The sequence below is a fragment of the Plectropomus leopardus genome, chromosome 10 (genome assembly GCF_008729295.1).
Source record: "Plectropomus leopardus isolate mb chromosome 10, YSFRI_Pleo_2.0, whole genome shotgun sequence".
Taxonomy (NCBI): Eukaryota; Metazoa; Chordata; class Actinopteri; order Perciformes; family Serranidae; genus Plectropomus; species Plectropomus leopardus.
Window position 1 is genome coordinate 11,155,810 of NC_056472.1, and position 144,179 is coordinate 11,299,988.

The 144,179-nt window shown below is 38.8% G+C and overlaps 5 protein-coding genes across 6 annotated transcripts; 4 read left to right on the top strand and 1 right to left on the bottom strand.

Annotated features, from left to right (window-relative positions):
• The first annotated feature begins 23,483 nt into the window (after positions 1–23,483).
• On the top strand, positions 23,484–25,598 carry LOC121948919 (C-X-C chemokine receptor type 4-like). The gene is made up of 2 exons (XM_042494459.1): positions 23,484–23,583; positions 23,923–25,598. Exons 1-2 carry the CDS (start codon positions 23,578–23,580, stop codon positions 25,045–25,047), a joined length of 1,131 nt encoding a protein of 376 aa, XP_042350393.1. The 5' UTR covers positions 23,484–23,577; the 3' UTR covers positions 25,048–25,598.
• A 3,535-nt stretch (positions 25,599–29,133) lies between these two features.
• dars1 (aspartyl-tRNA synthetase 1) lies at positions 29,134–64,828 on the top strand. The gene is made up of 18 exons (XM_042494624.1): positions 29,134–29,249; positions 32,769–32,871; positions 35,039–35,068; positions 35,412–35,469; positions 37,239–37,331; positions 39,365–39,467; positions 46,339–46,441; positions 46,953–47,033; positions 50,214–50,273; positions 53,580–53,691; positions 55,583–55,717; positions 58,049–58,196; positions 60,326–60,472; positions 60,806–60,848; positions 61,612–61,692; positions 62,989–63,100; positions 63,284–63,355; positions 64,252–64,828. The coding sequence occupies exons 1-18, from the start codon at positions 29,227–29,229 to the stop codon at positions 64,341–64,343; spliced, it is 1,596 nt and encodes a 531-aa protein (XP_042350558.1). The 5' UTR covers positions 29,134–29,226; the 3' UTR covers positions 64,344–64,828.
• Positions 64,829–64,913: 85 nt separating this feature from the next.
• LOC121949037 (protein lifeguard 3-like) lies at positions 64,914–70,774 on the bottom strand. Its single transcript, XM_042494625.1, has 12 exons — positions 70,708–70,774; positions 69,351–69,635; positions 69,190–69,257; positions 69,011–69,075; positions 68,851–68,904; positions 68,655–68,705; positions 68,491–68,530; positions 68,298–68,335; positions 68,120–68,207; positions 67,679–67,774; positions 67,491–67,544; positions 64,914–65,469 (listed from the first exon to the last, which is right to left on the bottom strand). Exons 2-12 carry the CDS (start codon positions 69,625–69,627, stop codon positions 65,320–65,322), a joined length of 981 nt encoding a protein of 326 aa, XP_042350559.1. The 5' UTR covers positions 69,628–69,635; positions 70,708–70,774; the 3' UTR covers positions 64,914–65,319.
• A 955-nt stretch (positions 70,775–71,729) lies between these two features.
• Positions 71,730–82,756, top strand: pnkd (PNKD metallo-beta-lactamase domain containing). Its single transcript, XM_042494696.1, has 9 exons — positions 71,730–71,887; positions 72,379–72,494; positions 73,234–73,346; positions 74,521–74,579; positions 75,235–75,327; positions 75,934–76,097; positions 78,483–78,569; positions 78,797–78,912; positions 81,290–82,756. The coding sequence occupies exons 1-9, from the start codon at positions 71,730–71,732 to the stop codon at positions 81,461–81,463; spliced, it is 1,080 nt and encodes a 359-aa protein (XP_042350630.1). The 3' UTR covers positions 81,464–82,756.
• Positions 82,757–84,680: 1,924 nt separating this feature from the next.
• Positions 84,681–98,031, top strand: gmppaa (GDP-mannose pyrophosphorylase Aa). Of its 2 annotated transcripts, XM_042495068.1 has the most exons (13): positions 84,681–84,799; positions 85,505–85,602; positions 86,604–86,707; positions 87,143–87,335; positions 87,543–87,602; positions 87,681–87,811; positions 87,954–87,968; positions 91,488–91,622; positions 91,949–92,046; positions 92,462–92,508; positions 92,668–92,760; positions 94,089–94,257; positions 95,558–98,031. In XM_042495068.1, exons 1-13 carry the CDS (start codon positions 84,760–84,762, stop codon positions 95,656–95,658), a joined length of 1,284 nt encoding a protein of 427 aa, XP_042351002.1. In that variant the 5' UTR covers positions 84,681–84,759; the 3' UTR covers positions 95,659–98,031. The 2 variants fall into 2 exon arrangements, with proteins under 2 accessions (XP_042351002.1, XP_042351003.1); XM_042495069.1 differs by lacking the exon at positions 87,954–87,968.
• The last annotated feature ends 46,148 nt before the right edge of the window (positions 98,032–144,179 follow it).

A 144,179-nucleotide genomic window follows, 5' to 3' on the forward strand; every position in this document is an offset into this window, starting at 1 on the left:
TTTATCTTGGCTTCAGTAAAAAAGGACTCAAGACTGGTCAAAACCACAACTGTGGGGATATCACTAAACTGCCTGGGGAGCAAAAGGAGTGCTATTGAATTAGGATCATTAAATTGTTTTCAGCTCCAGTCATTGCATGCATTTGTTTGCTCATAGGAAACTGAAATTTCCTACACATACAATCCACCTCTTCAGTGCCTTTTGATTATTTAATCAAGAAATTTCTCATGGTTTACTTATATATTCACACATATACAACATGGAAATAAAAGAGGTGAATAAAGAGGAAACTTCTTTTTTTTTTCTGGGGGTGATTTTATGGGAATTTTGAACTTTTACATCAGTTTTAGGACTGGATGGTTTGACGTTTCTGAAGTTATAATGTTGAAACAACATAGATGCTATTAAGAAGATGTGTTGTGTTTTATTGCTCACAGCATTTAAGCAAGGAGGAAAAGAAACAGATCAAGTAAGTCATGCAATATGATCGGGAACTAATTTTTCGGACTATTTCAACACCATATGAATGCAGCACAAGGTTGCACAGGAAACTGGGATATCTCGTCTCTCAAAGAACGATGGATCGTTGGTCAGTGACATGGCTATAACATCAGTTTGAGCTTACATAGCCTACCTATACAAGTGAGATGTTGAATCAATGCATAAAAATGAATGTTTTAAATATATTAATGTAAATTTATACATTATGAATGGTAATGCATTGAAGAGAAGTTTTGTAGGGCAGGCAGCTTTAGCTGTCGAATGTGGATGTACTGTGATAGAATGTCATGGAGACCGACTCCATATTTTGCTAAAAGTATCAAAACTCAGAAGGTTACAAGCATTTTTAATTCATTTTTAATGTTCTTACATAAAATGCCAGAATACCAATCCATGGCATTCATTCAGAATTTCTTAGATATTCAAGAAAAATGGCAGTAAGTATTATTGTTCCACTATCTTTGAATTGTCATTCTGTTGCTCCATAATTTGTGTGTCAAACCTGTGTATTATAATCGAATTTGTCCACCAAGGACATAACATCTCCTCTCTTACTCACACTGACAGCCACTTTCTGAATTGTGTTGCAGGCAGTTTACAAGCTCTTCATCAACTAGGTTTTACGAAACTGGAGTCAGACATATCAGCTTCTTTTTCTTTTGTTTGTTTTTCAATTTGATATTGGGCCCAGGAGAGAGTGGCAATTAGTCTATCAATGGCAGCCGTCCAAACCAATCACTTAACATTCATCTTATAGCCTCATTTATGTCCAACAAACACTTATCCCCCTTAAATGTGAGTGGAAATTATTGGACTCAATGGACAACAAAGGACTCAGTGACAACAACAACAACACTGAAGAAATATTTTCTGAGTGCACAATAGTTCGTCTGCCACTTCTTAATAAACAATCACTGATCCACAATGTGGATAATCTGATATAATGAACGACTTACAATTTAACAGCTGTCCACATAGAACTGTGTGGAGAAAGTGAAATAAGTGAGTGTGAGGCTGTAATCTGTGGGACAATCCATCTGTGTAATGGCGCACGTGTTTCCACTAGATGGCCCTTGCACCCAGCTGTGCTGCCTCTTCAGGAGTCATGTTTCATTAGCACTTGAGCTGATTGCTACTTAATTCTTGCCTGAGAAAAGGTGAACAACTCACAATAACATGAAAATCTTTCAACTTAAAAGTAAATCTATATCCAAAACTGTGGTTTTTGAAGACCAAATCTTTACTGATGTAAAAATTAACAACTTACATTTATTTATTCTATGGTTCTATTTCTCATTATTATGCCACAGTTTGTTGGGTAGAGGATGTTTATGATCCCGCTTCATGCATGAAAGCACTGCAAGCTACGTAGTATGTCAGAAATAGCCCTCCTCGAAAAACAACAACAGTGTTTTGCACAGTACAATATGTTCTCCCCATTTGAGGAAGTGGTTTGCTCACCAGACTGTGTCACACGCAATCCTCATTTGACGCCTGATATTCAAAACATTTCACTAGGCAACTTGTAATCATATGCTCGTGAGCTAAATAACTAAGTGTCTGCCCATATGAACAATGGCTTTTTACAGTAGCTGACAAATTCAATGCACTAAAGCCAAGACAGTCTCTTTGTAGGATGGGAGATGTCAGTCACTATCTCATGTTGGACATAAATTGCTCTCTCCACAATGATGGATTTCCCTCCCAAGGCCTCTCATAAACATCTCAGAGCTGAACGGCTTTTTTTTTTCAGCCTTTGGGCTCTCACTCACAATATTACAAGGTTTCTTTTGTTTCTTCTGGCAGCGCAGTACCCTGGGATCCATCCACACTGGCCCACATGGGGATACTGGGTGTCAGAGGACTGCTCAGCCTTGACGTGGCTTCAAGGCAGGAGCTGAGCTGTACTGGTAGAGCTGGAACCATTTCTCTTGGTGATTTATGGTCCAGAGACGATGATAAAATAACGTGGAGGCCCGGATATTCTTCTAAAGGAAACAGTAGACAGCCTTGCGAATTAGGGAGTTAGAGGTGGGGGTACTTTGTCCAAGTCATAAGTCATCGACCGGAGGGCAGGGCGTGAATGGGTGTGTGTGCAGGTGGTGTGTGTGGGCTGTCCGGCCTTCATCCTCACTGGGTCAGTTTACCTCTCTGTTTCCCCATGCTGACCCTTAAATATGGGATATACCTCCTCTCCTTTCACCCCAGCTTTTATGGCCCCATGTAAATCTCTATCTGGTAACACAAGCTTGTCAGTCCTCCTCTCGCCCCTTTCTTTTCAACACATTTATCCTCATGGAGAATTCAAAGAGGCACTGCGGCAGGGAGGTGGTATGCGGGGCCTTCTCGACTTGAAATAGATTGAAAAAGGCCGGGGGATGATCAAAAAGGAGAAAGTCTGGGGCGAAACCTTAGACATGGGAACGGCTGGACACTCGAGTGGGCAAGAAAGCCCCTACTCAGATGAAAGGCAGTCGTCCATCAATAAGTCATTAAAGCAGACATGTGGACCCAGAAACAAGAACGCTGACAATCACGCTCGTCTCCACTCCGAGTGTGAGCTCGCATGAAGGGGGTTTGCAAGGTGAGTCTAATGCTTGCCCTGAAATTAATAAAAGATTATACCAATACTGAGAATGAGTTAAATGAGGAAGTGATGAGCACCATCTGGTGGATTTTGTTTTCATGGCCTTAAATGCCTCTTATTCGCTCTGCGTGTGGTGAGGAAAAAAACGGCAAACTCCAGGGGTTTTCTCTTTGTAATCAGGCTCGATTGCAGCAGTGGAAAGGCAGCGCAAGAAGGTCACTAACTGCTCAGATAGGACTCCCTTTAACAACATGATGCTCAGCAATAAAATACCACTCAGAGCCGTCTGTCAGCTTTACGTCTTCAGGGCTGTTTGTCATAAGTGTTTTTTGTTTGTTCCTCCATCCATGTATGTCTCCTTTTCTACGCATAGAGCACAAACGGCTTTCTCCAGCATGTGCATGTATCTGTATTTGTGCAACCCTGCCAATTTTATGGACATTTTTTTCGTTTTTTGAATAACTTTCTAATAATCCTCCCCTCTTTTTTAAAGCTCATTGATAGGTTATTTTCTTTTAATCTTTTACTTATTTCTTGCAATTTGTGGCACATTTCTTGCCAAGTTGGTCATTGCCCCCCTACCCCGTGTTTTCGTAGCCAAATTGCTCAGGTTTCAAAGATTCAAAGGGCTTGTGAAAGGCGTCTGAATGCAGCAAAAGAAAAGTGATGTCGATCCAGGTTTAAAGGGTTAAAGGCCAATAATTATATCATTGGAGGTCCAAACAAGCATCTCTGACCCTGATCTGTCTTAGTTAACCCATAAGAGATATAATAGTGTGACAGGGGTCACACTGGCACTTAGTCATGCTGCAAATGTCACATGGCGAAACCAGGAAGCTTCTGAGGAGAAGCATATAACAAAATTCACTAGGCAGTAAATTCAGCTGCTTTAGCGGTTATAGTGACAGCACAATGTTGGGTTTTATGCCATAAACTGTGAGTGCTGGGAGGGTGAAACCGCACCAAAGGCCCTGGAGTTGCTACCATCCAAACATATTTCATGATGACTCTCACCTGATATGATTGCATTTTCTCCAACTATTATAGTAACAATGTGCGATATCAACCTCAGGATGCCTAAATAATTTAGAAAGTGTTGTAGCAGCTGAGTGTTGTTCATATCACCTTTTCAAATTGCTTTGTATTTTCTCAGCAAGACTGCTGTGAGGTGTTATATGCATGACTTCAAAATTACAGAGGAATAACTGCACTCAACATTGCTGTGCACCGAATCCCAATCATCTGATAGACTTCAGCTCTAAGCCAAGTAACGATTTGGAAAGGCTTTGTTGCACTGATTGTGTGAAAGACTCATGACCAAACAAAGTCATTGTACAAATGTCTTTCCCCCTTTCAGCTATTAGTTGTGTGTCACTTTAACTACTTACTATCAGGTCCTTCATGGCTCTGTGCTTGTTAGGGCTTTAATGACTTGAAATTCCCTGAACAAACATAGAGTCAGGGAGGAGGTCACACAGCTCTCCTTTCACTCTTTCACTGCGGGGTCAGGTTTGTTTGTTTGTTTGAAGGGTTCTTACCAATTTGACACAGAAACACTGGCAGAATTCTGGATTAGGGGCCTCAATTAACCCCAAGGTCCTAATTTGTAATGCAGTTGCTTCCAAATCTGTGAGTCTTACCTTTACAGGGAAAGTGGAACAATAAGTGATGAGACCCAAGAAATAATTTGTTTCCTAATACTGTATTTAGGCATTATGATGAATTTCAATGACATCGCCATTGCAATATGGCAACGGCTGTATCTCGGATATTTTAACCTCACTTAAGCAAAGGCGGAGCATGTCGTCCATCTTTATATAGAGTCTATGGTAGCAACATATAGTAATGTGTTTTCTTCTTGTGTTTTATTTCTTATCAGCCTTAGTAAAATTAACTCTAGCCTAAATCGTGAGTGTAGGGTTATTGTACATTTTAAAGGCATTCATAGAAAGATTTATGTAAATTACAGATGGGATACCTTTAATTATTTGTTTGATTCTACCCCAGCTCTCATTGTGATGGTCTGACGCAGTGGTACTTAAAGCCCTTGTTTGCATATATTTAGGCATTTTGTCTGTGTGCAAGGGGTCACTCCTCCATGTTAGTGAGGTTCTTGTTTGTGTATAATGACATGTGCCTGATGAATATTGATGCTTAAAGACAGTAAAAGCAGAGCTCTGTATCAAGGTCCTGTACTGTTGTGCTCATTTTGGTTATCCAAACCTCCCAGAACTACTGGCTCACACCCTAAACGACAAATTTTTACATTCACGTCCTTACATGGGGTTATGACAAGGACGGCTCCAGTGCATCATTGAGCGATGATTACAGGCCCATCCAAAAAAGAAAAACAGACATGGAAATGGTTTAAAACAGCTAATTGCTTGCACACGGTTCAGTCTTTTTAAGACTTTTTTCAACAAATCTTTTTCTAACATGTTGTGGTCAGAAAGTAATCACTGATTTTGCTGTACCTGGACTTTAAGACAAGAAAAACATTTTGCCCAAGTCACTGACTTCTTATCTGCGCTTCAGGGTAAGCAAAATGGGTGGTTGCGCCATTTTGTAGGGAGAGAATCTTAGTTCTTGAAATAGCGTCATTTAGTCTGCAGGAAACGCTTCAATATTGAGAGTTTTAACACCAAAAGCAAGCCTAGTGCAAGAATAATAGGATTCAAACTAAATAATAGTGAAATGATGGCTTGGAAGAAGGAATCCCTGATGTATTCTGTGCTCTGTTGTGACAACCAAATTGTGAAAACATATTGAGCTTTTCTTGTGGGTCTTCCAAAGTGTCTGCCAAAAGGTGCAAGCAGTTCCAAACTTTCAAGCTCTTTTTAAAAAATGCTGTCTGGACTGGTCACTTTTCGTGTGTTTGTTGAAGATGTGATGTCATCTTGATCCTTGCGCTGTCTCCTTTTAAGAATCTGGCAAAAAATCTATTCTTCTGTTCCTGGTCTAAACAAGAGTTACTGCATAAATAAAGCTGAACCAAACAACAAACTACAGAGAACAATGTCTGTAAAGGGACATTTTGTTTTTTTCAGATGGCTAATGGAAGAACTATATTCTGCAGTTTTGTCATTTTAATGATGATGGCAAAGTTTCCTAAAGCTAAATGCTAACTGTGGACAGAAAACATTCAACACAGATACAGTTCTTTCATCCACATCGGTGTGGACGTGGGCTGAGTGTGTTAAGTGATGCATCATGAATGACTGGCAGTCGGACAGCGCTGGTCTTTTCCTGCCTAGTGAGCAACTAATGGTGCAGAGAGCATATCCCGGCGGGGGAGACAAACCCTGTGGCCCTGCTATGATGCCAGATGTGCTGTCAACTCAGTATTGTCTGCAGCAACAAAGCACACACACCGGGCTCGGCGCTTGTAGGGTATTCACATTCGGAATGAGATACTCTGCCATTAACGTTCATGCTGCTTACGCCTGCCCGCCTACTCTGAGCACTACAAAACTGTCATTCATTCTCATTTTCAGCATTTAAGACTTATATTTCTCAAAACAACATAATAAATCTGTCAGGGGAGTGACATAATTTCACATTTTCCTTGTGCAGTTTCCCTCATTTCATAAATTTACAAGAACTGTTTACAGTCTTGACAGAATGTGGCGCATCAGGGCATTGCTATCAAGAAAATGACACTTAATTTGAAAAATTTCTCTGAGAGGATCTGATTTGTGTTGAAAACAATTGAAATGATCTGATCTTTGCCACCTGTTTTGATAAGAAAACAAGATCTTAGGACTCAATAAATGAGCAAATCACTTGCTGATAGTGGCCACACACACACATAATGAGAATAATTTATGAGACATACACACAGAAAAGGGAGACACACCATATACACACAGACTTGAAACACCCAAGGACACACACACACACACAAAAACACAAAGAACATAAATACTGACACACACACACACACACACACACACAAGCACACACACACACACACAAGCACACACACACACACAAGCACACACACCCTCCCCCATTAGTGAGGGAGGGGCGGCCATCTGCCCTCAGCAGCAGCACACAATGACCAGATCAGAGGAATCCACTAATGAGCAAAACTTTTCTGCTGTTAAAAATTCATTTGGTGCTTCTTGCTATCAAACAACCTGCAGCCTCTGCAGCCACATTACACATTATATTACACATTCATCTCAGGAGGCTGCTCTGTTTGTCTCCTAAGGACCGGATCAGCCGCCGTGTTGCTGATGATTTATAAATCACCTGTGGCTCTTTTTAAAGCAACATATCATAAAGGTCAACTTGGTGCCAGCTAATACTCGAAACTGTTGCATAACATTTCATGACTAAACACTCTGTAACCGTGTCGACAAGTGAGAGCTGGTGTTTTGACACAGTCTGACGCCAGAGCAGCAGCAAAAGAAGAGAAAAACAAGCCTCTCTGCAGCAGTCGATAGTTCATCTTCCCAAACCCTCTCACGCAATCTGAGATGAGGGAAGTGCGACTGGGGCAGACGATGGCTGCTGTATTGTCCCGTGATCTGTGGCTGAGTGAGGGGGTGGAGGTGTGGGAGGTTATTGATCTCACTGTGGACATCTGTGGCATCTATCAGGAAGGTTGTCAGTCATCAGAGAGAGGATGTGAGGGCAGAGTGGAGTGGTTTTATGTGTGTGCGTGTGATGAAGCAGGCAGACGACAGCAGCAAGACAAACAGGTTCACCCTGAGTTCACAGTGTCTCTCTACCAGGCCGACATAAGCAACTTGTTTTTGTTTCTCTCTGTCCTATTTCAGTTTATTTCCCCTTCTCTTTCCCTGCAGCCCGCCTTTTATACCCCCCAGTCTCCACTACTGAACACTGAATGTTTTATATGAGAGCATTAAAGTGTTTACTTGTACACAAGGAGTTAACAAGATATGTTGGAGTTGTATTTAAAAAAAGGCAGCAGTAAGAGAGATAAGCGATAAGCACCTTTCATTTAATTATCAAGGCAGTGGAAAATGTGCTTGCTTGGGCCAAACTTCATAGATGGTGCCAACAAAGTACTGGGTTGATGCTTCACATTCTTTCAGAGATGCAGCCAAGCCGCTGGCTACATATGCGTTTATTTGTAAAAGATTTTGTCCAGACGTTTGCCTGAAGTAAGAGAGATTATCTGATTATCGGAAGAGGAAAATGTTGCAACATCAGTAAACAGCGGGACTGACACTAAAAATATAGACTTAATAATACTCCTCTTTGCTGTATGGAAGTTTGGTTAGGTTTAGAGATGCTTTGAGAGCTTGGAATGAAAGCATCTTATGTAAAACCGCATCACATTATTAAAGGACAGAATAGAGACAGCTCGGAGATGGATGGAAAGCACTTCTCAGGGGTTTTGCATTAAAAAAAAACTTGATTTATGACATTTTGCTGCCTCTGTGTTACAAAGCTGGTGTGCTATCATTATCTATGTGGGAGAAATAGAAAAGCCCTGCAGATGATTTAGAAACTTGATGATAGAAGAAACTATCGCTCTCAACCTATTATGATGGCAGCCAGCCGCTGGGCATTCAAACACAGTAAATTTAATGAATCATGGGGGATGAGAAAAAGAGAGCCCATAAGGAAAAGGAGCTGTGCATGTTGCCAGGAAGGGAAAAAGGTAAAATGCAGTAGGTGTTGCATGAGTCACCATTACTGGAGCTCTGTCAGAGACTAGAGACAATGTTAGGTGAGTAAGACTAATAATAAGTCTGAACAACAGAAAGGTGAGTGAGATCAGGTTACAGGTGCAGGAGAAAGTCTGTTGCTTTATGTTTACCCTGATGATTGGCGCCTGTGAATACATGCATGGAGTGAGGTCCTGTTTAAGCTGAAGTTCTTGCGTGATAAGGTGTGATTAAATTTCCATGTTAACCTGAACAAAAGCAGTAAAAAACCCAGCCCAGACATAACAAAGAGACCAGCACCCTGTCTTTATTAATAATAATAAATCACCAAATAAGCATGACTGTACTCTTGAAAGAATAGGGGGATTTAACAGTTTGCACAATATACATATTCCCTTGTGCTGAGAGTTAGATGATAAGAGGATCAATATCATTCTCACTTCTGTGTGTAAATTTTGGAGCTGGAGCCAGGGGACAATCAGAAAGTAATTATTTATTTAGCTCCTTTGAAAACAAAGTTACAAAGTGTTTCACAGAAAAATGCAGAGAAGTAAAACACATACATATACAGTTATAAAGAGAAAGGACACATATACAGATACAGACGATTACAGCCCCCATGCAGGATGGCATATCCAATACGTTCTCATCCCAAGTCGTCACATATTACTGCTTTGCAGTGGACTTACGTGTATACATATATGAGGTATCCTTTGGCGCTGTTGACGCTCTGGGATGCCACTGCCATGATGCGAACAAAAGCACATGGTAGAATTAGGCTGCATGTGGTTGTGCTTAGGCAACAAAAGCACATGGCAACCAATGCTGGGACATCAACAAACACACATGCTGGCATGGATGGTTAGGATTAGGCAACATAGTTAGGATCAGGGGAAGAAGGCAGATGGTAAACTGTAAAATAAAAATGTCACATTCAGCAAACACCTGACTCCTGCATTTAATTCGGGGGTTTGTTGGATTTATCCGATGCCCCTCCCACCCTCCCTATATGCACCTTCGTGCTCCTTATTATTACATTGTTGCCAGCAGCATTTCAACCTGATGACACCTGTTCACATATGCCTCGGTGCCGTCCGACTGCATTTCATAACACAGCGAATGGTTCTGTCCAGCCGTGTTCTCAGTTGACGATGCGAAGGGTGGCTTCAGGATCTTACACTGAAATCACTGCAAAGCAATGGTATTCAACAACTTTGGAATAAGAACAGGCTGCCAAGACAGTGGAGAAAGGTTTTGAGATGTTTCTTGAAGCAGTTCATGGATTCAGCTGATCTAAGAGAGGGGAAGTGCAAATGGAACAGGGCCCTAACCTGAAAAGTGCAATCGCCCTCAGTAAGAGACCTTGGTCAGATTATCACCTGGAGGTGGTACAGGGATGTGAGGGCATTTTTATTATAGGTATGATCGATTTGTACCATGCCTGAGTACGACTGATATCTGTGTATTAAAAATAGACCTGACTCTATGCTGTACTGTTGATAAAAGCCAGATTGGAATTTATTGGAACTATTTTGCCATAACCTGTAAAATGTTTTTTTTAAGAATTTTGAAGATGAATGATTGTTTAGCTAAGCACAAAGACAGGAGGCAGGGGAAAACAGCTACACAGCACAGCTAAAGCTAACTAATCAACATTTCATGTCGTGTTTGTTTAATTAAATACAGAAACCAGAGTAAACCAAATTTTGCAGTTTTATATGCCGTAACTATTTGTTAGCAGAACACAATATCTTCCTGGACTCTGCACTAGTTGCTTTGCAAATTAATTGTTTCACCTTGCTTAACGCATAGCGTGTTTCCCAAGATGTCAACAAGTTTAAACCTGCAATAACTGATTTTTTTCCCTTTTTTTGGCACTTGGGGGCCATGGAAACACATTGTTTTCATTAAAAATACAAACTATAGCTGGTTTACGTTTTTAGATGCACATTAAACACAAAGGAGAAAAAAGTCTTTCTTGATTTAATGTTGCCTAAATGAGTGAGTTGTTAAGGTAAAAGCTAATCAAATACAGAGATACCACAGAAATTAGCTTCAGGGCTTCCTTAGCTAAAGACACATAAAACATTCTTTTATGATAGGGAGAGGAACTTGTCATGCCAAAATTCCTTGTTCTAGCAATGGCCACCCCATAAAGCAAGTGTTTTTGACTGACTGATCAATCCTGTGAACCTGAACAAAGTTTTTGGGTTTGACAGTAATACAGTGTGTGTTTTGTCTTAATTGTTTGTGGAACTTTGGATGAAATTCCCACCTTAATTAAAAGTAAACACAGAAACTGATACGTGCAAAAAAACCAAAAAAAATTCACTGATGCCACGTCATCTTATCTTGTGACATTCTCCATTTACGTGGAAAAGTGATGAAAGGAAACAGGAACTTATGTTTTTGTTTATGTGGTCAAATGTTACAGTTGGGTGTGAGTCAAGTGCCATGTCTACAGTTTTTCCAGCAACAGAAGCCACAAACCAAAAGAGTGTTAAAAAAACAACATCATCATCTCTAATGTTCGGCTAATAAGTTACTTCTCTAAGTGCCCCAGACAGTAAATCTCAAGACATTTATTTCCCCAAAGAGGCTCAGGATATTCAAAGCAGCCTCCTCTCCAGAGCATCCTGTCTCAGCATCTGCTTGTGTATATATATCAAAGTCTCCTAATTTTGTCAGATAACATATAAAACCAGATGGAAAGCTCCCAAGGGGGGCAGGGGCCCACTTTAATTCAATTACTCTCTGCGCGCACACACACATACACACACATCAGTCCAAGACATAAGCAGCTAGTGGATACCGCAGAGAGTAGTTCTTACAGATCCAAAGCTGCCCCGAAGGCAAGAGGCCCATGATGGATCAGACATTGATTTGATTTGAAGTGAGTGTGAAAGCCGCCGTCCGTGCCCTCTGCCAGAGAGGTGAACCATGATTGAGCAATGGCTGTCTGGAGGGTTCACTCAGGAAACTGTAAGTGGACAGGCTGGACCTGCTGCTAACAATCACCTTTTGTACGAATCGTCTGGAAATGAATTGTTGATTCACAGAGTGGAGACAAAAAACCAACCCCAGCTGCCAGCTATTCCACCTCTTCCCTCTCTGAGCTGTTGCTTCTTGGACACATAAATAGACACACGGCTATATACATGTGGAATATGGTTTTGCTATTTTAGCATGGCAGTCATTATAGCTGTATTAAGCAAGAGTCTTTTTCATGAGAGAAGAGCTCCTCCACTTACCTGTGATTCTACTGTTTACCCATAACAAAGTCCTTGTGTCGGCTGGGTTACTCATCTGAAATCTCCTCCACCTACACAAAGTGATGAATCACAACTTTGGAGTAAAATACAAAGTATCTGATAAACAGCACTGAGCTGTTATAAACAAAACTGTACTTGCCACAGTTGTAGCTGTTGCTTCTCTTGACCCTTTCACATAAAGCCTCACAGAATAAATTGAGCTGGTAGCATCCTGTGTGCAGTAGTGAATGAAGTATTCAGATCTAATAAAAGTACCAATATCACAATATAAAATACTTAATAAAATAACCCACCCTAACCCTATTTTTCTTGATTTATGGCAATGATACTCAACTTACTAATCCCTGATACAGTGCCAGGTGGCCTGCCAACCATTTACTAATTAACAATTCAAAAAAATATATTCACACTTTATATATTTATTTAGTATTTTGAATGTAAATTGGTTAATAGGGTACATTTAAAAAAGCAGAAAAATAGAGATAGTTTGTTATAAGAAAGTACCATGGGTACTCCCAGACAGAAGTCTGGAATAATAATTTATAAATTAATTATTCTTGTTTGTTTATTAACTGGCCTCCTGTCATCCTGTCATTTTCCTGTATCCCTGATTTAGAGGCATCTAGTGGTGAGGTTGCAGGTTGTAACCAGCTGAAATTTCTCACTTCTGTCACAGTGGTGATAAGTTTTCACCAGAGTGATGGTCACGTCTGAAGTCTGAATCTGAAAACTGGTGTTTTAAGCTGTCAGATAAATGTAGTGGAGTAACCAGTGCAATGGCATGAAGTGGAAGTATACAGTAAATACTAAGTAAATCACTAAGTAGTAGTATAATGAAAATACTCTGGTTTCTCAAAATGCTACCAAACAACAACCATTGGGTAAAGTAATTACTTGCATTCAACCACTGCCTGAGTTTCCTGACGTCATGTAACTAGACCAAAATAGACATTTACTGACTGCTTCTAATTTGACTTGACTTTCTCATGAGTCCAGTTTCAGAGTGAGGCATCCTACTTTGCATTTTTCCTCCATAAATGAATCAGTTTATTGTAAATCCCAGTTGCCACAACAATGATTTATTGTGCAACTGCAGTTCACAAAAGCTTTTACATGTACTATTTGGATTACCTTAGGAAACCCCCTGTTATACACAGGAAATGATATGCTCTGCACCTGAAATTCATCTGAAATAAACAGAGAAGAACAGAAACAAAAACTAAATATTATATGAGGAGAAAATTCACCATGAGAAACATTCCGGTACTGTCCGCAAACATTTGACTGACAGGTGATCTAAGGGGCAGAGCGGAAATGCAGAAGCGTTGACTTCGCAACAGAGATGGAGACAAAATAAGGTAAAGATTTCAAGGGCAAGCATGTGGAGGAAGTCAGGCATGGAGGTTACTAGTTAGTGTGCAATAAACACTTCAAAATACACAAGGTTTATCTCAGTACAAGAGAAAAGCAAACAGAGAGTCACAGCAGAGCACAGAGCTAACAGAAACACAAACACCGCTCTCGCTGTCATACAGATGTTATTGATGATAACCCAGAAGCTTTGTTGACACTCCTGATAATGACACATTCTGCCAGCTGCCTCAGGGCCGTCCTCTCTGGCCACCACAGCTCAAAGCAAATATCCAAGTGTCTCGCTGCTTGACAGATAATAATCAGTCTAAACGATATGAGTTCATAGAAGCTCGCTCCCACCTGAGGCCTGAAAAACCTCTGTCTGCTTCCCAGAAAGGCAACACTCTATCACATCCTGCTCTTCAAGCTCACAGTGTTGATAAGTCATGTGAGTTTGCTGCTTATAATTCATTAATGGATGTTTCCTGCCTGATTGTTTGTCAGAAAAAGTGTGTTTTGACCCATTCGGCCTGCTGAAGCTGAAGGGAGGCCATTGTAATTTCTAGAGGCATAATGAGAACAAACAGCACAGCAGAAATGAGACTCCAAACAAACAGTGAAACAAACAGCACCTGTCATATCCTGATCAATAGACTTCCTGTGGGAATACAGTGGCATGCTGACAGAGTGACCAGGACCCATCCTATTTCCTGTCATAAACAAGTGGAAAGCATGGGCCTGCTAAATAATCAAAAAGTCAGAGAACTGAATCTGGTGTAAGCACTGCAAATCCAGATGTATTATTTACCCCACATCTTTGTTTACACAAAAACACAATAATCCTCACAGATTTGGGGCAGCGGGGGGTGGGAAAGGCAACACTCTGTATCAGCGGAGGGATCTGCAGTCTTTAGAGAAGAAAAGAATTCAATTGTGCAGAGAAAATAAACCCAAAGGCAGCCGAGTACAAAGGGCCCGGGGGTCCCAAGCGAGCGCCTTTAGGATCCGACTGAAGACTTGGCTCGAGGAGGAAACTATCATTGGGCTGAGGGAGCACAGAGGATTGAGTTTTTTTAGCTATAAATCCTTGTATTTTTTTAATTTACAGAGAGAATCCTCACTCCACATTCTCAGTATCAACTGAAGAGCTCACCGGCAAAAGAAAAGATACTCAGCAAAACAGTGAGTGTATCTGCGTTTACAGAAAGTTGGCACATCAGCTGAATTGCTCCATGATCGGCTCCAGTCTGATGAGTAGACTATGATTAACTTCTGTGACTCACCAACTGAGAATGAGCGCAGAAAAACAAAATTTCTTGAGTGAATGTTATTACTACCTGCTGCCCTTTCCTGACAACCTAAGGAAATAAAACAACTATTTGTTTTCTGTTAGCTTCAGGCAGTCAGTAGACAGTGTCATCTTTCAGACAAGGAGGCACCACAGGGGCGGTAAAGTGTCTCTCTGGCCGGCGCTGATAGATGTCCCTCCACCGGTGCTTTGTTCTGGCACAGTGCTGGACACTCGCCTGCCTCGCTCTAGACCAGAGCCTTATGTCACTCGTCACAGGAATCCCTGTCCATCGGTGAGGATGCTCACGTGCAACAAATCCAGCTTGTTGGTTTTCCATCACAGCGTTTAAATAATGAATGAAGCCCATCTTCTTGTGTTGAGTGGGGCTATAAATCAGCACTAAAAGCAAAGTGCCAAAGGGGAGAGGGTTTTTACGCACAGAGCCTCCCTGGAAAGACTAAAATGTTTAGGTTTACTTGAATAATCTGACACCAAGACGTAAAAGTGTCCCAGTGTTTACACTAGTACCTCTCAGAGCAAGATGCTGAGTAAGAGAATAATAAGAGCTGCTTTACCCTTTATACCCTTTACCTTATAATACAGTCTCTAAAAAATATTTGGAATGTTTTGGTGTCAGTTGCCGAGAGTTGAAGATATTGAACAAAGACAATGAACAACATAATGGAGCCAAATGGCACTCAGTTTGTGGTGCTCAAAGCACCTAAAAAATACTTTTGAAAAACTCAGCAGCAATGTCTCTCTCCAGAAATCATGAACCGATTACTCAAGATAATCTGCAGATTTTGTACTAAGCAGTTTCACAGAGAAACTATTTTCTCTGTACCAAATAAACCCGCCACCATATCACAGAGCCAAAGGAAGCGGCCATCTTCTTGTTAAAGAGAAAGGCTTGCGCTCATGTTTGCATATTATTTCCTCCTCGGCTGATCTCCAGCATTAGTAAGCTCAGTGATACGGTTGGCAGGTGTAGTTCTATAGGAAGAAAATAGCTCCTATATGAGAGTGTTCACAACAAGGGCTCTGAATTATCTTGAAAAACCGGGTCACAATTTATGGAAAGAGATTTTGCTGTTGATTTTTCGCCACTTTGAACACCACAAGCCGAGTGCCATTTAGTGCCATTATATTTAAAGAAAGGCAGACATTTCTACAGCTGATATCTCTCACTCAGCAACTCACACCAAAATAATCTAGATTGATAAATAGCGCTACAGGTAAGAGGAAAAATATGTCATCTTTATTTTTGGCATGAACTGTCCCTTTAAAATCATACTATCCAGGATTAAACTTAAGTGCATTATACACATTTTTAAATAGATACTTTCTGAAATACAACCAATCACGCATGATTTCCAATCGAATTTATGATGATTAATTAAAGTGTTAGAAGCTGAAAATCATCATTTGTGAGACAAACTGCTGTTAATGTGTTATTTCAAAAGGTTTTCAATCAAGACTCTTGATGGTAGCAGTAATGAGTCCGTCTGGCTTGGCAGCAGGTTTATTCCCCCTCTCCCTCCTCTGGTCACTCGACTCTGGAAAGCTTATCTGCTGTCATCTGGCCCATTGTCCCATTATCTGAGGTGATCAGGGCTGAGCTGAGCCTCTGTTCGCGTTTTCAGTCTCCTCCACCTTCCATACAGGCCAGATGGAGGACCTCCACCTGCGGAGAGCCCTGAAAGAACACTCGCTGTGATCTTCTGTCGTACACAAATACAACAGAGGGATCTCTTGGTGTCTGGAGGAAAAAGTAACTTGCGGCACTCATTTAGAACGTGATTGAAATTCTTACTACAGCAGGTCTCTGATCTGCTGAGGTGTTGACAGTTTTATAACTTTGTTTATTTGGGTATAAAAAACTTAAAAGAGCAGGTTCTTAATTTAACATCCAAACTGTCATGCAAATTAATATATTCAAAGCATCTAAGCCAGGCAGTTTGTATTGTGTATCATGTATACCTATGAAAGATAAACCTCCATGGGACACTGGAGACCATTTGCCAGTTTGTTAATACAGTTGCAAGGCAAAACCACAATGGAGACGTTAGTAGAAAGGAAAGGGAACCCCGGTTGCATTTATCATGGACTCATAGAAAACACCCTTCCTATGCAACAAGCTGCATTTCTCAATCGGCCTTGTGGCTTGCTTTGGATCTGTGCCACATGTGGAGATATATTTCTGCTCGAGGGCAGTGTCACCCATTTCAGTTTTTATTGGTTCATGCCCCGTTGTCTAATTCTGCAGGGACTCCTTGTCAGGACAGGCAGCAGCAGGATTCAGGGTAATCAGCGTGGAAATGTTCTGGTGTAAAAAAAATTTCTTTCCAGTTGGTGCCCACCAAGGTTGTCAGACTAGTGGCTAGATGTATTCCAGTTGGGAAAATGAAAACATATCACTTGTGTATTGCTACTTTAACCCCAAAATAAATTGACAGTATGTCAGAAAAATGTATCTATTTTCGACTGACTATGGACCCTTAGAAATATTAATATCCACTGAGGTTAGATATTCCAAATTCTTTTTCTAAGTGAAGACTCAAAAAAGTTTTCACTCAAAAGAAAACCTCTTTACACAGAGATCGCACAATAGGGTCGCAATGAAGTCCCTTTTTTATGGGGCATTTGCATTTTTAAGCAGAAAGAACAACGGCGGCATTATGTCGCTCCAGTGTGTGATTTCAGACAGCATGCCGGCATCTGAGAACCAAAACAGATGTGATGGACATGATGTTTAACACAACAGTGTCGGCATTAAGTTTGACATTAAACATACGTGTCGGCAACACTAAACAATGGTATAACATGGCAGCTACAATCATTTACTTTTTCTGTTATATGACGGATGAACTCATCCCCTGCTTGAAGAGTAAGGAGCTCCTAAACGCAATTGTTTTCACAATGTGTGGAAATTTACAGATGCGGTTCTTTGAGTTAGCTGCTAACCTCTATCACAAGCTGCTTTTTAAATCTCCCACAATAGGTCGCACACATAACACACTGTCAAAACATCACACCTGTCCTGCTCATAGTCCCACCCTGCTGGCTATTATTTTTATAAAGACACTGTTTCAGCACTGTTACTCCCTCTTGTAGCAGCTTAAAGAAGAAACAACTCTATCCTCCCATTCGGTAATCATACCATATTATACCATATCGTGCAGCAAGACGGCATACGTTGCATTATTCCCACCTTGAACAAGTAGTGTAAGAGGGGCTTCGGTTTAATCAAAATGACTGTATAGACTTTGTTTGGTGTACTGTGGCAGGTTATGACCCTTTACCAACAAATTTAAAGTAAAAATTCTCTCCTAGAAAGTAAGTCATGTATCCATCCAACTTTCTGTAAAGTCTGTCATTGAAAAAAATCACTAAAAGGCTCAGTGATTATTGCTTCAGACTATGTCACAGGCCATTTCTGCACACCACTTTGCATGTCATATTGAAACCACTAGGGCATTGTGACCTCGATCGAGGTCGAGGAAAGAGTTTTTAAAAGGGCAGTAACACAGCAAAGTAGGAAGTTTAACTGGGTGCCTTCCAAAGATAAGCTGCAAGCTTTGTCTTTAAAGTGGGTCTATTGTTCAAATTTGAGCTCTTTCTTCAAACACAAACATTTAAACTAAGCAACCGAACCGGATGCTTTTATAAACACTTCTTTCTGTGGGGAAATATAATCATTAATATTTGTCTGTGCCAACTTTGTTTGGAAAAAAAATATGGCACTGACAGCCTCTACACGTCACTAAAACCACTCAGACAAAAAACACTCAGACTATGGAGAATTCTTCACAATATTTGCATTCACAATTAAAGTCCTGTGATAAGTTGTGTATTAGGGCCTCATATTTCTGGTGTCATGTTTTTACTCGCTGAGGCTTGATGCATCTCGTCTTGACAGAAGACAAAACCCAAACAAAGGATCGGAGAGAATGAAGGATGAATCTCTCACCTTGGCTCCCCCTCCCCACCACCCTTCTTCCCCGAACAGACTTCACAAACCAACCATGGAGAGATGGGAAAACAAAAACACCTCGATAGAGCCTCGACTGATAGATAAAGAAGCTGTGCATTCCAGTGAGAATAATGCACGAGTCTATGCACAAAAATGCAGGGACATTCAGATCATGTTAAATCATTTAATAACAGCAAATTCCACACTTCAGCCCCCCTGTTGACTTTACAAAGGTCATAGCTTTCTATTAAGATGCAAAAAAAAAAAAAAAATACAATACACGCCAAAGAGTGTACCATAAATTCGGTGTGGATACTAGTGTGCAGCTTGCAATATGAGATGAAACGAACACTACTTTAATAAGTAGAGGATGTTTTTGGTGCAGTAAATCAAACAGCTGGTGAAAAGGAGCACTACAAATATCGCAGCAACAAAAAAAAACTTATTGCACTGCCATAAATATGTCTGTCTACAATGCATTGGCAAGTAAACACTTCTTCTGTGCATGTATTGAGCTGAAATACACACACCACTTTTCAGTGCTCAGACAAGAGATTAAAGGTATTTGAGTTACCCAAAAACCTTTTGTGCATTTATGGGCCAACACCCAAAGTCAGCTTCAACAACAAAGGGCTGGATGTATTTTGTATGTGATGACTGAAAAAAAAAAAGTGAAGGTGATATTTGAACAGACGTATCATTATGAAAAATTATCCCGTGCTGACTTGCTGAGGGGGCCAGGATGAGTTGGAACTGGAGGGCTTGGTGTTGACTGAACAGCGCTGCTCATTCTTCTCTTTATCTCTCTGGCATTCTTCTGCCTCATTTCAATAGCCATTCTTCAGCGAAGAGCCCCCTTCACTGCCGTTCACACTTTTTGTGATTTGTATTCTAAGTAGCTCACAGATCTTTTGTATTCCGGGCCGATAGCAATCTGAATCCTCACGCTGACAGTGGAGGCTGCAGATATCCTGCTGAAGCCAGGGGAAAAAAAAGGTCTTATTTATTATGAGGAGTGAAATCTCCTTTGTTGAAATCCTGCAAAACGATAAGCCCTATGTACATGCGGACTCCACAGATGATGAAAGGTAAATTGCATAAGCAGATTGATTGCAGTGCACTGATTGCACCTAAAAAGCTACAAGACAGGGCACCAGTGTTGCACTGCAAATGATTTTCTTTTTGACCTTTCAAATGTACAAAATTAATATTAAATAAATCATCAGAATCACCAAATTCACTGCCAAGAAAAAGAGAAAACTTGTTTTTTGTTGTTTTGTGTAACCCATCAAGATGTTAAAGGCACACTTTTTGATGAATTTTGGCTTTATTTGAAATTCCTCTTTAAATTTCAGCGTTTTCCTACAATCTCTAAACATTGATGCGTCTTGAATTACCTATGAACACGTCACAATACAATATTTTGACACATATTGGCTCTATTTTGAAATTACATTTCAAATTTCAGCATTTTCTCAAAGTCTCTTAACAGTCACAGAACTTTAATTCATGCAGTCTTCTGACCCTCTTGACTTGACTGTATATTCTTTTTTTTTAATCCAATGCTGCATTCTTGGTAGTGATTGTGTTATTTGTGAAGTTCTTAACATGTAAGACATCTCACTAACAAATGTATGCTTCGTGTAAGAATGTTAAAATGATCCAACACCATGCAACTGCACCATTTCAAAGACTGTACTAATCCAAACACAAAATGATAAATTTCAAACAGCCTTGGGGATTTTAAGCAAACGTGTAGTTTTTAAAAACATGTCAATGCTTTTGAAGAAATACTTCTGAAAATATAAAAAACCCAAAGAAAAAAATCAACTTCAGAAAGTGAGTCATTGGAATTCCCCTGTAGCAAAGGGGATTTGGGGAATGTAAAAAAAAAAAAAGAAATACTGTATGTAATTCAGCACACAGATGAAAACCAGGAGTTCTGCTTCCAGACAGATAACAGAGAAACTGTCTGTGTGTCTGAATGATGTTGATAAGAGTATCATACCAATACAGTGGCCTTTCTCCGAGCTGCAGATTCCCCCTGTTCCTCTCCTCAGGAGTCCAACTGCAGGAGGATCTGAAGACACACACACACACACATACACACACACACACACACACACACACACACACACACACACACAGAATTATAGTTTACAGCCATCTGTCTGTGAATGCTGCATTATGACAGATTAGTAGATTATGAATTCATTAATGTTTGTTATTGTATTAAAATAATAATCACTGAGCTCCTTTTTTGTTTTGTTTTTTTTTGTTTGTTTTACTCAGCATTGACATTGCTGTGGAGTTTCAACAGACTGCATTAGTGTTTCCTTGGTTTCCAGCAGGTATGTTAGCTTTGTTCAGCTTAGTTTCAAAGATATTATGATCATTTGAAACTATTCTGCATTGTCGATTATAAGGGGCAAACATCATGTTAGTCAGTCGTTTTCGGTGCCACTCAGTACAACCACAACACAAACAGCAGTGGTTTTCCACATTTTAATAACGTGAAGGGTTTTTTTTTTATGATTCAGCAATGACGGCAATCGTTTACTTAACTTCCTCAATTTATGAGTACCCTATTATATTTAGTGTTATCATGGCTCACTGCTGACGTTTTGAACTCAACTGTAAACTGTGGTCAGTTTTGAGAGCTTTCAGGTTATGAAGTTTTGTAATGTACTGTAGCCTAACTTTAGCAAAGTAGTTTCAAGTTACTAAAGCTAAAGCATACCTTCAAGGGTAAAGTTCAACCTAGAATCAGAAATACATATTTTTCCTCTTACCTGAAGTGCTATTCATCATTCTTGATGAGAGGCTCAACTGCAACATCTCTTTCCAATAATCATGACCTATCATCTCCCGAAAGCTTACTTATCACTGCCGAGCTAGCTAATGTTACAACTCAGCCAATGAGGACGCCATCAATGTTGAGTCTTTCAAATGTATTTTTTGGGCACTTTGAGTACGAAAAACCAAGCGCCGTCTAGTTTAATTGTAGCCTATTCCAGAAAAGGCAGACTTCCCTATGGCTAATATTGCCAACACTCACCAACTCACACCAAAACAATCTAGACGAATAAATAGCATTACAGGAAGAGGAAAATGTGTATTTTTGATTCTGGGGTGAACTGTTCCTTGAACTAAGCTCTAAATAAAAAAAAAAAACAGTAGGAAAATCCAATGGAGAAATGTTCTCAGTGCTGATATGGACAAAATTGGTATCTGTCTGATAAATTAAAAAAAAAGCATTATCTGATAATGCAACATAGATGCATAAATATGCTATTGAGAGAGGAAATAAAAAGGCTGTTTTGTTCTATGAAATGTGCCTAAGTGCTGATGTTTTCCAAATGTTCCTAAGTCATGCAGCTCTTTATCACAAGCAGGAGGCATCAGTGAAATCAATGGTGCAGATTGACTCATTGACTCTATCACTGCTCTCATATATCATAGACATGAAATAGCATTTGCACGCCACATGCAGGGGATTCAGTTTCAGACAACTGTTGGCTCTGCCTGAGAGGAGAGGCGTGGAGTTTCGTGTGGCCCGGCCTTGTCATCACTAGCTCAACTGAAATCAGAGAGGGCTGGTAAAGCTGTGAGAAAATGAATGTCCTACACACGGAGGCTCTATACCTGTTTGATAGAAATCCCACATTATAGGGTGTGCGGTTTCTTTTCAGATCCACTGGGGGTCATTTAGCACTTGCCAGCGCAGACATAACAGCACTTGAAAAGAGACAGGGTGTGTATAAAGGTGAGGATGGATTCAGACCTTCGCTGATGAAAACTGTCATCAGACACGGTTATAAAGTGATTTGTTGGGAGAAGTATGAGGCCGGGACGAGTCCCTAAATGACCAATCTAAATGTCAGACCTTGCTTCATGCAGAATGAGGAGGGAGGTACAAAATGTGAGGCTGCTCAAATGATGATATGTCACCTGACAGACAGGTGTAATCCTAAAATTGCTCTAATTTTCCAACAACTCTCCCGTACCAACAACTGTAATATAGTATAAATTACTGGTGACCCTATTGAACTTTACATTAGGCCTGTGTTTATCTGCTGTGGCAACATTTCTATATTATTGAGGGTCTTCAATGCACTTCATAATACATGAATAATCATATTATCACACTCAGGCCTGTAGGATGTGACAGTGTATCACTGATCCTGATATGATGTGTTTGACTCCTATGCTGATTATAATACTCTAGTTAGGGACTGCACCTTATTTAACAGACTAGGAGGGTGACTCAGACGTGTTTTTGGTTGTTTTTTGTTTTTAAACAACAACTCCTTGGTGCTACAAATAGTGTTACCTTAAGCCTCCATTAGTGACTGGGGAAAATGCATGACCCTCTTTGAAGAAAACATGATTTTAAAACCCACTTGCAGGTTTTGGGCTTCTGAGGGTATCTAAAATAAAAACAAAATATAACCATTTGAAGTTAAATGTCCCTTCATTATGCAAAAAATATTTGAGCCCCCCCCCCCAGTTCTTTTTTGCAAAGAGTCTTGCATGAAAAAAAGTTGATACAGAAAAAATAAAAAAAAAAAAATCAACAGAAATCAAGAATAAATCGGAATAATTTAATCTTTATGTCATTAAATAATTGTTGCAGTGGTCAATTATGCCTAATTTAATTACTCACTCTAAAACAACTTTCTTTTTTTACCATGTCCTCCAGAGTCTGAGGTTTTTTTTAAGTTGATGTAATAACAGACAAAAGTTTCACTAACTGACGCCCTCACCACAGGCAGAGTGCTTGGCTTTATAGTCAACCCGTTTTTGGAGAGGAGCGCGTGCGGCTCCTCCTCTTGAGGGGGAGGGGTCGGGAGCGGTATATATTCAGTTGTTTGCTTACACAGAAGCATCTAATCACTCTGCTGCACACGCAGTACGTACTCACACCGGGCCCAACGTGATACCAGCGAGTGGTAAACATGATGGTGAGTGTCTTTATGGTGCATCTCTTAATTTATGTAGCAGCTAAGTCTGTTTTTCATTGAGGCTGTTTAATGGTAACTAATATTTGATCTGTTTTATTTTTTTCAGTGTGATATAATTCACTATTCTTGTTTTATTTTCTAATCTTCAATGAATGTGTTCAAAGTTAAAATGGCATGGAGGAAAGAACAATTCAAATTTTTAGACAACTCCAACTTCAGAAACAAGTTTGCAGAATTTACTTTTTTTTAACAAGAGAAAATCTGTTATGTAATGTGAACAACTTACTTGGATCTCAACTGTTTTCTAACTTTTCAATTCTTTTTTTTTTTTCCTTTTAGTTCAACTTGTCATTTGACTTCTTGGACAATAGCACTGACAACATGTCAGACGAGTCTGGAGACTTTGACATGGACTTCCAGGAGCCATGTGGCACAACTCCCAACAGCAACTTCAACAAGATTTTCCTCCCAACAGTCTACGGAATTATATGTTTTCTGGGAGTCATTGGCAACGGATTAGTTGTTTTTGTCATGGGCTTTCAGAAAAAGGTGAAAACGATGACTGACAAGTACCGGCTTCATCTCTCCGTGGCTGACCTCCTGTTTGTCATCACATTGCCCTTCTGGGCCGTGGATGCAGCCAGCAGCTGGAACTTTGGAGGTTTCCTCTGTGTGACTGTGCACATGATCTACACATTGAACCTGTACAGCAGTGTGCTGATCCTGGCCTTCATCAGTCTAGACCGATATTTGGCAGTTGTGCACGCCACCAACAGCCAAGCCAAAAGGAAGCTGCTTGCGACTAGAGTGATCTACTTGGGTGTGTGGCTGCCTGCAGCTGTGCTGACTGTACCTGATCTGGTGTTTGCCAGGACACAAGACACGGGTTCTTCAAAATATCTCTTTTTTGACGAAAGCATGGAGACTGCAGACTCCAGGATCATCTGTCAGCGCATCTACCCGGAGGAATCCAGTCTCACGTGGACAGTCGTTTTTCACTTCCAGCACATCCTGGTGGGCTTCATCCTGCCTGGTCTGGTCATCCTCATCTGCTACTGCATCATCATCACCAAGCTGTCGCAAGGCTCCAGGGGCCAAACTCTGAAGAAGAAAGCCCTGAAGACAACAGTCATCCTCATCGTTTGTTTTTTCTCCTGCTGGCTGCCCTACTGTGTTGGCATCTTTTTGAACACCTTGATAATGCTCAACGTAGTCTCTCCCTCTTGTGAAATGGATCAAGCGCTGGTGAAGTGGATTTCCATCACAGAGGCGCTGGCCTATTTTCACTGCTGCCTGAACCCCATCCTCTATGCTTTCCTGGGAGTTAAGTTCAAGAAATCAGCCCGGAGTGCGCTGACATCTGGCAGCAGATCAAGTCAGAAAGTGACTCTCATGACAAAAAAGCGAGGGCCAATTTCATCTGTGTCAACTGAGTCCGAGTCCTCAAGTGTTTTGTCAAGCTAACAAACATTCGAACTTAGAGTCTGTGACTTGATACTCTCAGGAGAGAAAGAAAACTAAGCTCCAATTTCAAAGAACTTACTACATTTTGTACAGATGTAAAAAAAAAAAAGAAAGAAAGAGTTTTTATACTTTTTGATTTGTTTGCCTTTTTTACTGCAATTGTGTGTCTTGTGTTTTTATCGCAATTTGTGCAAGTTTTATGTTCCTCAAAGCAGATTGTGTCCTCAGGCAGTGCCTCATTTCCACTCACTCAGCTTTACAATCAAGATCCATTTCCCCTGTTTTCATCTTTAAAATCTGTGCTGCTGTATCAAAGCTCAGTCATACAATGCCCTATTCTGTTTTCAGGGATAGTAGCTGCTCTCGGAAACCTGTACATAGTTTGTAGCATATGTGTGTTCGCACTTAAGTTGTGTAATTATCTGAAAGCTGTTATTTATTGCTGTAGTTCACACTGGAAGTTTTGTGAGAGAGAAACTGCATGCTGCTTTTTTTTTTACCATTTTGAGTTAGTTTTTTTATGAAAAAATAAAAAAATCCAATGCTTCTAATAATGACTTTGTGGTGTGCATTTTCACCTCTTCTTTCCTTCAGGGGGTGGGGGATGAGGTGTGTTGGGAGGGAGGGAGGGGGGTCTCTGAGCACAAATGTCTCCACCTGATCTGGCTAAAAAGCAGAAGGAGGACTGAGCAGGCAGGCCCTGTAATTGCAAGAACATCTGTGCACTTTTACATCTTAAGCAGCTATGCCACAAAAGCTCAAATCTTTGGTCATAATTAGCACCCATATGGCCCCTTAACAAAGAAAATAGCATGTTAAGTTCTCCTTTGACTCATTTTCTTTCTTTGCAGTTCGCAAGATATACTGCCTCCATTATGTTTGGCTTGTAAACAAGTGTTATCTTCATTCACCGCGCAGAGTGGGTCAGTGGGTCAACTCCCAGCTCTCAAAACAAAAAAAAATAATTGTATTCAGAACACAGGTTATATATTGTGACAATGCAAATAGACAGCCATAGCCTTTGTGCATGCTATATATCATTGGCAATAAATCTGCAGAAATCACATAGTGACAAGATGAAACATAAAAATGACACATTTCACTCTGACATCAATCTCTCTGAGGGCTCTTCTATCCTCAGAACACACTAAAGATTTAATCTGCGTTGACTAGTGACAGGGTGATGTTCTAGTTGGAGACCAAAGGAAGCCGGCAACAATAGATGTCAAGGAGAATGAAGTCATCGAATGGCCCCCGTGCAATGCAGTGCTGGCATTCATTCAAGACTCCAATGGAGCAACATTTCCATTTCTTTACATGTAAGAAAAGGTGTGAAGTGTCCCCATCAGGCCACTAGGTTAATGGATATTTTGTGGCTCTGGTCTCTCACAGTGAAACAGGATGAAACAAAAGGTGCTTTTTTTTCAGTTGGAAATGTTCCCAGATGATTCAGAATTAGCATAAGAGCTGCGCTGCCTCAGTCTGTGCAGGGACAGAGCTGAGATTAACACTTCAAGTGTTCAAATGAATCCTCTTCATCTCTTTCACTGTCACCAGGAGAGGTTGTGAGAGGCTTTAGGATCGGATCAACCACCACAATTACTCGATGTGCACACTTCAGGGGTACAGAGTACAGTGTAAGAAAAATGTTAGACTGAACATATCTTTAAATACAGTCATGATATCTTAACTCTTGCTAATTTCAATCCAACAAAAAGGTGCAAAGGTAAAAGCAGAGTATTTGAACACCGTTTAGTTGTTTGCTCAAATGCAGTGGCCATATAGAAGCTGAAGACCATAGGAAGGATCTTCAGTAAAGTTCCCAAGTTTTCAGCACATTTTCACTTTTTTTGTGAATTGTACAGATTTTTGACCCCCATTAATGTAATGCATACCACTTTCTAAAAACAAAGCCATTTTCACCATAACAAAACATAATGCTTTTACCAAAGTTGTCCAAAGTGTCCATTTAAGTGCAGAAACAGTTCTCAGGGCCCATTTGGGAATAAACCCTTGGGTGCAATAAGGTTTACTTCCATCCATAATTAAAGCTTTTGCTCCCTCTGTGTGATGAGAAAAAACAACATACAGTCTAAATCCATACGCTGTCTCCTCTGCAGTATCAGCTCAAAGAAATGTTTATTTTAGATTGATTAGTCTTTTCTAACATGATAATATTCTCATGACCCTGTAGCCATCATCTCTTGAAAAACATCATCTTCCTGTGTGATGCTGAAAAAATCCAACCTTTCTGATATCTAATATATTAGTTAAAACAAACTCATGTGTGTACGTTGAGGTAGTGAAGAGATGTTTGGTTTATGGGTTAAAGGGCAAAGCTGTTGAAATGGACAGGAAATGTGTTCCTCTGGTGATTCATTACCAGTGTGCATCTAGTTTGTAACGGCAGCTCGAGACCATTGTCCAGTATTTGCAGCTCGTCATTCAGGTTTTGCTGTTGAGATGTATTGAATGTATGAATCACAGAATAAGTGCAGAGATTATTTTAAAGGGCTGTTGCAAAGTGAGGATGAAAGGAACACAAATACCACAGGTTCCTTTTGGGCAGTGACCTGCTCCTCTAATGGTTACATTGTTTTGGTTGGAAAGTGAGCAGCAGGAAGGCTGTTTCCTGCGTCGGGAGCTCCTGTGACCAACAGCCTGAGAAACGCTTTGATGACCCCCCACTGTATTCAACCCACCATCACTCGCTGTGCCTGACCATTCCTGCAAAGGTCACTGGATACCTGGATGCACTCAGTGCATTCAACCAAAGGCGTGAAACTAATTTCATGGAGGGTGTCACTTTTAGTGTTCATGTGGATATGTAAAAACTACAAAATGACCACACATGGTAGTGTTGGTGTGCATGCTGTGCAATGTTTACTTACTTTAGATATTTAAACATGTAATTTTTCTTTATCCTGTATACACCTTGTAGTATTATTGTGCATAAAGCATGTAATTAAAGGGGTTTTCAGCATTAAGGAAACTTCTTTAAGTGGAACACCATGGAAATTCAGAATTCCAATATGTTATTTCCATGGCCTGGGAAAGTTCAAGCAATATTTGCAAAAATTAGCTAATCTCTCTCAAAGCCAGAAACCAGAGAAGTATGGTTCAAATTTCTGATTTCGCCAAGTATAAAGTCTGGAACTGCTTAAAAGACGATGAAGGGCAGTTGGTTTTCTTTTCATTCCAAAATTACTCTACTGAAGTGTTCTTAGTCCTGAAACAGAAAATGCACACATTTACTCAGAATACTCCCCTGTGTGATCTAAGTGTCACCTCTAACTTCCAATTCACTGTCTGGGCAACTGCCCACATTAGAGGCTACCAAATGACATCACAAATCTGAGTTTTGGCATTCTACTTTTTGCATTTGGGAGAGAGTTATTCATGTTTTCTAATATTTCTGGGCCATCATAGACCATGGGGATAACATGTAGGCTGTGAATTGTGAAAATGGATGTAGTTCCCCTTTATCTAAATAGCCTGCTTCTGACCACAGACTATAGTTTACACAATGTGGTTGCGTAGTCCACTAATAGCCCTTCCTATTTTGGCACATAGGCCTATCTTTATATCTGAAAGAGAAATACCCAAAGATTGTTGTGGCTTGATTTACAGTATACTGCCACAGGTCGCATATGGTCTACACCATTCATTTTCATGTATTATAGTTTAGCTAGATTAGATTAAGTAGATTACAAAATAAATTTTAAAGTGCAAGAGTCTGCACTGACAGTGTTTGGATTGTGGATTGGGGGATATCAGTGCAGTGACAGCATGTGGCCTCTGCTGTTGTAATGGCGGTGGGCACAAAGGAGCACCTGAAGGGCTCAGTTTGACTCCTGGGTGGGGTGATGCACTGGCTGGATTGCTGTATTTATGACTGTAATAACTGTGATCACGTTGACCCTTAAATTAAGCCATTTTCCATGAGCTGATTTTATTATTTTGTCTACCTCGCTTGCAGGCAGGCAAAATGAGTCAGTCGGAACTACCTGTCAGACATTCGTTTCCAGCCGGAACCCAAAGCATCCGACATTTGGTGCTCCGTCAAAACAAGTCCTTCCTTCCTGTGCACGTCCATGCTGTGAACAGCTGACGTGAAGCTCCTCTCTGTCAGACAGCCGTGAAACATTTTGTGCTCATTCTCCAAGATTATAGCTCGCCATGACTAAAGAGGAAGTCCAGGGGTAAGAATGGAGAGAAAGCTGTGCTTGTCATGACTAACGGCTCAGAGCAGCGCGAGCACACAGCGCTTCTTTAACAGGGGTATGCTAGCACTGACGTTAGCAACTAGCTAGCATTACCTACATATGCAGCAGATTGCATCATCTAACATTCTCAGTAAATACACATAAAGTTCTACCGATGCGACCAAAAATGTTTAAATAGTAGCATTATAAAGCTGAACACAAGATTAGGCTATTAGATAACGTATGTGCAGTCGGGATTTGTTGGTCTTTAACGCCGAATTATATTAAATAATCGCTCAGTTTGTGATGACCGTAATATGCTTTTGCTAGATATACCTGACAGTATGTTTCAAGTCTCCAAGGTTTTAGCTGAGTTCGTCATGGGTTTATTTTGTAAAGAAGTGTCAGCCTTTAAACGAAGCTCATAGTGGCTGGAATGTGAATGAAATAATGCAAAACACTTACAAACTTTTTTTTTTTTTTGCTTGGGTGCAGAGTTGAATTCTGACTCCTTATGTTTTGAGTCATATTTCCCGACATAATTACCGTTGAACGTCATAAAACGCAATATTTAATCTTCAATTTTATTAAAACGAATTTGCAGATCCCAACCTGTCAGGTCTTGTTAGCGCACATTCCTGTGCTGTAAGGTTACTGCTGTCAGTTGTGCCGGAGGTCATGAGTCAGGTCGTTTTAAGCTTTAAAGTTGAGGTTAGGCAAGGAATATTTGTGGTGTCTACCAAATTACTTTAAGTAATTGTAGAAAAATACACAGTGTGACAAGAAAACAAATCATGTATGCTGCAATATATCAGCCCTTCACTTAGTACTAGGGGTGCACGAAAAAGTAGATAGTTTTGCATGTTTCTGCATGGCTATAATGTATTTTTACACAGGTGTTAAGTGTCAGGTTTTTTTTATCATGGAAATTATTAATATTACACATGCCAAAATTAACTTTTGGTTGTCTACAATAACATTAACATCAACCGCTTTTTCAGTCCACCAGATACTATTTGGTGCATAAACATGCCTGTCGTGAGATGGACAGACTGAAAATTTTGACTTGTGAGAGAAAACAGGTGTTGACAAAGTTTTCCTAAGGGAAGGTAGCCGTGTTTGCAGTTGAAAAAAGGTAATAAATTGCATTGTTTCTCAATTTATGTGATCGCAATACTCAGCATATTGCAGCACGTTTAAAATCACAATAATATTGTACAGTGACTTATGTATCATGATAATATTGTATCAGTGGGCCTCTGGTGATACCCACCACCACTAAATACTCCACTACTTAAAATATTCAGATTTAGATAATAGTTACTTTAGTTATTTGTGCATTACATCAGTTTAATGGTACAGAACAGCATTATAACAAAAGTTGTTCCCGATATTTTGTTCACTGCATTTACTAATAGCAAGGAGTATAGATACTTGAAACACCCTACAGTATAATGCAAACCAATACAAAAACATCACAAATAGTTCAGCAATTACATGTGAATTTAATAAAACCCAAAAACACTGAAAACTTCTTTAAGATTGTAGGACTGCTGCTTGGACTGCATTTAAATGTCAGAAACTTTTAATTGTAACTTGGTGGACTTTGGATGACTAAGCCTCATTCAAGGACAGATAACAGTTTAATTTTTATTTGTAACTGTCCTGTCGATTTATTGTCTTTTATGAATACAGCTGCTGTCATTATGATGCCTGTTATTCAGTAAAGTCAGTTTACTGATTGTTGTCAGTTGCCAAATGGGATTCGCTGTTAAACTCCACAACATATATATACATTGATCTGCGAGTCATTAAATGTGCAGTATAAAGAATGGAGAGCCACAGAGTTTGTTTGTGTACTGATTTAACAGCAGATTGTAGTCATTTGTGTGCAGCTGCTCCAAAGAGTCAGACTCCTGTCACTTGCCTGAGGGTTAAAAAGATTGTTAATCCAGTTCAACAAATCCAACCAGTTGGTGGAGTGCATCTTTATCGATCTACTGCCTTAATCTACCTGTAGTCAAGGTCGATAAATAACACTGCAATAACACAAGGTTGCATCAGGCTACCCATTTGTTTGTCTAATTGTTTGTGCAATAGATTTCAAAACAATAAAGGAGCAGAGCTGTCTCAAAAGGAAACGTATGACCACATTTTGTTTCAGCCAGGTCTTACAAACAGTTTGTGTGCAGATTGTTGTAACAGTGTTAGATTAACATTTGGCAGCAAGGGAAGTGTAAAACCTGGTCTGAATTCCCTGCTTGGGAGACAAGGACATCATCTGCTGTGATTTTTGTTCCTTGTTTAGGCTTTATTGCTATGTATAGTTGGCCTTTGGTCCTTGTTATTTCCTGTGACTTATTAGGAACAGCTCCTATGTTGCTCACAGGCTTCCCTCAGGTCCAGACACCTGGACACTGGGAAAACCAAACAGCACTCACACATTCACCCGCAATTTATGCACACTTTTATAACTGTGCAAGTCTGATTTGGAGAAGTGCAAAGTCCAGACCGTTTATTATATTAAGTCTCTGAACACCTGGTTTATTGCAGCTATTTTTTCCTTTTACAGCCTCTTGTTCTTTGATTTAAAATATTGGCATATCACTTCCTCAGCAGGCCACAGACGCTGCCCTAATGTTGCAACGATGTAGACCAGTAAAAATCACCTTTTTTTTGTTTGAAAGGCGGTATTTTTAATTAATCATTTGAAACCTGAGCAAATAGGTTTCTTTCAGAAACATGGGAAGAAGGCAATGAGCAAAGAAAGAAGAAATTACTGAAAAAATGGCAAGAAATGAGTAAAAAGTACAAGAGAATTACCTCATATTGTTAAAAAAAAGAAAAAAAGAAAGCTAAAAACAAAAACAAGGAAATGACCTAGAAAACATGCTAATTAGTAACATTATTTTAAATATGTGATTATGATCATTGTAAATATAGTTTTTCCCGAGACATTTTCCCTAGCTTTCCATGTTGCATTTTGGCCTAACTGTTATATCTAGATATTGGTTTATTTAGTCTACTGTTCTGTTGCTGCTGCTAAACAAACTTTCTAGGCTAATGTCACACGCTTATCAGCACTGACATTGTGTTGTGTTGTGCTGTGTAGTGTGGCATTGGCGTTTAGCAAATAAAGACGCCTTCACGTTAAGATAAGACTGAATGTTATCATAATCGGATAATCTGTATTCCTCACAAATTCTTTAATAGATTAGAAAGTGCTGCTGAGACTACTGTCTTCTTAAAGGTCGTGTGTTTATCTGGCTAATCTTACTTTCTGACATCTCTGCTTTTAGCCACCCTCCAAACTCCCATCCCTCCATTCACACAGGCTACGGCTGCTTTGTTTGAAATAACAATGGGGAAGCAGGTAGCACAAACTTAAAAGCTTGAGGTGGTGATGGCTCGGAATAAATTTTCCCAGGCGGTCAACAACTTCCTTTTGGGATGCAGGAGGAATAGAAGGTGGAAGTTGACTTAAATGTTTATGTTGTGTACCGTTTCCTGTTTCAGGGCGACGGAGGAGGAGCAGCAGGCTCAGTCAAAGAAAGGTCTGAAGAAACAGCAGAAGGAAGCGGAGAAAGCTGCAAAGAAGGCTGAGAAACAGGCCAAGCTGGTCAGTGTTGGCTTTTTTGTTTTGTTTTTTCTGTTTTGTTGTTTCACATCCGTCACCCCCCCCACTCTTCCAGCTGGTAAGGCTGTGACGTGCAGCTCTGCAGGGCATTGTGGGTCCAGGAGGGTCGGTTAGCTGCAGGGGGGCAAGAGTATCCATTGTTTAAGTATTCCTGTCAATTTGGCTTTGTTTATGTCCACCCAAACAAAGTGCTATTTTCTTCTGCACTGAGTGCACAACAGACATGCAACTGCACGTGAAGATGGATATAAAACATTTTACACAGTCTGGGTCACATTTACAACAGCACTTTTGAACTCCAAAAAGTCTTGTGGACAGGTGTGTCACATCATAATCTCTGACTGTGAAAACTCCCACACACTGCCAAACACTGATTTATAAATGCCATTAAAAAGGAATCAAGATTGAACAGGATTTTTTTGGGATCTTTTTATACAGTAAAGTTCTTAAAGATTCCCTCATGACCCTGTCAGCAGAGTTATCACCAACCACGTTTGCAAACTGAGAGCTGTGTTTCTTTATATCCAACAAAGCGTGTGGATCAGTTGCCAGTGCCAAAGTACTTGCAGTGCCACATTTTTTTGTATATCTCACAAAACTACCTGAAGTGACAAAGAGCATATATCTGCATTTCATTGCCATAGATGTCACTGGTTTGGGATATTTATAAGCTTTTTAAAAACCTTTGGGAACACACAAATCTGATTTTACAGCAGCAAAACATAAACAGGCCCATTTAAAAACATTAATATCTATAAAAGCATGAGCTGCATTTACAATATTTTCACTGCTGCTAGATAGCTCTTTCTGACAGTGAACTGAGGCCGTTATATCCATCTATGATCTCAAAGCCACCAAACTCTTTTGACAAAAACAGTGATTTTACCTTGCTGTGCACAGGGGTTGGTGATCTATTGCTGCCTTGATCTGACTTGACTTTGCAGCCCTTAAGATAATCATCACACATTAGCTCATCAAGGCAGCAACTTCCATGTTCTGTGAGGTAAAATTACTGTTTTGTTAAAAAAGGCTGGGGGCTTTGTAGAGAGCATAGATAACGGCTTCAGTCCCCTGTAGGAAAAGGCTGTTGAGAGAGCAAGTTAAAGCAGTGAAAATATTTTAATTATAGTGTGCACTGAGTGATATTGATTTCTTTAATGTCTGCTTTTTTCCAGATTTTTTGTTAAGCAGTCCCTCAAAGAAAAATCTGCAGGATATAAATGACGAAGTCTGTATGTTCAAAAATGTATCAGCTTGAGACTGACTTATCCAAGACTAAATAGACACTATGTGCATCACTGTGTCATGATTCAATGAGCTTTTATAGTTGAAAGCAACAAAGTCTTTGAGCTTAATTTGTCCAGTCAGCATGTTTCATGGAAGAAGCAGGTGTTGCCACTGTGTAATACCTTGGCTATTGCTGCCTACATCAGTGCATCATAGTAAGCATGGCCCTGGGGAAGACCTGAGGGCTGGGTTGAATGTTCATTGAGTGAGTGTTAGCTTTGTTATTTGCCGCCGTGCACTTTCTGTGCTGACACTTGTCACTTTAGTGGCTCTGGTGTGGGTCGCTTGCTTCATGGCTATTGCGGTTCTATATCCAGTTGATCATAAGCTGCAATATCATCCATCATGTGAGTGGATTATCATATCAAGGATGGGCGATTCCAATTCACTCCACTGCTACCAGCCATTTCCATACACCAATATCAATTTGCATAGGAAATGGAATTGTAACTTTGCCAAGAGTCAATCTCATCGTACTCTGGGAGTCATTTGCCTAGGAGTCAGTGCAGAGATAAAGAATCTGTCCACTTATGCTGTTTCTATTACAAAGCAATATCTCCGCCTGCCATTACTCATTGTCTATGATGTGTTCCAGCAATGTGTAGGAGAGCTGTGCATTCCAGGGATCTGAGGCTTGGCTCCAGGACGGAGCTATGATTTATTAATTTTATTCAAATCCCTGATAGCACAAGATGAAAACACAATTTACATGACTGCTGTAGCAAAACGGTTTAAGTTGCTCCATTTGAAGTCAAATGTTTTTGAACATTTTTAATGTTTTGAATTTAATAGATAGTTCTCTTGTTGTTATTCCCTGGCTATTTGCAATGCCCTTTAAATCCCTGTCGCTTTTGTATTTCAGGCTGCCGAACAACACGGTGCCGAGGAAGATGTAAGTATCCCTTACAGACCAGTTGTCTGCCTTTCTCTGTGACTGTGATTCTACCTCTGCTCTTACACCTTTGCAACAGTTGGTATGCAAAAACCTGCACACTGAACTCTGTGTCTCTGTTTCCTGTTCGATAATTTTCTCGGAAGATCATGATACGTCTCATTATCTGTTCTGTCGGTCTGTTATCTTAGATGTGGGAGACAGACTGATGCTTGTGAAATCAAAGTTGCCTTTGAAAACAATAGAGAGTTGACGTGTGTACGCTAAAAGCGGTGTGAGGTTTTATTTAGCTGATGAAATGGCTGATATTGGCTGCTAAGATGTCATGCTTTTATTCTTTCAGGACTTTGCCAAGGACAGATATGGTGTGTCAGCCATGGTCCAGTCCCAACAGAAACTGGGTAAGTATGAAAATTACTTCCTTCACTTAACAGCCAACGCAACATCCTCACATTGCTGAAAACACAGACAAACAATAGGCAAATAATGAAGATAAATTGAATATATTTCTGCTCTTGAAAATTTGCAGTGGCACAAATCACAAAGGGATAAAGCCTTAAATAGCTTCGATGTGACTACAAGGTTAATGACCATATATTCCCATTTCTCTGTCACATGTGGTGATATATTTGGTTTTGTAGAAGTACTTAAATAGTGTGTAATTTGGTAGCATTAACATTTTGGCCTGCCCCCGACTGATCACCCTCTCTAGATATTTTTTAGTATAGTTCATTATGTGCCAGCTGTCCTTATTGCCACTCTCTTTTCCAAAAATGTGTCTGCACAGTATCAACATAGTGAATGAAAAGTATTCATTTCAGGAAAACGGATTCATCTATTGCCACGAACAAATTCACAGAATCCGATTATAAGGTAAACACAGACTTCCTTTAGTTTGAACAGACATCTGTTGTTCTTTTATTAACAGGTACCAGTGTTGAGCGCTTTTTTGTTCATGTTTTTTTCTTATTTGTGTGCTGCATTATTCTCAATTTCCTGTCAATCGTCTAACACTTACTAGCAGTGGAAGTCTTTAATAAACTCCCGCTGTTTTATGTATTTGGCCTTGCTTTACCCAGGATAGATTCACTTGACAATGTCTGTATAAATATTTTTAATTGGGTTAATGTCTAAAAAAAGTTATTGGTGCAATTGTAAAATAGGCCAGGGTAGTGAGATTAAGTCAAGATTACTCCTTCCCTCTTGTGTTAAATACACGATGACATTGCAAGCAGACAATATAAAAGTCATGCGTGCGTCATCCCCATTATGGAGAAACTCATGTTGGACATGGATACTTTGCTGCAAAAGGTTAAACAGCATATTTCACCACATCTGCTCTGGAGGTGAGGAAATAAATGTGATGAAAAAAATACAGCACCTTGAAATGGAGAACTTGCAGCAACTGTCAAATTATATGTTTGGATACAAGACGGCGTCCTGATCCACATCTTCTCAGATTACCTTAGTCTGGCTGTCAGAAGTTACAGATAACACGATTACAGCTGATAAACATCATGAAAAATGCTTCTGGTCCCTTCTCTCAACACGATTGCAGCAGCGATAATTGCTGTAACTAATAGTACGTGTGATAGCTCCTGGATGAAAGAGGCAGCAGGCGGACCTGACGCAGCCGTCCATCTGTCTGGATGCTCTTTCAGCTCCAGTGGCAGCAAACAAACTAGGGCCTCCCTCACCTGCATGCCAAGCCCAGCCATGGGGACTGGGGAGGTGGGGGGTGAGGGCTTTCATGTGGGTTGACGTGGAGTTCTCAGCCAAAAGGGCGGCTCTGTTTTCTCTGTTGTAGCCTCGGTGTCTGCTTCTTCTGCGTACTGATAATAAGGAGAAAGCCTGCCTCTGAGTGACACAGGTGAAACTAGAGTCAATTTGTCATATAGCCCACAGAGAATGGGTGAGTTAGACAGCTTTTCAGCAGCCCTCCTAGTGTGTCTTATTTATTAGGCACGTCTGTAATTTGAGCAATTTATTGTGTGTACGTCTGCACACGCACATGCTTGCGTATTCACATTTCTTTCTGCCTTTGGGAGAGTGCAGGGGGGAGAAGGAGGGTTGTTAGATTCTTTACACGGAGGGGGGAGAGAGGCATAAATGTCCTTTGAAGTAATAAATTCTTTATGTGTGTGTGTGTGTGTGTGTGTGTGTGAGCCAGACAGGGTGTTGGTGCGGGTCCAAGACCTTACTCTTGAGAAAGCTGACCAGCTGATCTGGCTGCGTGCCAGAGTCCACACCAGCCGAGCCAAAGGTGAGATCACCCCCACATCTTTGTTCACCTTTTTTTCAGCTTAAAGCAACATTCTTTTGTGCAAAAGACACAAACAGCCAAGATTAGATGACCCCTGTGCTAATCCCTGGTGTACTATAGTGAGATGGTTGAAGATGTTGCCCTTGGGCCAGCTCACCACGTCACTCCCTTCTCTTAAAGACCAAACAGCAATACCTGTTGCCTTTGACTTTCTTGTAAGAGTTCCCATGACCTAAATGACTGATATCACTCTCCTCAAGCTGATCAGCACAGAAGTACAGAAACTTCAAAAGAAACAAATGGCTTTTTTTTTTGGCAAAAATACATACCAAATGGTATCCCTGCATTAGTCAGGCTACAGAATGTAGACTGTGGGTATAAGCCTGTTATTGCCTGCCTATTCCAGATGGTATGTGTTACCATTTTTAAAATCCCCGTCCCTACATGAAACTAGTCTTGCATACCAGATCTTTTTCTCACCTTATATTAGCGCTGTGCCTGAAACGACAACAACCTCTGAGCTGAAGCATTTTTCTTTGGTGGGAATTGATCCTTTTTAGTGCCTAGGCTCACCTCCCCTCGTGCAAATATTCCACCAAAACAAGTTACCCTCCAACACCGTTTTGCAAGAGCACTGCGCTGTATCCTGAGCTTAGCACCTTGTGATTCTTTTAAAGAAATACAAACATCTATAGAGTCTTTTCTCCCTGAGTGCACAATTATGATTGGTTCAGCCAGCACTGTCTCCAACGATGGCACAGTGTGAGATAGGTCAAGTAAAGTTTATTTATAAAGCCCATTATCACAAATCACAATTTGCCCTACAGCAACTCAAACATTGTGAAAGAGTGACTGAATGAATAAGTAACCAGTGTCACATTTTCACTGGCTTCCATGCGGCTTTAGTGTTTACTTGCCTGTTTTTCGGCCAATCTGTGATGTCAAATGTGACACACCAGAAAAAAAAACCTCACATACATACTGTCTGCTGTAGAGCCATGTAAATGGCAGTGGTCTACTGGCAAAAGGGAAAGGAATCTATCGCCTATTTGTGGTGAGTTTTCCCTTGTTGAAAAAACCCACACTCGTGCACTAATTTTGTTGAAAAAATGGGTTTAACTATTTGATCAGACTTTTCCCCATTTTCTACAATAAATTCCTCTGTGGGATTCTGCAGACAGTTGCAGAGCAGTTTTTTTTTTCATTCCTTCCATGTTAAGCAGAGTTTGACAGACTGAGGGTGTTTTTGATATCATTGTCAGACGAGCATGTCACTGCCAACTGGAAGCTCAGATAACCTCTATTTGTCGGGTTCCAGCTACTGGCAGTCATGCAGTAGCTCTATTTGAACACAATGAACCCACTCAGCCTTGCCAGGTTATTAAATCTCTGTATGAAACATTGAGACTTTTGGCTGCTTCGCTAAACGTGTGATTACAAATAAACTAAAGTCTCAATCATCATCTTTCGGCCATTTCCTTTCAAGATATCTTCCAGAGTCAAGAGTCACTTCCCCTCCACTCATGTCTTCATTCTCTCTGCTCGCTGTAAGGATGTCCGTGTGAGCAGAATAACATCCTGATATGGTCTTGAATGAGGTGCATCTGTTGGTGGGATTTTGGCTTTGCTGCTATCCCCACCACCGGCCCCCTCCTCACAGACAGCAAACATCAAAGTGCCTGGGTGGTCTGAGTGTCTACTGCCCGGAGTTTTTGTTGGCTAACTTGTTTACACTCTTCCAAGGTGTGTGTGTTTGTTAGGAAGGTAGCAATCTCCCTTTCTCCACAGAGAGCTCTTCAAAGAAAACACTCTGTTCACAAATGTTTGACACTTTACCTGTAGACGACAAGGCACATCCTTACAGCTGGGGGATACTTTCTTCTTTTAGAGTCACACATAGACTTTTGACTGAATGAAAACAGCACATTGCATCAGAGAGAGCATCCAAGTTTTTATTGTAATGAGCCTGTTCAGCTTGCGTAAAAGAGATCTTAACAGTCCGGCACTATCCACTGTTGTTGTTTTGTTTTCAGGGAAGCAATGCTTCTTGGTCCTGCGTCAACAGCAGTTCAACGTGCAGGCACTAGTCGCAGTGGGAGATCGTGCCAGCAAGCAGATGGTCAAGTTTGCCGCAAAGTGAGTACCGAGACTGCTCTTCCTGTCAGAAAGGGCACAAACAATGGTGGGAAAACCCTGGGCCCTAATCGTCCACCGATCCATTTTCACACATTCTGAGTGAGGTGGAGGGTGAGGGAATCAATCATTTTTCACTTGACAACAAAAGCTGGCTGTTAACAGGGCGGCATTACAGCAGTGTTTTAATGGAGCGGTTCCTGTCGAGATGGCAGATACAGCAGCTTGGATCAGAGTAGGAAGAAATACTTAAGAACCAAGCATCATTATTCATGTTAGCAGCCAAAGTGTAGCCCATTACTGGTAGTCTAAGACTGAACACTATCAGCGGATATGCACTTTATTAAAAGGGCTAAAGGGGAAGAGCTGATAATAATGCTGCTTTAGGCTGACATTTGATGTTCACAAGGGGGCTCTTTTGTGAAATAGTTTTAAAACTGGACTTCAAAGAAGTTTTTTAACCGCAAAATGAACATTTGTATATCAGTTAGTCATGCCGTGTTACACTGAATTCCTGAGGAATACATTTTCTTGCATGCCTCCATGGAAAATGTCAAACATATTGACTGATTGGGGACCACCTTTTTACAATAGCAGAACTGGGGCACTCGGTGATTCACCTGTTAGAGCAGGTGCCCCATGTACAAAGACTATGTCCCTGCTGCAGCGACTGCAGGTTCAATTTCAACTAACGGCTCTTTGTGGCATGTCATCCCCTCTCTGTCCTCCTTTCATGCTAACAGCTTTCTTATGAAATAAAGGCATGAAACCATAAAAACCATAGCAAAGCTGTATCAAAACATCTTTTTACAAACTCTCACACAACTCATGCAGTATAATCTATGTATCAGTAATTCAATCACATGGTCAGTACTATCCAAGCACATGCATTTCTGCTAAAAATATATCTAAAAGTGTTAGAGACTGGTTTTTAAGATAGACAGATAAGGTGTCCTTCAATTTCATTTTTTAAATATTAAGGTTTGCATGTTTTTTGGAAGTACCAAGCATATGACTATATAAATGAGACTTTAATTATACTGCTGAAGTTGTGTGAGAGTTTGTACACTGATGTTGTCCCCAGTCAACCAAAATCAATATGTTCACCACTTTCCATGGAGGAAAGTCACTTTAACATGGAATGTCTAATTGATATACAAATGGACATTTTGTGGGTGAAGTGTTACTTTAAATGTAACACAAATTATATAATTTATGTATTTTGTTGAAACATGCATACATCGGGCGTTTTGAGTCATCTGTTTGCCATTACTACCATTGTTTGATGACCTCAGTATATTTGTAAATGGGGAAGACTATAATTATCAAGTATTACTTAAACGGTACCTCTTTAGGTATTGCTAAATTAGCCAAAGCACTACACCCACAAATGTAATCTACCAGACCAAAACGGCAGTTAAGACATTGGATAATAAAGAACTTGAGCAATGCAGAGATTGCAGCTGCATTTAAAACAAGCCTACTGTTAAGAAGCAGCGTAGCCTAACAGCTTCACAAAAAGCTGCGATTAAGGCTGAAGACAGAACAAATGTCTGTGGTGTCACCCTCCCAGAGAACCTTTAAACTGTTAACCAAACAGCGCTTCTCTGACAAAGCAGTGTCAAACATCAGTGGGATGTGTCAGGCTCCGTTATTGTTCTAGGCAGTGACCTCGGTGCTAAGACCACTGTGGGTTGACTGAGAAATGAGTGTATCTCCTTAGTTTCTCATTTCCCCTCTTATCATTTACAACAGAGCAGCAAAATCAGAATGTCTGCTTGCTTAAAAAGTCGTGAAATGTCATCAATTTAATTTAAAAAATCGGACACAACGCTTTCACTCACAATTAAAAATCCTCAAAGTGGATATCAATGCAGTCAAGATCAGGACAGCACTCCTATTATAACTTTTTTTTTTATTGCCACATGGATGATAAATATAGTTTTATAAATATGGACCTTTAAAGTCACTGAAAAGTCTTAAATTGCAATTTTTAAGGTTGCAATGGCTACTTTTAATTATTCCATTTTTTAATCTGTTTGTTAAGATGAGTCAAGCTCTTGTGCCTGAGAATCCATATTTCTGTTGTTACAAATCCTTAAACCTTCCACTGAACTTATAACTGTCTTTAACTTTATGCTTGCACATAACTGTTAGAAAAATATAGCTTGACCTAACTCTAATAGCCATATTCCTAAGTAAAGCCTACCTCTACACAGGACCACATGTATATGCTACTTCTTAACTTATCACTTACCTGCAATGCTTTTATAAGAAAAAGATCATTCAATAAAAAAATGTCTTAAATTTGGTTAAAATGATGTTAAAAATATCTTAAAAAGCAATAAATTTAATGTCTGTGTGCAAACTGTCTGTATTAGAAAATTTTATTATTGGATAGCATCTACAACAAAACAGATACATCTGTAATTAATTTTATACTTAGAGAAACATGGACAAACACCCGGCCCAGCCAAGTTCATTTAAAAGGGTGTTTTTTTTTCATTTAAAAACATGAAAGACTTTATGAAATACGTTACTGATGAATTATGTCGTTTATGCGCACACCTGCCTAAGTTATATGTAAACAAGTCAGAGCTTCTAAATGTTTCATGAATACTCAGATGTGCATAAATTACCATTTTACACACATTCATTCTACTCATGTTTTGTAAATGAGACCCTAGGAGCCTCTTTGTGGTTTGTTGCAGTATGTTGAGGTTTACAGGAAAGTAAAACACAAGTACAATTTTCTAACGAGGGCGAGGTCACTGCTGCTCAGACCAGAGGCTTGACCTCTGCTGCTTGAACACGCTGACCCCACTTTGTTAGAAGTGTCAGAATACCCTGACCGCGCTGTCACTCAGCTGACCTGCTCCAAGTCGCCGATTAGATTCAGTTTGGTTACCCTGCAGTGCTTTGTAGCTTCAGCACTGAACACAGGCATAGAAAGCACCAGTGACTTCAAACTGCGTGTCGTATAATGTTGTTTAAAAGTTTGCTGTGTGTCACAGGATATTGTGTTAAGGAAATTGTACACACGTTTCCATGTATTTTTGTAACTATCACATGATTTAATTTATGCATGACTGTTTCTCAATCCGGTTCTGCAATGTTGTGGTTGAGCAGTAAGGCTGTTATGCAACACATTGCCGCCTAACTACGAAGTGAGTGAAAGTGATAACACAGTTTCCAAGACAACATAGTCTTACAACAACAACCTAAATAAAGCAAAGTCACGCTACAGCATAATGACTTACCAATGTGTTTACAGAGCATTTCTGCTGGAATCAAAATGTGTGCTTTTCATTTTTAAATCTTTAAGAACAGGTGGCACTATCACTTCCTGAGGCCTTCTGGTCCTCATGTAGTTTCACACACTTTGGTGGGATGATTGACATGATGAGTAAGACCCCGGATTACAAGTAAATCCTCTCATAATCATGCAAGGGGCAGTGATGACATTGCTGGGGAAGTCTCCTTTCACATATTGTATGTCCAAGTCATCCTACTCTCACTCACACAATTTAATTAAGTGATCTTCAGGGTCTGGAACCTTAACTCCACTCAAGTTCCTCAGAGTGTAAACCAGAAGGGGAGTGTGGCTGATTTGGCTTCTAAAACTAAAATAACAATAATCATGTCTGGGTTGTTGTGCACTGGGAGATTAATTCAGTCTTGACTCACCTGATTCAGTCAGAGCATCATAAAGAATTATTGATTTGGATGACACATGTTATAATCACAGCATGTGGTGTGTGTGAGGCCCTCATTAGTCAGCGAGTTCAGCAGCTCTACCGCTGCATAAGATGTTAGCTCTCAGTGAAGGCAGCATGAGGTCATATTTAAAAAAGAAAATATGCTCTCACTTACCTCTAGTTGTATATAGAGGTGCAGAATTTTCCATCTTTTGTGTGTGGAGATTTTAAGATGTTGGTCATTGAGATTCTTTCCTCCATTTCAACACAACACAGGTGAATGAAATTTCATAGCTGCTGCTCACTTTGTTTAGAAATTAGTTACAACCTCAATTGCAAAAAAGCAAAAAGCGAAATGAAAACCATATATCAACATCCAGAAATGCAGCAGACTTCTCTGGGTCCGAGTTCATCTGACATGAGCTGACATAAAGTGGAAAAGAGTCTACATTTTAGTTAGCGTTTGGAAATCATGGATGTTATTGTGTTGTCCAGTCTAAAGGGGAAAGGACCGTCCAGATTTGTTCAAAGCCAGCATCTGTGATTGTATGGAGGTGTTTGTGCTAATGACATCATGGGTAACATCAAATCTGACGGCACCATTAGTGCTGAAAGGCACCTACAGGTTTTGAGCAACATTTGCTGCAATCTAGACAACATCTTATTCAGGGACGGCCCTGCTTATGCCAGAAAGACAACGAGCCGCATATTGCATGTGGTACAACAGCGTGGCTTCATAGTAAAAGAGGGCAGATACTAGCCTGGCCTACCTGCAGTCCAGACCTGTCTCCCACTGACAATGATGTGGTGCAAGTGTTGTTGAAAGAAAAGATGATGTCATACAGTGGTAAACATGCTCCTCTGCCAACTTTTTGGGAGAATGTTGCATATTCAGAATGAGTGCATATTTTTTTTAAGAAAAAGTTTATCAGTTTGAACATTAAATATTTTTGCACTGTATTTATTTTAATATGGATCAAAAAGATTTGCATATCATTGCATTCTGTTTTCATGCATGTTTTACACAGCATCCCAATTTTTTGGAATTGGGGTTTTATAAAAAAAACAAACAAAAAAACTCACCACTAACACCTCTTTTCAGAAACAGTGTCTTGCACTGGATGTAACCGAACATCAAACGGTAGTAGGGGTCCTGCGTGAGACTGAGAAACTAATGTTTTTTCTTTGTAAAGGTCTGTCTTTGCAGCCTTGTTTCTTCTGAATCTTTGATCTTTGTCTTTCTCTTTGTTCGCCTCCGCGATAAAGCGGTCAAAAGTCTTGCAGCATAATGAGAGTATAAGTGACATGTCGGGCTCTGAGGGTAATGTTTGGCAGCGGTACTTGTTTGTGGGAAAGTGACATGAGCAGCGTAAACACACACTGTGTTTGGTCTTTCACCTTTTGAAATTGAAAAGTCAGTCTAGTAAGCTTTGCTTGCCTATTACATTATCACCTCCGACTAGGAGGTTATGTTGTCGGTTCATTTTGTTTGTCGGCATGATTACGGAAAAACTATGGGTTGAATTTTCATGAAACTAGGTGGAAGGATGTTGCTCGGGCCAATGCAGAAACCATAACATTTTGGAGCTTATCCAAATCACGGAGCAGATACGCAAATGACTTTTCACTTCTGTTAACATTGGGAGATGGGGCATTTGGCCTTGACTGAGGTCTGTGTTCTCCGAGTGCTCTTCTATTGTAGTGATGCATTAACAGCTGAAGTAATTGGACATATGTGTCTTTCATGGCCCAAGTGTTGTTGTGTTGCTGGGACACTGAATCAGTATAAAAGCAGTCTCTCTCTCTTTTACTCTCCAAGTTGTATTTGTCATCTCCATGTGATATTGTCAACTCTCAGTAACTCTCAGTTAATCAGTGTGTTTCCCTCAGTGTGTGCCCAATGCATCGTCGCCAGCCTCTGGGCTATGCAGCGGAGGTTATTAATGTGGGGATTTATTTATCTAAGTGATCCCCTACTGGCGGGGAAGGACTGTGGCGGCAGCTGTCGTGGGGCTGAAGGGACAGCGGTACCCCAGTGTTCAGTCCCTCATTACTGCTTTTTAATGAGGAGGAGTGAAGGATTTCAGTGGGTTTCCCATCTGGCCTTGCACTGCATGACTGTCTGTGCTGTTCCTCATATCTCTCATGATGCTCAGGGTTTCAGTGAGAGGCCTGTGAAAGAAGTTGCTGCATTGTTTTTGAAAGCCATAGTAACAAAATTAGCAGTAGGTTTCCTTCACATGCTTTAGTTTACTTTATAAACGGTATAATTGGGGAATTCTTACTACTGGGGTCAATATGAAACTGTCTTCATAGTAGAGCTGGGTACTTTCCAAAAGCTGTTGAATGATGTAAGCTGCGATGCTTTTGCAACAGGTTTTCTCAAAACTCAGCAATCCCCCTACTGCTTCTATGTATTTACTTCTCCTTTTTAATTGATATAAAATTGTTAAAGGCTTATGCACGTCACTACAACATATCCTGTCATCTGTTGTGGAATTAGCTGGTGCCGGTTTGATAGCGCACACCTATTTGATAGACAGTCAGATCGAGCTACGGCTGTTAAACCTCTCAAAATCAAACTGTGATTCCACCGTTAATTTTTCTAAATGCAAAAAAGAAACAGGCTCCTTTCTGAAAAAATAATACAGTGATAGAAATCATTTTAGGGTCCCAGAATTTATTTTGAAGTGAGTAAAATTGTGGTGTAATGGTGTATTTTTTTGAGCTATACCATAACAGACCGCCAAATCTGTCTAAAATAAGTTGTGTGAAACAATTTCTACCCTGCCGCAACCTGTTTATTTGAGCCTAATGTAAGTTGACACGTGTTTGTGTTGAGCAGAAAGAGCAGGATAGCGTTTTTTTTATTGTGAAACCCACAAGCCTGTGGCATCTCAACGTGCCCCTTTCCCCCAAGTTAGCTTATGTCACAGCAGCAGTATTTTCAGAGTTAACGGTGTCACCCCACCACTCAGCTCAAAAGCACTCAACCCTATCCTGCACTACCCACCCCTTGCACATCGCACCATGAAAAATGAAAACGCTTGTCTGCATGCATCAGTCACAGTTTAATGGAAATATTTTTCTCAGGCAGTTAGCCTCCCACACAGATGAGTTTGTTTTCTAAGTGCTATCCGTTGTTTACACTCCACCCTCCCAACTGTCTCCGCCAGCATCACCAAGGAAAGCATAGTAGACGTGGAGGCGTCGGTGAGGAAAGTGGAGCAGAAGATCGAGAGCTGCTCCCAGCAGGACGTGGAGCTGCACATCGAGAGGGTGGGCACACTATTCACTACGAATCATCGAACACACGCAGAGTTCTTAACACACACCCAAAGTTTTAGGTGCCTTCAGGTTACCAGAACCTCCTATGTGTGTTTATGTTGTTATTTGGTCTTCAAGCTGCTCTTAAGGCAGTGAATACAGAAAATTGTAAGGGATGGAGGACACTTTACTCTAATATAATGCAATCCAATGCAACCCCACAGGCTCTGTGATGCCTACTCTGAAAAAAGAGAAACTGTCATAAATGTGATGCAAGATGTACAGTATTGCAGGGCTCAGTGGATTGTATCAGATTCTAAAGGTTTTTTATGTTTGTCAGCAGCATTGAAACCCGCTCGTTTTCCCACACTCACACATAGATGAGGTTTTAACAGATGTCAGTGTCACTTTTACTTGTTATGTCTGTACGTGGACTCTGGGTACTTTCCAGAACATCTAATGGAAACATTTGGTGGTTTGTCACCCTCTGAATTTTAATGGTTTTTCTTTCTTCCCCTCTCAGATTTTTGTCATCAGCCAGGCAGAAGCCCGTCTTCCCCTGCAGTTGGAGGATGCCGTCAGGCCTGATGGAGAGGGTGAAGAGGTGAGGATGAATTTAGAGATGAAAGAGAGGGCATGGAAAGCATACTTCGTCCAATGCTATTTTCTGCTCTGTGCCTACTAAAGTGAATTATCGGCCGACAACCCATGGCTGATCTCGCTCATTCTTTTCAATAAATCAATACAATGCAGTTCACAACGATTGTATAACATGAATGGTCAAAGGTGATTAATGCCCTTTTAAGGATCCATAATGTGTTTTGGTTTGGCTGAAAAAGAGAAAAATTCAACCAGTGACAATTTGGAAAACTGGAATAGCAATTGAAAGTGTGGTACATTCTCAAGAGGAAACTTCACTGTCAGGTGAAAAGAATCAGCATGTAATGCCAATAAGACAGCTCCGTCTCAGCCAGACAAAAAAAAAAAAAAACATCTGTTACTCTGCTCCAGACTGCTTTAATTTAAAAAATTCTGACATCAACTTTTCAGCGTGAGAAAAAGGAATTGAATGTGTGAGAGTCCACCGTCTAAGATGACATTAATGGATAGGTATAGTGGGACTATCGATGACCAAAACATAATAAACAATTAAGCCTTAATGTATCTGCACACTTTGTGCTAAAAGCAAAATTGTAGCAGATACAAGCATGACCTAACTTCGTCCTTCACAGACAGAAAGCACTAGTCAGAAAAGAGAATTAGAAACAGATTTGTACTTTTGGCAGAGTCAAGTATTGGGTAATTAAACCTGGTTAAATTAAATAAGATCGAGAGCAGAATGGCTCCCACTGATTAACATCACATTCAGTGAGTAACATCACCTTGTCTGACTCCCTCCTCTCCATGCAAACTGTGATTTCATCACGCCGTGTTTATAAGAGCCGGCAGCCGGGGTTTAGGGAGTCTTCTGAATTCCAATTAAGGAGATTTGTGCATCGATGCTGAATCATTTGAGAGCACTGTGATGCATTTAAGAAGTCGCTATATTTCCCACCCACAGTTTAGGTGGTCATGGACGGTAATTAAAAGAGGATCTATTGTGCTCATTTACAGGTTCATGCTTGTATTTTGGGTTCCTACTAGAACATGTTTACATGCTTTAATGGTCAAAAAACACTTAACCTCTTACTGTTTGTGCTGGAACACCTGTATTCACCCTGTGTGTGAAATGCTCCATGTTAGCGCCTGTCTCTTTTAGCCCCACTTCTGAAAACACCCAGACTGTTCTAATAGGTCAACATCTCTGGGTCTTCATATCTCTGATCTCTGCGTCGTTATTGCAGCTGAGTGGCTGTAACGGAAAATAACAGTACATTCTATTGTGAAAAAACAACAGTTACATTTTCTAAACACATTTTTACAACTGGTCATGTTACAGAAGGAATATGATCCAAAATCGATGAGAAATTAACAACATCAGCAACCAAGATAACATGTTACCGTGACATTAGCATGTAGCTACATGTAGCAATGTGTATAATGTAAACACGTGCAGCAGCACGGAGGAGATAACCATATAAAGAAATCTGGCACACAATGACTTTATCTTTCAGCCAAAGTAGAAAAAAAACAAAACTTTGAAATTCCTAACGTTCCAAAGCCTAAGTTTTTTTCTTACAGGGATTACTTTTACATGTGTTTAGCTCATTATTTGAAACCTTGTCCACCTTTATTATGAACATTCGACATTGTTACATTAGAAATAAGTTAAGTTAAGGCATTATAAGTCTCTTGAACTTAAAGGCTGCTATTTTTGTAGTGTGAAACGCTGGCTTAAAAGCATGTCAATACAGACTCAATACAGGTGATTCTATCGAAGAAAGAAAATGTTTTGTAAAGCTCTAGAATTGTGTAAATAGCTGCTGCATGTGTCTTGTCAAAAGAATTTGACAACATTAACACTTGGCAGTTTAGGATAATCAGATGCAGCTTCTGAAGTTGTCGTTGAAAATTCTTCTTCCCTTAAACAGGTGGTTAGATAATTGGGGGTGCCTGGTGGCTCAGTGGATAAAGTGGGCGCCCCATGTATAGAGGCTGTGTCCTCGCCGCAGAGGCTGCAGGGTTCGATTCCGGCCTTAGCCTTTTGCTGCATGTCACCCCCTCTCTTCTCCTTTCACACTTGTGCTGTCCTATCAATTAAAGGCATAAACGCCCCAAAAATATCTTTAAATAGTGAGATATTGAGCTGCACGTCCATGAAAAAACATTTTTCTAAAGAATCCTCTATTTCAAAGTCTCATAGTAATTACCAATAATGGTGCAGCCACAGCTGTTGGATGCAAACCTTCCTATTGAGAGATTGAAGCTGTCAAATAAACATAATTTGTAACAGACAATGTAAAGGAATTGTCACACCCCCATATTTTCTCCAGTATCAGATTTTATATCATTATATTGCTTTATGTATGTATCGAGATCAAATCAATATATGGGTGTCACCATTCCAGACAGCTGAGAGCTGGTCTGTGTTTATCCAGTAAGCTGATCTGTGCAGCTGCAGCAGCATCCCAGGTGCTTTCTGCTGGGGATTCAACATGTCAGTCACACACTCGTACCAGCACCTGCCTTCCCGAGAGACACGAGCCTTAACAGCCCTGTCTATCCAACTGTACGCCCGTCTAACCTTTTGTCCCTCTGTGTGGGGCTGTTTGGAGCAGGATGTGGCTACACAGGCTATTAGCTCAAACCCCAGCGGGTCCTGAGGAAGCCTGACATCCATGACCCTGGAAGCAGTGGTTCCTCCCGCGATGAAACATTTATGCTTTTATTTGTTTTTTATTCTTTTCTTTTTTATTGCCATGTTGCCCCACATCGTGGATATTTTTTGTTGCAGTTGACCCTGTAATAGCTGCTGCAAGGAATAAAGTAAATTTCTACTTGTTGGTGTTTTAGCTGTATGAGGGCAGTCATTATACAGTGTTTCATTAGGAAAAATAGCGTGTTCATTATTGTTATTCAGGGCTGATAATCTGCCAGTGGCTAGTATGTGAGCTAGGTTTTTTAAACAGAAAATGACTTGTATCTCATGTTTCCTCTTGCTGCCCTCCTCGTGTGATTTGAAAAGCCTCTAAAATGCATTTACACATCACTGGCTGCAGATGCTCCTGTGAAAAGAAAAGAACAGAGCAGGAGTCGCTCAACAGCTACATTGTTGAATATTTCATAGTCTGAAGGTTTTTGGTGATGTGATAATGTTTTGTTTTTTTTTTTTGTTTGCCCTCAGGAAGGCAGAGCCACAGTCAACCAGGACACTAAGCTGGACAACAGGGTGATTGATCTCAGGGTAAGTTGCGAGCAGAGCCGAGGAAAAACAAGTGGAAAAACACTTGAGTTTGTGACACAGCAGATACTCTGTCCTGCTGTATCTAATCTCACAAGTGACATGTTCGCATTTGAGGCTTGAGTGGTTCAGTTGTGGTTCACTGTTGGGATAAAAAATATGTTATTTTGAGATATTTAAGGCCAGACCTGTTTAAGTTAGACTTTTCAGAGCTGGTTATTCACCATTTCTATTCACATCGTCAGTTTTATTAATCCTGTTTAAATTAACAAATGCCGTTAAGTTATCTTTTCTCTAATACAGCAAATGAAAAAATGAAAAAAAAAGTAGAGAAATGTTAAGTATTTTTTACGGTAAAGGGAAAGCAAACCTTATACTATACGTATTTCAAAATGCAAAGCAAACCACTTCACATCTAAAGTGGAAAAAAAGATGGGCTGTGATTTTAGTGGGCTGACGCTATCAATCCCTTGCAGTGTGGGAGATGTGCTAAACCTATGCCAGCAGCAGCAGAGACGGAGCCACAAAGCGTCTCATTGTTTTGATCTGTGCCTCCCACGTGTATGATGCAGCAGGCAGGAAGGCACTCGCACCACAGAACAGAGCCGCGTAGCTCACAAGTCACACAACAACACCTGTTTCTGTAACACTGTGCACTTTGAGCTCGTGGACTCGGGTCTGTCATCAGTTGTGCTCATCAGAGCCCAACCAAGCTGTAAAGTCGTTCCCACACTGACAGACAGATGCTCCAAAAGGGAACCATAAACCGCCCCCAGTAATATTTTAGTTCCAATGGAACTCCCCTTGTAACCTGACCATCCTCAAAAATAAGGCGCTTCGCACTAAAACACAGTGTAAAAGTTAACTTTTAGTCATTTTAATTTAGCTGGTATAAGACGGCTGCACTCATTGGTAGACATTTTTCGGCAATCCCCCTGACGCCTAAGTTTGTTGGTGTTGAGTAGAGGCAAGACAAAAAACCCCTAACACTGTTTTTCTCAGCCAGAGCACCTCAAAGTGCATTACATTTTTTGGTAATTTGTAAAGCTTGTTATTTCTTCAATCTAAATGTGTTTAAGAATTAATATAAATATACAATAAAACGCAAAATTTCAATGATCAGTTCGGTTTGAATATAATCATGCCAATCACGACACAGGCACACGTTTATGCCGCTGTTGGCTAACTAACTTTGCCATGGATGGAGTGACACAGATGGTGGATTGGATTTTAAGACAGAAAAGCGATGTGGGGGACAACCCTGCACTGGTAAAAGCTCCAAAGCATGTAGTGAAAAAATATGACCCTAAAAACATTAAATTTGGATTCATCATCTAATTTGCTCATTATAGCTGAGAGTAGCATAACACATATTTACATCCCAGTTTATTTTTTCTCTATTGTTTAAATGTTTCATTTTCACTTGGGAGCGTGGTATATATATATATATATATATATATATATATACACTGTAACTGTTTACAGGTGTTCAGTTCATCACGTGATTATCTGTATGTCTTATTTGTCAAAAAAAAATGTTTCTCTAAAGCTTAAGGTGATGTCTTCAAGTTGCTAGTTTTCATCAAGTAACAGTCCAAAATATGAAGATAATAAAAGTTTAGTTTGCCCAATAGACAAAGAAGAGCAACAAGTATGATTTAGTATGACTTAAACAAGTGATTAATACAGTTTTTGATTCATTTCAAATTTCAGAATATACCAGTTATTATTTTTTTAATTCTGTGTCACTTTCCAACAGCTAAAGACAGATAATAGTAGGTGGTCACAATAAAGAAGATGAGAGGAATGTTATTTATGCAGGAATAAATCAGCAGTGCGGAACTATTTTGGGTTTCCTGAGAAAATAAGGGTCAACAACAAGAGCACATGCCGTATGTAAACAATGCTGTTAGGGGATAAACGGCAACCTCAGCTGAGACATCATATTAGACAAAGAAGAACAAATATTCCTCACATTTGAAGAGCTGGAAAAAGTAAATATTTTGTGTTGTGCTAGATAGTTTAACTGAAACAATTAATCGATTATGAAACTAGTGGATTCATTTCAAATTTCAGAATATACAACATTTCAAGGATAAAGAGTCAAGTCGCTCAACTGTTGTTTGAATGATTATCAACTCACAGATTACTGAAAAGAAGTGTAAAGGTACAGGCAAATATTTGAACTCAAGAGAAGAGAGGCAAAGATTTTGTGCTTTGAAACCTTACTGTGGTGGATTGTCACCACAGTCAGGTTTCAAACCATCAGCACTTTGTGCCACTGCCTCGTGAATGATTTCCCACACTTTCAGGACACCACCAGACAATGTGCCAGTTTGACAGTACGCCAACCGCCACCCCACCCAACTATATAACACCTACAGACATGCTGTAAACAGGAACTGCTTTCTAATTTCTGAACGTAGTCCCGCAGGGCCTGGTTTTAGGTTAATTTTCCCAGGTTTAACAGGGGACACAGGTCAAAGTCTGACACGTGACACAAATCGCTTATATGAGTTTAACTTGGTTCATTTGGTTCAGTGCTTTTTAAAGGGTTTGGTAAAAGTGTTTTTGAAGTAGGAGAGTTTTTCTTCACTTCTTCAGATTGGGACTAAACGAAAAGTTATAGCCAGACAGCCCTGAGGCGTTGTCTGCAGATTAATGAGTGTGCCAGCATTTGGACATTATCACCTTTCCATTCTGCAAACTGTTAGCGGGACAAGGCCTATTCAGGACTGGACAGGCACTAGTAATGGAAAAAGGGAGAAATGATGCCTATTAATTAAAACAGACCTGTGCATCCTGTATTGAAAGGACCAGGGTCTGTCTTCATGAAGGTGTGTAATAACCGGAGTTGAAAGCCAGTCAAGCTCAAATCCTGAGGTCATTTGAGAGTTGATTAAAGGGAATGTTCACTTTTGTTTTTGATGTGCTCTGTTGCCGTTTGGGGGGATTTAGGGCTTTTTTACAGTAATCTCTTGCTTTAGTTTAAGCTATTTTTGTCCCCGCCTTGGTTTCAGCATTTACATTTATAATGATAGGTTTAAAGTACTTGGGGCTTCGCTGGCGGAGCACGCTTGTCTTGCCCTTTTGCCTTCAAATAAATGTTTCGCCCTTCATGTCGAAAGGAGTTGCGTGAACAGAAATTGGCGGCCTTGTTTTACACACATCTGTTATGATTGTGTAATGAATCCAGTGAATCACACTTAGTGTGGTAATGCTCTGTGTGTGTGTGTGTGTGTCTGTGTGTGTGTGTGTGTGTGTGTGTGTGTGTGTGTGTGTTTGTGTTGCGTGTGTCTCCTCCCAAAGACGACCACCAGCCAGGCCATCTTTCGCCTTCAGTCAGGAGTGTGCCAGCTCTTCAGAGACACCCTCACCAAAAAGGGCTTTGTGGAGATCCAGACCCCGAAAATCATATCAGGTACAAACATGCTCTATGTCACGTTGATCTTGCCCCACAGGAAAACTAAAACTAACATCCGTTGAATCAGTTTTGATTAGATGCTTCAGTAGAGGCACGCTCTTTTTCATATTGCCACCCACAAGTGTCCTGTGAGTCATCCTGTGACAGTTGTGAGGTTGACTTCCTGCATGTGCCGTTCTCAAGACTGCAATTCATATCAAGCTTGAAGCTCAGTTGAAGCTTAAAACAAAATTGTCTCAGGGAGTAACGGAGAGTTTCAAACACAGTCGTGCTTATGATGTTCAAGTAAACAACAGACAAGAAGGTACAAAGAAGAGTTTTTATTGTTTTAGACCTATCAGGGTTTTAATCCAGCCCACTGGGAATTCTGATGCATCGACCAACTTTCATATCAGCTCCTCTTCTCTCACATCAGCTTCTTACTCTCACATTTCCACACTGTGCCTTTCTAATTTGACAAGGGAGGCCTTCCTTTAAGCCCGCTCCCAAAAGACCTTATCCCACTTCACTGAAAGCAGGGAAGACTGGAAAGATACAACTTAAGTTTCAAACAGAAATCTTCCCGCTGACATTGAGAAGACACTGTTATGTTGAGCTTTTCCATGCATGGTGTCTCTTATCCTGGTATCATTTTCTGAACTTCAGGTATGAGAGATGACTTGCTATTCTACTTATATACAACTTACCCCGTGGAAAACCTTTCCACTCTTCAGCTGGAGTGAATTTGTTTTGAAAAGCCTTGAGAAAATACTTAGTCAGGTGTATATTATGTATAATTAAAGCTGTGCAGGAGTGAAGAGGAATCTAAAATCAGCAATTTGCAGTAAGTTTGAGTCAAAATGGATAAAGATTTTTAGAATTTCTTACGGCAAAGTACATAGTCCTCTAATCTCCAGTCGGTGGCCTCCCACATGCCTCTCAGATTTGAAATGTGGCGAAACCGTGACAGTGTCACTTCCTCTTTTCTTCAAGAGCCAATGATATCGACTTACCCTGGTACTACTGAATTCAAAACTGGCGCTTTTTTATTTTGGCGGCAGCTGTAAATCAACACAGTGTGCCCTTTTTTTTTTGTAAAAACCGCATCTTCCTGCCTGCCAACACCCATAGTACACAGCATGAACAGTTTGTGGTGTGTGAACCCCCACCCTCCTATTGGTGACACGAAAGTATCAAATGATAACCTCTGACGTGTGTCAAACAGAGAACCGCAGATGTGTTATGTAACATGGCCCCAGTGGGGCCTTTATTTGTTTGTTTTGACACACACATGGAAACTGTGTGTTTCTTTAATTACATGAATTTATTTTTTTAACATATTCATTTTTTTCAACAATGAAAATAATAAAAAAACAACACATATTTATACATAACCATAATACTCACACACACAAACACTAACACCGTTTATAGAACTGAGAAAACAGGACGATTTTGAGCTGAGCTTAACATGTAGATACAGTTTTTATAGATAGCAGCTTATGAGGCAAAGCATTCCAGAGGGCAGGTCCACACACAGACTAAAAACACCTTTACCAGCTCCTGATCTTATTTTGGGTGCAACCAGAAGGCCACTGTCTGTAGACCTGAGAGTTCTGGTGTCAGTGAGCAGGTCAGAAATATACTGTGGAGCTGTTTCTGTTTCTGTCTTATTTTCCAAAAAGAAAGAAAAATCGCTGTAAGCTGGCTCATTAGAGTTCCAACTGCAGCTTCCACTGAACATGTGATATATATATATCATCATTAGGTGGCAGTGTCTGGGTTTGTGAAGTGAGAAACTTGCAGCAATGTGTGTTTGTCAAAAACAATATCAGCCCCTGCAGGTATTGGTCATTTTGTGACATGGGGCTTCATTTCATATCTAAAAGTTGTCTTTGTCCATTTGTAGCTGCCAGCGAAGGTGGAGCAAATGTCTTCACTGTGTCTTACTTCAAAACCAGCGCCTACCTGGCCCAGTCTCCCCAGCTCTACAAGCAGATGTGCATCTGTGCTGACTTTGACAAGGTCTTCTGTGTTGGTCCAGGTAAGAATGCCTCCCGACTGTCCACTCACATTTTCATTCACTTACGGCAAATGAATCGAAACGAGCGTCGAGAGTGTCGTGAAGAGCGTACACCCTATTAACTGAGATGACAGTTTGAAAATGGCTGCAAATGCATTTAGATTGTTAAACTTTAACAGACCTCCCTCTGTTGCTTTCACTGTGGTCAGAGCTGCTGTGGAGTTTTGTGTGTTAGTGACACAATGGGACTTGTAAAAGACTTTATGGTGCTGTACTGAGTTTAAGAGACCACCCTCCCTTCCCCTTGGATTTTTATGTAAGCAAACACTGCCACCATCTGATTGAATACGTATTTAACAAAACAATGTGCATAAATGCAAAACATCCTATGCACAGTTTTTATTTTTAGTTTTAAGTTGGAAACACGATTCTCTGCCGAGATTAATAAAACATTTGAGAGAAGAGAGCTAATTCAGTATTCTACAGACTGTACCGACGTCTTTGTTTGCTTCTTTGTAGCTCCACCAGAGAAATCAAAGGGCTTAAGGTCATCACTGCTTCTAAGGCAACAATGTACTCACCGCTGTTGCCTTAGTTACGGTCACACCAATTCAGCAAGAAAGGAGAATTGGGATCAACTCTCCTAAATCCCAGCGGCCAGAAGTGCTGTGTTTTTAAATGTTTGCCTCTACAGCTGTGGTGCCACCATCTGAAACCCACAGATGTAAACACAAGGCTGCTCTTTAGCACGCATGAGCTGATGCCATGTTGAGTTTGATTTATGTTTTTCAGTAAATTTATGCCGGGGTCAGATTCATTAAACAGTGTAGGTTTTAGACTCTGTGTGCATACAAAAGCAGACATATACATAAACAGATTTAATAAAGCCATACATATGCACGGTTGTGTTTTATAAATTTCAATCATTGTGAATTTGTGTGCATATGCATGTGTCTGATTTGCACTCCATTCAGCCATATGTGAGATGTAGATGCACTTTTGATCAAATGCTCGCATGCATTTGTAGAGACTGCTCCAGCCATCTGAAAACTCGTCAATTAAAAGAGCAAGAATAAAGGAGCTCACTGACAGAGCTGTCATCCCTCTGTACTAATATAATGCACAGCTCAGGCTAATAATATATATTGCTTGTAATATTAATTCATTATAAAAAGACCTGCAATCAGTTGTGATTTAGCTTCAAGCAATCACCATATACAGTCAAAGTGCTTCACAACAAAGGATACAATTAAAAAGGGAATGAAAATATCTACTGGAGCTATTTTTTTATTTTAGTTAAATGAAAAAAGCATATAGGAGCATTAATTGAAAGAAATGGTACATAATATTCATGACTATATTTTTATTGGTGTATTATCACCTGAAAATAGGAACCATTGTGTTTTTCATACCATAGAATGAGGCATTTCTGACTACATGTGAAGCAGGTCTTCTCCCATGCAGTTTAGCATGTTGTTTTTACAGTATCCCAGAGCAAACAATAACGGACACTGGCTTTAGATAGGGTCACTCGCTCCTTTCATTTTCAGGCATTATAGTTTTTATACACGCTTGGCTCATGGGAGAAGTTCTGCAGCCTCACGTCTAGATGCCACTAAATCCTAAACACTGGACCTTAAAGATTAGCATCATAACAGCATCACTAGTAAAAATTAGAACTGGGCAACATGGAGGAAATCCTATGTCACATTATTTTTTATTAGATACCTTGAAATTGATATTGGGCTGATAATGTAGGGCAGCCATTGCGTCTTTCACAAAATATTGACACATTGAGGTTTTTGATAAATAATCATCACTAATGTGGATAAAATGATTAAGTGAGTAAAGGCAAATAATAGAACAGCTACAACAGCCTTGTAAGTTCGGAAAATTACATCACTTTACTGCAGCCTTTAAAACCGAGAAAAGACAACACCTAACTATATTGTGATATCAAATCAAAGATGATATCTACTCTCATATCATGTCAATGTTGATATAATGTCAGTATATATTGTCCCACCCAAGTAAACTGCTACTTATTTTAATTTTCCAACAAGCCTGTCCTGGTGACAACTTACTTTTCACTGAAGCACAAAGTTGCATGTAAACACATTGTCCAGATTTCTAGAGCTCTTATAGGACAGCGCTGAACGAAGTGGCCATAATGTTACCTTAGTAACCCTTTTAAATGCATAACAGTCTTGTGACCTGATCAGGGACACATTTCAGGATTCACTGCACCCTGGATAAGATGACACTGACTAAAAGGCCATTTCACTGGAGGACATGTTGCAGCCTGCTGCTCTTCTTGATTTAGACGTTGATATTAAATCTGCATCATTTCAGTTTTCAGGGCGGAGGACTCCAACACTCACCGCCACTTGACTGAGTTTGTGGGTCTGGATATTGAAATGGCCTTCAGCTACCATTACCACGAAGTGATCGACTCCATCACTGACACCATGGTGCAGATCTTCAAGGGCTTGAGAGACAAGTAAGATTAGGATTCATATACAGTAAAGCTCCGACTAATAGGTTGACATTTTTGTTTTGACTGTTGACAAATTCTCCTGGTATTTGCTGTACTGGCATCTTCTGTAAAGTGAGGTGAGGCGACGATAGCGCCTGAAATCGATGCAAATTACATTCCATAGAGAAGCTCAAGTTTTGTTTTCCTGCTCAACACAAGAGGTGAATTTTGACAGGATCAATTCCTGGGTGGAAATTCAGTGCATGACAAAAAGTCAAAATATTGTGTTTCATAACAAAATACTATATCAGCTGCTGAATCCATATGAGGTGTTGTCAGCCGCTGCTGCCATAGAAGGCCTGTAGATGTGGCTTTATTGCCTCCTAGTGGTGGGAACGAGTGCAGCACGTGGATCGAGCTGCAAAAGCTGAATCAGTGGTAAATGAAAACAGAAAATTTCTTTTGGTGTGCCCACTCTTTTGCATCCCACTATCATGGCAGCATTGCGCAAAAACAGAACTGACTTGGAATTGGCTTCTTCTGAGCTGCCACACAGGCTGCCCAAGTCTTGGGTTTTATATCTTATTTTGCATTTTAGTGTCAGTGTATCCTTGCCCATTTAATCATTTTTTCTGGTCACATGCTGATGATTCTGTAGCAATGCTTGCGTTAGTGGATTTTTGTCCAGTTGGCATGAATAGAAGATGAACATTTAGGGAGATTTGGCTGATGCCGTTGAATAGTTATTGAGAAAAAAGGACAGATGAATAGGGCACAACTCAGTTTTCTCACTTTATATAAAAAACAACAACATTTTCAATATTGAAATCACTCAATCTAAATGGAACCTTTGTTCCAGAGATGGATCATAATAGGTTTTAGGTTTCAGGTTTCGTGCTTGCGGTGGCATCCCCTTAATACAGTAAAGGTCAGTCACTGTTGGTTAGTTTCAACAACAGCAGTTGTTCCTCTTTCCGTTTACTTTTGTTCTCATGACTTTCCAGACAGTTCCTCCTTTACGTAAGAGGTAATTCTGCATGTGCGTTTGACTGATGTTCCAGTTTTTTATGCAGAGATCACCTGGTGTCTGTGGCGCTCTGTTAGTCTTTTTGTTCATTTTATGTGTCAAAATACTTGTTGTTAGATGTCTTTTCAGAAATGTTAATTATCACCCCCTTTTTTATTTTTTTATTTGATTTGGTAAGCACTGCTTCTTTTACATTTAAAGGGATACTTTGCAGATTTTTTAACCAGCTTCATATCAGAACAGTGTGGGTAATATGTGTAGATGAACTGTGGTGAACTTTCCTCCATGTAAGTGCCTTGATGAATGTTTTCAGAAGCACATCTTAGTGCCTTGTTTAGGCTGTAATAGTGAAACTGTAAAACTAAGCAGCGCTGATCAAATATAAAGCAAGATTCTGTTACTGAATTGCCCATTTCTTGCCTCATATGCTTTCAAAAACATCAGAGTTAAAAGGAATTTCACTTCAGCCCCTCCACAGTCGGAGGTTGGCGCTCACAGAATAGGCGAATTACAGCGCACAAATCAATGGTCCACTTCACAAAGGCTGCACCCAAAGAAAATACTGGAGCACACAGTGGAGAATATTTTGCTGCAGTGCTTTTAGCTTACTGTTTGACGAGATCGTTTGTTACCAGCCGGCCACCATTGTGTCATACAGAAGAGTTTGCATTACATCATCCACTAGTGGGAGCATTTATTGGTCTGGTGCGGCGCAGTGCATTCTGGTAAGTGTAGGTTTTCTGCCTCTAGAGGAAAAGTGAAGTCCAGAATGCTTATTCTCTGTTTACTCAGGTCATGTAGCACCAAAGCATTTGCATCTTTCTACTGCATAGACATCCTAGTTTCATTAAAAGTCCAACATGTTGGTTTTTTTTGCTACCTCCACAAGCTCTTCTCTGCTCTGTCAGTGTTAAGAGAGCATTCATGGAGGCCAGGAGGGATGTTTGAAATTCAAACTTTCTACAAAACTACTTATATTATCTTACAAAGTTTCTGGCCAGTGTGGGCTGTGACCCTTGATAGGTTAACTACCAAAGGCACATGTCTTTCTGGCATCTTGCCATGTGTGGGCAGGAAGTCTGAATGTTAATAGGTTTTGATGTGCATATGTGCATGTCTGCATCAGCTTCCAGACAGAGATCCAGACTGTGAACAAGCAGTTCCCCAGTGAGCCTTTCAAATTCCTGGAGCCCACTCTGAGGCTGGAGTACACCGAGGCCTTGGCCATGCTGCGCGAGGCCGGGGTGGAGATGGGTGACGAGGACGACCTCAGGTCAGATTACATCACACACCATGTCACGCATCACACTCACTTTTTTTGTCAGATGATTTGATGAAAGCAGAAATACATTTAAACACGAGTTTAAAGAAAGGAAATGAAACATCAGACCAATAACTCGGCAGTATTTTAAGATAAAAGTAGTTCTTGTGATCAGTGCCGACCTATTTAACTATTTACTGCACAGTTGAGAAATGCATAAAAACTGTTTTTTATTGTGCTGTTGGTGTAAAAGTACTATTATATTCACTTTCAAGCATTACAAGTAAACAGTTTGACACCGTAAGATAACATCATTGCATTAATGTCTTTTGGTTTGTTCTGTAGTACACCCAATGAGAAGCTGCTTGGACGTCTTGTCAAGGAAAAGGTACGTTCAATGTGTTTCTTTGATTTAACATATAATTTAGTGTAAAAAAATAAATTAATATTAACGGTTGGACACTGACTGTAGAAAATGGTTTCAGCACGTTACAAAAAAAAGATTTGGATCTGTGTGGGTGGATTTAAAGTATTAAAAGGCCATTTTTTAATGGGCTGCTGAATTAAAATCCACCCTTATCAGCTGGCTTTATCAGAGTGCTCCAAAAAACCAAAGTGACCTAATTATCAAGTCATAGCACCTGAGCCATGGCAAGCATTTCAAGAGTTTTCCACTCAGAGTTCCTCTGGGGGAATTAGAAAAATATAAAGGATGGTTTATTTAAAGCTTCACAGTCTTTATAATATCTGCGAATGACATAAGGGGCTCTGTCGTGTTAGCAAAGGCAGAGAGAACTTTTACAAGCGATAGAAACGTCATCAAAATGTGTGTTCTGTATAGAGCTGCAACAATTGCTTCCTTGTTTGGCAGAAGATTAACTGGCAACTATTTGATCATCGAAAAATTGTTTTGGTATTTATAAACATGAAAGTCAAACATTTGCTGGTTGTGTGCTTTAAACATGAGAATTCGCTGCTTTTCTTTGTCAGACATGAGAATAAACTGAATAGCTTTGGATTTTTTAAAATTTTGGTCTTCCATTATATAAAGAAAAGAGATCTAATTGTCTTGATTCATCCATGGGTATCTAGTGTGTCCAGCAAATGTTGTTTAAAACAGCTTATAACTGTATCACCTCTCTCTTTCTCAGTATGATACTGACTTCTACGTGCTGGATAAGTACCCGCTGGCTGTTCGACCCTTCTACACGATGCCTGATCCAAACAACCCTGTAAGTCTCTCACATACTCATACACACATGCAGTAAACACAGTTATTGACTGCATAGTAAGAAATGTGCATTGACAAATGTTATGTAAATGTTTGTAAATGAGTTTTGCTGCTGACCTGTGCTTAAACTTGCATTGCGTCCAGAGAGCAGCTTTAGACCAGCCAAAGACTCTTCAGCTGTCTGTCCTATGGTGGACGTACTGGCTGAAAAACAGCACAGTGGATTTTTTTAAAGCACAAATGACGCTCCTTGCAGTGTGGTCAACTTAAAGGGATAGTTTGGATTTTTTTTTTAAAGTAAGGCTGTATTTCTACTTATACACTTCAAAGTTCCAGACTATCCCTTTATGCTCATGCTTATCACGTAGAAGCACGGGAAAGGTCATTTATTGTTAGCTGTATGTGACATGCTCCTGGTTCATTTTTGGTACATAAATTTTATGGAATATGAATGAATGAATTATCATCGTAGTAATATGCATTGACTTTTATATAAAGTTATGTTTAAAGTTATTGCATAGTTAAACATTTATTTGAATAAATATGGCTAAAATGCTTTGCTAAAATTTAAATTACACACACTAAATACAAAATGCATACATTACATTGATGTTATGATATAAGAGAATTTCAGTATTAACAAATGTGTTTTCTAATTACATTTACTGACATTAGCATATTACATTTTTTTCTTCTTCCTGTTTTTTTTTTCTAATCAAAAGGTTTTTTACCTACTAGCTAACTACTGCTAGCTACCTACCTACCCACTGATGACAAAGACTAATGAAGAGATGAAACTGTCAAACTAAACTGCTAAGGCTGAAAAAAACATAAAAGAAGGAAAAGGAAAACTCTTTGGTCATTTAGTGGAATTCAGTTAAAAACTCTGCATAGATGAATCTGTGTTTTTTAAGTGGAGAATTTGCACATAATTTGAAATAACGTGACAAAAACTAATATATATATTTTATATAGCAGTCTCATAGAAATCCTAAAAATGCCTATTCATGTTTTTTATCATTCTTGTTGAAGCTTAAAACTCAATTTTTGGCTTCTTATACCAGTTTGTCAACAAGTTCAGGTGGACAGATTCAACAGTTTAATGTCTTTAAAATGTTTTCTGAGTTTTTTTTACCCTCGGTAGCCCTGTGTTGATGCAGACACAGCACTGTCAACTTGTAGTCCTTTTAATTTTCCAATTCTTCATGTTTTGTCTGTTTGGTTTTTTTTATCCCTCCTTCCATTTAACTGATTCTTGACCTCACATGTGACGTTTTTTTTTTTCTTTTCTGTCCAGAAAAACTCCAACTCATATGACATGTTTATGAGGGGAGAGGAGATCCTTTCTGGAGCTCAGAGAATCCACGACGCTCAGCTGCTGACTGAGAGGGCCATGCATCACCAGATTGGTAAGAGTTGAGAGTGTAGCGATGTCTCTGATAAAGGGACATGAACAGAGTTACAAATGACTTCTGTCTCCCTCTTTTGGTGAGCAGTTTTAACTGCAACATCAGAAAAATTGTTGGATCCATGGTGTGCAATAATTTCATTACAAATTTTTTAGCAACCTCTTTCCTTTTATGATCTGACAGATCTGGAGAAGATCAAGGCGTACATTGATTCCTTCCGATATGGAGCTCCTCCACATGGTGGTGGAGGCATTGGTAAGGATGATCTGTTTTTTGGAGGAATTCATTTCTGTTTTACTGAGCACAGATGACCTGTTTTTGAAAGAGTGCTATAATAATATACAATATGTAAACATGGCTTCAGGTAGGTCTTTAAAGGGACAGTTCACCCCAAAATCCTTTTTTTTCCTTTTATATGTAGTGTTATTTTTTAATCTTGATTGTTTTGGTGTGAGATGCCAAATGTTGGAAATATCAGCTGCAGAAATATCTGTATTCTTTTTAATATAATAGAACTAGATGGCCCCTGGCTTGTGGTGCTCAAAGCACCAAACAAATTTTTTTTCAAAACCCAACAGCCACGTCTTTTTCCAGAAATCATGACCCGGTTAGTCAAGATAATCCACAGACCTTGTTGTGAGCAGTTTCATGTAGGAACTATTTTCTTTCTACCAAACTACATCCTCCAACTGTATCACCATGCAAAAGGAAGCATGGATCTTCTTATGGACGAAAGGCTGTGCTTGCAACAGTAAGATGTAAACATTAATATTATATTCCTCAGCTGAGCTATAACATTAGCTACCTCAGTGGTGCTAGGCGAGCTAGAAGCGGATGCTTCCCTCTGCACTTTGATTTGGTCGGTGGGTGTAGTTCTGTAAGAAAATAGTTCCCACATGAAACAGCTCACAACAAAGTCTGTGGATTATCTTGAGTCACTGGGTTATGATATCTGGAAAAAGGCATTGCTATTGACTTTAGCAAACGTGTTTTTTTCTTCTTTCAGTGCTTAGATCACCACAAGCTGAGTGCCATCTAGTTCCATTATATTGGAGAGAAAGCAGACATGTATTTTTTTATTTTGGGTGAACTGTCCCTTTAATGGAAAAAAACAAATATTTGCTAAAAGATTTAACTGGCATCCCTCACAGGCCTGGAGAGAGTCTGCATGCTGTACCTGGGTCTCCACAACGTGCGGCAGACCTCCATGTTCCCACGTGACCCAAAGCGCCTGACACCTTGAACCCTCAAGCTACATGGACAAAAGCAGATGCTGGTGACGGGAAACAATACTAATCCACAGTCGGAAAGGGAGAGAGTATAGGAGCTGGTGCCACCCTATGACTCTAACGTGCCACTATGATTAACCATTAGGATGACAGAATGAAGCAACAATAGGGTGTACTTTATTGATTGGTGTACATTGTTGTCTCACAACAACAAATAACATACATAACAGGGAGAAGGGAGTTGGCCAGTGATTTAAGGTAGTTACTGTAAAGCTGCACACACTTAATCCATATTTTAATTGAGTCATTGTCAGTCTGAGTTCTTTTCTATGGAGATGTTAACAACTACCTGAATATAGATCTGAGACCCTCCTACTACCAGCACAGACGACTAACGACTAATGATTGTGGTCTCCAGCAGTATGCCTGTAACATCAGGTGTTTTGTATGTCATTAGACGACTATACACAAATAATAATAAAACTTCTAAAACCATCAACTACTTGGTTTCCATTTTTTGAATACGTTTTGCCTCCAAATTCAGTAATTACAACGTTTTATACAAGTTAGAGTTCAAATACTAATGCATTGTTTAACATGCACATTTTATGTCTGTTCCAGTAAAGGTTCAACATAAACTATCATGGCTACTTAAATGCCACTAGCTGAAACAAAAAGGCAAGACAAAATATAAATAACAATCATACATATGCTTTAGTTTCTCTCTTCATTTACAGGTAATTACAAGACTTTCACTGTCCTGCATTGTGCAGTGCAAGAATAAACAAAAGTGCTCAAGTGTTACTGATGTAAAAAAAAAATACTTTATGTATAGCTCATTTAGTAGTTTGGAGTTTCAACATTGATATAGCTAGTAATGAAACATCCTAACTGACACACTTGTGTACATGTAGCATTATGTTTAACGTCAAACGCGATATCCTGTAAGTCCAGACTTTTAGCCGAGTAGACGCTCTCGAACCGTGGGGCTTATTCAGTCACAGCTCCAGTCACTTGAAGAATGAAGAGGAAAATGTGAACAATGTCGATGTAAAGAGAGAGCGCTCCGAAGATGTACTCCTCTGGGCTGATAGCCAACTCCCGATTTCCAATGAGAAGCTGGGTGTTGTATACTAAAAACTAGCACAGAGGAGAAGAAGATAGGACAAAGTTAAGTAACAAAAAAAGAGAATATGTGTCTGATTAAACTGTCTTTGTTGCAGGATGCGGATATAAACCATCACAGATTTTAACAACAGCTGGCAAACCTTTATATGCATTTTTACTGTATTCTGCTAAACATAGTCACAAGCATTAAGTCACATATAAAGATCATTATGTGCAGATACTTAAACTGTTTTAGTACCGTTACTCAGTTGCTGTGTGTTTAACACTTTGGTCCAAGACAGGTTATCTCAACACAGCTGGTTAGATTGCCATAATATAATAATATTGATTTTTTTTGTTTCCTGTTTGACTGAATCTAAATGTTTTTGTGACCCCCCTGACATCTCCTTGATTACTTCCTTGTTTCCACCTAGACACAAGTAAGACTATATGCTAACGTGTATCCTCCTGACGTCTTATTTCCTCCCTGTTTCTTTGCTCTAAGCTCATCAAAAAGCTTCCTCACTCCTTGAGGAACATTTAAGGAATTGGGCGATCCTTCGTGATGGCAGAGCGTGAAATGATTTCCGGGTCATAAAAGGAAAGAACATGAGAAGGTTTAAAAAAAAAAGGACAAGTCACAGCGTCATGTTGCATCATGAAATTAAAATCACATGTGAAGTAAAATCTGGCCCGTTCTTGCCAAAAGGCCCAATAGCCGGCACACTATAATAGAAGATGGAGATGAAGAATCAGTTTCACTGAGGCGTCCACTCCACAGTCGACCTTGGGCCGGGATATGTATTTACACAAAAAATAAAATGATATGGGTGAAAATTACTATTCTGCAGTAACTCAAAGGTCGTTCATAAAAGACCATAAACAAATGCTTTCTATATTTAAATGTTAATTGTGTCTCGGCTGCCATCTGTTTCAGTGTATCTGAAAAGTTCTGACAGGCCGAGGGTACTAAAAAAGGCTACAGGGAGCGCACCCAAAGAGCACCTGAGCAGATAGCATCCCTTTATTTCTGGCACCATCTGCTGTAACCCTCCAACATCACAGCTCTAGTTATATTGTGCATGTTTAACACACCACAGCTTTCATGGAGTCAAAGAGCGAGTCCCAGCCCGCACTGAATAGCCTCGGAGCATGCAATGAAGCATAAGTTAGCCAAATTAAAAGCACCCTAAGAGTCACACTAGTGGCTCTGTGAGACTTGCAGTGCAGCAGTGCTTTGAACTAAGTGCTATCATGCGAATGATTCTTGTTCGTGTTAGCATATGAGGCTGATTGGAGTGCCATTTTAAAGGTATTTGGTCATTAAAATTTTTGACATGATGATGCAAAAGAAAAAGTCTCACCAAAGTTATTACAAATCACCCTGAGGGTAACATGAATGTCATGGCATCCAATACTTTCTGAAACATTTCATTCAAAACCAACACTAACAGTCAAGCCAAGGTCATGTAGATACATCCTCTGGGAACATTGTATGTACACATTTTTGTTCCAAATATTTTACTGGTTAAGTGAACATTTGCCTTGTAAGTGGTGGTAGAGGAAAAGGCAGGGAAAACCAAAGTAATTTGGGATACACTGCCCGGCAACAATAAATGTCTGCATAAAATTTGAGGAAAATAAATCCAATAGTTGTTGAGATAATCCATTCTGGACCAAAATAGCCACCCCTCAAGCCATGCCTTGAACATAGCTAAAACTATCAAAATGTAGTAGGAAGATTGCCATGAAAGTCACTGATCATGTTTAATATTGCCAAACAATGAACCCTTTTCATTTTGCAACACTCTCTCAAAGCACTTATTTACCGCAGATGACATTGCATAAATATATAGGCAGATTGCTATGAAAATTGTTCACAGTCCTATCCATGTCCATCTTCCATGTATTCAATTCTCAGCATAATGAACAATGATGCATTGTTATGTATTGTATCGTATTGGGAGTAAGGACCATTATGTCTCTTGTTGTTATTCAAGGATAACTTTGTAATAAATACCAGGCTCCCCTTAAATTTATGAGTGTACACTCACCAGAGTGTAAAGGATGGCTCCAATTGCAGCATACAGCATATGCAGCCAAGGAACCTGTTGAGTGACATAAGAAGGGCCTGTGAATGTGAAATCAGCCACAGAGATACACCCTACTGAGTTGCTACTCCTCACACTGGGAAACACGAGTAGACAGGATAATTGAAAGAACAGGACCAAAGAGGCCTCACATATTGGAAGGAAAGGACGATGGCCGTGACAATCCCAATAACCATGAGCACGATGGAGGCGATGCAGAGAAACCCCCCGCAGGAGGTGAAGTCCACCTGTGATGAGAAACAAGTCATTAGTGGGATGAAAGCGAAGTTAATACGCTTCAAGCCACACAGAACAGCAGTCAAGATCATTTGAAACTGTGTCAGAATAAAAATAAATAAAATAATCGTTGGGCGGACGTGCCAGCTAAAAAATGTAACTTATTCATCTGGAGTTGCATCAGACAGAGAAGCTGGATTCACATCTTATCCCAAAATGTTATAAATATTTAAAGGAACTCAGTGCCCTATTGTAATGCGAGACAAAGGCGTTCTTTTACACTGACAACAAAGACATCCTCTGACAAGCCACGGGCTACTGAGCTACAGAGCGACAGAGTTTATGTCTCCATCTACCTTGGTTTGGAAGCAGAAGATTGTGACAGCTATGCAAACTAATGCCGTTATTCCCATAGCGATTAACACTGCCTTTGTTTCATAATAGCTGTAAAAGGCACAAACAGTGATTAAAGCACAATAATATCACAGGGTGTAATATCAAAATGTTTGTGTGCTGCCTGAGTTGGAGCCAGACCTCGAAATTGTTCCAGCCATGTAAGACAAGGCGAGAGTCTGCAAGATAAAATATGAGAACAGTGAGTGTGTTTGAACCTTTGTTTTTTGATTTATTATTCCAGTCACTCCTCAAAATGTTTTCTTAGTTTGGCCATATGGATCTGGTGGACCATACCCAAAACTGGCTTCAGACTCTAACAAGAAATACTTACAAAAACTCCCAGCAACACAAGATTCCATGGAAAACGCCTCCTGAACACAAATTGTGATGAATATTTTAAATTGCATGCAAACAGAAGCATTATTATGAATACTTACATTAGACATAACATTATCATAAAGTATTTTCTAATTTGTTCAGAAAGGCCGTGCTTACCTCGGCCCTTTGCAGCAGACGAGAATGCAGTAAACCAAAAAATACACCACACTACGGAGAGATAAACCGCAATAACAGCATGTCATGATGAGAATAATAGCACTGAGAATACTGTTGATTCTGGGGAGCAGCTTTGTTTATGTTTTTTTTTTTTTTTTAATCTAATTGCACTGAAAGTTCCTAGAGTGTAACTCACAAAGATGCCCAGTAGATGCCGGGGTATCTGATCACAAACAGCCTCACTGGGTGACTATGAAAGGCACAGACATAAGGGATCACTGAGTAATATGTTCCTCACGCTCCATTAGATACATGAAACTCTGGAATATTAGACTGGGATGAACAGGGACACTTACACAAACGTAAAGACAGCAACAACCGAGAGGGTGACGGCAAGCTGTGCTGTTAAAATTAAGTAAACCTGCCCACAAACACAAAATGAAGCAGTTCTGTTGAGCACACAAGAAAACATTTTAGTGGCTACAGGATTGTCAATGGAACGCTGAGCAGATACACATACAGTAAAAGTCCTTACCTTTTTAATGAAGGCATGCCGAATAGCTGTGCTTTCCCACTGTGAGCTCATAAAATCATCCATGTCTCCTGCAGAAATAGGAATAACATATTTATTGAACTTCTAATCTTAATATAATGCAAGATGTGACTGAATAAAGTCCTTTTTAATTTCCTCAGAACCTTGGTTGGGTGCAGGCACTCCAGCAGACAGAGTTGGTATTGTGGTGGGCACTACAGATGGAGAGAAGCCAGGGGCTGCCCACATCCCAGCTGGCGGGTAGACGCCCTCCTGGCCCCAGTAACCAGGCGGGCCGTGGCAAATTCCTGGACTGGGGCTGTAAGATGGAGGTGGTGGAAGAGAGGAGCCATGCTGCTGTGGCTGCTGGGGGTAGTTTCCATACTTAGGATGGTGCAGCGCATCCTCGTAGGGTGGAGGATTATCTGTTTTAGACGTCATGATTTTACCTTGAGGAAAGGATGAGTGGTGATGAGCTACATCAAACTGTTACTCCTTAAATCTGGCCAGTCAGTGTGTTATCCCTTTAATGTCCTGCTTAACAGTTAGGTAGTGCCCATTTTGACACACTAAATCTTAAAGAAAAATGTGTTGAATTTAACTCAACCTGAATAATAATAATAATAATAATAACATCAATAATAGTAATAATAGTAATAACAATGATGATGATGATGATAATAATAATAATAATAATATAAATAAATAATAATAATAATAATAATAATAATAATAATAATAATAATAGCTTGGATTTATACAGCACCTTTCACAAGACCTATTGACGCTTTACATAGTACAGTAAACAACAAAGAAAAAGGAAAAATACAAAACTGAAAAATTGATCGAGCTATCTCTACCATTCAGTTTACCTATATTGAGCCAAAAAAAAAAAAATCCATAAGATGTCACTGTGTCTTTAAACAGTCTAACTTCTCAGTTCGCCTCCTATGAGAAGTTAAAAAAAAGTCGCTCCAGACTTGAGGGCTCAGTTTGGTGGCATTTTCAGAGGTTGGCATGTTATAGTTTTAGAGTACAAACTGATGTGACTTTATACAAAAAAAAATTAAAAAAATAAAAATTTAAAAAAAGGTCAATTTAAAAAAAATAAATGAAAAAAACATGTTCTACCAAATGGTTGATTTGGCCTTCTATGCAAAGAATTCTTCAAAAAAAAATCTTTTGATCACTGATTGTTGTTAGATTATTAAGTGATACATTTGCTATATATATACTGTTACTGTTGTTAATACCATACCTATGGTCAGAATTAGTAGCCTAAATTGAATCTGCTTATTATGTCACACATATCATACAGCAGAATTAAAACCACTTTGTAACAAAGGTAACAATCCAGATTTCTGTAGGTTATTAATTATCTGCTGGAAAAAACTATGTCCATGCACAAAGTAATAAGCTATAAATAACACCAGGTCATTCTGGAAAAATCCAGGAGAAAAATGACACAAATAAAAACATATAAACAAAACAAAATGAAAGAAAGAAAGAAATGTTACTTACCTGGCTTTAGCCTGAGATGGGAGCACCGTTCCCTTCTGTCCTTTCTCTCCTTGGAGGTTTGCAGACTTGCACTACAGAAGAGTGTCATCATTGTAATGGGATATGTTCACTGAAACTTACACGGTTACTGAAAGCATGTTTGTTTAGGCTCCTATTTAAAACAATAAAAATAAAAAGCCTATAACTGAAAATAACGACCACAGACTGCTGAGTCTTACAAAACACTAATCCTAACGCTGAGTTGATTTTTAATCTTTTTACACAGGTTTTCTGAGAATATTGTTTTTCCAAACAACTACTGTATATTCATCCAACAAGATGACCCAAATGTGATTAATAGACAACCTACTGTATGTATAACTTTAAGCTACAGCCTTTTTATTAATCAATGTCCCACTTGGAACGTAAGGCGTCACTAAATTATTGAGAAGTTGACTGAAACTTGGCTTGATTGAATATTCACGCCGTTTACAAATAATTCATTAAGGGTGAATTAAGTCGTACATGTAGGCCTAACATAAATTAGTAAATGCTGGACTTATGTCTTAATATTTGAAAATTAAGTATGTGCCTTTACATCTATAGAACTAACTTTAATTTGAGATAATAATAATAATAATGATAATAATAATAATAATAATAATAATAATAATAATAATAATAATAGCATAATCATTATCGCCATCATCATCATCATGATAACTATATATAGGCGTACATATGGGGTATTTTAAAAAGCAATAAAGGCATTAAAGATTATATTTACGGCTTTACAAATTTCTATTTTTCTATTACTTTACTATTCCTCAGTCCATGTAATGACTTAGTGTCTCATTTTCAGTCGTTGTATGTGTGGCATCGTTTCAGGGTGTTTGCATTAGTGGATGTAGAATTTTCTATATGAAATGAAGTGATAAACAAGAAGATGTAAAATTCTATTTATAAGAATATGTATTGTTTATTTATTTACCTCCCCGCTTCCGGGCTTGGCGCGATACGTCATTACGCTGCGCTCAGAGGCTATGGCGCTTCCTGACTGGATGGTAACGCTGGTAGCTGCTGCATCTTTCTTGTGTGTCTTATGTTTATGTGTCCGCTACAGACGTAAAGGACAAGTGCTGTGGAGAAAATTGTTAGGCAAAATAATGGCCCGCACGGAGAAGCCGTTGTTCCGAATCGCGTGAGTATAAAATGAGCTTCCTTAATTAAACAATATTTTGTTGGCATCGCGGTGATTCTCGTTAGCGTAGCCGAGCAACATCTAGCCATTTTTACCAAGGGAGGCCGTCCCACCAAACTGCTTTCAAATATCTTAAAATTTTAATTTGCTCAGCCATTTGACAAAAGGACGTTATTCTGATATTTTGGTGAAAGCATATCCTGAAACTATTACAGCCACTGTTTCATTCGGCATATAAAACAACCACAAATGTATGTTTTGACGGCCATGTATCTAATAACATGCTGAAATGATCATATTTAGCGCAGCTGGGTGTAATTGTTTGTCTACATTTTTAGCTAATGTGGCTAGTTAGCACCGTGTTAAATTTGCAGATGTTTCACTTGAGTAATCTCTTGTCTCCGAAATGATGGTGACTATATGTTAGGGTAAGCATCATCCAATATCGTTGCTAGACACTGTGTTTAATGGGCTTTTGAACGGTTTCCCAGGTACACACTCTACACCAGGACCAGACTTGGCTACATGTACTACAAGAGACAAATGAGGAAAGCCCGAGAACATTACCCTGCAGGACACTCGACAGCTCAGCCCATGGAGTTCAATGGTATGCAGCAGTCTGACATTCACAGTTTGTCATGAACATACAGTGTTGCTCATATATTTCTCAGTTATTGTAGGGAAATGCTGAGCGTCATCCCCCAAAACAGAGAGGCCCTGTTGATTGGTCAAACATAGTGCATTTGTTGTACAAGATGTACTGTACTTATTTATTACTAGAAGTACAAAGGTGCTATAATTTCAAGACATTCAAGTTTAAGGTTAATTTATTGTCATTGCAAAACACAGGGTTGCACAACAAAATACAGTTCTAGTCCCCTTTATGCTACACAAGAAAAACAAAAAAACGAACTATGGACATTATGTATTTGGGCTGTATGTTATGCAAAATGTAATCATACGGCAGTTATTTAAACAGATATTGCAATTGGGACATGAGTCACAATTTTGTAAGAATGGTATTTTTGTCTAATTTTCAATTAAAAAAAAAAAAAAATATATATATATATATATATATATAATGGGTCTGTGCCAAACAAGCATGCTCCCTTATGTCTGTAATACGACTTGCAGGCCAGGGCATCTCTTTACCTTTATCAAAAATCGCAGCTCCTGTGATTTGGATATTGCACTTGGCCTTATTACAATTTTGATAATATCTCCTTTAATTGTGTAGCACTAATATGTATACCTTTTAACCACTACATGTCCACTTCTACCATTCTAAACAAAAAATAATAATATTGTCCTGAATCCTTAATTTATGATTCTCTGTCTGCCCACAGGTATCAAAATAATTCCCATCCCAGTACTGTCAGACAACTACAGCTATCTTGTGATCGACACAGCCTCCAGTGTTGCAGTTGTTGTCGACCCTGCAGACCCTCAGTCAGTTCAGGTGAATTCTTCTACTGTCAGTTTTGTGCTTTGTATCTAGATATCTCTTAAAAGCCTTACATTTTCTCATGCAGATAGCCCTCTATGTTGCAAGCAGGGGCAGCTTGACTTGGCTTGCAGAACAATACATCGCTGCAGAAAAAGTTGAGACACGCCAAATATTTGCTCTCATTGCAACACCAGTGTTAGAAAATATATGGCTTTGGCTCTTTGTCAGTAATGTTTTGTAGGTGCACCACACCTTAAAAGTGCTGTCAAGGGTTGGATCAGTTTTACATAAAAGAGACTAGACATGAACTAAAATCAAAAATTCATTGGATAAGATATATATGATAAGATACAGCACTTAAGATTGATAAGATTGATGCACTAACAATTTGGTTATATTACAGAAATGGCTCATTGAAAAGGAGCAGTGCAAATAAATAGGTACAAAGTAAATGGAAAATTGGTCTTGTGTGTAATAATAATTCCTGACCACAAACAACTTTTTTTAAACAATATTTTAATGGCAGTTTCAACAGCACATAAAAAAAATGCACATCAATATACAAATAAACACACACACTCTCACAGACAAAGAAAAGAAAATGAACAATGACAATAACAATTATGATTATGATAATAATAATAATAGATTACAAATCAACATAGAATATAGAATAGAAATAAAAACAAATTAATTAATAAAAACACAGAATAGTAAGTAATACTACAACAAAAGTCAAAGAAATAAAATAAAATGAGATTTAAAAAAAAGGCAGGATCAATGCTTTTATGTTATCCATATAACATCTCCCTGTCAGTCAGCGATACATGCCTCTTTGGCCAAAAAGGACATAAATGAGTCCCAAACAAAAAGAAACTCCTCTGTTTGACCACAGCCACTTTTATGATGCTCACAAACTTAAAGTAACTCTGTGACAGCCATGGCTTTCTGTTCTTTTTGTTGTTGCCTTACAATTACAGGTATTTGACTACAGCTACAGCTGTTGATTGAAAATAGCTGTGGTTTGTACATTTGCAGTAGCATCCATAAAAAGCATGCAAGTAAAACTACTACTGTGTCAGCAGTCTGAAGTATTAGCAGCTCCGTGTGCTTTTGAATAAAATGCAGCCGAAGTGTTGTTTCATATGGTGATCGAAGGTTGTAATAGCGCATCTATTTTTTCCAGGCAGTTCTTGAGGAAGAGGGAGTGACTTTAGAGGCAATTCTCTGTACACACAAGCATTGGTGAGTTTAACAGTTTTGATGCATGTATTATTACTTAAAAAAACAACTACTACTACATAAAAACTGTGTGCTGTGTCAAGGGAGTATAGGTAAACAAATAATTGCTGGGGTTCACATTTTTAACACGTTGCCATTCTAAGGGAAACACCCACATTTATGTTAGTAAAGTTGAAAACGGACATTTATACATACGGCTGGGCAACATACTGATATCCTGATATGAGACTAGACGTCGTCTTAGGTTTTGGATGTCAAAATATTGTGTCTTCCTGGTTTAAAAAGCTGCATTTCAGCAAAGTGATGTAATTTTTTTTAAACTAAACAGACTGTTCTAGTTGTTTTATCATTTGCCTTCTCCCACTTAGTCATTATATCCACATTATTGATGATTATTTATTCGAATTTAATCGTGTGAATATTTTGTGAAAGCACCAATAGTCAACCCTGCATATCTGTGCAATATCAATATCAAGGTATTCATTGAAAAATATTGTAATATTTGATTTTTGTCCATATCGCAAAGTCCTCTCTATACACTTAAACTAGAATAATATTTGGTAATAGTGTCTAGTATAGATTTCAGGCCAAAACAAATGCACAGTTTTCTATAGTGTCCACAGTACTGTCAAGCCTCTGCTGTCTGTTCCTTTTACAGGGATCACAGTGGGGGAAACAAAGGGTTGAAAAGGCTTCACAGCTCATGCAGAGTTTATGGAAACGGAGCTGATAACATTCCTGGCCTCACGCAGTAAGTCCCCGCTCGCACACTGTAGCATAATGCTTCCCACAGAATCACTCTGACTGTACTGAGTGCTGTCTTCAGAATTAGGATCAGCTTTATTGGCCAGGAATGTTTGTACATACAAGGAATTAGTTTCCTGTCTTTAGCTGCTCTCAGTGTACATACACAAGTAGACAGGCAGCTTGGTAGTCTTGTCAGCAGTAGTAGCAGCTGACTTCATGGTACATTATCATGGTATGATAAACTGCTCCATTATTCCTTAGGGAGGCTTTGGCCTGAGAATGAGGCCATACTTTGTTGGATATCTTCCAAACCACTGGACTAAGGAGTATTTTACAAAATGACAAGATTTCACTACATGAACTAGTAAACTAGTTGTTAACCCATTTGTTTAGCAAGTGCATTTTAATGGCAGTATTATTCCAGAGAAGAAGTATTTTTATATTGTAGCGACACTGCACATGTTTTTTATTTACTTATACATTTCTATGTATAAAAATAAATCACTTTGCCCTAAACTTACTTCTCAATGCTCCTTTATGCCTATCAGGTAACTGTCATAATAACTCTACTTTCACCTACATTTTTCCTGCATTGTTTCTGTGTCTGTAGCCCTCTCTCACATAAGGACTCAATAACAGTTGGCCGCATGCACTTTAAAGCCCTCTTCACACCTGGACACACAGTGGGCCACATGATCTACCTCCTGGACGGCCGGGCAGTTGACGCCCCCTGCAGCCTCTTTTCTGGTGACCTGGTGTTCCTCTCAGGATGTGGTGAGTTACAACAGAAAGGCATTTACAGAAATATTCATATAGAACTGACATTGTGGTTCACAGCAGCTCATGACTTTATGTGTAACAAAAGTGACATAGAAAAAACACAACAGAGGCCTCTGTGATTTGTCTGTTTGATGGATAGTCATGTGGGTTTTTGTGAGCAATGTTAAATGGCCATTGATTGACTGTAAGGAGATATTGAATAGTCTGTTTGTCAGCGATAAGCTATATAGGCGTAATGTTCTCAACAGTTAGTGACAAAAAAATGCCTCAGTTGTCCTCATGCAGAGATTTACCCGCAGACAAGTGGATGTGACTGAAAAATGAAGTTAATGTTTTAATAGGTTATAATCTTGAATGATATCCATAGCAACACATCATCTGGTCAACCAGAAAAACAGGGGTCTGCGAACACAAAGGTAGAGTGCTAATGAGCTGTCTGTATTATGGCATTTATGGGAGAATCTTATCTGTGCAGATGCAACCCAGTCGCGAGAATAAAAGTTGTTATCGCACATTTTTGCAAACCAAAGATATGTTACATTTGTACGTTTCATATGTATCAGATATGTTGAAACTTTATGATTCTTTACATTTCAGTTCCTAATGTTTTTTATTATGACAACACTGCGGTCAGTGTGAGGTGAGATTTAAGCTAAAAAAGTCACATGGTTCGGGTTAGAAAAAAGTTTTGGCTTAAAATATATGGTTTTGTCTTATAAAACATAGCTGGCGAGGCTTGACTCGGTTTGACTCAGCAAATCAGCACAGCTTGGCGAGAATTTGCGTCTCCATTCCAACAGGGCTACCCACTTGAGGGTGTGTGTTTAAAAGCAGCAGGCTGATCCACAGCTAGAGGTCTCTTGTTATATGCTGCAAGTGTTTTACAACACACTCAAGGCAGGTAAAAGAAGTCTACCTGCTGGAAGGCTGTTTGCAGAGGTGCAGTAAGAGCCTACACAGCTCTTCACGTAACATCTCACTGTAGCTGTTTCTGCTCTTACTGTCCTCCCTACAGTATAACTAGACTTGTTTTTATTGAAGAAATGCTATCAAAGTTTCCCTTTGATTACAAACACATTTCATGTCCTATAGATTTTATTTGTCATATAAAGGCTTTTGTTTTGAAGCAGCAAAATAAGGAAATGTTGAGTTTTAATCAGCACTTACTAAACAGACTCCTGTACAGCTGAAAGCGAACATGAAACAGTAACATAGAGCAGATATCTGAAGTATGATGCAGGAGATACTAAACTCCAAACCACAGAGATTAACTTTAAAGCTACAAAATAAGTGAAAGCTGAACCTGGAGAGACTTTAAAAATGCCTTTGTCTCTGGTCTCCTGCACAGACAGAGGTGAGTTGAGTCTCACAACACACACGCTTGTGTTCAGAGGGAGAAGGGGGGGGTGTCGGGTATTGGCTGCGGTCGGTGAGACATCACGGTGGGGCATGCTTTTGGGCCTGTCTTCAGAGATGGACAAATAATGTGAAGGATGTCACTTTAAAAATGTTGATTGTGTGAAATGTACAAATGTAACATATTCGTGCTTTGACAAAACACACAATGCCAACATTTCAGTCTGGTGACTGGGCTGGAAAACACCACGTGGCTTACCGAAACCATAGACATCAAGCCCAGTTGTTTTCTACAGCTGCCATCTGTCTCAAACAGGGAATGCATTTGAATCAGTGGCTCTGGTTCATATGCCTACTTTTGACGCTTTGAGCAGCATGACCAGCACACAATGAATGCACGTCACTGTCATCTCCAGTGACCACTACAGTTGCATGCACATCGTCCCTCTTTGTATGCCATCCAAGCATGCCAATTAGTTTGGCTTTGCTAATCCCAATTTAACATAGTCTGTAAGTGTCTTTACGGCATGGCTAATGTTGAATACTTACTTTTGTTTGTTGTGCTTTTAATCTCATTTCTACTAATATGGTTATTGCTTTTCCTACTCTGTTCCCTCGTGGCTATGAGGAATTTAATTTCATGAAATCCACAGATCTCTAAGACATCATAAAAAAGTGAAGAATTACTGAAATTAAAACTCTTATAAAATATATCCAAAATATTTTCATTAGAGGTCTTGCTTTGTTCATTATATAATATCAGCGTTGTTTGTGCTCCTCTGCAGAACAGTTACAGTAGCACACAACCAGCTTTATTAAACAATGCTTAATGGGCCTTTTCTTTTATTTCTCATTTACAGTTTAGATTATTAATCATCCATTACCTCCGATGAATCAGAAATGGGTTGTATTTCTTAGCAAGAACCAACCAATTTGTTGTACATTCATTTAAAATCCAAATGTAACACTTGCAGATACCCGGTTAACTTTAGCTGAATAAAAGCTGTTCTTGTTATTTTCCAGGGAGGATGTTTGAAGGCAGTGCCACAACTATGCTGTCATCTTTGGACACAGTCTCCTCCTTGAGTGATGATACTCTATTATGGCCTGGTAAGAAAATCTTCTCAGTTGTCAGAGACTCACTGTCAGACAGGTGTGTCAGTGCCTATGGGATGTAGACTGTAGTAGTGGCTTGAATGTGCTTAATGATTTCCGTACTTTTATGGATGCAGTTCAGCAGTCATATTCCTATTGTGTGGTGATTTCTTTAGAATCTAGGTGTGGTGATGTGTGTGGGCGGGATTTTTTGATTTTTGTGTCCACTGGCTATCCCCCAGGTCATGAGTATGCAGAGGATAACCTACTGTTTGCTGCTGAGGTTGAGCCTCGCAACGCTGCCAGGGAAAACAAATATCAGTGGGTGCTGCTGCAGCGAGGCCAGAAGCTGTGCACGGTGAGAATGATATATTGCCATTGTTATGCCTCTGTAGCACTCTGTTCCAGAGAGGATTCATGTTGTCCAGCACCTGGGAAGAAGGGTTTATCACCTGCCTACAGTGTATGTGTTGTCAGTGCCCGAGTGCTCCTCTTCCAGGCTCCAGTCTCATCTGTGATACAGTCTGCAGCAGAGCACAGGGTCACTGCTGAGTGAAGTGCCTTTCCTGAATTTAGATTAGTTTTTATCTGATATCTATACAGCATGGCGCTTAAGGCAGTTTCACACATTTGCAGTTTTTGTACGGCAAACATTTTGGCTCTTCTTAGAAAAGCTCAGGTGTTACTGATAGCTTTAACTGTTGTATTCAGGTGTCCCAGTAAGATGTGACAGTGAGCCGGCACCAGGACCCTAAAACTGAAGCAGCTAAATGGAAGTCAACTACTAACGATTGAGTTTTTGCCAGCTTTTAATTAAACACTGCTACTTTCCTGGATATCATTAGCAAGATAAGGTGGGAGTGCTTTACATTAAATATGATAGCAAAAATTCCCAAAACACTTGAACTTTTTGTTTCAGGTTGCTTTTATATTCTGTGATCTAGGGTAGTTTCAAGATTTAAAACTTTATTGTCACTATGCAAACACAACATCATTGTAGTTGTGTGAGCCTCAAATGGTTCATTGTATTAAATACTTATCACAGATTTTCAAAAATGAAATAAGGCACAAATTACATCAAAGATTGTTTACCAACAAACACCACAACAACAAAGATAAAGATTCAGTTTTTAGTTCATTGTGTAATGGATCGGAGGAAAGGTTAGAGGATGAAAGAATGAGGGACCAGGGATGAAGGGATGTGGATGAAAGGATGACGGATGACATTTGAAAGGTTAAGGGTCTAGGGATGAAAGAATGAGGGGATGAAGGGATGAGGGCTGAATGATGAGAGTCCAGGGATATAGGTATGGGAGGTGAAGGATGAGGGTATGAATGGATGATGGTTGAGAGATGAAAGAGATCAGAGGGTGAGGGCTGAGGAATGAATGGATGAGGGTCGAGGGACGAAGGGACGCAGGGATCTCATGGTCATGAAAGCCTGGAAAAGTCATGGATTTTCACAACCTTGTTTTACAGGCCTGGAATAGCCATGTAATTGATAAAAATCATTGAAAGTGTTTGGGAAAGTCTTGGAATTTTGTTGAGTATAATGAAGTTATTTTTTACAGTAACTCTGTGGATAACCTTCCATGTAATTTAATAAATCAATTTTATTTTCAGCGAGTTAGCTGTTGATAAAACGTAGTTCTAATATGCGCCGACTTAGGGCTGCATGATATCGTTTCAGCGTCGACATTGTGATGTGCAATGATCTCATTGAAGGACATGCGATGTGAGTCCAGCAAATTAACCCAAACAACTAATAATTTGCTTGGTACAAAAGGAAAACTTGCATTCTCTGTGACTAATTATGGCCAGCCTTTCCTTTTAAGACAGGTTACATGTTTTTGTGGAATAGTTTAGCAGCGTCTGTTATGGAAAGCGAGACTCTTCTGAGTGTGTGTGTGTGTGTGTGTGTGTAGAACAGAAGCATAACTGGAAAGCAAGTGCCGCAGACACAGCCAGATTTTATTATTTGTCCTTGAAAAGTCACAGAAAAGCTTTGAAAATGCTGTCCATGAAAATGTGTGGGAACCCTTGGGATTAATGATGAGGGTTGAGGGATGAAGGGATCAGAGGATGAAGGCTGAGGGATGAATGGACGAGGGGAGAAATCCGCGTGATGATGTTTGTACGTGTCTGTGGGAGGCGGGAACAGGGGGGAAATTAGGGAGTTGAGAGTGTGAGTGGGGGAGCCGTCTCCTCGTAAAGTCAGATTCAGATAGAGCCCCCAGTGGTTCCTGTTCTCAAATAAAAGAGAGAAAAAGATATATAAGACAAACAAATATTGGCAATAAAAATGAAAAGCAATAAAAGTGCAAAATATAATTAATATGAAATGTAAGACAATAATAACAAGTGTGCAAAGCAGCACAAGTCCAGTAAAGGTGCAATATTACAGATATGGAGTGATGTGTATGGTGAGCTTGGTTCAGGAATAAAGTCACATGTAAGTTATTATTGCACATACTCAAATGATGGCAGCTTGGACTTTTCAAACTCAGGATGCCTGAGTCCAGCAGAGCCACAGCTTTAGGAAAGAAGCATTTGAGTCAGAGCAGAGGTGCAGAAATGCAAAGCAGTGCCAGTTTCAGGTTGGCAGGAGTCACTTGTTACCCTCAACTCTCTACTGTAAATGAATGAATGGCATGTGAATCATCGTGGCTGCTCGAGCGAGACTGTGCACATCAATTTTAAGGAGGGCTGCTTTTTGACGTGCTCTTCATTTTCAGAGTCCCTCCACCATCGGAGAAGAGAGGCAGTACAATCCTTTCCTGCGCAGCCACTCTGCTGAGCTCCATCTGGCCCTGGGCCTCCAGCAGTTCCAGGATGAAGACTGGACCCAGTTCAGGGCTCGGGTGCTGGAGGAGCTGCGAAAACGCAAAGACCTCTACAACAGGAGATAGTACTGGAAACACAAAGAGCAGCTGAACGCCGGTGAACAGTAGAGCGAGCTCACCCGCACTGGACAGTGGTATGTTGTAAAGGAACGATGAGCAGAGCTCTAAAGGTACTGAAAAAAAACGCCTGTTCATAGAAACCGGTTAAGGGGCATTAAGTAATTTTTGACCTTTATAAACCTGAGTCAGAGACCACTAACAACAGAATCACAACTTCATCATTACATGACACTAATCAATAAGCCAATTACCTCTCCACGTACTGTACATTATGCTAATGTTGTGTTTATAGACAAAACAGTTCTCATTTATTGCCTCTTTAACTTAGAGACAGAAACAGTTGTGTGGATTTGCATGAGTAGCTCTCTGTTATTTTACAAGTAGGTACGAGCAGATTTCTGATTTTGGTGTGTGAAACAGGTCTGCATACTACATGGGTTAATTTAGCGTGCTAGATACTGTATTTTTCTTACTGCACAGCCTGGTTTATTTGAACTAGTACATTGTTTTAAACATGAAAACATTCTGTACTTTTGTCGAGGCTGTAATTTTTGGACTTGACTTTGACTTTTTTATGATTTGAGCAATAACGGTACCGTTATTTTAACAAGTGGCAGACAGTCTTTGCTGTCGGTGTTAGCACAACGTACAGAAAACAGTCTGTACTTGCCCTTCATGTGAATCTCTGTTTGCGGGATCTAAGAGCCAATTTTAGTTTTGACTCACAAGAATTGTTCCATGTGATTTGGTGACTGACCCTGTTTTGCTTATGTTTTTTTCTCCATCAAATTTTCTATTTTATAATTTTACTTTATTATTTTTAGATCCACTGGGGCCCACAGGCATTAGAGGTTTTCTACTTCAGCCCTTTTTTTGTACGTCTCAGCAAACTATTTTTTGCTGTACTAATTGTTTAACATTTACAACTGTTTTTCAAGTGTTCATGGTTGTTCCGTGTGAACGTGAAGAGCAACATAAGTGAAGGATTTGACTGAAATATAACTGAATCGCTGTCGAGGGGATGATTTCTTGTGTTAGCCTGTAGAATAGAGAGAATGAAACACACAGGGTGATGATGAATCATGCTACCTGTCGGCACACACTTTGTTTTGCAATCACTTTTTGACTTTTGTTTAACGTGTAATATTTCAGGGTAAGATGGTGATGAAAAGATCTTTCATTTTCTTTCTAACAGGAGAATACAATGTGACAATGACTGTGGTACTCACTTTAAAATTTCGGAAGGAATGTTTTTCTAGCCAATTTGAAAGCTTTTGAAAACAAAATTGTACATATATTTTTAATATATTGAAGGTTTTATTATACTTTGACAATGCAATGGACGCTAATAACGTCAGTATAATAAACAGCTTTCTTCCCATATACATTTGAATTTTTGTGTCACTTTTTTTGTTTGTCTTTTTGTAAAGGAAATGTAATGCAGGCTGTTTAGGTGGAGATGGGTGAGAATGCAAAGAAGTAAACCTTTCAACTTTTGAGGAGCTTCGAACGCTCCTCAGACTCCTTCTGTTGCTCCTGCAGTAGGGCTTGTATCAAAGCACCTTTTCCCCTGGTGATTGTTGACTAAAATGTTATTCTGTTTGTTTGATGCAGATTCCCATCTTATTTGCATGTGTTTGAGTTATGAATACCACCACATGGGAGACTGTTTTACTTCAGGTTACGTTTTAATGAGGCAATATGAAAGTAAACTCCTTCATTAGAGCTGTGTATGATATTTGTTGTCTTTATGAGTGTTCAAAACTGACAGCTGAGTTGTTTTTTTCCCCACTACTATAACTTCCCACAACTCAGATTAGAGAGTAACCTACTTTATGCGCCATGCAGAAGATAAAAAGGTGAAGTGAACTTTCTGTCAACAAAGACATAAAGCAGAACAATAGGCAGTAGGATTTACAAACCAATGTGTCCTGGGTCCACCTGAGGTTTTAGATTTGAAGTCTTCTGTATAAATCACAGGGATACTGTTCAGAGTGTCATCAGTGATAATGTTTTTTCCCATCAATATTAAAGTGCCCTTGAAAAGTCTAAACCTGTGATGCACTATATATACAGTCAGAAGCAGACTTGCATCAGCTCCTATGTTTTAATGTCATAAAACATTATTTTAAACAGCCACAACCAGAAACTGCTGCACTGACTAACACGGACTCAATCTATCATAAAAAAAATACAACTTTCTATGTCTTGACAATGTCTATGTCTATCTCTTGACAATGCACATTACTATTTCTATTTTATTTTATTATCATCCCACCATTTAGCTCTTTCAAACCAAACACAGTTTGCTATGTCACAGTACTAAAAGCACAGGAATAAATACTAAAATTAATGATGGCTGAATTCCATTGCGAATTTCCCCTCAGGGATAAATAAAGTGTTTTTTATATCTTAGCTGTTTCGATGTACTTGTTAATGGAAGTCGTAACACCTGGGCTTTTCCTGCCATAACAAGTCAAAATGTCTGCTGTGAAAAAGGCCTGTAACTGATGCAAATTTTGTAAATAAATTACCCACTAATCATGATTGTATGAAGGATATAAACATATCACTCGACAAAGTAACTCCAACTATAAGTGACAATCTGACACAACATGCTGATACATGTTTTTGCTGCAGTCTTGAATTTAAAATTTATGATTAAATATATTTGCTGAATATTTGAGGGAGTTATCACAAAAAACACTTGCATTTTTTTATGGCACCACATTCAGTAGCTATTGCATACATTAAACATTTTCATAAATGTTATCAAACTAAATATGAAATAAAATAGCATCAGTGCAAAATGTTTTAAAACATCAGGAAGTGCACAACAGACTGTCACCATTAAAATCATGTAAACTGCTGATAGTTTCATTAGGCTTCATAACAGAGGGAAACTAACTATAGTAATGATTTATCTTTTGAAAAAGAGATTAATAACTTCCGAAATTCATTCCACTTTTTATTTTGCATTAGTCAACCAATTAATTCGCATGGTCAGGTACTGTTTGTTATAAGGGGGAGGGACGTATAACTTTACATGGCTGTAGGCTTTTTTATATTTATTTTAAATACCCTCTGAACACCAATATATATATATATATAATAAAATGTATATACAGTTTATGGTCCTTACAATCTCATGCACTCCGTATCTTTGCACTCCGCTCCGTGTTTTCAGTCTGATCTCGGTTACGTCACAAGCAGGAAGTGGATCCGGAAATACTCACCAAACAGCTACAGGTGTAGTCTTCAGGCAAGACTTCTCTGTGACAAAACACAGCTTCTCCGTCAAGATGTTGAAGGCGGTTATTTTAATTGGCGGCCCTCAGAAAGGTGAGAATAAATCTCATCCCCGTCGTGTTTTTTCAGAGTCAGCTGTGCATGGTTAAAGGGAAGCTAGGTGGCTAAGCTAACATGACAAGCCCTCTAAAGACCCGCTGAGCTTGTTTATATCACTGACGTGGCATAATGAGGAGACAGCACATAAACAAAGGAAACATTTAACACTTAAAAGTCAAATATTTCTTATCACCACAGTACCAACTGACAGCGTGTAAATAGCAACATTTTCTATGCAGGCAGCGTTAACAGTCCTGCTTGTTATTTTTGACTTATTTTATGACCTAATAGAACCATTAACGTTCCTGTCAAGTTACCGTCCTCCAATTTAAAAACGAGGATTTTAATATTGTTTTACATTTACCGCAATTAATTTACCGTGGCGTTAAGACACACTTTTTTCATTCGGCATAATTTCTGTCTAACATGCATTTCAGAAATTATTAGGAGGTGGTGTAAACTAAGTGGAGATTTTACAGGATTTTGTGCTGCCTGGTGATTACTAATACAGAACCCCTATTGGTTTGTCAAACAACTCCTTGTACACAAAAACAGACAAAGCTCACATTTCTTTTTATATGACAGGACATCACCTTTAATGTAGTTAATGGTGTATTTTAGTTCTGGTGCAAACTCGAAATGTGAGGCAAAAGTGATAAGTAATGTGATTTGCAAGTAATTACCAGCATTGCTTTGCAGGCACAAGATTCAGGCCGCTGTCATTTGAAGTGCCCAAACCCTTGTTTCCAGTTGCTGGTGTCCCCATGCTGCAGCATCACATAGAAGCATGCGCCAAGGTGAGTGTCACTGCAATACTAAAGTCACTGTGCAGGAGAGTGTTAGCAAATTACCACCTGAAGGTTCTGTATGTGTTCGGAGTAGTTTTTAGATACCAAGCTTCCAAGTTTTGCATTTCAAATAGCAATAATGATATGAACCTTTTTTGTTCATTAACTGTAAAGTCCAAAAATGCATATAACTTAAAACAAAACACCTGACATTATGTTCATAAGTTGCCACATGATAAGAATATATTAATAACATAGCTTTGATAAAATAGATAGAACCTTCACATTTTAACCATTTGAAACCTGAGCAAATCAGTTTGATTTCTTTCAAAAACATGGGAGGAAGGCAATTAGTATCTTAACAAGAATTGGCCCAAAAATTTGAAAAAAGAATAAGTAAAAAGTTAGAAAAAAGTACCTGAAAATTAGCAAAAAAGGGGGAAAGGAAAAGAACAAAAACAAACAGGGAATGGCCTGAAAAAATGCTATATAAATAAAATATTACATATTTTGAATATAATTCCCATAATACATTATTTCTCTCTTTCTCCTTTTCTTAAAATATTAATTTTTAGGTTGTTTTCTTGTCACCTTTTTAAGTTTTTTTTGCAACTTGCTCATAGACTTTTTCCATGTTTCTGAGGACAATGAAACCTTTTTTGCTCAGGGTTCAAGGGTTTAAATAACTGTGAAAGGTATCTAAATGCAGCACAAGAAAAACTGATGTCCATCCGGGTTTCAAAGGGCTAAGGTAAAATGTAATATGGAATGCAGGATGATTGTGGAGGTTGGAGTTTGTATTTATTTAGTAAACAGTTATTAATGTATAACTTGGATTATACCAAGAAGAAATCAGATATATGTTCAAGTAGTGTGTACTAGCCTACCTTGGTGTTAAAATAGTGAACAGCATGTCGTTCCAGTCGCTGGTAATAATTTCTTTCTCTGTGATACGCATAATAGTCTTTAATGGAGTCATTTCAATAATGTACATTTTTTTGTGTTACAAGGTACCAAATATGAAGGAGATTTTGCTCATCGGCTTTTATCAGCCAAATGAAGAACTGACCAGATTCTTGATTAATGCACAGCAGGAATTCAAAATTTCCATCAGGTAAACAACAGAGCTGTCTCTAAAAAAGCAATGGCATGCTGATTTAATTGAATATAGAGCAATGGTTCCCAACTGGTGAGTCACGGTCCAAAAGCGGGTTGCAGTTCCATTCTGAATGGACCACAAGTAACTCCTGAACATGTCAAGTTTGTAAAATGCACACTTTATTTTGAATTTCTGGCACGGGGCTTTAATTTTGAAGTGCAGTTTCCTGCTGATCAGCTACTATTCTGTTGCCCTGTTCTTAGTGCTACATGCTGTGCCTTTCCAGCACTTTTATATCACTGATCTTGAAGCAATAATATGCTATTTTTGGTTGCAGGATCAAGTATATAAGTTTTAAATAATTAGAGCAATAATAACTTTTCCTGCTGTGGTGCACTGCCGTTACTGAATAACTGCAGGTATGCTGTTCTTCCTGACTCTGCACCACAGGTATTTGCAGGAGTACGCAGCCCTGGGCACCGGAGGGGGCATCTATCATTTCAGAGATCAGATTGTCTCCGGCAGTCCAGAGGCTTTCTTTGTTCTGAATGCTGATGTTTGTTCAGCGTTTCCTCTCGCAGAGATGCTCAGCTTCCAGAAGGAACATGGAGAACCAAACAGCTTTGTTATTCTTGGAACAACGGTGAGATTTTGTTATGGCAGATGTTACTGTCTTAGATAGAACTTGCAAAAGTGTATTCAAAATAAAACTCCAAAAAGTCTTTCTTTCTTATTTTCATTTATTGTGTTCAGTTTTTGGTATGCTGAATAGAATGAAATATCAGATTGTGGTTCTTTCATGTCAAATTTTAATGTGTCCTTAATTGTACTGCCATTCTTCTCTTATCAGGCAAACAGAAAGCAATCCATGAATTATGGCTGTATTGTTGAAAACGAGCAAACAAATGAGGTATGGCACGCTTTCAATTTAATATTCACTAATCACTATTTTGCTTTGAAATAACAACCACGTCTCTTTTTTTTTCAGGTCTTGCATTATGTGGAAAAGCCGAGCACATTTGTGAGCGATATCATAAACTGTGGCATATACCTCTTTAACCCAGAAATCTTCCAGCATATCGGCGCCGTCTTCCAGAAGAACCAGCAGGATATGTTGTTGTGAGTTGAAGCTCTCTCTCATGGGGAACTCTGGGAATGCATGTGGATACCATTTATTCCATTTCTTTGCTTCTCTTCATTTGTCCTTTTTCCTTCCCTTCTCCTTTCTGCCATGATTTCTGTTTGCTCACAATATCATCAGATATCCATACGATGGGTAAGTCGGTACATTTAGGCTGCACGGTGTAGTTGTAGAACACTTAGCATATGGTGTGAGCTCTAGAAAGATTACTCATTACATGATGAGGCTGAGTTTCCACAAGCTGCTTTGTGAATGTTGCCTGTGCCCTTTTGCTGTGCATTATTTTTTGCCAAATTATACACCTTCTGTTTTGCAAGCAGCTGTTTTTATTTATGTATTCATTTCTTGTGTCTTTTGGCACATTTTGTCCTTGATATGGGCACTGCAGGGGACTTTGTCTGTCAGATTAAAAGAATAGTGTGACATTTTGGTAAACGTGCTTATTTACATTCTGTTGGAGAATTGGGTGAGAAGATTGATGCCACTGTCATATCTGTTTTTTAAATATGGAGCTACAGTCAGCAGGCTGTGAACCTACAAAATCAGTCTACTAGTACCTCTACAACTCAATAATAGAGTGCTGCAGGAATAAGTCCTAAAATGGAGAAATTAGTTAGCATTTTTGTACTTCCAGTTACCCTCTACAAGGTCAGTGGGTTTTAGGTTTGAGGCCTTTAAGAACGTCTGTGGTTAACACAAGCTTAAGAGACTTCTAAGACATAAAATGCAACAGTAAATGCTTGTGGTTTTATAAGATTTTACTAGTCTTAAAAAAGCTGCCGAACAAAGCTTTTCACTTCGTTGTGGTGGTGACATTAAGTCATGTGACCATGGTTAAGTTTGTTTATAGCCTAACGTTAGCTTTTCACTTTGTGTGATTGCATTTAGGCTTCAAAAATAACACAAGTGGTGTTCATTTGTGAAGATTATCTCACGAAACAAAATTTTTAAAAAAATCCTGTTAACATCGGGCTGATGTTGTGTCGAAATGTGCTCCTATCGAATAGTGTTTCCCCCATTAATAAGTAGCTGTTTAGATACATATTGGTTTCAACACATTGACGGAGGAACAGACTTCGACACAGACTTTGACACAAAACTGGCTCACAAAATAAAGTGACCCTGTAGCACTCTTTCAATAAATGTTGTTAATCTGTACAAAAACCAAAGTGTAGAAACAAAAATGTACTACTTTACATTGGGTTATATGCTGGACTATTTCTTGGTTGTTGGGCAGCTGCTTGAAGCCAAGAAGCTGTTTTTCATACTTCAAGTTTTGTTTTTTTTTTTACAGACAAAACAATTATGATAGAGAATGTTATTAAGTGAACTTTAGAGGTGCTTATAGGTGTCTTTTGTTCTGTGTGGACAGAGCCAGGCCAGCTGTTTGCAGTCTTAGTGCCACATTGAGCTAGCTTGCAGCTGGTTATAGCTCCATATTTAATGGACAGATATCAGAATTACAGTCAGAACCAGAAACACTTCATCAGTCCTCAGTGGGAAATTGTGATTCGTACATTTGCTCTGATTCCAAGCACAATGAATAATAGATGTAGAAATAAGAATCATTCAAATAAGATTTAGGTAAAAATATGAAATGAAATTAAGATAGAAAAAATAAAATAAAATATATGTATTAGTAAATTCTAAAATAAATATATGTCCACATGCTTCAATTTCACACCAGTATGTAAAAATTTAAAGATGTAAAATATGTATAATATGTTGAGAATGTAAAGTGTGTAAAAATATATGTTTACAAAAAAATACCAGTATGTGCCTCATGGTACTTTACAATGTACAGAAGAATATTTTTAAGGTTTATGAAAAAAGTGCATCATGCTACAGTGTAGTGTTTCCAAAACAATATTTACACAGTGGAATAAGAATAAGACATATATACAATATATAAGAGGGTCATCAATCTTCCCAGCTAACTGCAAGAAAGCAAATACATTATCCCAAAATGTCTTAAGTCGTTTCGCCTTAAGTCCAAGAGTAAAGACAAAACATCCTTTGTCTGGTATTTAATTTTTTGTCCAGAATTTTTTGTAGCTTGCTCTCCCGTGTGTCAAACACTGCATCCTGCATTTTTGAAACAGTCTGTTCATTGTTTAAAGTCAAGCACTTAACTTAACTGACTTCCTCACATGTATTTTTTTTACTTTTAAGTTGTCCCTGTTGTTTTATTTGGGGTAGCCAGGAAAGTCTAATTAGATAGCTTGCAGCTGGTGAAAATTTCTGATTCACAGTTGCCAGTGAGAATTATGTAATGGTCGTGTATCTTATGAGTTCTTATTTTATTTGTTAGTTGCAGCACTCAGAGCTGTGCTTTTCTTCTGAACATAAGGAAAAGATTCCTGTCCGATCGCAGCCTAAATGTGCATGAGGACAGACTGCACCCTGGACACTTTTAGAAGCCGTAATAACACATGGGATCATTATATGGATATTATTTATTTTACCTTTTTGGGGGATTTGACACTTTTTTAAAAAAATTCTCACTGTGATATAGTTGACCTAACATTTGGCACTTCAATGACACCTGTAATATATTACAAAAGGTCAAACCACTCTGTGCATAATTCACCTGCTAACATCAATAGCACTTAAATCAAGCCGGGCACTGAATCAGCAAAATTGTCGAACACATCAGAGATACTTGATAGAAATGAGATGGTTTATACTGCAAAAAATCTCTAGGGGAGCACTCCGCCTCTAACCACATCCCCTCCTTTTTGCTTAAACTTCGATTATGGGTGCAATCCTTTAAAATATTCTTTTCATCAATATTTAACACTCTGTTTCATCTTGGGGCTCTCACAATACACTATGCCAGAGAGCCTGATTAATGTGGAACACGTAGACGCTTCGACTTAAGTTTTGGATCACTACTAGGTAATCAGCTTTGGTTTTATCCCAGCACTGACACCATCAAAGTTAGTATCATTGATGCATTTTAACTCACTGCTCTTACTTTAATCTGGGGGCTGGGTTGTAGGGCCTAAAATACATGTTTATCTTTTGGCTTTAAGAAAACTTTGGAGGTAATGGTGCCAATGGGTTGAACTGGATATTTATAAGTGGGGTAATGAGAATGCTAACTCAACCTCAATTCTTAAAGTTTTGTGTTTTTATTTACTGGCATAATTTCTAGTACAAGAAAATGATAATGTGACTTTTTTTGTATGTTTAAGTTTTTCATTAGGTTTGTAAATGAATGGTAAAGTTGGTCGTGAAAGACTTAAAATGGTTATTTTGGGCTTATAGTGTTCATGGCTGTATATGGAGATCCCTTGCCTGCAGTGACTCATCATCTGCTTATTATTTAGGTTACCATATCGTACATCAACTGTACTGCAGGGCTGAGACTTTTGGGAAATTAGTTGCCTTCTTCAAAAAAATATGAAGAGAAAATATTGATATAATGGCACCAATACCCAGAAAGCGGCTGGGTTTAGTTGTGTTGCAGTGAAAATTGAACTAGAAAAATGCAATTTTCAGTTTATAGTATATTATTCTGTTTATATCCCAACTCTGGCTTGTATTTCATTCTAACCCCTAACTCTGTGCACAAGATTGTATTTTAATAAATGAGGCCCCTGGCTGCAGTTTGTAACTCAGTGCCATAAACTAATGATCTGTCTCCTGCAGAGAGGAGCCAACCAACGGCTGGCACCGAGCAGAGGCCATCCGGCTCGAGCAGGACATTTTCACTGCCCTGGCAGGACAGGGCAAGCTCTACGTGTATAAAACCCTCAGCTTCTGGAGCCAGATTAAATCTGCAGGGTGAGTGCACATGTCACAAATGCTGTCACATTCAACAGAACAGATATTTTTCTTTGTGACAACCCTGTGGCCTGTAAAAAGGTTGGAGGAGAACAGAGACATTGGACTGTCATACATATATGCTTAAATAGTATTGAGAAAAACTGATGGTGTGTTCAAATTGTTGAACACTCTTTTTTATACTTTTTTTAAGCAAACCTCAATTAACATTTAAACATTTGAACATCAAAACCATACATTATTGCCCTAATCCAAAAGGCAGTGTGTGATATTGATAGCATGGATATTAATTCAAGCAAAAATGCCTTTCTCTAATCTTTCTGTAGGTCTGCAATTTATGCCAGTCGGTTGTACCTCAACCAGTATCACACAACTCATCCTGAAAGACTGGCCTCAAATAAGGAGGGAGGGCCCAAAATAAGTGGTAAGATTCCGCGGAGGCAAGGCCAACCATGTAAATATGAAAGTCTGTGAGTGAGTGAGTGAGTTACACCATTGTTTGATGTGACTTATGACATCAGCGTTTCCCCTTTGGCATTTTTTTTTTAAATAAACGCAGTCCAGTAGAAATTACTGTATTCCTCATTGAAGTGTTCTGTTCTTGATTTTAGCATGTATTTACATGAAGTGTCCGCTAGACAGCAACAACAACACCAGCTTTGTAAATGAAAGTCAAGGGGAACACCAAAGTCTGCTATGGGTACAAGCTGCCCACGTCCTCCTTATTTCAAATTAAAGGCCTTCAAGCATTTTATAAACAGTCCCGCCACATACTAGCTTTTGACTTTGGCTTGTTATATTTATGACAAATCTGTTCATACTTTCTTTCATTTCCCTAGGTAATGTCTATATTCATCCAACAGCCAACATTGACCCCACTGCTATGGTAAACATCCTCTCATATTGTGTTGCACTTTAACACCACAAATGTACACAACAAGTGCCTTAAACAGAACACCCTTATTTGAAAAATATGCAGATGTTATTAATGAGAAAAAGTAAATTACAGTTGTATCTCACTTTTCTGTTTCCTTTTTTGATCCAGCTGGGTCCCAATGTCTCCATTGGAACTGGAGTGACTATTGGTGCTGGCGTCAGAGTTCGAGAATCCGTCATCCTTCATGGTGCTACTCTACAGGTTAGTCCCTGCTGTGAAACTGTTTCTTATCATTGCCCAAAAAGTACCAGCCAGGGGTTGTTGCATCACAGGACTCACGCTCTTTCCTCACCTTCACTGATGAGGTATTTTGATGTCCTGCCATGCACAGCAGTGTGAGTGAGGTGCACTGCGGTGCACAGTAGGTACTGTCTGACATGAACTGATGATGACTACCACATACAGTATATAGGTGAACTTTATAATTGAGGTAGGTCTAAGGGTTTGGTACTGTTGCAAAGACAACCGGATCATTTTGTGTTTTTCTCAGAGCCTAGCTACTACAACCGTTTCAACAGTTAACCTGTACATCTGTTTTTCCACTGTTTACCATTACCACTAACGGGGAACTAATACCTGCAAAGAATTTACAATGATACTCTTTGGTAACCAGGGATAGCTACTGAGGAAAAAGAAAAGCATTTTTCTCTGCCTGTTTGGTTGGGCAATGGTTGACGCACTTTCTTTGTGCCGTAAATTAAGCTTTCATTCTTCCTGGAAGATCATACCCGCTGGTAAACAGAATTACACAGTGAAAGCAAGACTTTGGGGAACCAGTCGGGGGGTTAGGGTTAGCGGTAGGTGCTAGGGTTAGGGCTGGATGATGTCATCATTCTAAAGCCATTACATTGTGCAATTAGCATCTACTTGATGAAAAGTGTTGTGCAAAAATAACCTGTCTATTTCCACTTAAAATAAAAGCAGCCTTTGCTGACAATATTAACTTCACTCACAGTATAACCTTCAAGTTTGGAATTAAACTGGGACTCAAACAGAGTGAGCTGAAGGCAAATTTATCTGGCCATTCACTGCCGGTGACATCTTAACATTTTATTAGAAACATTATCCACACTTCAGCAGTGACTTGTCTAGAATTTATCTTTAAGCTCTTCTGTCACACGAGAAATATTGTTGCCTAGGCCTCACACAAAGATGTCATTTTTAACGATTTGGAGGCTGGCATAATTTAATCCCATGTCTCCAGTGATGACTGGCTGCCTCCAAAATGAATTCAGACTGTGGGTGACTTATTGGCTTTTATTGCAAGCTGCCTACAAGGACAATTTGTTAGTTGAGCTATATTTCTAAATAAACACTACCTGTTTTTCATCTGAAGCTATAAACACTCTGATTTGGCCATGCTCACTGTTTTTTTCACATGAAGGCACAGTATCTAACAGTACATATGGACACATGGACCCTTTTGATTTTTCACTCATAGTGCAATTATCTGTTGATAGATGCTTGAATATATAAAAAAAAACTTTTAACTTGGGATGTTTTCTCTCATATGTTGTTTTGTCCCGCAGGATCACTGCTGTGTTTTGAACAGCATTGTGGGATGGGACAGCACCATTGGCAAGTGGGCGAGAGTAGAAGGAACACCCAGTGACCCAAACCCCAATGATCCTTTCGCAAAGATTGACAGTGAGACTCTCTTCAGAGACGGAAAACTCACACCCTCAATTACTATTCTTGGTAAGAGTGTTCTGACCTTGAACGTTAAACATTCCTCAGATGCACCCGTTCATTATTCTTTATAATCAGTATTGTAATTGTGTTCTTGTCTTAAGTCTTTTTATGCCTGTGCGCCGGCAATAGCCATGAGAATGCCTTCATGAGAACGTTGCATTCTTATGAAGGTAGTATCTCAAGAACGCTTTGAGGGAATTTCTTAAAATATGGCAAAAACCTCTATTTGGACTCAACAATGAACTGATTTGATTTTGGTGGTCAAAGGTCAATGTCACTGTGACTTTGCACCCATCTCATTCATGTGAAAGCAAAATCTTAAGAAGGCCTTGAGGGAGTTCCCTCAAATTTGGCACAAACATCCACTTTGACTCAAGAATGAACTGATTAGAATTTGGTCGTCAAAAGACTTAAGAATCCATTCGCTAATTATCACAAAGTTTAACTCAAATGTGCAATAGGATAAAAAGATGAGGTGATGACATTTTATATCCATTCGGCACAAATATTCACTTGAGCTAAAAAATGAAAGGGTTGATCTCATCTATCTCAGGAACACCTTGGGAGAATTTCTACAAATGTGACAAATATCCAAAGATTTTGGCTGTAACTCAAGAATTCGTATGCTAATAATGACAACATTTCACGCAAATGTCTTGTTGGATAAAATTATAAAGTGATGGCATATTATATTGAAAATGTCAAAGGTCATCTTCAATGTGACATCATTATGTTCTGAAAAAAAAAGTTGTAAAAGTTTCCATTTTCTGAATTTCTGTTACTAAGAGAGGGATTACTCCTGTTCCAGTGCTGGAATCAGTCGCTGTCCAAAACATGCATTTGAACAGTAATTTGACATTATTGTGGGTGCATTTGTCTGTATTTTCAAGCAGTACATGGCCAGCATCGCTTAATTAATCTATAGGAAGCATTACTGAATTATGTATCTGTCATCGTCTCCGGCTTTTGCGTTCACTGCTTTGAAATGTTTGCACTGCACTTCCCAGAGATCACCTGTCAAAAGTGTACATCCAGCACTACAGGATCTCTTTCTATTTTTGTCTATTAATATTTGATTTTCTGTAAGTTTTATTCAGTGATGATCATCTTCGCCTATTTCTATCATGGCTAAACAAGCAAACTACCTTTGAGGGATCTTTGTCTTCATTACAAACAAGAGCTAAATGTGAAATACATCACATCCTGTACAACATGACTTTTGGTTACGACTAAAAAATAATGTCTTTTGTCCTCTTTACTGTACTACACCACATAGACTAAATACAATTTTGCATTTTGTCCTCAGGTTGTAACGTGACCATCCCTTCCGAGGTGATTATACTCAACTCGATCGTCCTTCCACACAAAGACCTTAACCGCAGCTTCAAAAACCAAATTATTCTCTAGTTAATCTTCTTCAAGCTTCTGTCCACTTACTGTCACTGATGAAGGAATGCTGCTGGACGCACGCCGGCACTGCCTCTGAGTTACTGTATATAAGATGTCAAAAATGAAGGTAGGGGGCATTCATTAAATAGTTTTGAAAGATAGATTTTTATATATTTGTCCTCGAGCCTTTATGCATCATTGGGTGTCAGCAACGTTAGAGTGAGGCTAATCACGCATGTTGATTCACCTTGAAAAGTGCTGTCATGCCAGAGATTTATATTGGTTTTTTATTAACTTAACCGAACTGTAAAATTACAGCAGACACTAGTTTAATATATTTGGTTGGATCTAATAGGATTTTTTAAAAAAAAAAGTTTATAGACAACCAAGCACTGTTTTCTCAAGGGCATCCTTGAAAAACTTTAGACTTGTTACTTCAGCGTGAGAAGAGAACTTATCAGAAAATAAAAATCCTTGGCTGCTGACTGTTGTTAATTTTTAGAGGTGATTATTTGTGTGGAGCTCTGATTAAAACCGTTTAGCATCTTCATTGTTTGTCTCAAAAATTGACTACCACTAAAATAAATCAGGGGCTCAAGATTTACATCGCAATCAAGTGATGTTGCCTTTTAAAATGTGAACTTAGCAGGGGGCCTTGAGAATCTGCCATATAAACAGCAACAGCAGATACTTAAATTGTGCATCCGCAATCACTGGAGGAACCGTTCCAATTTATGGATACAGCACATTAACATTTACTTATTAAGCCCTCGAGCACTCATGATCACTTCAGCACTTTTGTTCCAATTATTGCAAAGAGAGTTTCTATTAAGGAGTGATGTAAATTGTGATACAGGAACTGCAGCATAATATATTTTAATCAAGTCTCCTCATGAACTACCCTCCAGTGAAAGAGGAAAAAACAAGTTAATGTATGGTTTTTAATATCGTTTATTTCAGGTTGTATATGTAGCTGCCTGTCTTTTTCACTGTTGATTCAGGTGCCTTACTGCTTCAAATAAAACCGCCTGATGCCAGTCTAGGGCCCCCTATTACAATGTTTTTATCCTCTCAGTTGGATGTTTAGCAATTTGGGCTAAAACCCCTGATGTTCTTCACTTGAAAGGCAATCCTAAAATTCATTAGATCAAGCAAGCTTTTTTTTTTTTTTTTTTTTAGATTTTGGCTTCTGTGCTCCTTTAGTTTTTTGTGATAGCTTTTCTTGTCTTTTGTTTTCATCAGTGTCCTAATTGTATTGTGTTTCATGATATCACATGAAAACATTTGAGGCTCACTGAAATCATTATTAATTAATATTATAATTTGACATTTAAAGAGACACATGAAAGCATTCATGTTTATTATTATTAGTCTTTGCTCTGTTACATTAGGCACAGTGGTGCAAGACTATGTCTTGACAAGCTTTAAAAGGAAATCTGACAGGATATTAGGGAAGTAAATAGGTTGCTCATGTAGAATAAGGATATGGGATAACTTTCTAATGAATGTTAATATAAATTAATGATGGTAACAGCAGTGGTAACAATACTATTTTAATTTAGTGAAACCCCCTCATGTATGTAGTATCATATATCAACCCACTTGCCACAATAAGTTGGCATTGTACCTGTCTGCAAACAGAAGATATGTTACAATTGTTCATTTCATTTGAAGCAGATATGTTGATTATCAATGGTTTTTTTTACTTTTTAATTCTTGATTTTATGTTTTAACAGTTCTTAGGTTAATGTGCTGTTGCTTTTAGGCACAAAGCCCACTTGGGTAGGATAAGGAAAACATGTTTTGGCTTACAATACCTGATTTTGTTGCTATAGACCATCTTGAAATGTCCCTACCTGTAGCTAAAACAAATACCCACTCTTTTTTTTATACAAACATGGCTTGTAATGTCCTGAACTGTCAATAAATACCTGCTTTTATCACTACAATTGGCTGGAAATGTCCCTGCCTGTTATTAAAAAAAAACAACCCAATTTGTTGCTAAAAACCTTGTTGAAATGTCCATACCCATCAGTAAATTACCCTGTTGTTAAAGAAATACCTGCTTTTGTCGTTTGCAAACAGTGGTCTGCAGATTGTCAGCCGTAGCACCTATAGTAGGTGTCAAACCATCCCCTGCTCCTCATGATGTGAAACTTGGCTCATATACATGCAGTCTGAACTATGTCATACATAGGAAAAGTATGAATGTAACATATCTGTGCTTTGCAGAAATGTACGATGCCAACATTTCATTCTGGTGGCTGGGCTATGTACATGATATTATAGGAGATTTTTTTGTTTTCCAAACTTTCATCCTTTATAGTTTAAAAAAATAGAAAGAAATGTCTGAACCCAGAATGAACCACATAATAAAAGTTCAAAAGCCCATTTGTGCTGTTATTATCTTTATATCCTTATTTCCTTTACACTTTGTTTTTTGTGTAATGTGTCAGAGGCTGGTTGCCAAGCATCTGCACAGGAAACACTGCCAGAAAACATTTCAGAGACAATCAACTCAGAAAAATGCCTCTGAGATGCTGCAGTTCAACAAAATTCAAAAATAAATGCAAATTGCAGGCCCCCCTGTGATACTTCTATGACGACTCAATCATCTCTTGCCTCTGATTTACAAACTGGGGTCACTTGCACACGAAGCTCTCAGGGGGAAAATTGGACAGAACTAGTCAAAAACAAACAAACTGCACAGCAGCCATTACATGTGAAGGAACTGGTACTTCACTGATGCTGAAGCCTTTCTGCTTAGATTTTCCAGGCGACATCCCAGTGATGTTGGAATAAATAACTTTGCTCATTGATAGTTCAAAGTCTAATTGTTTCTCTTGAAAGGGAAATCAGAGAGGAAGCAGGCATACACGATGAAGCAGTCTGGTCTATTACACACTGTGGAGTCTTCACGACCACAAAATTACACACCCAAAACCACATAATTTGTATAAAAAGCTTCAATAAAAATATTTGTTGAAGGGCAGCTGGAACAGACTGAATTATACTGAAGGTGTTGTATTCCCATGACATATTAGCTAGTCATTTAAAGCTTTTAAACTAACAGCTTCCATGATCTGCCAAGCCATTGTTGTGCCAGGGTTTGTGTTTAACACAGGCAGTCAGTACAATATAACCAGCCTTCTGTAAATGAAGTGTGAGGAAAGCCAAAGTGTTCTGATTAGCCTCTGGGAAGTCTCCTGTGGCTGGATGTGTTTTGTTTTTCAGAGGGATCTCCGGTGAGGACACATGTTAGAGTTATGAGCGGATCAGAGGGCCATAAGATGTGATGGTAGGGTCTTTCTTTAACCAGAAAGGGAAATGAGGTCATGAAACTAGCCAAGGTGCTTGTAAATGTTTATGTTAGTGCCAATTTGTTAAACTAGAACTGCTGGAGATATCATGGTGTAGTCCTACAATGATGGACAAATATACACCTCTACATGGGTTAACTCAGAGCATGCACACAGATGAAATGCATTTTTGCAAAACTGTCTTGCCCAAAATGAAACTCAACTTATGACACACGGACCAAATTACTGAGTAGCCCGCCAACCATTTTCTAATTCACAATGAAAATGCATTGATTCCCAGTGGAATTTTTTGTACTTTTTTTTTTAAAGGGGGAGAAACATAGTAGCAAAGAAAAATCGGCCTATTCATAAAAAACAAAAACAAAATTAATTTACAATACACAACATTATGGATAGGCTACCTGTTGACATTGTATTGTTGTGCAATCAATATGAACTAGCTAATACTAAATCATTGTGCGGCACTTAACCATAACAAGAGTATTTAGTTCACTAACATTTACTTAACGTATTGGCCAATTAGCTGTAATTTATTTATTTTTGTATTTGGATTCCCATTAACCACTACCAGGGTAGCAGTTACTCTTCCTGTGGTCCACATAAGTAAATATTACATCACAAAATAAAGCAAATGTATAACTTAAAATCCAGATCAAAAAAGGAATGAAAAACAGCAAGAACATAGGAATACTACAAAAAAGCAACAATCAACAAAAGGATAAATAAAGATAAATAATAAATATAAATGAAAATAAAAATGATGATGACAGTAATTACAACAATGACAACAACTATCCTTACTATATCTAAATAGCTGGTAAAGCATTGGATACAACTCAAAATAATTGTACGACTAAAAACAGCATATACTGTGACAGAAAAAATAAAAAGAGAGAGTTCCTCATTAATGATCATACAGTCTGATGTCATTAAATAAAACATTGTATTTTAGAGGAGCTGGTGGTCTGTGCCATCAGGTATTTCCCAAACTTTAAATCAACTGTACTTAATAAATATGTAATGTCCAATGGCATACTATTCCATAAATTCATTCCAGCCTCTTGATGCCTCTAGCCATGCTATAACTGCCGCTGCGCAGGTGAGCTCAAAGACAAAATATTCAGAGAAGGGGTCCTTGGCCTAAAAAATGTTGAAGATCCAGATATATACAGATAAATATAATAAATGTTTGTTTGTGAACTGGCCCCTGGCCTCATCTCATTTTGCAAAAGTGGCCCCAGGTGCTTTGTTAGAACAGTAATGTAACATTTTGAAAAGGAAATAAGCTGCACTAAAAGTATGACATTAAGTGAATTGATTACCATCAACTGGGCACGCCATTTCCAGGAAACTCCTACATGTTGAAACCTGTTCAACCATTTTAAGTATTCACTCTTCCAGTTGTTTTGAGGCCATGGTCATGTGGATCCAGCTTGTGCTACAGTTGTTGAAAGATGATAGCAGCTGATTTTTTTTTTTAAAACTCCTAAAAAAGTTGGCTTAGAGGTTGAGGTTTTTCTGAAGGCTGTGAGATACTGTATCCAAAAAATGACTGGGGGTATGACTCATATTAAGTCACAGAGGCTTAGATAAGGTTAAGTTTATCTTGATAGACAGCTTCGGCATTCGGCTTTTCTGGTTGCCACTTGCTAAACTCCATCCCACTTCTATTTTCCATTTACCCAATTTTTTATTTCTTTGCACCAACCACTGGAAATATTGAGGTTACTGAACTTTAATTCCAGGCCTCAAAAACTCTCTTTAAAAATGTATGCAGACATTACTCACTGTCATTGTTGTATTTGTTCGTCGTGATTGTTTAAAATGGGCTTTGAGGCAGTTCCACTGCCACTTAATCTCAACTTGAGAGTGATGTGCTTTTAGAAAGCCTTAAAGCTTTTTTTAATCACGTTATCAAAATCTGTATTCTCTGTGTGGGCGCTTTGACATTTTGAGACTGTGATGAGAAACTTTAGTTTCTCTAAAGCAATCCTTGACAAGGCCACGGAAAACAAAAGTCTACTTTGCTAAACATAAACAATGCATGTCGCCTTCCTTACTTGCTCCCTTCAAGGTTCTCTGTGAAGTATTTCTTCAGATATGAAGGAAAGGAGTCAAGGAGAGAGATCAAACACTATAATAGTTGTTGCACAAGGAAAGAATCCATACTCTCACTGTCTGGACATTATCTTAAGATCTGACCTTTTGAATTTGTTCAAACATTCACATATCAAGAGAGGACCTGCAGTATGGATCATCTTTTGCATATCTCTTCAGACTCTGCCAATTTAAAGATTTTAAAAGAAACTTAACAGCTGGAGATGAGGAGATTGTGTTACTGCAGTGTTTGATTACACTCGTCTTATTGTCTTTAATAATAAACAAATGCTGCTACTTAACGGGAATCTTTCAAAAGCGCTCTGATCAGCCAATACCATAACATATGTGGGGGAAAAAAGTAGTTTTTAAAGGCTTTTGTGGCTCCAGAGGGAGCAGTGTGAAGTCTGATAAATTTGTTGGCTGAGGCTGAAGATTACGAGACTAAAAATAGAGAGAAATCTGGAGGTGTGAAGTTAAAAAGAAATGAAGTTAACAGACTTCTGTAGCCCACCCCTCATCTTAGCTTGAGGCTACAGTAGACGCTTCTGGTATGACACAGAGTCCTATGTTCCCAAGGGCCAACACTAGCCTTGTATTGAGTTGTTTAAGCATCTCTAGATATAAGACAACATTGTAAAAAATTGGTAAAGGTACAGAATTTCCTAAACTTTTGCAGTGTTTTGGGAAATGTTATTGTGTTTTGTAAAATGTTTTGTTTTGGGAAATGTAGTTTTTTCTGAAATATTTTCTGAAATGTTTTAGTGTTTTGTGACCCTCGGGGCCACCATAAAATGGTATCTTTACACATCACATAGAGAACCCCAGTAATGAGTCCTAAAACCTGGAAAGCATTTTTAACACCTCTGGTTCCCTCTCTCGGAGTAAATTGGATTTTTGAATAGGTTTTTGTTTAGCAGCCTTAAATAAAGTCTTCGGTTAACACTAATTCAAGAGTTTTTCGTGTTTTGTTCTATGACATAAGATACGCCAGTAAATACCCCATTTGCAAACTTCTATGTTTTAAAAAAGATGGTTGCTAACTAGTGGCGAAATGAGACTACAGAGCATCATCACACCGAGCTGTGCCAAACACGGCTTTACAGCCTTGTAGTGGTGGCGACACAACCATAGTGTAGTTCATTTTAGCCTAGCAATAGCTTTTTACTTATGGCAATTGTATTTAGGCTTCAAAAATCCTGAAAGTGGCATTAATTTGTCAAGATTATCTTGCTGAACAAAATGTGTAAGTGTACCAAACATTTATTTCCTAAAGAGCTTATTTACTGCAATGATCCAAAATCCAATGGAAGAATCCCAGGGACAAGGGAAAAAGGGCAACATTAGCCTCTGGGTTGGCCTACAGAAACATCATGCCTGGGGAACTCTATTGGAGGAAAAAGAAGGGAGGTGGACGTTTCAAATGTGTTTTGAATGGTAAAAATCTATTTTTCAAATGGAATATCAAGAAAAGAAAACTGCCTTGCCTGCAAGGAGTACAACATGGGTAGGATGTAGGTGGATGATATCTACATATTGACCCAGGGAAGCAAATATTGAACATTTGAAAAAAGGGGAAACATTAGTATAAAATTCTTTGAAAGGCCTCTTTAATGCGGCATATTCTGAGGATACTGATTTGGGGAGCAAAGGACCCTGGGACCACGGACATTACTCCGTAACCCACAAATGGCTGACGAAGTTTCATAATGTAAGACCCGGATTTTAAGAAGAAAGAAGGATGCATTGAATAAAAAAGAAAGCCTTATTCCACAATAATATAGGGGCGCAATAGTACATAAATTGAGCACACTTTTAAATTTCTGGTGTTGTAAACAGCCAAACAAACAGACACTATCAGAGGCGTCCATATGTTTCCTGCCTTGGTAACTTGAATCAAGAGACATTGATAATGACGCGTTTCCACCTTTGAACATATGATAAAGTTTGGATTGATAAAGAAAAATTACCAACTGAGATTAAAAAACCTTGGTGAACAAATGAATATCTGCTCATATTAATGAAATATACAACAAAAAAACACCTTCAGTGGGCATTGTTTCCTCATAGCTACTGTAGGCTTGTATTTGTCTGTGTGTCTGTGTGTGTGTGTGTGTGTGTGTGTGTGCATGCACTCATGTGTGGAGGTCTGGCAGCACAGGCCAGATTGACTACGGGCGACGGTCCAGGGATGTTTCCACGTGAGAGGACAGGTGGAGGGTTTGCGTGTCTGTACACTGAAAGGATGATGCCTACCAGAAGCCTAAAGGACTGACAAATGAGCTGTCAAATAGAAACTGACATCTCACACTGCTCAAATTCATACGGTAAAGAAAAATAGCATTTGGCTGTCATGCATCACCAGTGAATACTAATGTTGTGCTAAACTGTGCTCTGAAACATCAAAGAGCGCCAGTTCCCTCGTTCCCTTAAGAGGTGTAAAGCTGGCGTTTTTGTTCCACACTCAGCAGATGTGCTGTGTTCCAGAAATGTTAAGTCAGACTTTTTGACTTCTGACTTTGATAAATGTGGTGTAGTGCCCCCTGAAACAGAAACGCCAACTAGACGACAAACTTGTCTCAATACTGAGGAATTTAAGTTGCATTTATGGCAGAAATATGATGGCACATTTTGTCAACACTGTGCTGAAATATGGATTTCAACTTGTTTATAATCCTTAAATACAAGGTAACTTTCACTATGAGTGATCATATATATATAAAAATGTGTCTTTTCTTTATCTCTGAGGCGTCTGAAAGTGTTTGGGTGGGAAGGACATTAGTCAACTTTACATGGAGTATTTGCTGTGGCTGCTGTGGCCTTTACATGGAATACAGTAGCCTACACTGCAAAAAGAAAAAAACTGGATTTAATCCCTCACAGTTGCATGCCTTTGCGCACCAGTGAAGTTACACTTACAGTTTGTGTTTCCTCTCAAAACACAGAAGATCTAAACAATCAGCACAATTTCAAAGTGGGCACGCAAGATTAGTGTCACCCATCAGTATCTGATCAAATGCCTCCCCTTCTGTTCCTGTGTTAAAACGAGTAATAGCCAGAAAAATATTTTTTCAACATAATAATGTCACAATGAATCTGACCTTTGATCTTTTGGATAAAAAAACATCACTTCATCTTTTAATCCAAGTAGACATTTGTGCAAAATTTTGTGATAATTAGCACATGAATTCTTGAGTTATGGCCAAAAACTTGGATATTTGTTCAAGATTTGAACAAACTCTTTCAAGGTGTTCCTAAGATGTTGGGTGACCTTTGACCAATAAAATCTGTTTATTTTTCAGTCCAAGTAAACATTCGAGTCAAAGTTGGAATTTTTTTTTAAAAAAAAATCCCTCAAGGTTTAGAGAAACACAAGGTAACAGTGACCTTGTCCTTTGATCTATGACCATCAAAATCTAACCAGTTCATCACTGAGTCCATGTGGATGTTTTTGCCAAATTTGAAGAAATTCCCACAATACTTTCTTGAGATATTGCGTTTAAGAGAAGGGGATGGATGAACTAATGTACAGATGGACGGTGGTCAACCTGAAAACATTATGCCTCCGGCCACGACGTGCCATGCCGTGCTATCATCAGCGTGCATGCATAAAAATGTGTATGGAAAATAATATATACATGATAAATATGAAGTTGCCAACAAAGAGCAACACAATACAAAATAAGTCTGTATTTGTCAAGGGATCGTCTCATTTTCTTTATTATTTAAATTATGTTAGTAAGAAAACTGTCCTTGAACAAGTGTGCACCACAAACTAAACACCATCTGCTCATTTCCGCTACTGCAGACCATACTGAGTCAGGCTTTAGCAGGATAAATACAGCACAGACACATTTTTTCCTCAAATGTTGACAGTCTGACTAATATTGCCGTGATTCATAACTTCATATCACTAATACCAGCTTTATAAAAAAAAAGGTCTGTATGGTGTTGTAGTGATTACACTTCACCAGTTGGCAATTTTCATCTGACTTTGAATGTAGCATTAGTTACAGCTCTTGAAATATAAAGTCATGCAGTTGCAGTGCAATTTGATTAAAACCCAATTTTCGTGTTTTGCACCTCCATTTGTGTTTTGTGCCTTTCACTGTATGCTTTGGCAAGTTTAATACCAATGAGCTAAGCCAAGTCTGAATCCCCACATTGAAAACAGTCTTAGTTCCACTTCTCAGCAGACTGAACTTTCATAAACTCTGCTGCTCGCTCTCTCTCTCTGGTCAAATACCTCTTGGAACAGGATTTAACACAAACAATGAGAGAAATCATTAAATGTGGAGCAGTACAACTGCATGAACGTGAAATTGTGTAAACTTTTAAAAATTGAAATGCACAATGCTGTGATAAACTTGTATTGTAAGGCACCACACACTGCAGTTTCTCATCTCTGCTCCTTTTGAAAATGCCATTGAGGTCTCACAGAAATCTGGGACAGGGATTCACAAAAGAACAAATTAATCCAGGGATTAATATATCCTTACACCAAAAGACTGTATACTGAAAATCAATAAATTAAATAATGTAACTCAAATGACTTACAACAATTCAAACAACAGTGACAGATGTTTGGGTTTTACCTGAACAGGTTCTGTTTTTTTCACCACTTCAACTTCGTCTTACGCATTTAAACCAGCATTTCAGTGTAGTGTCAGCTTTTCAATATCCAGCATTCACACCTCACTTTCTTTAAGGTGCATTATGTAAGATCTGGAAAGAATTTTAGTTTAAAATATTCAAAAAATGAACTAACCCTATTAAGAGACTGAGAAGAAGTAACACCTTTGACATTATGTCCAAGATGCCTATGTATTGTATTGTATTGTATTGTATTGTACAGAGATATCCACTGCTAAACAGCCATGGGATCGGCCATCCCTTCTGCAATAACACATCCTGGCCTGAGAGGTGATAGTGAGTCACGGGAGAGGATGAAGAAGTTGAGCCGGCTGGAGAATAGAGTGGCATAGAGTCAATGGATACAGCATAGAAGTTACAGTCTCAGTGTATAAGTTAGTATGTCAGAAACACAGAGATGGTAAAAGCTCCAGGAAAAACGACCGTTATCCCCATCACAAGCAGCTCCCGGAAAGAAGCACCATTTTGCAGCAAAGAAAAGAAGTGATGTAAGAAGAAGCAAACACAGTGAAAATATTTGTGTGGCTATCCAACGCTGGATACAGCTCTTGAAGAGTAAAAAGATGTGGTGTGGTGCTGAACTTGCATGTCGCATGCACAAACAGTCAGTTTACAGTTCACGATAAACTTTTCAAATGGTGTGATATGACTGTTTTCTTGTTGCTATGGCGTTGCTAAAACTGAGCTAATTAGGCTAAGCTCTAAAGTGAAATACTGCCCCCCATTCGGTTACACTGGGTGGCTGGAAATTACATAATGCACCTTTAAGAAATTGCTTTCTCTAGTTTCATTGTTCTCTGGTTATTAGGGTCAACCTACATCTCTCATATCAGTATTGCTCTGATACTACAACATCCAGGTTGAGGTAAAGTCTGTATTTTGGAAAATTTCAACCCCCTTATGCAATGTACGTATTTATCAACACATACAGTAATTTAAAGAGAAACTACATCAATTTTAAAAATTCACAAGTGTTAATTGCTATTGTCTAAGACTGTCCAAAAATATTAGTTAACATGAATAGCTCTCCCCAAAATCAAACATCCAGAGTGCTAAAACTCAAATTTGTGATGTCATAGGATGACCTCCACAGACGATGAGACGAGATTTACGAAAGATGTTCTAGATGACACTGAAAGCAGCCAGGGGAATGTTCCGAATATATGGGGACATTTACTGTTTTAACTCTGAGAACAGTACAATAAAATTAATCTTATTTGGGTATAAAAAGAAAACCAACACAGTGCGGGGCCACAAAATCAGGCTCCCATTTATTGTCTTGAGCAGCTTCAGACCTTATACTTGATGACATCACAAGTTTGAGACTTACATTTCTGGTTTCTGGCTTTGAGAGAAAGTAGCTCATGTCTACAAATATTTATTGAACTTTCCTAAAACATGGAAATAACTTTACCTGGATTGACATCAGTTTTCATGTGCTTGGTACCAAAATATGCAAGAAATTTGTAAAAGATGACAGGAAATTAACTTTAAAGTGATTTTTTTTTAAAAGAGGGGAGGATTATTAGAAAATGATCTAAAAAAAATAGAGAAACATTTCCAGAAAGCTTTATTTATAATTATAATGTTTTTATAATTAAAATCATGTGACAGTATATAAAAAATAAAAAATTATATAAAATAAATAGCGTGTATATATTTTTTAAAATTATTATTATCAGCTCTTTTAAAGGTCAACTTTTTGTTTGTATTTGTGAAATCAAAAAACTGGACATCAACACATCAATTTGCAGCCATTTAATGCCCATACAACTGAGTCCCACCCTCCCCTTATATAAAATAAAGCTTCTCCTGGGAACATATTTGTGTTGAGTATCTGTCCAGATTTTTAAACAGCTGAGAATCAGAGAAAGCCGGTGGTTGATGATGAGAGTCAAACATTTAAGAGGCCATGATATTTTCCACAGGAGGTTTTAGATCAAAGAGCCAAAAAAGCACTTATCCTTGGACTAATGTTTGACAGGTAGCTGGAGAGAGCACTCAAACCAGATATCTGTGTTGTTTGTTTCTGTAGGTAAGTCCTAAAGCACTTGAGAAGTCGATATTATATAGAGGCTCTGTTGCTGTGCGTTTGATATCATCTCTTTGTGCCCTGTGGCGGTCAAAAAGCACATTATGCAACTTAAAGAAGGTTCTCTTTCCCCCCCCTGCATTTATTCAGAAGGTATATCCAGCAGATTCCCTGTTTCCCAATTTAATGGAGACCTTTGTTCTGTTCTTTCCCATTTCCCCCTAATTGGGCCTGTAAAGCCCACTGAGACACTATGTGATATTGCAGTCTGATTCAAGACCTCTGAATCATCACTATCTAACCATCGTATATGGAACATTTATTTAAAATATAGTTTAATAATTAAGTGAAATTAAATAGCAGTTTAGTCTGGTTATCATGGCTCATGATAATGAACTATCAATTGTGGTATGGTTCTACTTTACCTATAGTTAATGTGGTATAGTTCTGCTCATCCCCTGTTCCCATACTAGTGCCATCTTGCAAGTGTGTGTGTCAATGATACAATTTAAGCATGTTTTTTTAATAAACATAATCATCCTATGTCTGTCTGTTTCTATCATAGCTAATAGAGTGTAAAAAAAGAAGCAATGAATAACTGATAATCAGTGGAAAAATAAACAATTCAGTAATTAATCACAAAGGACATTTAATATTTGTTTTCTTAAAAGAGGGAAATGCATCTATTACAGTTTACCACTCTTGTGCAGAGTAACATCAGCTCCCCTGTGATCCAAAGAAGCGAGTGGAGACTTCTGCCCATACTCCGATGTGCAACGTATTTGGAGTCATGGGCCAGAAACCATCAGCTGTATCAACAATTGCTGGAAAACCAACAGGGTGCCAAAAGTCTGCACTTGCCCTCGGGTTAAAAAAATACCCAAAACATCCACTTGTGCTATAATGGAGCATGGGTTAACTATAGACAGCACACATCAAGCATTGATGTAAATAAAAAAAAAGACATACAGGAGGATGAATTCTGGTCAGCTCAATATTAGCTTTGTCCATGTTTCAGCTGAGTTATCATCCAAGAGGGTGACCGCATATCCTTTTCTTCTTTTGATAAATAATGATAAATCCAATATTCTTGCCTTGCAGAAATGTAGTGTATGGGCATACAGCACAGGTAAAAACAACAGATTTCCAGCTTTATCTGACAGCGTCACCATGATAGCCTGGCTGCCTCAGTTTTCCACTGTACTTCTTAATATCTACATTCACCTGATTGTTGGCGAGTTTCAGTTTCAACTCTAGAACGGCTTTGGCCGTGACAGATTTCATCAGCAGCTCTTTGTACTTCATGAGCTGCAGCTCAGCATGACGCTTCTGAGTTACCTCAAAGTCTTAAACCACTTGAGATACAGGAAAAAAATAGTGAAAATCCATTAGTTTAAAAAATAAGGGATATGAGAGCCAAGAAAAAGATTCTCCACTCCACATGCCAACCACGACCTGGGAGGATTCACCTTCTTTATCCCCGTAACCCCATCCAGGTCAGCCTCCTCTCCAGTCACAATCATCCCCTCCTCTGTCCTCTTGGAGGTCACTGACTGGAAAAAAAAGCTGGTCACTGCTGGAACCAAAGTCTTCCCTTGCCCCTTTCTCTGCCCGTTTCTCTCTCCTTGTCAAGCTGTAGTTTTAAGCGACTTAATCACCATCCCGAAAGACTCTGCATTTATAATTTTGAACAGAAAAAAAGCAAGGCCTCATTATAAACAATTATAATGCACTGGCCTTATTTGCTGCTGTTGACAGGCTGACAAACTCTCCTCAATGTCAGTAGCCCCCGAATTTCTGCCTTCTAAGTCATGCAATAAATTTGCCTTCTTTAGCCATAAAAATTAAGAAAATTAGACAAGCTGCCATCTTCATATCAGGTTTTGTTTTTGTATTTCATCCACTTAAAACCAGTTCAATTAGCATGACACCATTTGATCCTATCCACTATGAAACCTTAAAAGAAATTGTGCAACATCTTAAATCCTCCTCCTGTTGCTGTTATATTTGACCAAGCTTTTTCAGAGGTGTTTTAACTGCATGGCATCAGATGGACTTAGTTATTAAGCCACTATTGAAAAGAAGAAGCCCTAGTATTGTATTTCTTAAAATAAAAGAAAAAAAGAAAAAACAAACAAACAAAAACACAACTTTCCCAACTGCCAGAAATTAGCAATTTTTTTAAAAATTTTATTTCATTTTATCTTAAATTGTAGTAAAATAAAATATCTAAATTACAAACACACTCGCGCTCAAGTGACGTTCCGTTAATCAGCAGTGACCCAGCGCCGCTGTGTTTGTGTCACGTGACCAATCACGTATTTACCTTGGGTCAGGCTCGTGATCGGATGTTGTGCAGCAGGGGAAATACTTTTCATCCCACGCGGACAGACCATGTTCTCACGGTAAAATAAGTGTTTTAAAAGTGTTTAGAAAGTCTTCGTGACCGCATGTCATAATCAATGGAAACATTCTCAAGATGAAATTACAATGACGATTTTAATTTTGGTATGTGACCGAGAGGTCTTTGTAGCTAAATGGTCAGTGCAAGCAACACACAAACGACGCTATTTATACAAACAAACTAGCTTTATAAAATATACCGCACGCGACTTTTCAACTTGAAATGTGATTTCTAAAAACATTTGTCCGCAAGAGCTGTATTTTAAGTAGTTGTCTCTGTAGGAAACAAATATAAAAAAGGCCTGATTAGCTTACTGTAGTTAAGTGTTTATCAGGTAAAGTCTACCTCATAGCACTAAAAGCTGTAACTAAAATCATCACTAATTGGCTCCAGGGTCATGGTAGTGATCTCAATGACTAATTAGGAGAATATAATAACACCTGTGCTTTTCTTGTTGTGACAAGTTATGTAGACTCGAAGTATGCCTAAAAATACAGGCACATTATTAAAATGTATTAAATGTATTGCACATTTCTTACCAGGTTACATTTTATCTGTGCCTTGCTAAATAATTTTAAACAGCTTATTATGTTATGGGGAAAAGGGTTAACTAATAAAAGCAAAATGTCAAATAGAACATAAAGGCAGCTGCATATTTTTTTTAAAAACATATTTATTAAGGGACAGTGTACATTATTCCACATTCAAACAAATTAAAAAAATGTCAATTTAAATAAAAAATTAATAGATAAAAATACCTCCCTGAGGTTTTACAAGGTAAAAGTTCCTCCCATGCTGACACTTTCATTGCACTTTTTAATTAATTAATCTTTATCTTTGATCATTAAAATAAAACACAGATACAGATAATCATCAAAATGCCAAATATTGGCCCTGATAATCAGCCAGGCCAATAATCTGTTGACCCCTAGTTAATAGGCATCGTAGAATAATGAAAAGAGTACAATAAGAAGAATACACTGTACGATGGCTAAATACATACAACACTGAAGTAAAAAGACATCTAATACAGTTAAACATTTACGAATTAAGCATATACAACACCATTAAACATTATGAGCGGATAAAATCCAAATAGCAGATTTTGCAGGTACAGTAAAATATGAAAATATTTGTGTACTGCATCTGTGAGGCTACATTTAAAAGGAAAAATTATGCTCTATGTATTGCATCATTTGCTGCCATTCATGTTTCTGTCGTGTTGAAAAATTGCAGTTATGATGAAGTGTATAAAGTAATGGGGTTAAGTGTTTTAAAATCACAATCATTTTCTGGGGGAGGTCCTCCAGACCCTATATCCACTGCTATTTTAGTTATTAATTTGCTCTTTTGTATCTTAATTTAAGCCAGTCGGAAAATAAACAGACTACAGGGGTGACCTGCACCACACTACATGAAGTTAATTTTGTATTCAACTTTACACTTTGACATGTAGACCCCAATTCCATAGAGAGAGCAGACAAAGGTGTAGTCACACAATTGCTTACAAGTAACTACTGACAGTTGCTGGAGAGCAGAAGGGCCAAGCAGCCATGCAGCTAAGTGAAGCCTTGATAATGTGGGGCTGGAAAGCTTCTTGATTTATGCAGTGGGGTAGATGGTCCAAATGTATCCTCCTGCAATATTTATTAGACATGCACACCATCACTCTGCATTCTGAATGCAATACTGGTTGGTGGACAGGGCACTATGCATTGCATTGCATAATGCAGGGCTGTCACATACACATAATGGAAGATGGCAGTGTGATTATTTGCATCATTTCCATAAGATCATAATTTTGCACATTCTGTACATCTAAGATTAAAGCGTCTGGGGAACACCCTGTCCTGGGGAGTGTTTGCTTCTGCTGTGCTTGCAGCGGCTGTCAGACAGCTTCTGCATTAAAATAGACTTATGTATATTGATGTGTTGTCAAAGTATAGTTATGTTCACTAACACATCAGCTTCCTTTCTTCTGAGTGAGTTGGTTACTCAGCTACACTGGACAGCACATTTTGCAGTCACAATAATATCTTCTGTGTCATACCAGTAGCAGTGTGTTACTACCTATTATCTTCAATATTCCTTTATGTTCAAAATAAGTTGTTAACAAACACACAACCTAGAAATAGCAGCGATTTCAACTACTTGCCATAGTGACGATTGAATTAAACTTTATACTGTGAGTGTTTCACCACTGTGTTTTAGACTGGCTTTTGGAATAGAAAGGAACCATGAGATGAGGTGTAGTATGCTCCAATTAGTTCATTGCCAGACCTACACACTTTATTTTAGCTCTTTGCCAGCATTGGAGATATGGCCAGCTGAACCCATCACAATTTCGCAAAGAGAAAAAAAAAATGCTCTGTGTTGTTTGTATTTCTTTAAACCAATCAAAATCATCCCTTGCAGAATAGGGTTGGAAGATAGTGGAAGGGGAGGAAAATCCATCTGAAATAGGTGGCCAATGGCAGGCTTATATTCACAATCTACATCCTGTACATCCTACATATTTTAGCCACACAAAAAAAATCTATATCTGTTTAAATCTATGCTATATTTAGAATATCTTACCTGATTTACTTTGCCATCAGACAGCCGTTTCCTTTGGCACTACATTTTCTCAGCCATGCAAAGTATGGATTCCTTTGCAAAAGTGCAACTGTACAATGCACTGTGTTCCTCCACATTTTAGCAGTTTGGGCCAGAAAGTGCTATTGCGCGAGCAGACTGAGATCAAACTTCAGTTTTCTGAAGATCTCAAAGATGACACATGCTGATCTATGGCGTAATACAGTGTGCACAGTTAGGAAGTTCTACAGATGAGAAAATGTGGTGCCAAAGGACAGGACTGTCTGATGGCAATGTAAAGCTGTGGAAATATTCTGTATGAATACTCCTGCCTGTTTCTTTAAACTCTACTGAAGGTAATAGTTCGAACATGGATTATTTTGTCAAAAAATGAAAAAAACAACGACAACCATGGTACATTTTACAGGGATGCACAAACTGAGCTTTCCTGATCCCCAAACAATATTACAACAATATTCCCTATAGAAGGTAAACTCTGTTGAGATTGCTATTTTAAAAATATGAACCTTAAATAGAAACAATAAATCAGATTGCCTTGTTGTTGGACTGTTCTTTTCACAGATCTTCAGAGGTTCACCATCCAGTCTGGTTCCACCGTATTTTTCAGTGTGGCTGAGGATAAGGAAAGTGCAATTTCAGGTAGGAACAAAATTCCATTTTTTTTCTGTGAACACCTGTTTCCTAAACTGGGACTCCTGTGAGTGTTACTCTTGTCAATGCAAGTTTAAAGGTGCATTTGTCTGTCCCCAGTAGAGGGCACTGTGGGTATTCATTAAGGCCAGACATGTCTTGTGTGTCTGTGTGTGACCCCCCGTGATAACAGTGTTTGAGCAAAGCTGTTGTATTTGGTTGACTTTGTGGCTCTCAGTAAATAAGATGCAGGATAGCAATAGATCCGTTTTTTTCTTTACTTACTTCTAGCATTCCCTTTGCACCTGTAAGGACAGCAAAACACATAAAATTAAAATACATCACATTTCTGATTGATCTAACAAACCTTTGCAGCAGATTAGAGGGTTGGGATCCCACCGCTAGATGCAGATGCATGCCTAAGCCTTAAAGCAGGTGTTTGTTTAGTCTTTGATATATTCATGAGGACACCAAGTCTCATCACTGGGATGGTGATTCAGACATGTAAACTTGAGTATCTCATGAGTCATGCTACTGCCTTTTCTGAGAATATGCCATGTTGTGTCGTGCGAGCACAGACACAAACATTAATATAGTCCAAATGTGCAAAAATCTCTTTGAACATTTCTATAAAAAATTAAATGAATAGTATAACTCTGACTACTGTGATGCAAATGAGAATTGATACATCATAGAAGAAGAATGATTTGAAATCTTGCAGGTTAGTCTCCACTCCACTAGTACTTTCATCATCCAGTCTCTATAATGCTGTCTGTTGGAGTGAGAAACGGGCAGAGTTATATGAATGGATCCTTTGGATCCTTTGTGTAGAGTAATTTCTGATTTATCTTTCTCTTTCACCTCCTTTTTTTTCTCTCTATCCACACCCTACCACCCCTTACTCTTCTCCCATTGCACATGAATATACACACGTACGCACACACGCATTTTATTATCGGTGTCCTCTCCAGTCTCCTCATCTGTCGTTTCCTATGTATATAATCCTACCGTGATTATAGAAATAGAGTTTTGCTCTCTAAATTAAATGCTTTTTCCGAGGCTTGTTGATAAAAAAGTCTCATTGTGATTGGGACAGACGTGCAGAATCTGTTATGCTCCTGGCTGTACAAAACATTGTTTATAAAACACTCAAAATTATCAGCAGGCAGCAACGAGACATCGGATTTACTTGGCACGTTCATTTAAATGAAATGGGGTTTATCTATATGAAACTGAGTTAACTGACATTGCTGTTAATTGTCATCTTTACTGCCTTTAAGTCTTGAGAGAAAAAAAAATGTTAACACGTCAGTTTACTCTGCATCAATGCGAGACGGACTTTAAAATGGGTATCAGATAATTGGCAGCATTTTGGCTGTATTATCCTGCTTCTTATTACTAAGACAACATAAATCTTTAGTTGTTTTTACATTGGGGTAGCGTTGCATACAAGTTTCCTAATTTTTTAAGAGATCTGCCTTCACTTTGTTTATTTTCCTCCCAAAGGGGAACTTGCACAGGCAAATTTATAAGAATATGATATGTGCTGACAGTGTTGTTGATTCACCACAACATGATACTCTGTGACACATGGTTTTGTGAGCTGCTGTGCTTCACCTGCTGCAGTGAGATATACCAGAGGAGCTGTCTCCTCTCCATTACCCTTGCAAGTGTCCCTGGAATCCAGTAGCAGGTTCTAGGCTTCCTCGCTGTTTTCTGAACATGACCAGTTGTCAGTTGGTGGGCGCCCCTTACCCCAAGTTTTCTGACTTTTTATTTTATAGAGATATCTTGGAGAGTGAAGAAAGACAGGGGAGAAAAGGGGTGGGGGGTGAGGTGGTTGGCATGCAGCAAAGGGCCTGGGCTTGAATCAATCCTGGCCGCTGCAGTAAGCAGTCAGCCTTGATACAGACTTGGTGGGCGTGCTGTAACGGGTGAGCTACTGGGCGCCCAAACTTTTCTGACTTGTAGAGATTCATTTCTGACAAATTACAGTGTCAGAGAAATTCTTAGTATTGCAGTTATCCTTTTTAACGATGTATATGCTTAGGCTGGCAGTCTCGTAATTATCCATTATCTTAAAATTGGTATTTCGTTTGTCTTTATCACCAGTTTTTATCAAGTGTCAGACAGGGTATGGCAACAGTGAGCACTGTTCGTGGTCATGAAAAACAGATTATGACTGCAGTGATCGTGATAAAACGCTGCTCAGTCTAGTAGCCGATCAGCCCTCAGGTGACTCATTCCTTTACCTGAAAACATTTTCAATAAATTTCTCACCGACACATTGTTACAGTTGGCAGGTATTGGCAGCCTACACTTGTAGTTTGACATAATGTCACAAGACCAAAAGGCCTTTTGAGTCTGTCTCTTCAAGATCCACAGTGAATTTATTGATTCAGCTGCACATTCACATGTAGGGATGAGACAATAACCAATATCTCTGCATTTATTAGCCATGCACTGTACTGCTGAAAGTGCTCTGTGTTTGATTTTCTGTCACTAATTTATCAAATATTAATTTTTTCAGATTTCAACAGTGTCTTTGCTCATTAACACACACTGACTGCAACAATTGAGCAGAGCATAAACAATAAAACAGATCACTGTCTTTGTGCAATGTTATGCACAAGACATTTCTGTAGTGCTGAAAGTTAAGCTGATGTTTTTTTCTGTCGCATCTTTTTCTGCACACATTTCACTTTGAGAAATTGAGGGGTAGCCTTGTAGCTTGCCTGCCTCCAATGCAATTTGGCTTCAGAGCCAATTATTCCACTGAGAAGGACAATTGTTTTTTCAAAGAAAGAAAATAATCTCTATTGGACAAAGATGGTATTGTCTGATCTTTGTTTCTTGACCTCAAGAAAGCATTTGACATTTATCTACCTTGGAGATTTTTCTTTAACTGGACTTCCATTGGTGGAATCATGTCTGTTAAAACAATCTTTGTGTATCCAAGTACAGTGTGGGCCCATTGTTATTTGTACTATATACCAATGATTTGCTATCTGAAACCAACATTCAGTTGTGTGCAGATGACACAGTTATTTGTGGTACTAGTATAAAGCAAGTTCCTGTGTAGAGCCAGGTGTCTTTGTATCAACAGAGATGCTACAGGTTCTATCAGAATGCAAGTACTATACCTCGTATACCTCTGAGTTCTGATTGATTCAAACCTGTCCTTTTCAGGGCTAAGGTGAAATAGGGTTGTAACCTGGTCAAATTCAATCTTTAAAATATCAGATTAATTTGAAATTACATGTCAGAGGATGTACATACATTCTCAGGTCATTTTCTGTATGGCTTACTGTTAAAACAGCCTGGTCACAGGCAAGCAAAACTCAAGTCTTTGTTCAAGTGACCACTTAAAATCCTTACAGTCACAATAAATCAATACATTTTCACGGCTGTCAAATATCAAAAATTATAGTATCTTATATAATATGCTGTGTTGGAAATAAAATGTCGATGTATGTATAAGAACAAATGCATATGAGTTCATTTGTGTCTTTATTAGACTATATGTGGTTTTGATGTCTATGCTTCTGCTTTGCATGTTTCAATTAGTTTCTAATAATGCGGCACCGTGTCTTATTTAGTCCATATTTCTATTAATATCAATATGCCCCATTTCATTACTTTGTATGTCTTCTATTATGTGCCTCTGTGTTTTGAATATTACCTGCCAATATAGTAGATTTTTATTAACTGTAATGATAGTAATAATTAACAACAGCAATAGCATCAGCAACAACAATAATAACAGTAACAACAATAATAACAATAATAGTAACAAGTTATGTTAATCTAATATTCTGTATTCAGCTAACTTTGTAGCATCTGTCCAGGGACTGCTGATGAAAAATAACCAATTGTCTAACTCTGGTGCATTTGCAGCACTGTTTATTAATGTGCACTGTCCCTGTTAAAGAAACCAATATATATAGATAAAAAAAGATAAAAGGCATTGCCTGCGTTGATAATGTGTGGTGGAAATTTGATGTAAACCCAAACTGCAATACAGTAAGCACTTGTAGCCCTTCACCAGCTCCCTTTTCTAAAACCAAACCAGCAACAAACAAATACAGATGTAGACCTACTTCTAACCTCAACTAAAACCTAACAAACTTGTGCTGAGATACTGCATCCTATGCATTTCACAATAAAAACCATACAAAATTTATTTTTGCTATTTCCAGGTGCGATATAGGTAAACTAACCATTTAAAATCAAACATTTGTTCACACTTCCCCTTCCTAAAGTTTAAATGGCCAAATGTACTATATGTCACATTCAGCTTGTCAGTGCTGCTCAATTGACTCGGTCACTTTCAGCATTTTGGATCACACCGTAAGTGCCCCAGTGACTCAGAGTAAGAAGCACTCATTCACCACGGCAGGAATCCCAGTTCAATCTCTGGCTGCAGTGCTTCTAACTTTGGCTGACACCTTTTCAAACACAGTGCTTACAATGTTCTTTAAAGAAGACTGAAGCAAAGAGTTAAACTCTAACTAAGTGCAGTGGAAACAGTGTTGTAGCTGTTGTAAAGGATAGTTTGGTAACATTCCAAGCTTGTTTGTTCCTTGCAGGTACAAAACATTTTCCGTAGCTTGCAGCTAAGAAATATAGCCTCAGTGTTTCCGTGAAAATGGAAACATCTCTGCTGAGTAACTCATTTGCTCAACAGAGGTGTTTCCGAAACCTTTTAGTTTATTTCTAAATACAACCACTGTGCTTGTGTTCATGCAATTTCTCTTACTAAATCATAAAGGTTTTCCTGCTGAAAAACACTTTATTTCAATGGAAACCATTAAATCTGATCAAATCGGATCTAATCTGATCTAATCGGATCTAATTTAGAGTCATTCCTGGCCAAAACAGGTTGTATGGCCCTTGTAGTCCAGATCTTATTTGTCCTCCAAGTTTGTCTTTGTGTTTAATTTTAGATATCAGTCTTGATGAGATAGAATAACCCTAGCACTTTACATTTAAAATACAGTATTTGACTGTACACTTTACTTGAAAGAAGTAGAAAGAAACAAGCTGGGACAAAATCCCCAGGGTCTATAGCCAAAACCGACCAAAAATTTCACAGGACCTCCTCTGAAGAGGGCAACTGAGCATTTAAGACTGGCTCTGCAGTAGCACGATGAGTCACATGAAATTCAATTTAGGACCAAAGGCTTTCTTGAATTCGACCACACTGTTGAACCATGTTTCGGCCTATCTGTATTACGTCTTTGAAACGTCTTCAGTTGGACACAGAACAGTGACAAAAACCCTGCACTTTACCAAGAACAAAAATTCACATAGTAGAGTACTTTGCTAAACACTGCAAGCCCTTGAAACATTGATTTGTGTGTTTATGTGTATGTGCTTGTGTGTTGAATTTGTTTGCAGCACTATTATGAAGGCAGTGTGTTATAAGCAGTGGAGGTGAAAGCGTGGCACTCCAGAATCCTCTGGGAGCCATTACTGGCATCGCTGATGCAGGAAATAGATTCAATGTAGAAAATAATACCCTTGAATAATTAATTAGATGAGTTTTAAATCAACAGCAAACACACTGACTGCACAGAGGGGGCAGGTAAAATTCCAAGTGTTCCTCGAGAATGCTGTTAGATACTTGTGGAACTTAAAGATAATCAATAATAAGCTGAGGGTATGTGGTTAAACTTAATGATACACTTTGAAAGTCTATAATTCATGTTCCTACTGCATTTGTTTCATAGCAAATAGCCATTTACCAAAATAAACTCCATGTGCGTTTATAGATCCAACAATGCGAAGTTTTGAGTCAAAAGAAATTAGCAGGTACACATGCTTTAAAGGGACAGTACCCCCTTAAATTAAGAAATACATATTACATCCTCTTACCTGCAGTGATTTTTATTATTCTAGATTGTTCTGGTGTGAGTTGCAGAGTGTTGAAGATATTGGCCACAGAGATGTCTGCCTTCTCTCCAATATGATGGAGCTAGATGGCGCTGGGCTTGTGGTGGCCAAAGCTCCAAAAAAATGCATTTGATCCATAAATTGCAAACATGTTGCTAAGATAATCCACTGATCTTGCATCAGGCTTGCATCTGGTGCTAGCTCACATTGCACCTCTTACCTAGCTAATGTTACCTCATTACAAACACGTGCTTCTGGTCCATGAGTACTTGCAGATTCTTCATTCTGTGCACTTCATCAGTTAAAAAAGATAGTTCCTACATGAAACTCCTCACAACAAAGTGTGTGGCTAATGTTGTGTATCCAGATCATGATATCTGGAAATGAGACACTGCTGTTGAGTTTTTCAAGTTTATTTTTTGGTGTTTTGATTTTGGGGTGTACTATCTTTTTTGAAATAGTATCTCTTACAATAAAAATAAGCCCTTACTTAACGAAAGGTAAAGGTTAAAGGTAGGTTCTAGTGCATAAGAATCTTGTATTGCTAATATTAACATGACAGCCACTAGTTAGGTGTGATGCAATCCACTGGCGATGAAAATAAAGTTTAAACATGTATTTGTATTTATTAGGGTCAACCGTAGTTGATACAGATATATCAGCTTTTCTTCCTGGGGACCACACTGAAACATAACAAAATAACAAAGAATGAGTATGAAAAAAGAAACCCTCTTTTACCAGGTCATAAAATAATATTGGCGTTAAAACATGACCTCTCTGTGATCTCTTCCCTCTTCCTTCTTTGACTTTGTCCATTCAGTGACAGAAATTATCAGTAAGTATAATAAATGTATCAATAAGTTGAATTTAGACAAAATGGATTCAGTGAAACTGTTATCTTTGATATGTGTCATTATTTGAGCATTTTCTTTGTCATCACTTGCTCTACCAAACTTCAGCATGCACCTTTAAGTTAGCTGGCTCATTAAAAATAATCTTTGGCCGACGACTGGGACAACACCTCTGGTTATCAGCTGTTCTGGTAAATCCTTAAGTTTTTCAATATGGGTAAGTGCCATTAAACAGCCATGTGTTTAAATGAATTGGCAATCTCAAGCACAGTATCAGACAGACAGAAAATAGGAGTGCATTTAAAATAGTTGGAACTATTGATTAAAACGGGGGATTTCTGTTAAAAAATGCTCCAGTGGAGTAAAGAATAATCACAGAACTTTAAACAAGAAAGCTTGTTCAGTTCTTTTAAGAATATTGTAACACAAGGGCAATACAGTTGCAGTTTTCACATTGTACTTCATAGGTTTTATTAACAAAAATATCCAGATTTATAATAGAGTGCGCACGCATGTCCCATGCCTGTTTCCCTTATAATTAATAATCAACTTGAAATTTGGCACACATGAGCGAGCGTCTTGTCCCACCCACAGGTGCCTATACATAGTCAGTGGAACGCCCTTAATTGATATCCATTCATACCACCTGCATGAAGCATGGAAAACACTGAGAGAAACACTAAGAGAAAGGGCAAGAAAAGAAATTTCACACAATGTGAAGCTGAAGTTCTTGTTGGGGAGGTTGACATACGTAAGGAAATTTTATTTGGTGGACACAGCATTGACATCACAAATGCCAAAAAGGCAGCAGAGTGGCAGCGTGTGGCAGACGCTGTTAATGCTATGACCACAGAGGGTCGGACTGTTGATGAAATTAATAAGAAGTGGTCCGATATTAAAGTGGAGACCAAAAAACGCATTGCCCTTCACAGGCAGGGTGTGTGCCACGGGTGGGGGAAGGGGAGCTTACCCCCCCTTGATGAGAAACTGGCAGGGATCATTGGGGAATCCCTCCTGAGTCTCCCATGCGCCTCATCCTCTAACAATGCCAAATAAGCCATTGTATGACTTTACGCATTGTGATTGCATGCCTTTTTATATTCACACATCGTTTGACTGTATCTGAAAAGCTTCGGGTGTGGGGAATATGCTAACTGACAAGCAGCTCTGCTCAATGAAAATGTGATGATAATAATAATAACAGTAATTATTATTGTTATTTGTATAGCACCTTTCAAAACAGTTACTCAGTACTTTACAATAAAATAAAAGACATTTAACATACAGAAATAAAACGAACTAAAAGCCATAAAACATGAACGCATTACAAAACACAGTATGATAAATGATAATATATGAAACTATGTACTTGTATGCCCGACTGAAGCATAGAAAACAGCAGCAGTGTACACGTCATTTGTCCTACTGTTCCCCTTATTACATATGAGAATACATTTCATAACATGTAAATATTGTTTAATATATATTGTTTAATTAATATATCGCTGCTTGTTATTAGTATCCTAAATCATGTTTTTCGTGTGTGCTCTCCAGGGAGTATCAATCAAACAGGTGTTTGTTCATTCGTTTTAATCTGTTTTCGCAAATACACTGTTCATTTTATATACGAGGTAATATTTTGATTTATTTTACACAATGGTATTAAAGTCTGGTGTTTCATCCTTCTGCCGTTGGAGTTGCAGTATTTCCATTTTTTCATAGTTTCTGTGTGTACGCATGGGTCAAAGTGTCCCTTGAGGACCGAACATCTTCCTGTCAAGTTTTTTATAAATCCCAGAGTTTTCTTTGAAAGTGCGTAGGCCTTATTTTGTGCGTACGCAACGTTTATAAATGAGGCCCCAGGACCCTGGAACCAAAGCAGCAAAAGGGAATTCAGCCATCATTCACTGTATTATTTAAGCCCTTGCTTTTCGTGCTGTTACGTGTCAAAATGTCCTCTGTAGTAAAGGTTTATCTGTCAATTTAAGGTCTTCACAGTGGCCAAGAGAGCTCAGCGTGCTTTAAAAATGCAATCAAGTAAGCAACACACAAGGAAATGAAGAAAGAAATTAACTATGTGCCAGCATTTTAAAAAAGTCCAGGCACTCCAGGCACAAAGACACGCACTCTTGAAACCTGGGGTTCGTGATTACAAGTGACTTACGTTCTGCTGATTTTACCTTTCAGAGGTGTCAGACTTACATACATTGAGTGCTATGCCACAGGTTTAAAAAAGAAAAATGATTGTAAGTTAGGGAACTAAATGCTGTCATTTACAGAACGGTTGATGGTAGTATAAAGGCTAAAACATGTGAAACCCTTTTGATTTTTCTCCTTTTTAAGAATGTCTTATATTTCAACATCACACACACACTGCAACTAGTCAGTAAAGTTGTCCAAAAAAAGTACAAACAAAATCCACTGAGCAGTTTAAGTGTTTTTTTTCTTTCAGACTCAGCCTGGAAGCTGCATCGGTTCTGTTGAGGAAAACACTCAACATTCAGTACTTTCATAAAACCTTGGAGATGACTGGTATTCGTCTACTAAGTATTATTTTGAGTTTGTCTAATATTTATGTTTAGATTGTACTACTCTGATACCTGAAATGAATCTGGACATGTGATCACTCGATGTTTGATAGAACACTGAGAGACTTCAGACTGTCACAGACTTTCAAGGTCAATCTGAATCAGTCAGTCCCCATTGGAGATGTTGCTGCTTTATTTCTACCATCTGTTCATCATGCTTCTCCTGAGAAAAGTAGCTTTTTTCTTTAAAAGAAGTAGTCATCTTTGTAAAACCAGGTCGCAATGATTGGAGACAGGAAGGTCCAGAGGGGTCGGGGATTGAATGAAGAAAACAAGTGGACTGAATGACTGATTCTTTTTGAACCAGCAGCTAAAGAAGCAGTTGTAATCTTATGAGATGTCTTTGTTGAATGTTAAATAGTGAGTAAGCCATGGTACATATTTTAATGACTTATGAGAATAGTTAGTGACAGTTAGCTAATCACATGTACTCACACAGTAGTAGTGCTTTATACTGTATGAATGTGGTTAAAAAATGCTATAAGGCGTTTACAAGTGCCATCTGTCCACACAATTGCATATCTTCAGTTTATATATTTCAGAGCTATTTATTATAGAAGAAGAAGGAAGGTAGAAGGTAGACACCCTGGTCACCCTAGTCGCCATGGTTGCAGTCGCAGAGTGATTGGAGTGCTGTGAATACACACACACCTCACCTGCTCACACTACCGCCACTATTATTCATCAAGTTAGGCTTTTACTGCAGTGCTATTAAACAGGATGATAAATTTACTGTAAGCTGGAAACCAACTAACAGCTGTCTAGTTCATATATTAATTATATTTGTAAATCGCAGTAGGCCTAGTGCTCCATGGTAACAAAATGTGAGTAAATAGTCATGGTCAGGAGCCCTGCAAAAGCCCTGCTTTGTGTATGTGTGTTTGTGTGTGTCTGTGAGAGGCGGGAGGCTGTGGAAGAGATCGAGAGAACCTAAAACGCCGGTGGCCTACAAAAACAGTCAGAAAATTTATACACAATGTTTGTGACATAGTCACTTTATATATTGCACGAGCCTCGATACATTGAGTATATTTGATAGATTGCCCACCTCTATCCTCAAGTGGACATTACAGGAACTGCAGTTTTTGGCATTTCCACATGGGCTTGATTTTTCAGCCCCGGAGGCTGACCCTTGCCAGAATCATATTTTCTTGGCTGTTTTTTGTTTGTTTTTTTACACTGTGGTTTTTCCACACATTCTTTTATTTGTGGTGAATACCAACATTGCTCACCACTTGTTGGTTTCTATTTTTGGTACTGTGTGACCTGCTGTCACTCTCTCTCACAAAGATAATGGTTTGCATTTGTAAAAAGTTGCTCCTAACGCACGCTCTGTGTGCGACCATTTCTGTTTTTTGGGCTGCTGTTAGAATTTTTATACCATTTAGATATTCTGAGCACCACACTCTCAGACCGTAGAGCATACTATGGTCACTTTGACGTACTCTTAATTCATATTGCAGTAGAATGTTCTTTTTCAGTGTAGATCAGATAAAATTTACAAAGGCACCCATTAATGATGGACCCGTCTATGTGGATCATTTTTCCAAATGACTTGAACCCGGCTGCACTTCCAAAGAAACTGCGCACCCCATGGTTTTTATATGTTGTTGCCTTTGGTGAGTTCTGATGTGTCCGACATATCAATGTGCTATTTTAGTCATAGCAAAGGTTGTCAAGTTTACCAGACAGCAAGTCAGTGAGGCTGCATACCAATGGTGGTGCAGCTTAATGAGTGAGGGAATCATATTTTGTGCATATGTGATTCGTTCAACTCACAAAGCACAAGAAATAGTTACAAATTTAAATTAAAAATCTGAATAAAGATCTAGAGATATCGAAAAAGAATGAAACGAGAAAGTCATCGACAGCTTTAATTTGGTACTAATGTAGTACATCAATGCAGATGTCACCACAGTTTTGACATCTAAGTCAAGCCATAAATGTACTTGACACAATTCCCTAATATACAAAACACATTTTTGCCTCCTATAATGGACCTTGAATCACCTTCTTTGTCCCTCCAGTAATTTATAGATTGCAGTAGTCTCTTTCCCAGGAGAGTACATGGAAAGCAAATTCATGAATATATTTTCAAATAATTTCCACCCCCTAAATGGTCTTAAAATGTGCCACTCTTTGCATATTTTTATAATAATTTAAGCTAAGTCTTGCAGGGGGGCAATGTAATTCATCAAATCCATCATTTTATTACTGTGGATAGACATGAAAATATTAATTAGCTGGGTGTTATAATTTTGTGAAACTAATTATATAGACAGAACATGGTTTTTTACTCTATTTGGGATGATAAGAGGTAAAACCATGGCTGCCTCTGCTCAGCTACTTCAGGGCAATTTTGGTGCATTATGGGGAAACTCAAATCGAGTGAGATTAAAAAATCATTATCATTGTTTAATGAACATCCATTGTCATCCTGTGATTTTAATACGTTGCAGCAATAATAAACAGACACTAAGAAGATTACAGATTATTATTTTTCGCTATTTTGCTGCCTTGTCTAATGCACTGTGTTATAATGTCTGCTCATGACCAGTGATGGCTTGACATTATTAAATAAATTATACAATGGAATATAAGAATGAAGCTGCACATCCTGTATATGCACAGGCAGTGTTGGTGATTTACTTGCCAACGATAACTAAAAAGTGATAATTGTGTTGGTGAGTGAGCTGATATAAGTAATAGCATGAAAATAATGTAGCTGTCAAGTAACAAATAATATCAAGAAATAATAATAATTAAACTTTTTAAGTGACATGATAGATCATAGATTATTTAACATGTTTTTAAACTCACTGGTCTAAGAGAGAGCCAATTCCTGAAGCAGAATTGACATGTCATCTAGATGTAAGTGGACTGTTCAGTTGGTGTTTGTAGACAAGAGAGTTAAATCCCTAATCTGTGATGACACTGAGAGATAGCCCGGGGCTTTATCAGGAACAATTATAGGGAGACTGAATTTTCTTAACTCAATTAACAGCTCTGAAATGAGTGCAGCAGAAAGTCTGTTTTCACAATGCCACAGTTAGCATACAAAGATAAATTGCTTGAACTGCATGTGAATAATTTAAGAAGATTTCTTTAGTTTAATACTGCTTTGAAGGAAATATAAAGGGTGATTATGGAGGTCTTTGGAGGATTTTGAAATAATTTCAACAAAACAGTGTGCTCTGGACATTGAACTAGTGATTATTTGCCACGTTAGAATTACCAGTTAAGTAGGCAGCATGCATTTTTACACAGCTCATGTTCTTCCTTGTTGCAAGTTTATTTGAAGGTATGCTTTCTGCAGAGATTTCTAACATTCAAGTAGTTAAACAAAGAAGAATAATGGAAAAATGTTGTAAAGAGATGGTAAAACAAACTTAATCCTGCAAACTCTTTATAACTGTATTTTGATCAACCCACCAGCCTGAGCGCAGCCTCTATTAAAATGCTTTCTTTATTCAGCGTGATATGGCCTGTGCACCTGCTGCAAAGAAGAAACACTTGCTAAAAAAAGAGCTGGAAATTAAATTGTAGGAGCTAAACTTTGAAGTGTTAATTAAAGTCACCTAGGCCTGTGATCAGCAGGTCTACAGCATGTAAAACTATGGAAAAGATGACAGGAAGTCTCTATAAAATTAATATTGCAAGATAGACCCTTTTGATACGTCTTTTTAGTTTAGCTTTTAAAGGTTCTGATGAAATCAGAAACTGATTATTGTTATATAATGTTTGGTGTATGTGGAGAAGGCGGGTTTGTTGGGGTTGGAATAGAGGTAGTTAGCACGGCCCTCCAGCTAGGTGAGTTGACAGTATACACACCCAGATACTTGCATGAGATCACAAGTTATAGCTTGTCACTGACTTGAAGAACAGCACAAGTAAATAACATTGCAGACTGCCACCTTCCTGATATGTAATGTTGAACTAGCTAGCATTAGCTAACTTCACAGTGTTTCCTAAATCATTTACCAGTGATGGAAAGAATTGTACTTAAGTACAAAACTGAGATTTTTATTCTAAACAATACTGGAGCATTTCTATTTTTTTTTGCTACTTTATACTACTTCTTCTACATTTCAGAGGCAGGTATTGTAGTTTTTAATCCCACTACATTTTACATACAGATTAGGTTACTTTTCACATTCAGGCTGACAATACAAAATATTAAATGACTGTATCAGTAAGGCTTTATATGAATGTTAAAAAATGTATGTATGTAAAGTAATGTAATGAAAGCAAAAATAGTTCCACATTCACAAGCTGCCACATAAGGCAGTTAACACATTAATGCATCAACAATTATAACTCAATAATTTATGTCATTATGCAATAAAACAATTTGTGTTGTTGTTGTGTTCTAATCTCAAAATGCTCCAAAAGACTTCATTTGCGTATTAAAATCACTGATATTTACTTCTGGGAGATGATGCCCCTGGACCATCCTGTCTGATTGTAGTTTAGTGTCTTGTCTCTTTCTATACTGCTCTTGAGTTTACAGGTCTGCATTATGCAAGAATCCAAGAATGGCTCGTCACCTTGTAGGGGCAATTGTTTCCAGTAGTTAAGCACTTTGCTATTGAAATTGATAGCAAGTTAATGAAGGATCTCTGCGTCTGCAGAAGATTAGCAAAAATAAACATCTTACAAATTTGTAGATTTACTCTCACTTATTAGGCTAATTTTATAAGAAATGTACTTTGCCTTCAAATACTAAAACATCTGCTGTTCAAGTGTAATCACAGTTCTGCCACTGACAGTGTGTCTGATGGAGGAGTGCTGTCACTGTTACTGCTCTTGTTTGTTGCAGCAGTCTAAGTTGACAATTTAACTTTTCTGTCTTGGCACTTAGTGGGGCCATAGCAACCACGGGAACCATACTGGGGAAACTACTACTTTGACTGCTGCTGGCACAGGAGTGCCCTGCGTGATATGACACTTTTTCCTCAGCACAGTTCCAAAATATCAGCACAAAGACGTTTGCCTTTGAACACTATCACTTTAAAAGTTGAATTTTCTGGTATGGGCCAATATATTTTTATTTACACTGAGGACATTTTTACATATCGCAGTTGGACTGGCACAGATGTCAGACTGTCAAGCTGTCTTGCCTTAGACATCAAATTAATTTATCAGAAATTGTTATCTTTCAATGTAAAAATTCCATCATAAACATGAATTTTATATTGACGCTGCCTGCTAGTCAAAACACAAAACAACAGAAGCGTTATGTGGTAGAGTTAGTGATTGCCAATCACTGTCTCAAAGCACCTCCAATGTCTCCCTGACATCCTCTTTAGTTTCTTTATGTTCAGTCATTTATCTATTGAGGTTTAATGCTGTCGGTGAAACTCTTCTGTCCAGATTGCATTAGTAAACACCCTGAACTGGTTGTCAGCCTGTCTAAGAGACAGGGGCTTAGAAGTTATCCAGTTTTATATTTTAATCAAAATTTGAAAGAGGGCAAATTTCAAATTTCATGTGTCATAATTTTATAGTGATACCATAATACGGTGTATTAAGTTGTGACTGTCGACCGCTGGTTATAAAGACTTTGTTGCCACCAAATTTTAAGTCTCAGTAGTAGTACTCCCTAGAAAAATCACAGGTATATATTTCACTCAAATCACCAGCATAGAATGATATTTATACTTTTGGGTCTCTGAGCCACTTTGCTCATGAAAAAATGTAAACACTGAGTAGATAACCCATATAACCCATGTTGCCTTTGTGTGTGAGGGGCCATGGTCGTCTATTCTTTTCTTTGTTTTTGTTCTTTGGGTATCTTGTATTCTTTATTTTGTATTTGTATTTGTTTTTTGCATGCCATGTAAAGCATCTTTGAATACTTAGAAAAGGCCTTTTTTAATCTTAAGTCCTATTCTATATGCCACCGTTGGTTAGCACTAACCACCATATGAGTGCAACGCAGAGTGGTCATGATTAGCTAGCCAGTGAGGTGCTATTACAGGTACTCCCATGCACTTACATGCACATTGGACTGACCAGCTACCACAACATCGGACAGAGAAGTTAGATTACATCATATACACAGAGGTAGTGTGACTCCATTCCTTGGTTGGGGTGCTATTATTCCACGATATATCTTCACTTAGCAAATAGTGGTTTGCTGCTATATTAGTGCTCCTAATGTATTGTTTATCTGTTATCCTATTTTTCTCTTGTAATCTTTTTTTTTTTTGTTTTGTCTTTGGACTTTACCCTAACTGAAATTCTTTGTTTGAGAATTTGGTTATCTGTACTGGACAGTCTATGACCTAATGGTAGGACTGGAAAAGAGAAGACACCTGCACTTATTTTATGACCCCATTCCCCTAATAGATGCCATAACACAAACAAACACAAACAAACACACACACACACACACACACACACACACACACACACACACACACACACACACACACACACAGACGTATGTCGGCCTTGGCTGTTTTTTTTTTTTGTATGCATTCAAGTCAGAGTCACACTTCCACTGTTTTCTCTGAAAACAATTACAACACATTTGTTTTGCTATTGTGATTTCAAGCTAAAACTTAATTTGGAATCCTCTTAAATTTATTGCCGCTGTGGCAGATAAATTAAACTTAATTGTAGATCAGTGAACCTTTATCACGCCTTTTTATCAAGACTAGTGGGAACAAGTTTCATTAGAAACTCCTCACTCTCACTCAGACAAAAAGCTTTTAATGGGAGCCTTCATTAAATTCCATTTTGCGTGAACTTTGCTTTTATTTTTTATAATGGGCTACATAGATTTGAACTTGGCGTCCTGTCTGTGTGAGATGGATAGTTGATGAAAAAGGTTTTGTTATGTATAAGGATAATGTATTTGAATGGAAATGCTCTCCGACTGCCTCAACCATTGTTTCTTATAAAAGCCTTTAGATTCTGTTTTAGTTTTGTTAGGTGATTATGAGCTGCACAACAACACATTCACTCTTCTTGGCCTGGAGTGACACTGACCCAGTGTCACACCCCTGTCTGAACCATCCCCGCACTAATCCAGAGGAGAAGAGCTTGCAGCAGTTTGCCAGAAAGACCGCTCTATATGGTCTGGTGCATGTCATCAACAAGGGATCCTCTGCAGTCCAGCATTGCCTCTGGATGTCTGCTTATATTGGATGTCTCAGCTTCTTCATCGACCACAGCATTAGCAGGATCATGTACTTCTTTCAGTTCCATCATATCACTAAGCTCGAAGAAAAGGTGACGTCAGAGAAAACCTTCCCTGCCTTTACAATCTGTAATATGAATCCTCTTAGAAAGTCTGCACTCACTGCTGTTGACATAGAGCATCTGAGAGGGATCTGCCATATACCTGCAGAGCATACAGAGAACATCACAAGTCCTATGTATGAGGTGAATAGGGAAACTTTCAAATACCTCAATGGGACCAAAGCAGAGCTACCATGCTGTGGCCAGTTTGACTGGAAAAGGACGTACGACCGTTCAGCTCACCGCCTGTGGGACATGGTGAAGTCTTGTCGCTTTAAGAAGGCCCACTGCACGGCTGAAGACTTTGAGTCTGTGAGTAATTTTCTCGCTTGCCTTTGAACTTAATCCTTTCAGCAGAGGTTTTGGCCTTAAGGCTTTCACAGTTGTATGGGAGATATGAATAAACCAAGAAATATGCATATAAACCACAGTGTATTGAAGAATCAAAGACTGTTTTTTTTACCTGGTTTCAGAGTGTGATTGGTTTCATAGGAGCTGGACAATGGAATATATATATAGCTCTTTTCTTCCAGTATAGAGCCTGTGCACGTTGCCTCATTTTGGACAAGATCACTGGAACAATTTCATCTATGAAGACAGTAACTAGACATCAAAGCAAAAAACTTTTTCTATTTGATGTCCGTGCCTTACTGTAGATTTTCTGCATCAATTCATTGTATTTTTGGCTACTGGTCTTACACCTGAGTATGTGCTTATGTGTGCTTTTAGTTTACTCTAGTGTATCATATCATAGCATGTGTTCAGTTTTAGCTTTTGCTAAACTAATCTAAAGACAAAGCAGGTAATGTGGAAACAAAGTTTACAAGCGTGAGTTCCGGCCCAGAGACTTTAAGCCGTACGATGTCAGCAACATATGTTGAGGTTAGTACAACAAGCAGATTGGCGTGGTAGTCAGTAACGGTATGGTCGAGGCAAATGAAATGCCACAGCTGGGAGACCTACCTCTGGGTTCCTGTGCAGCTGTAACAGCAATGGAGAGACGAGGCCGATGTTTCAGCGTTACTTCAGTGTTGTATGTTGTAAATGATAAAACATTTGACATGTTAACGCACATTAAACTGCACCACTCAGATATGCCAAAAAGCAGGATAATAAATGCTTGGGTGCTTTCAAATGTTTAAATACAGCCAGCTGAAACACTCCTTCTAATGCACTACTTTATTAGAGCATCTTTTCAATGTTATAGCCAGTTGTGGCCTGTTGCCTTTTGGGAAAAAAAGTGTGCTAAGTATCCATACTGTGTAGTAAAGAAACATTTGAAATGTTCCTTATTTTTATAATGAAAATAGTTTACCAGAGTTGGCACTGGCCGTGATGCCCCCAGTCCCCAGCAAGCTGATTGTGTCTTTCTTTGACACTGTTTGTTCAAATGATTGGAAATGTATCCTTATATTTCCCCACTGTACCAAAATACACTGAACTGTGAATCCTAAACCAGGTTATGAACCAAATCATGACTTTAGTGTGACTTTACACCCCTAGCAAACAGGTGCACAGTTTTGGGCTAGCCATCTCATCACCAACCCTATAAGTCAAACTATGATGCTCTAGTTACCCCTTAAGATTTTTTTCTTGGCTTTTTGCCTTTATTTTGATAGGACTGCTCACAGCGTGAAAGGGGGAAAGAGAGGGGATGACATGCAGCAGACGGCCGCAGGCTGGAGCTGAACCTGCGGCCGTTGCTGTGAGGACACAGCCTCTGTACATGGGGTGCCTGGTCTACCAGGTGAGCAAATGGGTACCTCGCAAATTTTCTAAATGCATTGTGTCTTTCCAAGATAAACTTTCGTGTTCACAATAAATGTACACTTTTTAGCTTATTTAATGCATATAGCCTCATTTCAAAATAAACTTCCACTGTAACTTTTCCTTCTTTTAAGTTTAAGCAGAAAAAGTACAGTTTATGTTAAAATAAATACATCTTACTAACGTCATGTGAAAATATCACGAGACAACATACAAGGTGACTGTGTGTCAGTAACTGAAGTGAGAGTCCACTGACCAAGCGTTGGTTTTTGAGGAGTTGAGAGTGAGGACGGGTTGTTCTGGGAGTGCAATTCGCCTGTCATCTGTGGCACATTTTGCATGCAGTCACTGAAAATGCCTTCTATTCCAAATGCATTTGCATTTTAGTGAGGGCTGTGTATGTAGAGCGAGAGGACAAGTGTGGTTAATTGTATCTTCTGATGGATTCACCAAGGTTCATGCACTTTGCTTAGGGCAGTTCAGCATGGAAAATTATCGATGTTTCAAATCAGCTGCAGATGCGTATACTAAAGGAAAGAGGCTGTCCTGATGATACATTATTTTTCTGTATTCCTACAGAAATCCCCAGAAAAAGTGTGAACAGACCACACATAAACAGATGCAGTGGGGATGCACTGAATTGTTGGTCAAAATTTAAGGTCACCGTGACCCTGTCCATTTTAAAAACACATTTAGAGAAGTTCTTTAAATTTGGCAAAAACATCGACTTCAACACAACAATGAAAAAATTAGATTTTTGTGGTCATAGGTCAAGGTCACTGCAACCTTGCATCTATCTCTTTTTTTAAAACTGTTTAGTGTAAGAGTTTTTTTTAAGCAACTGATTTATGACTATGCATCTTTTATAACTACTTTATTACTGTATACCTACCAGCAGTAAATTCTGTGATCATGCAAATTGTAGTGGACAGGTGGTGACCATAGATCCCATACCCTTGGATTCTTGAGCTGGAGCAGTGCCAGCAAGTATTAACAAAAACATTCTTTATCCATCTAAGGACTCTTATAGCTGTGTGTCACAGTGACATGCATAAATACCATTGCTTTTCTATGTTCTGTGTTAGTCAGTCTGCTGTCGTCGTAGTCGTAGTCGTAGTAGTATTCGTATTCGTATTCAACACAACCTGACTGAAACATCAACCAGTATCTCATTTCCTGAATAAGAGTCATTCTAGACAACTCATCCTCTCAGTAAACCCAATATCTCAAGAAAACAAAGAGGGAGTTCCCTCAAATTTGGCACAAACCTCCACTTGGACTCAAGAATGAACTAATAAAAATACAGAATGTGGTCGTCGAAGGTCATGGTCACTCTGACCTCACAAAACATGTTTTAGGCCATAAATCAAGAATTTGGACACTAATAATGACAAAATTTCGCAAAATGTCTAATAGGATATAATCATGAAGTGATGTCAATGTATATACAAAAGGTAAAAGGTCAGCTTTACAGTGACTGTGATAATGTTCTGCAAAACCCTTATCTTACACTTAACGTCATAACTCGTTGGTGACACTAATCTTGAGTGCTAATCTTGTAACTGTGCTGATTGTATAGATCTTCTGTGCTGCTGCGTTGAAGATGTGTGTGAAGCATCCATGTTTTCACAGACATGAATGTAAACTGTAAGTGCAACTTCAGTGGTTCATGCAAGACAGTAATTTTAGTTTCTACTTGGGCTACAGTATAGGGTGCTTGATTTCTTTATATAATTATTATCATTTCATTCAAATGTCACATCACATGTTAATATTTTCCAGCAGGATGCAGCCTCTAGCTCACCTGCTAGAGTGTGCCCCCCATGTGCCGAGGCCTTTGCAGTGGCCCTGGTTCGATTCCAGCCTGTGGCCCTTTGCTGTGTGTCATTCCCCCTCTTTCCCCCACATTTCCTGTCATTCTACAGCTTTCCTATCTATAAAGGGAAAAATCCCCCAAACATAATCTTAAAAAAATTATATATATATATTTCAGCAGAGTATAGAAAATCTCGGATGGGACAGAATTGCAATTTCAGACTGAATGGAAGACTCAATGCCACTTTGGCTGCACTTTTACGTAAGATTTGGCCTTCGGTTGCCTGGGTCAATCATGAAAAGAACTCCGTATTCCTATGAGTAGCTTGACACACCACTCATAAGAGGCATATTACATAATGCTCTTACAAGAGTATTTACTACATATACTGTATGTTCAACTCGTGCCTCTGTTGTCAAAAACTCTTTTTCTGTTTATAAACTCCGGAAGTCATCTGACTGAGTTGGGTGGATTATTCTGTGGTATTTACAATCTCTTTCTATTTGATTAGAGATCTAAGAGCATCAAGGCAGATTAACTCTGCCCCTATGGTGTAAATAACCCCACCAATCTCTTCACATCCATGGCAGCAACTCACAAGGCATTAAGTTGTGAAGACTTTATCGATAGCTCTTGTGTTTGGGGGTTTAATTAAAACCCTGCTCACTCAGAAGGCAGTGTCACTGCACTGAGATATCTTCACACACACAAAAAGATCAAGTTTTATCATTGTGTTTGTCACAACTTCGTGTTAATATTTGTTGAATTACAGTGTTGGCAAATCATATTGATGTTAGCAATGTCTTAGAAATATTGAATGGAAAAAAAAATGTCACATCTAATGTTCTTTCAGTTAGAAAACATGGACGTTTTACTAAAACCCTAATAAGACTCTGGCTTACTTTCTCAAATCTAAGATAATACTATGGATTGATATATATTTTTTATTTACCAGTTTGAGCAGCACAGCACTATCAGCAAATGGTCAAGAGTAGCTTTTACACTGGTGTGCTGAGGTGTCTCCCTTTAGGCTGTCCAGTATAAGGTGGAAAAATTAAAGTGATTGGTTTCCTCTAGAATTCACACCTATCTGTGGCCCTGAGGTGAGAGGGAGCATGCTGCTTGACACTTCCCATGTTCCAGTGCATATGGGACTTGCTTCTCTGACCTTGTGGTCCACAAACATATAATTGGGCTGTTGTTAATGTAATCTACCATTCTAATCATTGAGCTAACCATCTAAATAATGCATGGGAATGCGAGTGATCACTAAATAAAATTCAGAAGTTCTGCAAACATTCGTATCAGCATATGTAAATCCATAGAAGGAGGCAACAACATATTGACTAATATTAAGAGAAAAACCTCTCCTCTGCTACTGCTAATCACTTGTCTACAGAATCTTTGTTGAAATGATAAGGTGCTCAAATTTTATGAGATAAAAGAATGTGATTACTTTATTGACAGTCAATAGTACAGTGATTTGATCCCAATCCCATGTCTATGATGCTAAATGAATAGTCATCTATCTGCTGTTCTGCATGTCTTCAGCTGCTTTCTAGTTGAGTTATTGGTGAGTCATGATGCAGTAACTTCATGCTAGGGCGGTCAAACGATAATAAAAAAAGAAAAAGCAATTTATCGCTGAATTTTAATAGTTAATTGAGATTAATCAATTATTTTTCATTTTAAAACAGTTTTCAAGTCCATATTAACAAGGTAAAGCAATTCTTACCAATGTGTCTTGATTGAGAATCAGCATTTGCACTTTTCAGTAGTTCCAGTTTAGTTGCTGGAATTTTTCCATACAGCTGAACAGGTATTGTTGTGGAACACTTTTGGCACTGGGAAAATCTCTGACCCATTGGGCACATACTAATTGATAAATTAGTTAATTGATTGATTAATAAAATAGACAGTTTGAGTCATCAGGCTTTCTTTACTTTTACTATCGAGTTTGGATGGATTTGTTGAAAGTCAAGTTTCTACTGACTTCAGCGGAGGTCATTGAACTCCTGATGAAGCAATACCAAATATTAAACTTTTTTGTATTGTATTTGTTTGGTTTTAGTTGCCAATATAAAAATGACATTGTATTTTATTACTTTAATCTCAGACTTTGCTTAAGGTTATTTAGCTTGCTGCAACTGTGTCATAATTACTCTCATAACCATCTGCATTTTGAAATGTGTTAGATTTATGTGTAGCTTTGCTTTATATTCTTATCCTACCTGGAGCCCTGTCAGTAAGATGTACATGTCTTCTCCTCAGTCATAAACAATAGCACATTGTGGGCTGTACGTGTAAAATCCTGCAATACAACTAGTTTCCTTTGTTGAATATTTAGGAGAAATCCATGTGTCTAACTTTACCAACAGGCAAACAGAGATGTAATGAATACATTTAAGATGTTGTCATGTAGGGTAAGTGTCTCCGTTTCCTGCTCAGCAGGTATCCATGGCAACTCCAATTGTGCAGGTGGGGCCAAATCACTGGTGGTAATTGCTTCAAACCAATGCATACTTTTACAAAATTGACCTTTATCAAAACCTTGAGCCATATTAATCATGTGTTTAGTCTCCATTTAGGCTGTGTTCTGACTTTGTGGAGTCATATTGATTTATAAAGCCGTCTGCATGGAGGCACCAGACAACAGCTTTTCAAATAGGGCTACATGGCGCCATTTCATCCGGTATGTCAGGGTTGATAGTTAAATAAATAAATCAGCAACATCATAACAGACTTTGCTGAAAAGGCTCTGTTGTGTCTCTTTAAATTATACAGGATCAATGGTCTTCACATGGCGGCCATTTGGCTTTACTTTTCATCTTTTTTTTCTGAGATATTGTGAGCTCAGATGAAAGCTGAGTCATCGGGGATCTTGGAAGAAAGTTAGGAATATAATGTGCTTAGCCAGCCATGTTATGGTAGACATACACACTAATAAAAACACTGGTTACAAAAACTAAATCCTTGATCTTATTCTGGAAATGCAGGGAGTGGAAGAATGACATTTTTGCTTTAAAGATGTGCGCCAGAGCAGCTCATTTTAAACTGAATCTACATCACAGACATTGTGGGTAGGTATTATATTCACATTCAAGGTACACGACCGTGCAGATCTTCACTCACTGACATGCCCTACTATGCCCTACTTTGCAACTCCATTGTTAATTTGCTTAACACAAATCACTGCTTTGTGTTGTACAGCTCATTGGATGTTCTAATTTAGTATTTTTAGTTTTGTAACCCGGATATTCACAAAAGCACAAAAACATCATCCGATGTCTGCAGCTCTTCTCTGTGTATAATTAGATTCAAATCCTGTTCTCTGATCGTTGACAACACATTATCCTCTGTCATTCCCACAAACACCATTAGGGTGAGTGGCCTTGCTTCATTTGCCTGTCTTTTTTTTTGTTCGTCTTTAGCTGTGACCCCAAAGCTGTTTGCTAAGCAGAGGAATCGAGAAAGGACTCACTTAGATGAAATGACAGGCTAATAGCGTTTAATGAGCTGTTTCGGCATGATGTCGTCCTCTTGAGCTTGTTTGCAGAGCAAGGCTATCTGACACTACCCATCTGTAAGCTCCAACTGTGTGTATGTGAATCTCTAGCATGCATCTGTGGCTTTGTGTGTCTGTGTGTGCATGTATGTTATTGTGTATTTGTGTGGCTGTGATCAGAGAGGCACAGGCTGACACAACTAATGGAGAGAGATGTACAGTAGGCAGACCTGGCAGCACACAAGAGGCTTTCAGCTCCTTAGCCTTGATTCAGAAGCTCAGGAAGAATGATGGTCTGAGAAGACCCCAGCTATACTAAAATCACTGCCAGGATAAGAGCTCTAAATGTGTTTCCAAGAGGAAAGACATGATTTGAGTGGGATCGTTATTAACTAAGATGAGAAGCAAACCTCCCACATATATCCCAGCAAAAGCCTCGAGGTCTATAAACTTGGATATGCATATGTGTACTGCTGAAAGATCCTCTTCTTGGCTTAAAGTAATAATCAGTCCTTTTTTTCGCAAAAGCACAACTATTTTGTGTGCATTTTCCATAGGGAAATGTTTGCCATTTAAATAAACTTTGAATGACACTCATACATATCATATAACATATCAGTGATTCAAAGTTTGGTTTAGATTGTCTGCACATGGCTCAACATGGATGTGGCTGAGTCAACGGCTAGCAGCTAACAATGCCGACAGCATAAGAGTTAACAACAGCAAGAGTGGAAGGGGAGGGTGAAGACACTGTCCAGATGTCAGCCGTAGCCACCGGAGAAGCGCAGTGCAGATTGGCGGTGAATAGCTTGTCAGTAGGGTACACACACAGGGACTCACATGCACTAACGTGTACGTGCAGCCAGACCGTATGCCACAACACACAGCAGAAAAGCCTAAATTACAAGTTTGCATCACAGCTGAAGAAATAATCAGTCGATGAGTTTGTGCTCGGATAGGTCTTAGTTGATCAGATCAGATCAGATTGATGGATTAGAGGGGCAGCTGCTGCAGAATTTAGTGAAAGCAAACTTTCTTTTGCTACTCTTTCACAGGTTAGACATGACGCTGATCTGCAAGGTGTGCAGTTTCTATAGGAACACAGCCGGTTTCATCTATAGTAGGTTGGGAAAACAGTTGACAACACTAATATGAAGGCCCTGTTGTTGTAAGACATAAAGCGTTTTATTTCTGTGTGAATTAACAGATAGGACATTCCACTTTCACCTCGCGCTCTGCTGCTCTCTGTGCTGAGAGTGTGGTGCTCTTAATAACTAAATAAAACAACTCGGGTTGTTGTTGAAAATAGATGTTTGAACAATCCTTTTTGATGTAACACCATGTTAAATAAACAGAATTTAAGGCATTTAGTGATCCTACAAGAAATCAGTCACGTCGTCACTGCAGTCAAACAGTATTTTTAGCTCAAGCTAACCAGCTGGGCCTTAAGTTCAGTCAGATTGTGGCTCATTTGTTAACAGCCTCTCAGAGCCAATTTAGGGTTCTGCTATTTCACCTACCGCCATGGGTCCCACCAACATTAGTACCCTTTACCTGTTGTATTTGAGACCTTTTTGAACATAAGTAATATTGGATTAAAAAAAAAAAATCTATAGGAATTAATCGACTAGTTTATTACTTCTTAGGAGATTACTACTAAAATACAGCAGTCATGAATGCCCTAATGAGAGTGCACTAAAAGTTTCAGAGAGAATGATGGACAAAGTTTTTAGATCTGTCAGATCCTAGAGATTGATAGCCCCGATGGAATTCCATCCAAGGTCATCCAAGGCTAAAATCAGCTGTTCTGCTTTATGACTGGCATTTGATAAAATGCTCACATTGTCTTTGAAGAATCATTCTTGTACCTGTATTCAGAACACCAGCGACGTGTCTTAATGATTAGAAATTAGTCATGTTAAATCTAAAAAATGCTTTAAGAAACCTGTAGTTATATACTGTATCTGCTTCCATTGAGATACTTTGCCTATCACCTCATAGTCCAGTGAAAGATGCAGTTTTCTTGTCCTGCACACTGCTTTTGAACATCTTGACAAGAGAAATGCCTATGTCAGATTCTTTATTGATTTTAGCTCTGCCTTTAATACCATTGCACCAGCAAAACTGCCGTTAAAACTCAGAGATTTGTGCTTATGTCACTCCATCTGTGCTTTTTTGTATGCTTTTTCAATTGGCAGTCAGAACAGTAATGTTGGGAGAAAACTATTTATCCACCACGATCCTAAAACAGATGCACTACAGGGATTTTGCCTCATTCCTTGACTATACTATATTCACTCATTTTTTTTTACTAAAAATTAGAACAGACAAATTGTCATTTTGCAGATGATAAAGTCTGACCTATGACAATAACAATAACAATATGGATGCCTTTAGGATAAATGTGAGAGACCTTTTGCTGTGTTGCAGAGACATCAATTTATCCTTCACTGTAGACAAAAGCAAAAAGATTATTATTGATTTTAGGGAGCACAATGTGAACCCCTAACCGGCAGCTATTGAGGGTACAGCTGTTGAAACTGAGGCTTGTTTTAAATGCTTGTGAATACAGATCTCCAACTGTCTGACTTGGACAGAAAACTGTGTTTACACTCCAAAGCAAAGCTCAGCAGAGGCTTTACTTGCCCTGATGTCTTAAAAAGTTTGGTATATCTGAGAAGACTGTAGTTTGCTTTTGTTTACTTTCCAAATGACATGTTAAAACTACTGTAATTTGTAGAGTCATGATAACAGGCTCTCTAACTGTATCCTATTCTGAGATGGCTTTCATTAAATGCAAAACTCAGCCTAAACACTGTGTGATAGCTGTTTATCATAGTGTTTACTCAAGAAATGTTGGACAATGTTAAGTCCAAGGGTAAAGAAGGGCAGATAAAAACTCTTTATTTGACCTTGAAGCATAGGTCAAAATATAGTTTTCACCTAGATTCTGCACAGTTAAGAATCAGGTGATGATGAGTTACAGTAAATAGAGCAGGAATGGCCACACACTGGTAAAAGTTTCAGCCTTTAATAAACCAGTTTAGTAACAATTTTATGCAGTTTGAAGTACATGCAGGAAACATTTACACTAATTTGATTCTCAGTCTTGACAAAGACAAGAAATGGTTACAGTAAATATATGCACTGAATATGAATGAATTTCAAATACACAGTAAACATTCCCTGATTAAGCTTGTGGTGCCGCGGACCTCACTGAGAGTGCAACACTCAGCACCCACTCTTAGTGTTACAGTAAAAAAAATGATAATAATGCAGTGTTGGTGTTTTATATCATCTTATCTGCTGGGGTAATTCTGTTTGTCATGCAATTATGGAAGTCTTGCATACCTAAATGTTACAGAAAGGTATGCTCACTGCTTAAAATTAATTTCACAACCACAGTGAACTTTGAATTTAATAAGCTATTATCACATAATCTGTATTATAGTTAAATGCAATAACTACTGCAGAAGCACACTCACAAAAGGAAAGCCTAATGAGGTTTGTATGACTTATTGTCTGTCTAGCAGTCAGCTTCATTTATAGCCATGCTAAATTGATTTGGAAAATATTATTAAACCTACTGAACCGTCCTTTCTCTAATTATCACAGAGCAACCTCAACATTTATATTACTATATATACACGCACACACAGTGAAGCTGTTTCATTCTGCAACCCAAACTAAACCTTTTGAGCCCCTCTCTCTCATCTCTGTGCTGCTGCATGCCCAGAATGTTAAACTGCTAAAGAATACTGCCTATTTCTAAGGCTTCCTCCCTCTTCCCTTGTGTTTAAACTGGAAAATCACCATACACCCACCTTTGGTTGATGTTTAAGTGTGTGTTGAGCAGCTAAAGGGATAAAGTCCTAACAGCTTAAGCATTCAGAGCCATTATGAAAATTTTCCAGGCCTTTCTCCTTTTTCAAAACTGTTGTCAATATGAGCCTCTTGAAAGAAGAATTATGGCATTTTGATGCATAGATTAAGCCCAGTTATATTTTATGTGTTTATTCTTGACATTCTTCCTTGTAGCCTCTTGAGCTTTATTTTCACAGCAACATTATGTAAGAATTGGTGTTTTTGTTTTGGAGCCCCTACAGTTTTAGGGTGGTACAGCACTGTCATAAATACAAACTGCACCAACAGGCTGCAGACTGTTTAAACTGTCCTGACATAAGCTGTAGTGATCTGTCAGGCATGAAGTATTATATTTTCAGGTCGTGTTGTTCTCATGAGTGCGATTTCTCAAGAACTCCTGGGGAGAATTTCTTCAAATTTAGCACTAATGCCCACTTAGTCTAAACAATAAACTGATTAGATTTTGGTTATCATAGGTCAAAGGTCAAGGTCACTATTACCTTTCTGTCTCAATCTTGTGAATGCCATATCTCAAGAGCACCTAAGGGAATTTCTTTACATTTAGCACAAATGTCCACATGGATTAGATTTTGATGGGCATAGGCCAAGGTCAAGGATCAAGGTCATTGTGAACTTGTGTCTCTTACATACTCGTGAACGCGATATCTCGAGGACGCCTTGAGGGAATTTACTCAAATTAGTCCACTTTAACTCAAAGATACACTGATAAGATTTTGGTGATCAAAGGTCAAGGTTACTGTGACCTCACAGAAAATGTTTTTAGCCATAACTCAAGAATACACCATCATGCTATTTGTGACAAAATTTCACACAAATGTCTAGCAGGATATTATGAGGAGGTGCTGATATTTTATATCCAAAAGGTCAAATGTTAATTTTACTGTGACGTCCCAATGTTATGCTAAACCACTTTTCTGGCCATTATTCAGTGTCATAACACTGGAAAAGAAGGGGAGACAATTGTAAGTACACAATATTCATAGTACAATATTACTGTACTGCTCTGTTAGTATGTTAAACACAAAGCTCTGTATCCAAAAGTCAGAATTAGCAGTTACTCTAAAATGTACATGAGTGAGTCCAGGGCATGTTAGTACTTTTTTGGTAATTCTATCATCACTGTTCTAGCAGAGGTGTATACCTGAAGTGGGACTGGTAGCTTGGCATCAGATTACACTCCTGAACAGATGATTGGTCCATTCTATCCTCTTATTTTAGTTGAACCAGACTTTGCGGATGTGGTGTGTTGATAATGGCAGATAAGGCACAGGTTGGCTCAGTAATTCAAGGGGATGGACGCTAATTTACGCTGAAAGACACTAGCTGTGATTTGTTCCTCTTATCTATATGGATGGCCGTCTGCATGTTGTGCACTATAACTGGCGCTGCTGCCATCATTACCGCTGCTATGGCGACAGGAGGGCGGACAGGGTCTCATCCAAATCCATCAAGTCTGAGTTATTCAGCTCTGCCCCGCTCTGGACCGGCTCATGCGTAGAGTTCATACCAAGGGAGGGGCGTGAGGGCTGCTAAATCATTCTACATCAGACGGCAGCTTTAGAAAATCAATGCTTCTTCGTTTTTTCCTGCAGACAGAAGTGCATGGGGTGAGGAGAGGAGGATACAAAGTGGAGAAGGAATAGTGTCTGTTTGTGCGTAAAGGGTGGACATTATCTTAATGTCAATGAAGATGAAGGGGTCATGACGGCAGTGGTGGTAAGCAGGAGTGAAGTCCAGCAAGCCAAGGTCTCATCAGCAAGGACTACTGTACCATGTAGAAACAGTACACATAGTGAACACACGGACAGCATCATGTCGAACCACATGCTTTCTAAGGCAAGCCCAGTGTAGTGACAGTTACATGGTTGGGGGGACACTGAGCCAAGCTTGAACTATGACCTTGGAGCCATATGGAAAAGGCAATGAAGCCTGTTGTGAGGCTTAAAACACTCACCTGTCCACATCTAATAACTAGCTTAAAAGATGAAGAGACTAACTCACAAGTGCTTTCTTTTTTTCTCTCTTGAGTTTGTCCTCAAAAAAATAGATATCCAAAAAAACAGAGCAACCCTATGTCTGACACACAGGCTAAGCACACATACCTAAAAGTGTGGGAAGCTGTCGTTCCTGGCAGTGCACCTATTAGGGACTGGCATGAGTTCTTGAGTAGTCACTTTGGAAGTCTATATTTATTCTATAATGAGGGCCCTATTTATACTACACCACATGGTTTAAAGTGCAATTTAAAGTACATTTAGGTTTTTTCTGACTCCACTTTTACGAGTTAAAGGTGCATAATCTGGGTGCAAAGTATGATGCAAGGGGCATGTTGTATTTAGTCCCTCAATTAATCATAAGTGATTTTATGCGACATGAATTTAAGTAGTCACCGTGTTATCTCCCATTCCCCTTAAAAGCAAGGTGCACCTTGTGGTGCATGGACATTTACGTGGTGAATTTGGTAATTTGGAGAAGCTAGCAGTTTTCTGCTGAGAGTAATACAGTAAGACAGTAATGCCACTGCAGCAAATTTTGTGGAACATTTAAGCAGCAAAACTAAAAACTAGTCATAATCTCAACAGAGGAAACAGCACTTAACTTTTAGCTTCTAAAATAAGGAAATTACGCAGCTCCTCATGCTTAAATGTGTATAGCATTTCTTTAATAGACAGCCAGACAGCAGCCCTGCTCTGCTCTCTACTATGTTCACATTTTAGAAACCATAATTAATATTTTCCTCATTAATGATGTACTATTTCATCAACCTGCAGCCCATTCACATGTCCACGTGTGTAAAAGCAGAGTTTATGTTAGTCGTGAACCTGCATATGTACGCCCATTTTACTGTCTGAGTAATGCACCCTTTAAATAGCAGCAAAATAGGTCTGCTGCACAATTTTGACATTAGACCAGGTTTTTGTCGGTGAGGGGCACAATTGATTGACATGGTCGCACAGCTTGCCACAGTGACTTACACAAGGTGGGCGATGGCTATGAAAGTCAAAATCAGCGTCGGTATGAAACTAGCAATGACCGTTTTACTGCGCTATGTGCCGCTTCGCATAAGGTATTAGATAGGGCCCACTGAGTAGGCTAATCAAGTTTTTTCCCCTTTATTATGGAAAACAGATGTGTGTATAATAAATATATACCTAAATTGACCCTGTGGATCAGCAGCAACAACTGTACACACAAACAGAGCCAGTCACCAGTGAAATATCAGCTCAGCACTGCATGTGTAGAAGTTTAAAAG

Excerpts from the sequence above, each read along its gene's own strand:
- LOC121949037 (XM_042494625.1), bottom strand. The coding sequence starts at position 69,627 with ATGACGTCTAAAACAGATAATCCTCCACCCTACGAGGATGCGCTGCAC. Across the intron at positions 67,775-68,119 it reads TCTTCTGCTTCCAAACCAAG|GTGGACTTCACCTCCTGCGG; the intron begins GTAGATGGAGAC and ends TTCTCATCACAG. Across the intron at positions 67,545-67,678 it reads TCGTCCTTTCCTTCCAATAT|GTTCCTTGGCTGCATATGCT; the intron begins GTGAGGCCTCTT and ends GTCACTCAACAG.
- gmppaa (XM_042495068.1), top strand. The coding sequence starts at position 84,760 with ATGTTGAAGGCGGTTATTTTAATTGGCGGCCCTCAGAAAG. Across the intron at positions 86,708-87,142 it reads GAATTCAAAATTTCCATCAG|GTATTTGCAGGAGTACGCAG; the intron begins GTAAACAACAGA and ends TCTGCACCACAG. Across the intron at positions 92,047-92,461 it reads GGGAGGGCCCAAAATAAGTG|GTAATGTCTATATTCATCCA; the intron begins GTAAGATTCCGC and ends TCATTTCCCTAG.
- dars1 (XM_042494624.1), top strand. The coding sequence starts at position 29,227 with ATGACTAAAGAGGAAGTCCAGGG. Across the intron at positions 39,468-46,338 it reads ATGGTCAAGTTTGCCGCAAA|CATCACCAAGGAAAGCATAG; the intron begins GTGAGTACCGAG and ends TGTCTCCGCCAG. Across the intron at positions 60,849-61,611 it reads GACGTCTTGTCAAGGAAAAG|TATGATACTGACTTCTACGT; the intron begins GTACGTTCAATG and ends TCTCTTTCTCAG.
- pnkd (XM_042494696.1), top strand. The coding sequence starts at position 71,730 with ATGGCGCTTCCTGACTGGATGGTAACGCTGGTAGCTGCTGCATCTTTC. Across the intron at positions 71,888-72,378 it reads AAGCCGTTGTTCCGAATCGC|GTACACACTCTACACCAGGA; the intron begins GTGAGTATAAAA and ends ACGGTTTCCCAG. Across the intron at positions 78,913-81,289 it reads GAGGCCAGAAGCTGTGCACG|AGTCCCTCCACCATCGGAGA; the intron begins GTGAGAATGATA and ends CTTCATTTTCAG.